The sequence below is a fragment of the Teleopsis dalmanni genome, chromosome 2 (assembly GCF_002237135.1).
Source record: "Teleopsis dalmanni isolate 2A chromosome 2, ASM223713v2, whole genome shotgun sequence".
NCBI lineage: Eukaryota > Metazoa > Arthropoda > Insecta > Diptera > Diopsidae > Teleopsis > Teleopsis dalmanni.
The window spans coordinates 227150190-227265729 of NC_051847.1; the positions used below are offsets into that span (position 1 = coordinate 227150190).

A 115540-nucleotide genomic window follows, 5' to 3' on the forward strand; every position below is an offset into this window, starting at 1 on the left:
GTTTTTTTTAGTAATAAATTTAGTTTTAGATTGATCATATACCTAAGTAGTTGCAGTACAAGTAATCATAGATAGTAATAATTTTTGTTTTTGCAGTTTCTATTTCTGATGATCATTATTGAAAATTTCTGTCTATCTGTCTGCCTGGTCTATCTTTCTCTTTAAAATCACTAATCTTGCCATGACATTTAAATATTGCGCCATTTCTACTTACAATTTTTAAACCTTAACATTAAAAACATGATACATATGAGTTCCTTTTAATATCTTTCGAATAAATACAATTATTTATTGTAATATTCTTATATTTAGCTAATCGAAGTTTTTAATGCAAATAGCTCTGTGCTAGTATTTGCATATAAGGTGCCTTGGGCGTTAGTAACTATTTTATTAAATCTTGATTGAATTAATGAACTTCATTTAATTATAAGGAACTAAAAATTTTTAAAATAATTGAAATAACTTAATATTGAAATTTACTTCAAGCATATTATGCAAAGTCAAATCTTACTTAAGATTAACTATATTTGCAGCTTTGATACATTTATTAAAGAAAAAGAGCAATAAAGTATATTTACTAACTATATATTGGTTTATTTCATTATTTGCATTTTTATCATTAAGTGTGAAAAAAAATTTAATACCCTAAACAGATTAGGCTACTCCAGCTCGAATTTCTCCATTTTCTTTATCAACTTTGGGTATTAGGTAGAGAGAGAGAGAGAGAAACAATCTCAATCTAGTTCTTTCAATACTAGGCAAAAAACAGACGAAGTTAATGTATAGAATCTGTAATGATAAATGTAGTGGTCCTGTAATGTTGTACCCTGTGACGATCTTGATTACTGCTCTGATATTCTTTCTCTTTGATTGCATGAAAAATATTGTTAGTTATCGTCAGGTTCTTTTATAAAACTTTACATTGTCTTGTAAGTTTTCATTTCGAACCATCATCGGATCCTCATTGACTTTATAAACAAAATGCAAGATACATTAGAAAATGTAGTGACGCTAAAAATTCGTTCTGAACCAATAGCTATCCTGCAGAGCCTTCATTAAACTCTCAAAGAATGAGTTACAAATAACTTACCACTCTCTCTGCATTGATGAGTTGCCACATTGTTTGCGTTTAATTTGTATAAAAACAAGCAAATAATGAATAATTGAGCCAAAAACTATGGAAAATTTCTTTAATTGATGTTAATAAACAAACTATTTTATTGTTTGTTTTATTAATGATTTTGATTTTAAATTTAAAAACTTGAACTGTGGGATTTTGTTAGTTTTCAAATAAATAGAAAATATTCATTTCAATTAGATATCATTTGCTTTCTCTCTTTGTTATTTCACCGTCCTAGGGAAGACTGAAATTCCATATGAAACGATGCACTGTACTTAGTTGTCGTTAACTAATGATTCCGGGATATAAATAAGCCGCTCCGAGTACATTTTTCCCATTTAATAATTATTAGTTCAATCTCACTTCTGTTTTCATATTATTATTTATTATTATTATTGTTAGGGGATGTAGCACTGCGATCGTCGGGTCTATTGTGCCCACTTCTGAGCTTAGAGTAGGTCTTTAAGCCCTGTTGCGTCAATAAAGAGTAGTATAGAACTTAATTTACAGAGTTTTATTACTTCTTCCGTAAGAATATACATTCCTAGGAGCCTATTTCGCATGTGCATTAGTGCAGGGCATTCTAACAGCACATGTGTGGCCGACTCCTCATTCTCTTCACAGAATCTACAGTTTGCATCCGTAAGTATACCCAGATTTGTAAAATACTGTTTTCATATGTACCATAGTTAAAATTTTTAGCGATTTTATTTAATCCTGAAGCAGCCTCTTTTTTTTTTAAATTATTTATACTAAAATATACAAAATTTTTATTGCGATTGTAATTATCTTATCTGGGTTTCTAAGTTTCTTATCTGATACTAAATAGATTTTTGAATTTTTAAATGTCTTTTTGTCTACAGTCTACGGTTCGTAATACAATATCATTGTTTTCTTAATATATATACATATATTTTTCAATATATGAACATTTTGATGAGAACAGGAAGTATTCTCAATGTTATTAGATGGAATAAAGAAATTGTTTAATGACACAACTGTATGTGTTGCTATAAACTCTAATTTTTCTTATTATTTTTAATTTATTTCATGACTTTTACTAATTTAATTTAATGTTCCAGTTTTCCTCAATCCAACGTGATACTTTTCAATTTTCTGCATCATATTTCCGTGCATATGTGTTGCTCACCTAGACACCTCAATTTATTTTATTTGCCAGCTATTTGGCAAAATGTAATTGAAAAAACACATAATTTCGATTCAAATTTATAGTTTTTATATAATTTTTTAACATAACTACATATATATACTTTTCTGGTTGTATATTAAAAAATATCTGATTAACTATTCAATAATTAATTTGTACAAAATAAAGCTTTCATAAGGTTTCATTTATTATTCATTGTCAATACCCTAGTTTGACAATTCGTACCGAATTTTTAAGTAGTAATAATGTGGAAATTTCATTCTACAAATATTCCATATAACCATAATGAATGCTGTGATGAGGAAGAGTATGTGAAACATCTGATCACCAACTGTGATTCACTAGGCCACAGAAGAAACAAAATTTTAGGTGCATACCAACTAGAGGATGAAGACCTTCGAAAACTCCCTCCGAAGGAGCTGGTTCGATTCCTCGAGATACTGAATGTCTAAATACATATAAAGGGTTCAACAATAGATCAAGCTGGTTGCAGTGCATAGAGGCCTTAGCCTAACTCAAAAGCACCCAATACCATATATCATCAACCATAATGAATATAATAAAATTTGATCTTTATTCGTTAATCATTCTATGTTTTTCAATATCCACGGACCTTACTTATGCAGTACAGTAAATGATAATCTGCTATCGGCACGCAAAGGTACTTAGGCTATTGAATCGAAAAATAAGAGTTGATATATATTGACATCGTTGCAATAAGGGATTCTTTCAATTTTAAAATAAGATCCGTAGTTATGCAATGAATACTACTTTATTTAGGTAAAATATTAAGATAAAAATAGTTAATATAAAAACTTGGATATTGGGACTTTGACAACTGTCCCACATTTCCTCCAAATTCAATCAAAGCACTATATTTACACATGTGTATATTAATGATTAATGTGTCCCTATTCTGTTAACAAGATAAAAACTTTTCTAAATAACTGAAATTATCTTAAATACTATCAAAAGATAGATATATCAATTTGTTATAGGGTTGATTCTGTAACAGACTCGTCTTTAAAAGTTATAGGTTTCTTGCCTGTCTCGAGTACTATTGCCATCAATTTTTCTTTCTTCTTGAATATTTGAAGTTTTGATGCTAGCTAAATTACATGTATTATTTTAATTAATCTATTTTCTTAGACAATTTTATAATGTTTTTGATATCACTTACTGGGAGTTTTTTGTGGTACTCGAAGAGGCTTCGTGCTTACAAATGGGTTGCGAGGTCATATGTTGCAATAAAATATTCAAGTACCAAAAAAATCATTAGAGACATTTTTAAATAAATTAATCACAAATAATTTATTTTATAAATCATTATACAAATTTCCTATGTAAAGTTTTAATCTATGAATCAATTTTGCAGTATGCAAAATATTTCCGGTGAATCTAATACATCCAACACTTCTAATATATTTAAATCCGGTATATAATGTAATAACAGTTTTAATTAATAACTTTGGTTTTACACTTTATAGCCCTTTAAATACATTAATAAATTTATTTTACAGATTCTGTGACTTTAAGTGATATAATAGCTGCAATAAACCTTTGGATTTAGTCATGATTTTGAGTGATTCACTCCAACGCTCATCATTTATATAACGAAGCAGAGTCTTTGCTCGATGTGTAATAAATAGAAAAAGATATATGTATCTGCAAAGTATATTCGTAAGATTTTATAAAATATTTGCATATATCTTTGCATATTTGCTTTGATTGTTTTACTCCACATTTATCCAATGTTATCTCCATAAATACAATACGTTCTAGAATATTTCGAAACAATTTAACTTATATGCTTCGAGAGTTGGAAACGAAAATTTGCGATTCAATTTAATAAATTGAATAGAAAATAATCATAACATTTAAATGCAAATTTATTAAAAACAATCAATTTTATAAAAAATACCAATAAAAAAAATTCACGAATGATATTTTCGAATAGTTCAGCTACTTGAAACGCCGGCAGACAGGTGAATATTTGAAGTAGTTTCCACAACTATTAATACGACCGGCTGTGGTCGGCTGTGGTCGGCTGCGGTGCCATTAATGTTAATTGCATTGTTTCAAATGTGTTAGGAAATTAATTAATTTATTTATATTTATGTTTATAGATATATTTTCATACAATATTCACGTAGATACATATGTATTAATGTGTCTATTTTTGAATGTTATTACTTGACATTTGTTTTTGGTAGCGGCAAATATAAAATGTTTAAGTACGTTTCGAACCAGTCTAAGTCTGCAAAATAAAACAAAAAAAAAAATAAACTTTATGATTTTGTAAAATTTTTCAATTATGTATGTGGCACTCGAAAGCTGTTGCTATTTGTTTGTTGAGATATTGAGATATGCATGCCATATCTCAATTTATTTGCGAATCAATAGCAAATGATGAAGTATAAATTTATGCATTTGTAATTCGCAGTTATAGAGTAAATTGCGCCAACGCCTTTTGCATACAAGAAGCAAGTTTAGGCAAACTTAAGCAAGCTTAGCCAAGCTGAGTCAAGCTGAGTCAAGCTCAGACAAGCTCAAGCAAGTTCAGGTAAGCTCAGGCAAGAGCGCAAATAATTGCACTGAAATTCTGCAAAAATAACATAAAATCGCATTTGGCAAGGTCTATGTTAGAGCTTAATAAAACTATTTTATTTAGCGTTTAGTATGCATATCATACCCGTATTACGAGCACATAGACAAATTCAACGTTATTCCTCATCACACTCAACTTTCCTACTACACACATATAAACTACACAATACATAATTTTACAACTTTTGCATTGAATTAGTATTTCATTGTCCATTTAAAATGACCATAAGTGGGTACTCGTAGTTACCAAACACTGATATCTACTTGGAACTTCAGATATTTCCGTATAAAAAATTGTTGGCTTTAAAATGAATTACGAGCAACTCAAATGCAATCCAAAGGTTTTAATAGGTAAATAGCGAATCCATTATTTTAATTAAGATAATATATTCATTATGAATACAATTTAGATTATATAAACTAAATAAAAGTTGTACGAAATAATAATAAATAAAGCAGTTATACTTAATTTTTGCAACGATCAGTAAATACTGAAGTAAATCCTCCTTCTCCTGGAATCAAATTTTAATAAATCAAACTCTATAAAGAGGTTTTTCGGACAGTAATGAACTACAACAACAAGAATTCATTTTTATATCATTTTAATTAATTGAATTTATGTCTAACCATACAGCTGTTTCGAATATTGTCAAATACCCATCATCATTGGGCTTAGTATTGGCCTTGTATTTAATTATTTGTAAATAATATTTTGAGACTGCAAGTACCAGGGAATGAACTCCTGCCCTGCTAAATTTAAAGCTCAGAGTCAGCGCACCTTAACCAACTGACCCAAAGCCGTACTTGACTTTTATGTTCGCACATTTTTCTGGAGTTTTGTTACTCTGCTGTGAAAGTTCTATTAACAAACTCACTTGCTTGATTTATATTAGAACGAAATCCTAAACCAGCTATAGAATAATTGAATTAATTAATTATATTTTTATTTTTAATTGTTCAATTTCAATACTATTCTGTTTGTAGAGGCATTACCAAGCTTTATAAAATTATGAACGAAGTCAAATGCGAACTCAAATCATTTACTGTAAATAGACTTGGTAATTATATCGCCGATTTTGGGAAAATCTTTACATAAATACGTGTATATAAAATTAAAATTTTTATAATTATGTACAGACAATAAAACCAATATATACTTTCAAAGACTACTGCTGATGGATATTTGGCGGTATCAGAAATAGCTACATGGTCAACCCAGATATTCACTAGAATAAAACTTAAGTTTTTTGAATTTGACAGTAAGTCTGCATATATCAATGTAATTAAACTTAAACTTAATTCTAGATCTTTTGTGAAATAGAAATGAAAGTTTTAACATATATTTAAATTAAGCTATATTGCAATTCACAATGCAAACTATTATAAAATATCACAAAATATTATTTTCATTTATTTTTGCTCATATTCACGGCATTGTTTTTAAATTACATATTCACAATCTATTTTAACCTAAAATCACAGTAGTTTGTGTCTTAAGTCTTTTGTTCGAAATAATCAATGCAAACGCAAACGTAAACGCTCTTACTTTATAAAAGGTTTATAGTAATATGCATGTGCACTTAAACTTTTTCAATAATATATATGTATTGCGGATCATCCTTTGTTAAATAATATATATCATCCATTCCATCTTATTGTATATATTGTACATATACCGTGTGTAAACAGAATTTTATCTCTTCAATTTGGTTTGTATTGAGAGTACTTGACGTACTAACAATAGTTACGATATTTAATATAAATAGTACGACTGTGCTGTTGACTAAACATTTGACTGGATAACTACTCTATAAGGTATTGATTTTTGACGCCTCGCTAACAATTAGAATTTATCAAATATGGTTATTTTTGAGTTTTCAAAACTATCAACTGAATTCCATTGATTGTAATAACTTTTAAAATCTTCTCAATTGAATCAATTGAAATTGATTCAATAATATGTTCTGTGAGTTGTCTGATTTGTGAGTTGTGGCCATAAGGTTTCGTTAAACTGGCTTGCACATTTATCAGCTGTTTTAAAACCATTGAATACACGATGCGCAGAAATCCAGATGAGTGTTACTTTATTCATCTTAATTAACAGATATTACAATTTTTCAGCTTTCAGTGCCAACTGGCCTTTATTGATACAAAATTTTGATGATTTTATAGTTATTTATAACGAATACAAACGACATCAACACATATATACGCAAGAGAAGGTTTGACTGGATTGTTTTCAAGCTCTTACGTATAATCCGCAAAGCAGTTGAAGAAGAGGAATGCCTAAGATTACCTGGTGCAGATCAACACTAAACGAATGTAACAGCCAATCCACACAACTTGGCAGATAGAACATCAATATTGTTGAGCTCGGAGAAGTGGCAGTAAGAAGTGGTAAAGATAGAGGCAATTTGTAAACAGCCTATGCCCAGTATAGAGGCAGCTTGGAATCATGTGACGCCAAGCAAGGCTTAATAATAATAATAAAATATAGTTATCTATTCATATATAAAGAACAGAATCATGCTTGCAAGTTGGTAGAAAATAACTTCAATTGGAATGGCTAGATTGAATCAAGCCAGCATCGCTATGTACATTGTCATGTTTAGTTTACAATGTCTTGAATACAAGGTATATTAAGCATATTAAAATATTTATGACATAGTGACAAGGGCATCACAACAGAGATCATATTAACTATATTTTTGATCAGTATAACAGTTAGTCAATCTAACTATTTGTATTTAAATCAGTCTGACATTTTTAACCAATCAAAACATATTTCTTACAGGGATTTTTGTGAGTCCAGTTAGAGTAAGAATCCATATAAAGTAACTATCAAAAATGAATTCATGTTTTTAAAAAATATAAAAATTGTGAATAAATTATTTAATTATTTCAGTACAACTGTTTGAGTAAAGTGTGTTGAAACTTCGATGAGGCCAAAGATAACTTTTTGTTTTTAATTTTTTTGCTAATTTTTGTATTGGTGTTAATTAGTTGCTCGGTTGGAAAAGAACAATGAAAATTTGGTGTCATTAATTATGTAATAATAAAGTCTTAGTTTTGTACTTCTAATTATTTTATTGGGTATTACAATACAAGAGTATATAACGTATACACCCAAAACCAAAATCTCTTGTAGTTTTTATGATAATTAGCAATTTCTATGATTGTGTGAATTCACTGAGTAATTATGTTGTAATAACAAAATCACATATTTTTACATAGTTAATTATGTTCATCTTTGTTTTATTATATTTTTACGATTTGTTTAGATTATAAATCTTCAAAACAATAAAAACAAATGAGAAAGTTCACATGAAGGCCAAACTTTAATTTTGAAATTTACAAAAGTTTGGAAACAAACATTTTGGGATTCATTTTTTCGAATTTACTTTTAATGAACTTAAAATAATAAATAAAAGGTAATTTATTATATATACTTTAGTCAACAATGCAAAAATTTAAAATACATAATATATACTAACAATGGAGAGTGATAGCATGAGTTCACTACACTGAAGAAACTGTTTGCAAATAATATGTGTCATAGAAAACTTCAGCTAATTATTTAACAAAATATGGTTGGTTGGTTGGTTGCAGTGGCAGGCTATTAGTTAACTTCCATGTACCTCAATTAGCAATTTTTCGCCGTTTCGCCTAGTATAGAAGAGTAGAGACTAAATTCATCCCGCCGAATTTACATAATTTAATAGGTATTTCGTCTTCACCGATGAACAGTCAGATAAACTATCAAAGAAGTATCTTCCTAAGAACCTATAACTTCTGGACGCCAAAGCCAGGCATTCACAGAGAGAATGTGAATGCCCGGCTAAAATTAGTTTAAATTATTTTCTATTTACGTCTTACTAATATATTTACGTTTAACTATTGTAAACTATTTAACTATTGTATTTGTTTTCAAAAGTAATATATTATCAAGACAGGTTTAAGTTTAAGCTAACCATTTAGTTTGTGATTCATCTTTTAGATTTTAACACTCAAAATATATACACTTTTCAATTAGTGTTTAATTTCATCGTTATCAGCATTACGAGTATTGGTGAGAAATTGTTCTCCGAACCTTTATTTGTCTTTTTTTCATGACTGCATCTTTGTCAACCTTGCTATGCTGTTTGTATCTTTTTAGGTGTTAGCGCCTTTTGCTTCGGTTTTATGAATATTGACATAATATAATGTATCTTGAAGGATAGATTTTGTCGGTTGTAATTATTTGTCTCATTTCACTTTATTTATTTTTGTATCAATCAACTAATTGTGGCATTCACGCAATCTTTCAACTTCATACTGATCCTTAATTACAGTATTTAAATCTGCTTAATTTCTGGAAACAAATTATATTAATTAAAGCAATCTTAAAAATAATAAACCAGTGAAGCACTATGAACTTAATAGATCTTTTATACTGATTGTTAGAAGTTTATTTTCTGGAGACGTATACTCCAATCTATATTTTGTACCTTGAAAAAAGTTTTGTTATATATTTAAATTAACTTGTTTGCAATTTACAATGTCAAATTATTACACAATATTATAAAATATTATTTTCATTAATTTTTGCTCATATTCACGGCATTGTTTTTAAATTATTTACAATCAACTGAAAGCAAAAATCACAGTAGTTTGTGTCTTAAGTCTTTTGTTTGAAATGTTATGTTCAAAGCAAACGCTGCTACTTCAGTTTAGTGATATGTATATGTTATTAAATTAATATTTATAGATATATAATTTGTTTTGTTTCCTAAGTGTTTAATTTAATATGCTTAATTTTTTTTTTTTTTTGTATTTATTGCAGTATTTCTACAAACAAACGCCTCATTTCCATATTATGGCACAAAAATAGGAGCTCTTAAACGCCTACACCATGGTGTATCTGGTGATGTGTATGCCGTAGATTCGCGTACCTTATTTATTAAAAATTTTAACTACGACGGTGAAGCACCAGGTATTTTAAATAATTAGCATTGTAATTAATTATAATTAATAGGAATGAAATTACTCATTTAACTTTACTTATGAGCTGTTATTTACTAAACATTTTATATAATTGTTTTAATATAAACTACTACTCGTATTATATTGTGTACATATATACTTTTCATTTTAATTGATCAAACTAGCCGCCTATTTTTATGTGGGACACACAAATAAGCCCAGCAACGAAGGGGCATACCGCTTGCGTGACGAACGTGGTGGAAATACAGCTCTGACACGTCGTTATCGCAATAAGCACATAACACTTTCGTTGCCAGATGGCAAAACGCTGCGTGACATTAAATGGTTTTCGGTCTGGTGTGATGAATTCGCTGTTAATTTTGGTGATGTCTCAATACCAAGCAATTTGGACTTTCCCAGACCACAAAAAATTAATGCATTGAAAGGTGTGCATGGTGTCGGTTCCGACAGTATTGTCATCGTTGATGCACAAACATTGCTAGTTCCCAATTTCAGTTATGATGGCGAAGCACCAGGTAAGTACTAGTATTCGTAGAGCTAATTTAGAAGTTTTGGATACAAAATTTCTAAGTTTTCAACTATTTTGAATATGAAAAGAAATTTGTGTTTTGATTACTAATAACTTTAATATGACAAAGCTGAGTAATAAAAATGTATAAAATTATTATTAATTGATGCTAAAAATTAGAATTAATTGCACATCCATAGAAATTCTTCGTCCTTAAACAAGATTTTGACTGCTAATCATGATTATTCCGTCATATAAAACTTCTTGAATCATAAAAAAATTCAGTAAATTGCTAATATTCAATTTAGAAGATTTTAATTACTAATCGGGATTATTCTGTCTTCCAAAACCTTGTCAATCATGAAAAAATCAGTTGAATTTGTTTATTTTGAAATGAGAAGATTTTGATCACCTATGCGAAGTATTTCCCAAATTATAGAAAAAATCAGTAAGAATTGTTTCTTTTCAAATAAACAGATTTAAAGAAAAAGATCTATTACTATAGATTGTTATTATTGTATTTTTTAGAACGTCTGAAACCATAAAATAAACAGAAAACTTTGTCTTCAAATGAAAAAAATTTTGACTACTAAGATGACTCTCTAGAAAACCTTTTAAATAATCTGTTTCAGTTTTATACCAACTCAAATTTATAAGTACTTAAGTAATTATTGTAGGTAAACAAAATATGGGTCCACCTCTTAACCTATTTTCACAAACCGTTTTCATTTTATATTTAAAATTTATGTTCAGGGTGATTCCCGCTACATATTCTTTAACTTAGTGATTTAATAAGTCTACAACTTATCCTACAGAGTGCAACAATATAGTAGTATAATAAGCATTCATAAGCAAACTTTTATGAGAAATTTGAATTTCAGATGCTAAATTTTGGGTTGGTCGTGGTCAGCGTCCAACTCCACAAGGTCTTCGCATACCTGACGAGAATGGAAAAGAAGATCCATTACGACGATATGATAGAAAAACTATTGTTCTTACATTACCCGGAGATCTCACCATTTTCGATATTGGCCACTTTGGTGTTTGGTGTGAAGCTTTCACGGTTGATTTCGGCCATGTGCGTGTACCCGAAGGCCTTAATGTGCCACCTTCATTGAAAATGCTCGGCATAAGTCCACAGGTAAAAAAACACTACAAAACAATTCTCAATGATTTAGAGCCTTGAAAATAGATTGTGTCGTTGAAGCCTACATTGCTCATATACACTCAATCGTTTGTTTAGTGCTTAATTCCTTATATATTTTCATGTTATAGTATATTATATTTATTGAAGAAGACATATAACTAGTTTAAGTTTGAAATGAATTTACGTATTTTCTATTCTAATTTTAATTTGATCGAAAATTATTTTGGCATGTACTGCAAAATTATATATATTTATTTTAAGGTTTATTTTGTATACGTGTTTATTATTGATATTTAATAAAATTTATATATTTTTAAACAATAAAAGACTCGTGTTTTGAATATTTATTTTATATATTTTTTTGGATAATACAAAATGAAATTGGTTCCTTAGTTTAACTTGGTTTGATTGGTATAACAGAGAAAATCCTGCTTCTATCGCACAAATTTATGCATCTTCCAGTGTATTTCAGAAAACTCTCAAGCTTATTTATTAAAATATATTTTATTTTCTATCATTAACTATCTATCTCCTTCCTTTATTCTCTTTTAATACTAACTGTTCACTCAACATAAATTCCAAATTATATTTTTATTTTTAAATATTTAAAATTCAAACGAAAAACATTTTCATTTTGTATATTCATCCACAAAAATATGTATCGATATTTATTCAAAAACACAAACAAATCTAGACATGCTGCATACTAAACAGTGGTAGAGGGCTTCCTCAATCTCTTCTAAAAATGTTTAGCCAATTTATTACTTCCTCAAACTTTCGCTGCTTTAGCTTAAATTTTTTGTGGGTTGGTTTCCTTATAAATGATTTTTGTTAAATTCTTTTTCTATTCACACCTAACCAAAACGGATCCAGTCAAAGCTGAATTGTGAAGTTTTGTATGATGACTTGGCGTTCGAAGTCCGTTGGGCTGTAGCTGGAGAGAGCATCGTTATACAATTAGTGGCCAAATTGGGTAAGTAAATAACACTTCACGACAGTTTTGCATCGAATGATTGAAAATTTTTCTTAAATATTCCACACCCTCTTCAAAAGAGCCACGACTCGAAATTAGTCGATTTTCACAAAATGAAAAAATAATTTTTTCAACGTAGTGTCATTCCTAAAAAAAAAGAGATATTACTGAATTTTGCGGTTTGGTAGACAGGTAACAGGTAAACTATAAGCAAGTTCCATATATTAACTCAAAATTGACGAACTTCGAGTTGTGCCTCTTTTGGAGAGAGTGTGTGATATTATTTCAATATATTTAACAAAACAGAACATAAACACATGATTTTCTTAGAAGATCTGTTTGACAACCCATCGTTAAAATTAATTTTTAACCGAAAAAACTTCAAGAAAGTAGAAATTTATATTAAAAAGCTATGTTGGTTAATATTACAACCAGCCCAATTGTGGTGTCCCAACTTAATGCTGAAGTGAACTTACACAAAGAGACTAATGCTTCATTCTCCTCTTATGTGCCCTATTTATCTTATAGTAGGAGCACAAGTACCTTGTACTTATACTATAGTAGTAGTACCTTTAAATAAGTTTAAACTAATAAATTTATCTACATGAAGATGTCAAGAAATAATCTTACACAAACAGACAAATGCTTCATTCTCCTCATATATGCCCCATTTATCTTATAGTAGGAGTATTAGTATACCTTTAGAAAAGTTTAAACTAATATCTTTATCTACATGAAGATGTCATGGGTTTGACAAATGAGTTAATTGACATATCAAAATGTATTTAGTTTATAAGAGGTTTTTATATGTAAATATTTGTATTAATATTCAGAAATTCAGGAGTACTCGGGCCAAATAAGAGAGACAATGTAAATATATTTACATCATTTTTTATGTGATTTAAAATTGATCGCTTCACTTGGATTCGTTTGCGGAATAACGAGTTGCAAACAATGTCAGCGAGCAACAGGTTATTGCGCAATACGACAATATACTTACCATACATACCACCAAAAAAACCTCAAGGAGTCGCAAATTGCGCACATACACAAGAGATGGCATTTTTGCACCATTATAGCTTTATACGTAATAACAGCGAATTCCACTAACATGCAGTCTGGCAATGTTAGTAGGCATCAGTGGTAGGCATCAGTGGTAGGCATCAGTGGAACTCCAAAGTTCTATACCGTCTTGTTGTTCTGTGTTTACTTGGCTATGTTTACTTGGCTTCTTTATGCATTTCAACTCATGCCAATTATGGTGCAATTATGCCAGAACAGGCATGCGGCTGTAACAACTTCATACTGAGCATCCCTCCCTACTCCCAACCATTGTAGCGGAGCACATGAAACCCTCTTGTTCTTCTCAAATTTGTCATGCCCGAAGTAGAGAAGCGTCGCGAGTCTTGCGGTTACTACCGCATCTGCAATTATGTCAAGTCTTTAGGTTATTAAGTTTTTGCAAGCCGGTTGATTTGCCTATTTAGGCTACTTACTAAAACGGTATTTTTAGCTGTAAATGATTGATTAAAATATTTTTTTGTGCAAAGAAGCGTTACTGGTATACTTTTCCCGTTCCCAACACATGTTACATTCTTGCTATTTACCACAGTATATTTTTACATTAAAAATAAAACGTATGGTAAAACGAATTATTGTTTATTTATTATGATATAGCCGAAAATGAGTACATGAGCTTTGGTATTTCACCAAATAAGGATCGCACTCAGATGATTGGTTCCGATGTAGCTGTTGCTTGGGTAGACAAGGCTACAGGAAAGGGCTTTGCTCAGGATTACTTCTTAGATGATAAGTCACAATGTTCGGGTGGGCGAGGATCCTGCCCCGATGTCAACATCGAGGTAAAAGAAATCCGAACGACTTTTATTTTAACATTTCTAATTCTAGTAATAAATAGGAAAACACCAATTCCTTGCGATTATTAAATGCTGCAATGGTGAATGGATATTCAATCGTAACTTATCAACGTTCATTACAAGCTACTGACAGATTAGATCTTCCAATTTCAATAAATGGTTCTGAAGCTATTGTATGGGCTATTGGTCCGTTGAATGAACGTAAGGAAACCTCGTTCCATAGTCATTACACCAAACAGACGCATAAAATTGATTTTGGACGTCAGCCTACATGGAATTGTCCCATGCCAGAAGCTACCAAATCGAGTTCCTCATCCGACGAGAGTGAAGAAGAGCAAGACACTAAACAAGATACACTAGGTGAAGGATATCCGCCAGCCAGCACGCCTTCTTTAAATAATGACCGTTGGAAAAATGAAGAAGAAGAAGAGTTTTATGATAACCGCCCACAAAACTTGCAACGTCCAAACACTCGTAGAGAATCACAAGCCGCATCCCAACAGGCACGACCAGTTCCAACTCCAAAGCCTTCTAACACCAATGGAGCATGGGATATTCCAGCTATACAGTGCTACGAACCAGAGGATGGTGTTTTTTATGCACAAATGGGTCCAACGGGTGGTAAGCATGGCTATCCTGCAATAACTGGTATGTTTCGTTTTTTTGTTACTAATTTCCGCACTAATCTATTTTCTGTTTAAATTATTATTACCTCTTCTACTAAGGGCACGTTGGGTGGGGCATATCGTGGTATATTAATGGCTTATTAATACCAGAAATACACGTCGTGAGAGGTAAGACATATACCTTCGTTGTTGAAGGCGGTAATAATCCAGATATTCCCGCTAAATATCATCCGTTTTATATAACCGACGACCCTGTCGGTGGTTACGAGCACAAACGTGAAGAAGAGAAAAAGGTCTATAAAAAATTTGTACTTTGATTTTAAATTTTTTTTATTAATTTTTTTTTCATAGTCAATTCGAATTTTCGCGGGTGTACATCGCGCACGATCTGGTCAGCTTACGCCTACAGGCGTCGGTCGCCTTTGTAATTGGACGCCAGATGTTGATGGACCTTCAGCAGATGACTATCAATCATTTGGAGCGTATCAGCGTACTTTAACTCTCAAATGCGATCCTGGTGAACCTGAGGTTATTACGTGGAAGCCAGACCATAATACACCCGATACAGTTTATTACCATTGCTTTACACATCGATACCTCGGTTGGAAGATTCACGTACATGACACTTGTGATAAAGCTGCTACTGCTGCATCTGAAAAACATGAAGTTCTATTGCCTGCACCTACTGCTGATGATGAGGACATAACAGCCGAATCTTCGATTCGCCATGAAACTAAGGTCAGCCCCAACGTTAATTTTTTATTGATGCACCAAACAGATTTAATTAAGAATCACAATATGAATGGAACTCCGCCAAAATTAAATTTTGAAATAACAAAATCATCGGAAATTACTAAACTGATTTCAGATGGAATCCGCGCTGCTGAGGCTCTCGAGGAGAGTATCGTAAGGAATCGGAGTGAAAGTGGCAACTTAAGCAATAATAGTGACAACAGTGTTGGATCACCAGGTGCCAATCTAATCAATAATCAATACAACTACCCCTTAAACAAAGTCCCGTCCACAAATGTGAAGCCAAACACAGTCGCAATTGGTTTACTCAAAATACCGCCATCTTCCGGAAAATTACCGCTTCAGCCTTACATCTCCACAGCAACTCCTGAAATATTACATGGTGAAACACAACTACATAATCAACCAAGTTTCATTAGTTTTAATCCACATTCGCTATCTCATAACCAATCACCTCCATCTCATATATTACATGCATTGTCATCTCATTTATATCATCATCCAAATAATTTTACAAATCTTCCAACACAGTCACAAAAAACAATAGGACTCTCGGAATATTTGCGACCACCGCAAAACGCTCCACTTTTCCATCCAGTAAAACTACCAGGTAGACGCCCATACCCTGCTCCACTTAAAAAGGTACCAACGCCAAAGCCTGTGCTTCCCCAATATTTACCACGAAATCCAATTAAACAACAGCAACTAATGGCTGCTGTACCACAATCCTCATTAATTATAAGTCACTACAGAAAACCTCCAATACCAGGTTTAATGAAACCACTTTTAAAAGACAAACCGTTTTTTGCGGATAAACCTTTGATACGCACACCAGTTCTTCTACTTGGTCAATATACTGAATTAGTAAGCCAACGAAAAGCTGAAACTGCCAATGTAAAACCTATTATACCAGTTCCTTACAGTGATTTAATCCCACAGGACTCACAACACAATAATGTTTTTGCACAAAATACAAACATTTTAAAAAAAGAACCAGTATACCTCAACCAACCATCTAGCCATAGCAATGAAAACTTAAATTCCGTAACTAATTTTCCTGTCAATAAGCCAAATAATGCATTTAAAAAACCTTTTGATGTACATGAAGTTAAAGAAAACCCCTCATCGGTAGAAATAGCCACAATGAAACCAGCAGTAAACAATGGTTTCCAGCCTGATTCAGTAGTCGTTGAAAGTGGTTTTCGCCCGATTATTAACAAAGATATTGTCCTACCTGAGGGAGTAGATCAAATTGCACATCGTCGTGAAGATCCTGGCTCTGAAATTGATGAAGTTATGGAAACAGATACATTGTTCTTATCAGCACAAAATGAGGCCCAAACCCAAAATTTTGAGCCCATGTTCATTCCATCACCACCCGACAGCACAAATGAGACAATTGTAATCACAAAACTCGGTTCCCCTTCAATAAAGCACACTGATCTCTTTCATAATGTTATTTCCGATGATATGCCGTCCGCTGAACATTTGCGAAATGCAACCTTCAACGAATTAAAAGAAAATAATAAGGAAAAGAATGACGATTATAAGGAATTTGAGAAAAATGAAGAAATAGATTTAAGTATCAGTGCAACAAATAGAAGCGAAAACGACCAAGATAATATTGCAATTGCGACAGATAACGAAACGAAAACTGATTTAGGTCCCAACACGAGTCACGAACAATTACAAATAAATATTGAAGAAACAGAAGAAGATGAAGATGAAGATGAAGAAGACAAAGAAGCACAGGCTGCTGAACGGATCGATACATATTATTTACCTCCAGACAACAGAAAAATACCAGATACAAACAGCGGTGCTGTAATAACTTTTGATGGGAAAGCCCTAATCGACAGCTCTTTAGTATTACCACCAAAGTTGGATGCTCGAGAAATTAATTCAAATATCCGCAAACAGCATGGCCTTTCAAAACTTGAACAACTTGTACGTTACACGCCTCAATTTGGACCATTTCGAGGTGAACAACCACCGTCGATATCAGAATTTCTTTCAACGACAGCATCATCATACTCACCCCAATTGCTATCATCGACTCGACCCATTGCTACAAAATTACATCTTGTAAAAAATGTCTCGTAATAGATTCAATTATCGTACCTTAGCTTCATTGATAGTTAAACTTATTATTACAATAAGTTTTAGATAGAAATTTTACATAATTTTATTTTAAGATGAAATTAACGGATTTCAAAGGACGAGTTTTCTGTAGTATGTACATTTATTATATTATGTTTTATTATAATATCTCTTAATTCTTTAAATACCTAATTTTAATAGTTAAATATACATTTGTCACTAATTATTATATTAAAAAAATATACATAAGTAATATGTAATAATATACAATACTTTTGAGTTGTATTCTTGAAATAGTTAGGGAATATAATAAATAAATATTCACTTAATAATATATATCCTATATATAAAATATATAGGATTTATTATATAGTCGCGTCGAAGCTCGAACGCTCGAAACTTAAGCAATGATCGTAATAAAATGTAAACTATACTTATTCTTATTTAATAAGAATAAACTTAATATAAGGTCGAGCTAGCCTTTGAATTAATTTAATATCTCATCAAATAGCTCAAATTTGAATTTCTTATATAAATTTATAAATTCATTTGTTATATGATATATAAGAATATAGAAATAAAATAATTCATATATTAATAATTTTTCAATAATATATATACAAAAATGACCGATTATATTTAACAGAACATGTGTTATCATTGACTAAAACGAAAATTACTTCAACCGAAGATACATCAATCCGCCATCACTTTATTACCACTGGGTACCGAATCAAACACCTTTCTAATATAGTAGAAACAACACTTTGAGATGAAGTTCGATTCTAATCATATCACTACTATCGCCATTTAATAGGTTCGCGAACTAATTTTTGCGGGTATTAAGTATGCCTTAAGACCCTGTATTTTAGTCAGAGGAGAGTCATATGCGTTACATTGTCAAGATGTTGGAGTCTGATACTGCTAACCACCATGTTTCTTACCGTGGCGAAATCAATCAACCAGAAATATTCTTTACCCATCTTAATATTGAAGTCTTATAAAACTATTTTGATGTCATGATGTAAGCAGCGTTTATATTTTTATTCAAGCTGTTTATAGAAAGCGCGAGAGCTTGGTATTATTATCTTTATCTTACGTCGGGGCGTGTGGACCTATAAAAAAACAAAGCTGATGTAGAAACATTTTGTTTTGATACGGATTTTAATAAAGTCTTTTATTGATTAGTGCATGGTTGATGTATTGGTATGTTATACTAGATGTATAAGTATGTTGTATCCTAATTCAAAGCATCCAATCCGTTTTCATTGGAGGAGTATTGTATATGATGGTACCCACATCATATCCTTGTAAGTGAGGTTTCGCTGCACATGTTTCTTCCCAACAGACGGATGGTTTTAGCTATCCAGAGAGGGCTACAATGTAATTCAAATTGAATAGAACAGTGACAAGCATCATTCTCAGATTTACAAAATTAAATGCAGTTAGAGACTTTGCCTTGTATGCTCACTCCCTACCACTTAAAATTACTGGGGCGTTTAATTCATTGTGGTAATTAAATATGAATTTGTGAAACTAAATTATATGTATTGATATACCTTCCTGCACTTGTATATAAAACGTTAAATAGAAAAATCGTTAATGTAGAGAGTAGATCTCATTAAAAGTCTTAAGATCACCTCCAAAAAATTGCATTTACATAAGGTGGTTATAGCTAATTCAAAGAATGGTTGCATCATGAACACATGATTCAAATTATTTACCAACTACTTAATAATCAAAAAAATGGGCATAAGTTTAGCATGCTACATAAAAGTCGTGAAGAGCCAAGCATATTTAAAATAATTTATGTTCACATCATCCACAGTACTAAATTTCTAAAAATGTGTTTTGAGTATGAGTTTCATATCTACACTCATATCGTGTTTGACATTTAAAGGTACTTGTCTTGTGTTAGTGGTCACGTGTTGTTTTCGTTTTGTGGTTGCATTCTTTATTATGGCTCAAGAATCGAATTCAAAGTTTCAACATTCGGTTAAAGTACCTACGCAATATAGACGTTGTACTGCATTATTAAAAACTGCTTTAGCTCGTAACCAAAAAATTTCTTTAAAAAGCTTAATCTATGAAGAGAAGCATGCGGTAACAAAAGTGCAACAATAAAACGTCAAACATCAATTAACTGTCAAACCATTTTCTTTAACTTTCTTAGAACAAACGTGGAATGCAAGCGGTTCTAAAACAATACGTAGATAATCGCGGTGCTATTGATAACGCAATTGAAGAAACAAAAATCATTGAGGAGAATCCACGCTTATGTCCTGTATTGTGTAAAATCTTGGTTACAGAATTGATATTCGGTCGCAAACAACTGATTGGCGAAAGCAAACCTGTAACTACCGTGCGTGACTATCACGAACGACTTTCGAGTTTTTTTAAAGATAAAAACTTAGGAACGGAACGCAAAAAAGGCAAGATTTACTTGAAATTTCCTAATATATAGCACTTGTTATTATGGGTAAGGAAAGGCTTAACGTTGAAAACACAACTCAACTAAAAACAAAGAAAACTGAGCAAAAAACTCAGGAGGAAGAAATTGTCATTCCAGTACTACATGACTCAACCGTCTCTACTTATCTGTGGTTGTTAGTATTTAGTGTACTAATGTTTACGTTTCCCTTCATAACGTACTATGGTGTTCATTCGTGGCTGCAGACATCTTTTGACTTTACTGTATTCCAGACAAACTGTTTCTCAGTGCTAGCAGCGGTTCTAGCTGTTAACGGCATAATATGTTTATACGTTTTCAAGGCATTCCGAGAGAATGAAGAGCCCTCAGCAGATGAAAAGAAAGAGAATTAATTATCATAATATCATGAACAGTATTGTAAAATTTAAGTTCATAAATAAAACTTAGAAAATAATTTTAAATGGCATTTTTACTGAATATTTAATGTTGTCTTAACAGATGTTAAACCTCGCTATGTGCGCGTCAACACCAATTTACTTGCCGTCAATGATGCCCATGAAATGTTGGCTAATGAAGAATGGGTTAAAAAAGAGCATCCAACTTTTGAATCTTATAACGATTATCTTAAAGCCATATGCGATCTGGAGGAAGCGGAATATTTAACTGATATGCATATAAGCAATTTATTCGTATTTTGTGGTAAACAGAAACATTATTGGGCATGCCATGACTTCGTTCGCAGCAAGAAGTTCATGCTACAAGATAAGGTAATTAAATAAATTGATATATATATATATATACATATATATTATATTTAATTATATATTCGTATATAACAATAGGCTACTTGCTTGGTAGCAGAATTGCTTAATCCCCCACCGGGGTCGGTGGTATTAGATATGTGCGCTGCACCCGGTATGAAAACTATTCATTTATGTAATATGATGGAAAACAAAGGTACAATATTCGCTATAGAACAAGATACCGACCGTTATCGCGTTTTAAATAATATGACGGAAGCCGCAGGCTGCCAAATAGTGAAAACGATAAATGCAGATGCGTTAAAGTGTGGTAAATAAAATACATATACTCGCGGATTCTGTAAAATTTAATAATCAATACATTTTTTTATATGTAGATAGCACACGTTGCCCAGATGTAGAATATATACTAGTAGATCCATCGTGTTCTGGCTCAGGTATGCAAAACCGTATGTCATTGGAAGCTGACGACAAAAACCCGGATCGTCTTAAAAAATTAGCAGGATTACAAATCAAAATGCTTTCACATGCCATGAGTTTCTCAAAAGTGAAGCGTATCGCTTATTCCACCTGTTCCTTGTATGCAGAGGAAAATGAACAGGTTATATAAGTTATAGGAGGAGATTATACACATTCTTATTAAATAAGTGTTTTTCTTTTTGCATTTTAGGTAGTACAACGTTGCCTACAAATTAATCCACAATTTAAATTGCTTAGCGGTAAAAAAGCATTACGGAATAAGTGGCAAAACGTTGGTGATGTGAATTATAAGAATATTGGCAAGAACTGCTTATATGCACTACCTGAGAAGGATTTTACCGATGGAATATTCATTGCAATATTTGAGAAACGTAAAGAAGAAGACTAAATATGAAATGAATCGAAATGTATCTTAAGATAATTAGCGAATTTAATAAACTGTTAATAGCTATTGACTATTAAATAAACTGTTTACCTTGATTACCATAAAATAAAGTTTTGATGTTTTGATTAATGGTGAATTAAACTTAATATGTTTCTACGGTATAATTATTAACAATTAAAATTATAGGGAAAAATTTTGAATCAACAGTAATAGGCACAATAGCTTTAATTAATTACAATCAATTAATTGCGGTTTGGTCAAGCGTTAGCTAGGCATGCAACTTAAGGAAAGTATTCTGAATATCTAAAATATCTGTACAAAACACTAGCATCATTGATGAAATTATTGAAGTGTTACTTTATAGATCAATTGAACGTGAAATGAGAAGAATCAATATTTGTATCCAAATCGCTGCTTTCCAATGTTCAGCGATCTCAGTGATATGCTTCTTAGAGATAATAAACTTTAATTGTGGCTTTTTGGAGTCACTATTTTCGATTATAGAAATATACTAGAAGATTGAATGTCGTTATCGTTATCCAAAATATTTAAATTCATGACGACATTAATATTTTTAACCGTTCGTCAACACATAGGTACTAACTTCACTTCTCTATCTGCCTTATAGGAGTAATAAAATGCCTTCATTGTGTTGCTTTACTAACCTATCGAGAAAACATGACTAGATTATAAGATAAATGCATGAGTTAGAGTGGGACATAAAGGGATTCCTTCATCTTGACTTCAGGTAACATCGACACTTTCAAATCTACATTCGCTTAAATTCCACAAGCTTTCTGCCGCTTCCGAATAAAGCGTTGGTATCTATTTATGTTCTTGCTTAAAATGTGCTTTATAAAGCCTACAACGATTAACGATTCGTTAATTCGGTATGCTCATGTTAGAACATAGGCATATAAAATAGGAAACAACGCACGAAAATATCATGTGTTCCATAGACACTAAATTTCTTAGAACCATATTGCTAAGGGAAGTTGTTCACAGTGAGACTATGCGATCAGTTTTAGGAGCGTTCATATCTATATCGTCTACATTTCACAGCCACTTATCCATGGCATACAAGTACCGCTCACAATGTTTATTCTAAAATTGCATCATTTGCAAGAACGGGGGAAGGCATAGCATATAACAATATGAACTTTCCGACTGATGCGTCATACGCTGGCCGAATGCCATACACACACTGCGTGTAACCGACTTCGATATTATAACATTTGAATAGTTTATTTCATGGTAGATTGAACTGAAAATTGTATTTAAAGAATGAGATTCTCAAATAAAAACTATAAGCGAGAAATAATTGTTTTAATTGCTTTGATTTATTACTGTTCTTTAATTGTTTACTGTTATTTATGGAAAATAGTCTTCTTTATCGTATTCGACTTTTAAAATTAAATTTAAATAAAAAAAACTTATCTACCAAATTTTAAGAAAGGATTTCATATTAGTTAATATTATTTTATTTAAAAAAACTTGTAAAAAGTGATTCCAATATGGCTTTTGGTTTTGTCAGTTCATTGGTGTTATGTCTATATGTTTTGGTTTAAATACAAATATAAATACACACTAATCAGTTTCAAATAACGTTTATTACTACTTTTGAACGTTTACATACCAAAATTCTTATTATTAAAAATTGTGTAAAACGCGAACGTTTTAACATTTTTTCACTAATAAATATTATTTTTTAAATTTTAAAACAAACAATTTCAATTTGACGGAATCGTACGTATACAAAACACAAAACTATTATATTTTATATAAATTTTTAAGAAATGTTACGAAACATCTCCTTTAGTTTTTTCAATCTTACACGTTAAAAAAAGAATCAAGTTTAATATATTGTATAATATGAATGTTTTCTCACAGAAACATTTTAGGAAAATTAGCAATTTCATTAGAAACTATTATTCACGAGAAAATATTATAAAATACTTTCAGAATTTATTATAACATTAAACTTCTGTAGTAGTCAAAATTTAAAATTGTTGCGATAATTTTTGAAGATCATATAATTGAATATGATATAATTTTATTTTTATAATAATTCACAACCGTTGAATGATATCTCGTTGCTCAGCAAGAGAATTAGATCTGATTAGTTAAATTTTTTTCGTTTCTTTCTAAGATCTTTTATGTAACTACGCACTAAAGTTACATTAACTCAAAAAGATTAATATATATATTTGAAAATATGTCAAATTAGTTCAAGAACTTTGACATAAAATAAAAATAAAAATGCTTTGCTTTGATCAAGAATAATCCTGTTAAATTAATTGAATTAATTTAGTGATAAAAGGTATAAAATGTGTTTTCTTGAACGTAATGTACTTTTGTACATTTAAAAAAAAAAAAAATAACGAATGCACATTAAGTGCAAAACTAATTGTTTTTGAGATAGTTTTGTTTTTTATGTACATATATTTGATTTGAGGATATTTTTCATTCCTTATTTAAACCTTCATCTGTTGTTTGTAAAAGCCTCCTTTAGCCAAACGGAACGCTTGTGCCTTAATAGCGTCGTCCATGGTGACTATTGGTTTTTGTGGGCAGTACTTAACTGTGTGTGCCTCATCACCTGATGCCTTACATATTGGACAAATATATGTACGCAATTTTGGACAAAGAACCCTACCAAGTGAATCGCGCACGGCATGGCTTTTCACAACTGCTTCTGGTTCATTGTTATTTTCGCAGAAAACGCAATGCTTAATTACCGACTGGAAAAAAAAACAAATAAAAAATAGTAAATCATACATATATATATCATGTTAATAAATCACATCATATTATCATTATATTTTTATTTATTTTTATTTTAATAATATACTTACATTTACAGAATGTTTAGCAGCGTTGAATCGTTTTTGTATTCTCTTGTTATAATTGTTACTATTATCAACCTTTTTGATTGGAGCAACACCAACGGAATTCGACATAGACGCAGCAGCAACTCCAATACTTATAGCACGCGGTTCTTTAGCTGGCTGAAAGTTAGATGCCTGAACATTAGACTTCGTTAACTGTTGAGTTGGTTTCATTTTCCAGATGTTGCTGTGCGCCTCAGAGATCCCATACGAATAATTACTATTAATGACATCAAATCCAATGTTCTTATTAGCATCCTCTGTTGGATGCATTGTTGGGTATTGATATTGATATTGGAAACAATCATCGGTAGTAAAACCATTGTAGGAGAAATCTTGCATTAAGTCATTTGCCTTAGGTGTTTGCTGTTGAATTTGTTCTAAAATTATAATTATTTTTATATTATAAAAATAATTAAATAAAATATATATTAATAAAATATTATAAATATTAATATAATATTATAAAAACATAAAATTTATATATATGTATATAATTATTCAAAAATGAACATTTAAACAAAAATGAATCGTTTAAATTAATTAACCAAACCTTGTTCTGACTTGCATGCCATTTTATATGCAAACATTTGAAGAGATTTGGATATGTCATCTTTCTGTTGCTGATGATTGCCAGTGGTTGGACTAACCGATATTTGTGGCTGAGCGAATGCGCCAGTTAAATTTAGCTGTTGTTGCAAACGTTGCTGTGGCTGTTGTTGTTGTGAAGCGCTCATTTCCGATTGTTGAGACAAGAAGCGATTGAAATGTTGGTTGCTAGAATAACTCGATAATGAAGAACTTGAATCTGTTTCGCTAATTGTCGATCTGCCAAGTCCCACTTGATTTTGATTATAGGCATCAGATGTACCGAATGGCATACCGATGACATTCGAAGAGAAAAACTGAAATGGTGCATTTGGCGATGTTGGTGATAATTCCGGTGATGGAAATGGGTTTGTGGCATCCGTAAATGTATTACGCATATCATTTAATTCCACATCGTTAAATCCATATAATTGGTGGCGAAGTGCACCCTAGAAATAATATATATATTAAATCAACAACAACACAAACAGGTTAAAACAGTTAGTATTTTTTTTTTTTATTATATGTACATCTGGTATATCAGTATTATTGCGGTACATCTTGAAAACGTTGCTGCCTTTGCAAATTATAAAAAACCAAAATTCCGTTACGTTTTATGTTGTAAATTTATTACAACGAAATAATTATTTCACTTCGTTTCTACTTTTATTGTTTTTTTATAATTGTTAATTTTAATTTTGTAAAAGCTATGGTATTTCAATGAGGTTTTTCAAGTCACAGTGGTAAACTTTATACGAATTTTATATAAACTCTAAGTCCGCTTCCATAAGAAGGCTCTAACTTTTTAACTAATGCCGGCCATCTTAAAATCATGCAGTTTAAATTCAAGGAACTGATTGTTTCGGTAATAATGCAATATATAACGGTCGTTGCAGAGGCATATTGTTGCCGTTTCCTCCAAACAAAAGCGTTCATAGAATTTGTTAAATATATGCAATCGTTAATCGTTATAAATTTTAAAATCAAAAATTCTTCAATGGTGTAGACATTTTTTTAAATTACATGTCACAGGGAAACTACAGAAATTTAAAAATATTTAAATCTTCAATATTCGATTAAAAACATTTGTGTTATGTTCTATTTTTAAAATAAATTTTGATTTAATTAAAAAAATCCTTATAATGAAACGTAATTTTCTTTTAAATATTACGTAAATAATTAAGATACTTTTTATACACAAAACTAATTACAAGCACATACTAATTTATTTATAATTAATATAAAAAAATAAGAAATACAAAATAAATAATACAATACATACAATATTATTGCATATACAGACAAAACCTCTTAAGAATATTTACAATACAATAGATAACAATAATATTAGAAATGTTTTTTTTTACATATGTGTGATTATATGTTTGAAACTACTATTGGCTTATAAATATAAATATAATATAAATATTTAGTTAATATATCCATTATTTTTTTAAAGTTTTACGGTTCCATAAAAATGTTCAAATTTTAAAAATCAGGATTACCAAAAAAGCGTTTTAAAATTGTCATATAACAATACTGTTATAGTTAAAATATTTCTAACTATAATAAGAAAAATAATTCTTTTGACCTTCAATTCTTCAATATCTTCAATACCTTAAGTTATAAAATTGGTTACTATCCATTTTTGTTAAAGCCACAATCAATATTTTTCTTGTTAAGCAGAGTACTAACATAAATAAATTTTGAAATTGTAAAAAATTTTTTATATACTGATTCTTATATCAGATATCATTGAAAATAGCAACAAATGTGGTTATTGATAACATGTTTCCAATAGTAAATTCCCACTGCCTTCGTTTTGTTTTAGCTGCAATGGGAACATGATGTTAGACAGATAGCAATGTTAACGTAGATCACTGCTCATGATCAATCTAATCAAAGAATACTTTTACAAGAACGGAAACTCCGCCCACTTCCATCGAAACGAAGAGAAATTTATTACACTTTGGCACACGTATGGAATACATGTGATTTTACCACGATAACATCAAATTACTCTCTTTTGGGGTTGCAGTATATTAATTTCTTACTACTTGCTTATCATATGCTTTCCTTTTAATAATATAAAAAAGTTGTGTGTACCTTATTTGGTTAATAATATCACATCACGTAAACAAAATATATATTATAACAACAAATATATATTATAACAATATATGATAAATAAATATATAAATTAATATATAAACATTTAAATCAGTCAATTTTAATCAGTTTAGTTTGCTTAATCATGTAATATGTATTCAGCAAATTCATAATTTTAATTAATTTTTTCATATAAATTTTAAAGTATTTTGATATATTATGTTCGGCAACAAACTTTTGTAGAAGAGAATTTTTTTATAAAATAAAAAAAGCAGTATTGATTATATCTTATTTAATGATTTATATTTTCTTAAATATTTTTTGAGCGTATAAAACATTATTTGTAATATAATATTGAAATAATATCATTAAATGCTGTTATGATGTGTAATTAATAATAAAAACCGAAGCTACTACCAATTTACTTTTTTATACGGTAACACTCAAGTGGTGAATGATGAATTATATTTCTCTGCATAGGCAAATTTTTCAAATTTAGTGCTGAAAAATCTATTGATGGGGAGGGTGTACGCGCATTCGCTGTAAATTTATGTGATGAATGTACGTATTTTTAATTTGCATGCATTTCTGATCAGTAGCGATAAATCTGTTGATGGGTGGGGATGTACGCGCATTCGCTTCAAATGTGTGAGGTGAATGATGCGTATTATTCATTTACATACATTACTGTATGATTAGATTTATATGAATTTTTCAAGCAGGAGTATTTTTATATGCAATTTAATAAAAAAGTATTTTATAAATATTGAAAATTTTTTAATATACCATCATATTTATAAAATATATTTATTAATAAATATTTAAGTATTTAAGAATATTAGCTGGGTTTAATTAAAAGAAGTACAAGTTGTACTCATAATTTATTATTTCTAAGAATTGAAATAATAATAACAATAATTTAATAAACATACAAATTTATTAAAGGCATTTGTTTAAAACAATATATATTGTTTGCGTACATAAGGAATAATATTTAAATAAAAGAAATTGTCTTTTTTGAATAATATACTAAAAATATGTTCAATATGATATTAAAATCTGGGACTAGATAATTGTAAACATACATACATATATATTAAACTTTATTGCCATGCATCACTTTTATAGAAAATGCACTTGCGATATACCCGAAAATAATTGAATAAGATTACCGGATCAAAAATGCATTAAAGCCGTTAAACGAAAAAAACTTTAAGAAAATATCATATTAAAATTTTTAATAATAAATTAATATGTTTTTTATAATACACAATTCTTATTCCAGAAAAAGAATAATTTTTAAAAAAAATGTTATATTAAGGCAATTCAATTATTGTTGAAAATAAAACAGAAAACAACAAAATACAAAATATTAATAACGCAAAATAAGCAACCTCAATTTTTGACAAAAATTGTCAAAAATTTATATTTTCTAATTTCAAGCAGTCCCAAGAAATATACGATTTAGTTCAATTCAGTGTTTTTAACATGAACAAATGAAATAGTAAAATTTGTTAATTAGAAAACATATTAAAAGTTATTTTATTGCATAAAAGTATTTTATTAAAAATAAAATTGTTGAATTAAATTAATAATAAATTAAATAATATTAAAAGTCTTTAAACTATTCATACATTTGAATATGAATATTTTAATATACAAATATAATTTACATACTCCACTCTTTTTACCATCAAAAAATTGTTTACAATTTTTGTTTTTTTTTATATTTCTTATTGGATTTTTCACATATTTAACAAACACAAATTAACACATAGCACAACTTTATTAAAATATATTAAATATATACTCACATATATTTTTGCTTTACTAATTTGTATTTATACACATCAAAACAAACAAATCACATTAAACACAAAACATATATTTTAAATCCACAATTAATAAATTATTGTTTTTTTACCTTCTTTCGTCATTTTTAGGAAATTCATACATTCCCTTAAATAACTTACATCCCATCACGCAATTTCGCACCATCTTCAAATATTAATAATAATATATAATAATTTACTATAATAACAATTATAATAAATATAATTATTTTTTCAAAGAAACTTATTCACTACTTTTTATAACTCAGTTTGATTTGACTACGTTTTTCAGTTTTTGGCGCATTTCTCCTGTCAAAATAACTAAACAAAACCCAATTTGCGCTCTTCATATTGCTCTTTCGTAATAAAAAAAATTAAGACCGTTCGTGGTGGTGAAACGTTCTGTTCGGGGTGGTGAAACTTTTCAGTCGGGGTGGGTCGAATTGCAACAACAAAACAACGTGCTTGGTTTGGTAGTAGTAAATTATTTTGAGAGTGTATTGGTTGGTTTTTTTTGTTTACATTTAAGTTGCCGTTCTTGTACAAGTATTCTTTGTTTCTTAATATGAATACACATGATTTTGTACAGCGGTTAATGGTTTTGTTTATGATTAAAGCATACTTCAAGATTTTCGCGCAAAAATAAATGCAAAGAAATTTTGTTAGCAAATATGAGCAAAATAAAATCTACGCGTTCTTCTAAATCAGAAACCAAATTAAATGATTCAACAAGAGACAATAAAACGGTTAAAGCATCATCTATAAGAAAAGTATTTTATATTGCCGAATCTTTAATGCAAAATGCCGATAATGAATTGCGATTAGAACGCTTCTTTCATCCGGGCAAAGGTACCACCGCGCTATTTATAGCATGTTCCAATAAAATCATTATGGAAGTATTACAGTTCTCTGAACCACGACGAAGTTGGCTAATAGATTCAAATGTATGTTCCAATGGACGTATTTATGTTACTACACCGATTGATGTCACATTTTTGGCAATACATCATATACGCAAGCATTGCACCCAAAGAGTACTGGAACTGCATTGCAGGCAAAGTGAAGATTTAAGCACTTCTCGCCTGCTTACGACTTTTGTAGACAAAGACACATTAGGTTGCGTAGCTGATGTTAAAAGATTAGCTGGTTCCAAAACGGTGTTTTATAAGTACAATGCAGAAAAAACGTTAGCTTGGTTAGCGCTTAAAACCCGAAACATTGCGAATGTGCTTAAAAGCAAAGGAATTTATTGCGGACTGAGCACCGTGTCACATAATTACACTCCCAGCGAGAATTCAACAGCTGAAGATCTGATTAACGATATTGACTATTTGCGTATGGCGTGTGATATTGTTGGTGGTTATATTGACTTGGATTTACACGACGATCTCACAAAATATTTTGAAATACAACCGGAAATAAAAGCCATCGTTGAGGAGCAGAAACAGGCAAATAAACGAAAATCACTTGCAATCACTTAATTCAAATGATAATAAAAAAATTAAACTTGAAAACACGAATGATAAAAGTGCTAATGAAAAATTAAAAAATAATAGCCTATTAGATGACTCACTGGATGATGATAAATCTAATATAATCGTTAATGATGCACCAAAGGCACCAGCACCTAAGGAGCGCGTACTCACAGCTAAGGACAAAGCATTAGCCAAGAGCGCAAAGGGAACAAAAAGCATATCTTCATTTTTCAAGAAATAAATCTTAAGTTATTTTTAGTTAAGGATGATTTGTAATAATCTTCACTTTAAGTACATTTATTGTGTAATCGTTATTATTATATTTAGTAAATATCATTAGATTTGAAGTTTAATTGTTTCTGTAAAAAAAAATTGTAGGATTTTAATTGAGGTATTGGAATTGCGTTTGACTTTTGTTAAACACCACATCAAAACAGAGAAAACAATCTGTACACATATTCTGAATCAGTTTGGTTTTATCGCTTTTAGTAAGCCAGCTAAGTCTACACTTGACTAAAAAAATTTCAAAATATCAACTTAAGGGAGATATTCAAATTCTTTGGTCTATTAGAAACTCTGATATTCATAGAGATGCCTTAAAGATGGTCATTCCTGTCTTTTTTTAACACGCTAGAAGCTGCTTGTAATATCCATTTGGAGGTGGTGAACGATACTTGGTTGACGAGTGGTTCCAGTAAGTTGACATGGCCATTCTCGAAACTTTCATTTCTACTCCTTTATATCTTCACATTACTTTCTCTATTCCGCCCATTGTGCAATGTGTTATCAACCTTTTCTGAGCTTGCTTCCAGTTTGGCATATTGCTACAACAATCTCTTCAACAAAATATTCATTATCTGATACTTTAAGTATATAATGGATTTTACAAAAAAAAAGTGATGTAAATTGCCAAGTTGACACAGTACCCGTTACATGGAGTGCATACGGACAGAAGAGTCAAGGTGCTAGCTACTATCAACTCCTTCCTAATTCTCCTACTGTTATTTTTTTAAAAGCTTATAATACGAGTAAGGATATTGAAAGATAAGGTATTTAACAAATAAAGAACTTAAAGAAATTAAAATTATGTGGGCTTTAATGCAATTACTTCATCATTTAGTCGATGAAGCCTTAAATTATTAATTAATTTACAACAAAATAATACTAATTTAACATAATATACAATAAAAAAAATTCTAGAAAAATAATTAATTTTAGCTTTACTGGTGGTATATCGGGTATCACGCAGATAAATTTATTTAAAATCAATTAATTATTTTTTCATATTTTTTCCGTAATACAATAGTCAGTCTAATGGACATTTACCTTTATTTGAAAAAAAATTAATCTATTTTTGGATATTACTTTATGATACAAGTATGTTCAGCTCTATCTGCTACATCTATCTAAACGCGATGAAAAATCTTACTACCGTGTTTAAAACTTAAACTGATTCATTTGTAATTGCCTGAATTTAACTTAATTAAAAAATAATTAGTAAAAAATTGTGTAATTTTAACTGATATAATCTAATACATTTATTTAAACAAAACTAGAAATATTCTTATAAATTACAAAAAAACGTTAATCCTCTTTTACAAGGACTATTTCGTGTTGAGTTCGTTAGAATTTTTATCGCTTGAGTCCTCCTCCATTTTTTCTAATTCTTCTCCTATTTTGTTCGTATAATTTGCGTCTAGTACAATCACTTTGTTTGGATTTTCATTGTAAATCTGTCTTTCAGTTTCTAAAAATTCCTCATGCGAAGCTCCCATATTCTCTAATGTCCTGCGTTTCCTTGATATTTCATTGCAAATGTTTTCTTTTAAGTCTTGTAATTCTTCATGCGAATTATCATTTTTTATCGGACTAGGATCTGCGACTACTGAATCTATTGTCTCAATTTTGATTTGAGTTTTATCGCGAATCTTCTCTGGCAGTGCCTGCAATACCTTAACTTGCCGCGGACTAAAAGCGAGTGTTGGATTGTGTTTGTTCGGATATTTTTGACATTCTTTCTCTTTCAGTTATTGTAACTCTTCACGCAAATCTTCAATTTGTTCAATATGCGCTCGTTTCACTTTTGCCAACTAAAAATTATAAATTGAAATTTAATTATTGATGTGATTAATATATCTGAATTGATAGCGCACTTGACTCACCTTTGATTCAAATACTCGTTTTTGACATTCAAGTTCCTGTTTCAGACGATTTTCAGCTTGTTCCTTGGTTGCAGTCAATGTTTTTTCAAACGAGTCCACAAGTTCATTTCGAATTTCTTTTTCTTGCCGCAAGAGTTCAGAATTTATCCTAATTTGGAAATTATTTACTTCGTTTATCAGTCGATCATTATCATTACGCAGCCTATTTGAATAAATAATTTATATATTATTACATTCCAAAAGAGTTAGGGTATTTTAAAACGTACAAAATATTTTCTTCGAGTAATTGCTCAATGTAGGCATTTTGTGCACTGCCGGACTTGGAAGGTTCCAAAAAGAATGAAAATCTTAAGTTATTTTGCTTCACAATTGGTGGTTTGAAGATAATATTCTTAGCGATTGAAGAGAATCCCAAAACATTTAAATTTTCTTCATAATATTTTTCAGTGGGTGTAACATTAACCACCATGACAATTTTCTCCTTTCCTAACAGTGGAGCTTGCAACAACATCGTAAGTTTCGATTCTCGGTAAGGAATAACCTCAGTATTCTTCTTACGATTTAAATTATTAGCAGCATCAAGACAGCGACCCAGAATCATCAACGATGTATTGATACGTTGTGTTTCCTTAAGCCGTGAACCGACATTCCCAGTTTTGTCAAGTCGTTCAGAACCAGCCAAGTCACAGAATTTATAAGATATCTTCAAATACAAAACAAAAAAATAATGGATAAAATCATTTGAATGATAGTAAAATAGTAAAATAACTTACTTCTGTTATCAAACCTGATGCATTGTACTTTAGCACGTCAATGATGAATATACAATGCGACCGGCTGGAGTTTGCATTGATGGAAGTAGAGGCGTAAGTGACACGTTGTAAGCCAAAGCGCAGCAATTTTAGGGCTTCCAAGCTATTCTTCACATAAACTTGTGTTAATCCTTTCACGAAAACTTTTCCATCGTTGCTAACAATTTTAAGATTCTTACGAGACGGCACTGTATTTGTTTGATTAGATGCCGATAATTCCAGTAAATCATAGACAAATTCGTTATAAATTTCAACGAATGACACCCAAATCATAACAAGCACATCATCGAAAACTGTGGTTTCAAAATTATGATCTGAGCATATGATTTGTTGGAATTGCTTATGTACTGAGGTTATATCTCCGCAAGCTGTGAGCACTTGACGAGTTGAAATTATTTCCTTGGCAACAAGTTCATCCTCTAAAATAACTACGCGAGCATTTTGTAATTTAACTGCCGGGTGCGGATTTATATTGGAATTGTATAATGTGAAAATATTCTCAATGGAACGCGGCACAATACCAGGATTAACGTCATCGCCTAAAGAAACAATTATTTTTAAACAAATCATGTAATTTTACTTTAATTGAATTTTACCTAATAGTGTAAAAGTCTTTCCGGAACCAGATGTACCATAAGTCAGCACTGTGAAACTTCCCTCCAATTTTATTTTGTCACCTATACACTTATTGTATACGCCCTTTTGACTATCATTATTATCGAATATCGCGCTGAAGGTAAAATGTTTTTCCATTGCTGCTTTATTGTTACTTGTCGTTGTTTGATCTAAACGTGGGTTCACCACAAGAGTGTTTCCCATGCCTGCAATTTTATATGACGATGAAGGAGAATTAACAGGACGCAGTCGTAGATACACCATGGCCCTATCTTCTCCAATAGTACTTGTTTTCGATATGTCACCACTTGCTTTGAATATATTCTTCGGACATGGACGAAATCGCCGATCTATGCTTGGCTCGGGTCCATTAATGAACGAGAGCACGTTGCGTTTTGTTGTGTCTTCGTCTCTGGACATTTTTTCTTTATTATAACAAACAAAAACATAAAAAACTATAACACAAAAGTACTTTGAAGCACTAAATTTAAGTTTGTTTTTTTTTTTTTTTTTTTTTTTTTTTGTTTTTTTTTATTGCTACAACTATTTACATTATAAATAACGAGTAGCTTGAATCTGATAAATACTATACATACATAAATAAGCAATTTTCTACACAAATTACTTTACATTCTAATTCAATGCCATATCAGCGACATTTCGCCGTTTCAATCGTCTCTGTTGTCCATACGAAGTTATGATGTTAACAGCTTCTATGTTGACATGTTGCTGCAACCTCAGTTTGTGTCTTGTTGCTTTCTGTTTTATTTCTTCAGCGACTGTGGACAATTTTAGATCGCGATGTATATCGCTGTTCCTAATGTACCATGGCGCATTTAAAATGTTCCGTAAAACCTTGTTCTGGAAACGTTGCATTATTTCGACGTTACTTTGGCTAGCGCTCCCCCATAGTTCAGCGCCATACGACCATACAGGTTTTAAAATTTGATTATATAGCAGAATCTTGTTTTGCATAGATACTGTGGATTTGCGGCCAATCAGCCATTCCATTTTTCGCAACTTCATGTCAAGCTCGTCCCGTTTCTTTTTTATGTGTTCTTTCCACCGAAGTTTTGCGTCCAACGTTATACCAAGATATTTTGCAGTATTGGCATATGGTATTTGAGTACCTTGAATCGAAATAGGAAGATACTGTATTTTTTTATTTGCAAAATCCACATGAACAGATTTAGCAGAATTCAGTTTGATACGCCATCTTTTTGTCCAATTGTCTAACGAATTTGTAGCTGTTTGTAATTTGGCTATTGATTCTTCAACGGAGTCAGCAATCGCCAAAATAGCAGTATCATCTGCAAATGTTGCAATTTTATTTTCAGGTGTTATTGGCAAGTCCATTGTGTAAAGCAGGTACAGTAGTGGACCGAGTACACTGCCCTGAGGTACACCAGCTTTTATCGCAGAAAGATTTGAATAGCAGTTTTCGTGTTTTACATAAAAGAACCTCGAGGTAATGTAAGACTTCAAAATCGCAAAATATGACGACGGCAAACATGTTTCTAGTTTATTCAAAAGACCTTTGTGCCAGACTTTGTCGAAGGCCTGTGCGACATCGAAGAATACAACAGAACACACTTTTTTACCTTCAATAGCCCTTTCAATCTGAATCGCTAGGGAGACAGCAGTTTCGTGAACAACAACAATTTCAAATTTGTTTTGTTAAATTTTGGCAACCATGCCACTTTTTAATGACGAAAAGTGAGAAAATGAGCAAAACAAAGAAAAGAATTGCGTATCATATGTTGATTTAAATGTAAAAATCGCATTATTTGTTTGCTGCACAAATTATCGGAAATAAATATAAGTTATTTTATGAGTAAATAATAAACAATTAGAAACTTTTATTTTAATGATTAAAATAAATATATAAAAATAATTATGCATGAGCAAAATAAACCAAATGCTAAATTCTAAATTTTTAACTCTTTTTTAAACTAATTAAAAAACAACCTTACGTTATGATATCAATTCTTCAATGTCTTTATTTTCAAACATTCACTGCTTTTATACAAAATTTGCGTAAATTATAATTTACTTTTTTTATATAATTAGGATAGAAATGTCCTTCATGCTTAAATTAATGAACTAATACTAGTTTATACCTATAAAGATCTTACAATAAAAAAGAAGCAATGTTTTACCTGCACATAATTGCAGTTTTAACTTATTTTAACTTATTCTAGGAATCCACTTATTTCAGAATTTGGTTTCCTTTCATTTTTCTATTGTTTTAAAAACAATAGTTAACACTTTAATTAGTGGAAAAAACCCGTGTGAATAAAATAAATAAATAAAAACTTAAATATTTTAAATTTGTTATACTTTTATTAAAATAATAATTTTAATAAAATATATTAAATGAAAATTTTGTTATATTAAATTTATTAAAATATATTCGGAAAACTAATCAAAAAATAAAACTTTGAAAATATTAAATTTATTGTAATAATTTTATTATAATAATAATTTTATTAAAATATATTCAAAAATCTGATCATTTTCAGTTACTTTTATATTAAATTAAACTATTTTTAATACTTTTTTAACTTGTCTCCCCAACAATTTGGTAGCGAGAGAATTTGTGCAAAATTAGGAAAAAACTCACATTCGCATGCGATTCAGAATAGGGGAATTGGGAACAGGGAACATACCAAATTTATTCAGAATAGGGGAATTGGGAACAGCGAACAAACTCGCATTCCCTTGCGATTCAGAATAGGCCTGATTAAAATATTAAAGCGAAAAATGTGTGCCAAATACAATGTATAATGTCTCAACATAGCAAAATAACATGTCTTCGAACGTAACGATTAATTAAACTCGGATTGTCGAATCATCGAATTAAAAGTAGAAATAACGAAATTATATAAATATTTAAAGTAGTATAAATTGTAAAAGTAAAATGCAATGAATAATTCTGGTCTGAAATATACTGAAATAATTGATATACATACAACAACAGCTGATTGAAATTTAATACCTGTGTTATTAGGATTTGATGTATTTGCTTTGTATGACATACAGACTGGGTCTTCCTGAGGTTGAGTCTGTGATGAAAGCAAAACATCAACACTACATGCTCCATCGTTATTGGTACTTTGAACTGCATTTAAAAATAATTTTATTATTAACAGAAAGAGAAAATAAAAAATTTTAAAACTAACAGATTGTAGATGCATTGTCCGTAATTTTCAAGGAACGATTTGTGATACTGGAAGACGTTTCAACCAGTTCTGTGTGATTATGATATTCCAAATTTTCATTTAGATCTATATAAAATTTATAAATAATTTAATTTATTTATGTTGATTTATATTTGAACAATATGGAAATAAGCATGATAAAAAATATATATGAATATGTTGAATACTGGTACTTAAACTAAACTAGTAAAGATATTTACGCCGAACTATGTCACTTTGAAAATACTTATTCTGTCTTGATAAAATTATAGTTTTATGTTCAAATCAGTTATTTATCGCAGTAGTAATTTATGGTATATAAAATAAAAATAAATTGTTTCGTCACTATCGTGAGGTCTTCCTGATTTTCTGTATGGTTAGCATAAATGTTTTGATTAAACTATGAATACAAGGATTGTGGCAAAGTTTTTGGATCAGAGTTTCTTAAATACCGGTTCGTGAAATATTGTATTTTGGTCTTATTTTTTGCGAATATATAAGTACTGAAGATTGCAAATTGGAATGAATATTTTACCGGCCGGTTTGAGTTGAAAAACATTGCTCTAGATTGCAGCATAAAGTTTAATCCAGGTATGTTGCTTTTTCTGCAATTACCGTCCTCATTCCAACTCATCTACGTGTGCTTTTAAGAGAGAATGACTTGTTAATGCACTAAATGTAATTATACTTTGTTAATCATTTTAAAGGAGAGTCTTAGTAAGTTTTCTGTTAGGAGAGCTCGAGTTGATTATCGTTAATGTACAGGTTGTAATAGTTTACCATCTGTCTTTTGTTTTAGTTGTGAAAGAATGTATAACACTGATTTATAAATATTTGATTGCCATGTTAATGTCAGTGTGATTGTTCAGTTGTAAGTTTGTGTTACCTTACCCAGTTATTCAGTTACTTTCTTATCTCCTGTTTAAAAAGTTAATGAATTGAATCGGTTTCTAAAAGAGGTACTGTGTGCATAACCTTTACTCTTTTGACAATACTAATAAAGTGATAGTTTTACAAAAAACATATGAATAAAGAAAAAGTGAGTTCAATCTGAAAACCTTTAGTGTAAATATCTACTAAAAACTATATTGATTGCTTTTGTTTAAGCTTAAGTAACAAATATATTTAGACTTTGATTAAAACCAAAAAGAATGTTTTTATAAGAGATATTTATATACATATATCTTACTTACACTTTTTCAGTGATATATATGAGCCCTTTACATTTTTCTTCTCAACAGTCAACTGTTCTGCATCTTCATCAGATAATGCTAATGGTTTAAGTATACATATAATTGAAGTCTTGATTATGCATTGAAAACAATACTTGGAAAAATATACTAGGCTCGAAAAGTAATTTCGTTTTATTTTTAAGGAGGATTTGAAATTTTTTTTTTTCGCATTTAATTTCACGCTTAAGCCGCATTGAAACTAAGACAACAGAAAGCTCTGCGGCATAAAATACCGATTCTTAATTCTTAACATCATCACAAGGTTAATTTACAATTGTGTTTTTAATTATATTTAATTTAATTCTCAAGAAAAAGGTTAAATTTTGAAGCTAATACTCATTGTGTATGAAAAAAAGGCTATATAGAATATCAAACGAACATTATAGGCTAACTATAATTAATTAAATTGGCAACTCACGAAAAGCATTTATAGGTAGAATTAAATGTATTAGAGCAAGAAAACATAGAAGTATTAAATTCTAAAATTATGCTACTGCTACAAACAGAGCAAAATGATATTGAACCAAAATAGAGAACATATTATTCAAATACTTATGCCATATTAAAAAGCTATAAAAATAAATAACGAAATTCTGAATAATCCCGCATTAGTAATAAATTTTTAACTTTTAATCACTTGCCTTTAGTAACATTAATTTTCTCTTGGATCGAATTATTAGTTATTTTGGGTATTTTCCATATCCAATCGTCCTCATTCCAGCAACGAGTATAAAAACTTTCACGAGAAATTTGTAGCTGTTCATCACCATCAATGCGCTCTCCATTCATATTAAAATAATCTTCTTGTACAATTTCATTAAAATCAGTATTCACTGCAAGATCACTCCAATGTAAAAACTTTGGTGATATATGTTGTAAATCACTTAAATCAAGCTTTACATCATTTAACAGTAAATAAAGGAAAATATCACTTATGCGCATATATAAATTAAACGGCCATATTTCTTTTTTAATCGTGGATTCATAAATTTTGAATAGTTTTAGTTTATCATTATAAATATTAGACAATTGATAAATATTTGTGAACTTGCAGAAATCTTCGAACGATATATGCATCAATGTGCGCAGAACAGATTGTTTTGGACCAAAAGAAAAGCGAAGTACATAGGATAAAGTACATTTCTAAAAAAAGAATTAGTAAAATTATATAAATTTATTCATTATAAGTTCATTTCAATTACCAAAGGAATTGGATCGAACAACTTATTGAATATTTCCATGTTTTCTTCAGGTATGACTGGCGATTGTTCATCCAATGTTATTTCATTTTCAATATTTGGTGGCACAATCGTTTCTATTGATATTATTTCTATTCCCGACTGTCTTTTATGTGGTTGTTTATTTTCCTTTATACGTTTTAAAATTTCTGGATGCTTATTAACATCAGACACTTTTTTTGATATGTACATTAATAAAAATTCATCAGATAATGGCTTATAGCTATCGAAATAGGTGTAATTTGATTCTCTATCACTTTTTAAATGGTTTTTATCACATTTTTTTTCTAAAAACAAAACAGATTACAATCACCAACAATCATCATATGTTTTTATTGAGATTCGAACGAACGACCAAAAATTTAATCATGACTCTTAAAATCTTTTAGTTATGATATCATCACTCCTCTCTTATATAAGAGTTGGTTATTGGGAAACAATGATTATTCTGATGAATAGACTTAAAAGTTAAATAGAAATATTTCAAGTATTCGATGGCGTTAATATCAGTGATATAAATACGTTATATCACAACATAGTGAAAACCTTTGATGTAATTAGATTAAAAAGACGAATGGAACCAAATCTCGTCAACCACAACATTCCGCAAGAAGAAGTATAGCCTATAGTAGAATGAAATACGAAGTCAAAAAAGAATAAGTGACGAGCTTAGGAATTCAATATGTTACTGTTCTAAGCGTGATAGTAGTAGAATTATAGTTGAAAAAGGAATCAGCGTATATCATTCAGGTGTATTTTAATTGTAACAATCGGAAACCGAAGATCTATGCAATGGTGTGTTTGAGATTGGTAATGAGAATATCATAATTACGGGAGATGCCATGTTAGAATAAGATAAGAACAGTGTCTTGAATTTAATCAACTGACAAAGTAGTAAATTGTCTATATATCCTAACGTCAAAAATTAGATTTTATATCAGAATGGGTGAAAACCACTTCGGTTTTGCAATATAGTTGACCTAAATGCATAGAATGGATATAGCATTGTTTATTTATTGTTGAGCAGAGAAGGCAGTCATACCTTAGCGAGAGAATTTGTGCAAAATTAGGAAAAAACTCACATTCGCATGCGATTCAGAATAGGGGAATTGGGAACAGGGAACATACCAAATTTATTCAGAATAGGGGAATTGGGAACAGCGAACAAACTCGCATTCCCTTGCGATTCAGAATAGGCCTGATTAAAATATTAAAGCGAAAAATGTGTGCCAAATACAATGTATAATGTCTCAACATAGCAAAATAACATGTCTTCGAACGTAACGATTAATTAAACTCGGATTGTCGAATCATCGAATTAAAAGTAGAAATAACGAAATTATATAAATATTTAAAGTAGTATAAATTGTAAAAGTAAAATGCAATGAATAATTCTGGTCTGAAATATACTGAAATAATTGATATACATACAACAACAGCTGATTGAAATTTAATACCTGTGTTATTAGGATTTGATGTATTTGCTTTGTATGACATACAGACTGGGTCTTCCTGAGGTTGAGTCTGTGATGAAAGCAAAACATCAACACTACATGCTCCATCGTTATTGGTACTTTGAACTGCATTTAAAAATAATTTTATTATTAACAGAAAGAGAAAATAAAAAATTTTAAAACTAACAGATTGTAGATGCATTGTCCGTAATTTTCAAGGAACGATTTGTGATACTGGAAGACGTTTCAACCAGTTCTGTGTGATTATGATATTCCAAATTTTCATTTAGATCTATATAAAATTTATAAATAATTTAATTTATTTATGTTGATTTATATTTGAACAATATGGAAATAAGCATGATAAAAAATATATATGAATACGTTGAATACTGGTACTTAAACTAAACTAGTAAAGATATTTACGCCGAACTATGTCACTTTGAAAATACTTATTCTGTCTTGATAAAATTATAGTTTTATGTTCAAATCAGTTATTTATCGCAGTAGTAATTTATGGTATATAAAATAAAAATAAATTGTTTCGTCACTATCGTGAGGTCTTCCTGATTTTCTGTATGGTTAGCATAAATGTTTTGATTAAACTATGAATACAAGGATTGTGGCAAAGTTTTTGGATCAGAGTTTCTTAAATACCGGTTCGTGAAATATTGTATTTTGGTCTTATTTTTTGCGAATATATAAGTACTGAAGATTGCAAATTGGAATGAATATTTTACCGGCCGGTTTGAGTTGAAAAACATTGCTCTAGATTGCAGCATAAAGTTTAATCCAGGTATGTTGCTTTTTCTGCAATTACCGTCCTCATTCCAACTCATCTACGTGTGCTTTTAAGAGAGAATGACTTGTTAATGCACTAAATGTAATTATACTTTGTTAATCATTTTAAAGGAGAGTCTTAGTAAGTTTTCTGTTAGGAGAGCTCGAGTTGATTATCGTTAATGTACAGGTTGTAATAGTTTACCATCTGTCTTTTGTTTTAGTTGTGAAAGAATGTATAACACTGATTTATAAATATTTGATTGCCATGTTAATGTCAGTGTGATTGTTCAGTTGTAAGTTTGTGTTACCTTACCCAGTTATTCAGTTACTTTCTTATCTCCTGTTTAAAAAGTTAATGAATTGAATCGGTTTCTAAAAGAGGTACTGTGTGCATAACCTTTACTCTTTTGACAATACTAATAAAGTGATAGTTTTACAAAAAACATATGAATAAAGAAAAAGTGAGTTCAATCTGAAAACCTTTAGTGTAAATATCTACTAAAAACTATATTGATTGCTTTTGTTTAAGCTTAAGTAACAAATATATTTAGACTTTGATTAAAACCAAAAAGAATGTTTTTATAAGAGATATTTATATACATATATCTTACTTACACTTTTTCAGTGATATATATGAGCCCTTTACATTTTTCTTCTCAACAGTCAACTGTTCTGCATCTTCATCAGATAATGCTAATGGTTTAAGTATACATATAATTGAAGTCTTGATTATGCATTGAAAACAATACTTGGAAAAATATACTAGGCTCGAAAAGTAATTTCGTTTTATTTTTAAGGAGGATTTGAAATTTTTTTTTTTTCGCATTTAATTTCACGCTTAAGCCGCATTGAAACTAAGACAACAGAAAGCTCTGCGGCATAAAATACCGATTCTTAATTCTTAACATCATCACAAGGTTAATTTACAATTGTGTTTTTAATTATATTTAATTTAATTCTCAAGAAAAAGGTTAAATTTTGAAGCTAATACTCATTGTGTATGAAAAAAAGGCTATATAGAATATCAAACGAACATTATAGGCTAACTATAATTAATTAAATTGGCAACTCACGAAAAGCATTTATAGGTAGAATTAAATGTATTAGAGCAAGAAAACATAGAAGTATTAAATTCTAAAATTATGCTACTGCTACAAACAGAGCAAAATGATATTGAACCAAAATAGAGAACATATTATTCAAATACTTATGCCATATTAAAAAGCTATAAAAATAAATAACGAAATTCTGAATAATCCCGCATTAGTAATAAATTTTTAACTTTTAATCACTTGCCTTTAGTAACATTAATTTTCTCTTGGATCGAATTATTAGTTATTTTGGGTATTTTCCATATCCAATCGTCCTCATTCCAGCAACGAGTATAAAAACTTTCACGAGAAATTTGTAGCTGTTCATCACCATCAATGCGCTCTCCATTCATATTAAAATAATCTTCTTGTACAATTTCATTAAAATCAGTATTCACTGCAAGATCACTCCAATGTAAAAACTTTGGTGATATATGTTGTAAATCACTTAAATCAAGCTTTACATCATTTAACAGTAAATAAAGGAAAATATCACTTATGCGCATATATAAATTAAACGGCCATATTTCTTTTTTAATCGTGGATTCATAAATTTTGAATAGTTTTAGTTTATCATTATAAATATTAGACAATTGATAAATATTTGTGAACTTGCAGAAATCTTCGAACGATATATGCATCAATGTGCGCAGAACAGATTGTTTTGGACCAAAAGAAAAGCGAAGTACATAGGATAAAGTACATTTCTAAAAAAAGAATTAGTAAAATTATATAAATTTATTCATTATAAGTTCATTTCAATTACCAAAGGAATTGGATCGAACAACTTATTGAATATTTCCATGTTTTCTTCAGGTATGACTGGCGATTGTTCATCCAATGTTATTTCATTTTCAATATTTGGTGGCACAATCGTTTCTATTGATATTATTTCTATTCCCGACTGTCTTTTATGTGGTTGTTTATTTTCCTTTATACGTTTTAAAATTTCTGGATGCTTATTAACATCAGACACTTTTTTTGATATGTACATTAATAAAAATTCATCAGATAATGGCTTATAGCTATCGAAATAGGTGTAATTTGATTCTCTATCACTTTTTAAATGGTTTTTATCACATTTTTTTTCTAAAAACAAAACAGATTACAATCACCAACAATCATCATATGTTTTTATTGAGATTCGAACGAACGACCAAAAATTTAATCATGACTCTTAAAATCTTTTAGTTATGATATCATCACTCCTCTCTTATATAAGAGTTGGTTATTGGGAAACAATGATTATTCTGATGAATAGACTTAAAAGTTAAATAGAAATATTTCAAGTATTCGATGGCGTTAATATCAGTGATATAAATACGTTATATCACAACATAGTGAAAACCTTTGATGTAATTAGATTAAAAAGACGAATGGAACCAAATCTCGTCAACCACAACATTCCGCAAGAAGAAGTATAGCCTATAGTAGAATGAAATACGAAGTCAAAAAAGAATAAGTGACGAGCTTAGGAATTCAATATGTTACTGTTCTAAGCGTGATAGTAGTAGAATTATAGTTGAAAAAGGAATCAGCGTATATCATTCAGGTGTATTTTAATTGTAACAATCGGAAACCGAAGATCTATGCAATGGTGTGTTTGAGATTGGTAATGAGAATATCATAATTACGGGAGATGCCATGTTAGAATAAGATAAGAACAGTGTCTTGAATTTAATCAACTGACAAAGTAGTAAATTGTCTATATATCCTAACGTCAAAAATTAGATTTTATATCAGAATGGGTGAAAACCACTTCGGTTTTGCAATATAGTTGACCTAAATGCATAGAATGGATATAGCATTGTTTATTTATTGTTGAGCAGAGAAGGCAGTCATATCTTTCCCAGAAGACTTAGTGAAGCTTCAATTTACCACACTTTGGTAGTAGAGAATATGGTATAAACTGTTCATTGGGCAGTGGTCACTTATTGGTGTACGTTGTGCAACTCTGCTAGAAAAAATGTTACGCAAACGTATATAATGTAAATTCAAACCTACAAATTAGTGGATAAATTATAAAGGCCTTAGTTCCCCCAAAAGATTGGAAATCCTAATGCAAAGAATTAACAACGCAGCTAAATCTTTACAACATAAAAATATAAAAAATTTGCTTTAGCTGAGTTTAATACTTACTTTCCTTCACTGTAGTTGATTTTGCAGGTATTTCTAAAAATTTTGCCTTCAAACTTTGCGGCATTTCTTTCAAACGCAAAGTGTATTTTTTACGTATCGATGGTTTAAAAAAGAAATTTGTGTAATACAATCGCAGCGCTTTCTTCCAAACCAATTTATTGCTCCGTAATTTTGCGAAAATTTCTTCATCGCCTTTGGCTTTTTCTTTCAAAATTTGAAGTAGCACTTCTTTGTAATATGTGTACTTTTTGAATTCAACTATTGAGACAGGAAACATATTATTCCTATTAATGGACTTACTCGCTTTCGGCCCCTGCCTGCAAATATTTATAAAAAGAATAGAAAAGGCTTGTTACGTTTGAACAAATAAATCAAAAACTGACAAAAATTTGTATTTAAAAATTTTTGTTACTTTTTCTACTTTCATTTTGAAAAAACAAGTTTCATTTTATTTACATGCATGTTTTTTTTGTGTATTTCATATTATACATGTAATAATAAAATTTATCAAAATGACATATTGATTATCCAGAAAATATCCTGAATCATCAAACTTACTTTTAATACAGTGGTTTCGAGTAGTACTGAATTTTAACAATAAAATTTTTTATTTATTTTGAATTAATCGAAGTTTTGGTTAAAAATTAATTAATTAAATCGAATTTATTTAAAATAAATAAAAAATTTGTTGTTGCAATTCAGTGCTGTTCAAAACCTCTATATTAAATACAAATATAAATCTATTACCTAAAATAGTCACTAACGTCATGACTGACATTAAAATCAAATTTTAAATATATATAATAATAATTTAAACTTACATATCTTCTATAGCCTTTACTTCTTTAGGCGAGTCTTTTTTATTTTGAGTATATATAGTATAAAATAATTTTAATGATTTTTCATTTGCATGTATCATCAAATTTTTAAATAGTTCCACATTTGGATTAACAGGGTTGGTAACAAATTTGATGTAATATTCGAATGCTAAATTTACTAAGTCGTCATCAGTAGAATCGCTCGAATTTCTTAAAAGGTCTAAAATATTGGTGCTCTCAACGAAGTCTTGAAATTTCAGTGCGTATTTCGAATCATCATGTGTGATTGTTAGTTGAAGCCTAAGATAAAATATTAACAATTTTTTAAATAATATGTAGAGAAAAGTACTTTTTTAATAACACCACTACTCTATCAAAAAACTTACCCCTTTTGGCTATAAATTTTATCACAAGACTTTTTAATGCCATTAATAAATTTGGCTTTTACCCAACAGAGTGAAAACACCCATGATTATTATGATTCTCAAATCAGGTAAAGATCTCACGCTTGCCTCTTTATACAGGCCAATAACCTTTTTGCCATGCTCTTCTAAACACTTTGAAAGAGCATTGCTTTTAAAGCTGAAACCATTTCTTGACGGTCAAAACGTAATACTCTCCCACCAGTTTGGTTTTAGGGAAAAACATGGAACTAGCAAGTGAATCGTATAACGAACGAAATAAGACACGCGTTTGAACTCAGAGAATATTGCTCCGCGGTATTTCTCGATGTTACACAAGCCTTTGACAAAGTATGGCACAATGGGCTCCTACATAAAATACGCTGTTTATTACCTTTAAATGTCCACTCAGTTTAAAATTGTATCTGCATAACAGAAGCTTTAAAGTTATATATAGATCATATACTAATAATTATTAGATATATATCTAATAATTTCCCAATAGAAGCTGGTGTTCCACAAGGAAGTGTTCTTGTCCCTATCTTGTATGTACTTTACACATCTGATATCCCAATAAGTAGCTCAGTTGTCACCACAACGTTTGCTGATGATACGACAATTTTATGTCGAAACAAAAACGTTGTGCTAGCTTCAAACCAACTTCAATCTCTCTTATTTCGGGTGGAGAAATGGTTGTCAAAATGGCGAATTAAAATAAATAAACTAAAATGTAGACACGTCATTTTTACCGTAAATCGGAGTGCATCTTCAACAGTTTTACTAAATAACATTCCCATACCACAAGCAGATAATATAACGTATTTAGGTATTCATCTAGACAGACAACTAACTTGGCGCAAACATATTGAAGCCAAAAAAATTCAGATGAAGCTCCAAGCTTCTAAGTTGCATTGGCTTATAATTAGTAGATCTTCCCTATGCCTAGAGTGTAAAGTACTCTTGTATAACAGCGTCATAAAACCAATATGGACTTATGCTATTCAGCTATTTGGCTACGCTAGTGCTTCAAATATTGAAATTATCCAAAGAGCTACTGAGAACAATTATTGGTGTCCCATGGTATATAAGGAATGAAAGTATTCAACGAGATCAAGAAATTCCCCTAGTTAAAACTGAATTTGACAATATAAGAAAAAAATACAATAAAAGGCTGACCGAACATGTTATTCTCCTAGCAAGAAATCTCGCACATCTATTCACTACTTCCTGCCTAAAAAGAGCTGACCGTCCAGCCATTAATTAATATTCAATAGCTTGAAGTGAAAACCGCTTCTTTCTTTTAAGTAATCTGATAAAGTTGAACTGCTTCCTTGATACACCACTTATCATTCACTCCAATGAAATTTAACCCATTGTTCTAAGTGAGGTTCGTTTACTTATTTTATTTTATACAATGTATAGTTAAAACAAAAATTTGTAATATGTAATTAGTGATAAGATTTTAAAAGGAGAAGATACAATAAATAAATGTATAAGTTTTAAAAAAAAAAAGAAATAAAAAATTCTCAGTTTAAATTTAATATAAAACATTAAAATATTCATACCTTTTTTGTTTACTCTCGTCAGGGGTATCTCGTGTCTGCAAGAAAACATTTATGAGTGGACTTGATTCCGGAGTTTTTGTTTCTTTTTGAAGATTTGTTACGTGTTGATTAGCATTCTCATTGGCTGCTTTACTTTTTAATGCTGAAAATATAATTGTTTTTAATACAAAATTAATAAAATACAATGAAATAAAAAATAAACCAAAACAGAAAATAATATTATTACATTGATTTAATTTAGTTTTGTTGCCGATAGGTTTTATCACTGGTACATTTATAATATCTTCTTCATTCTCATCACTGTTCGTTGAATCTGCAATATAAAATCGTTAATAACAAAAAATTTTATCAAATAAATTTTTAATATACCATTATCGGAACCAACATTTTTGTTTGGAAACGGCAAGACTTTTGACTTCAAGTGTGCTGGACTTAATGTTGGTGTCTTCTGATTTTGTTGATGTATCATAGATTTCTCGACAGCATTATCTGCAACAGCTTAAATTTGTAATAATAAAAAATATAAATGTTTTATTTAAATGTTCCTTCGTATTAGCATTTATAACATCTCTATTACTTACTGTAGGCTCTAAAATAAATATTACTTAATAGTAAGGTTTGTGACAAAATATTTTTATTTACCTTCATGATCTGACGTAATTTCTGGATATTTCAAAAGTTTGTCCTTAAAACGTCCTGGACATGGTTTTATTTTCAATGGAAATATTGTCCGAATAACCGTTTGCATGTAAAATGTTTTGTAGTAACTCCGAAGTAATTTATTATTATCAAATAATTCTTCTTTTGATATATTTGAAATTGGCAACTCATACTCCAACTCCTTTATGCTTTGGCAAATGTTAGCAATAACATCATTGTGAAAAGTTAACCTTTTAAACGTTTCAAAACTGACTGGAAGGTTGCGCACTTTTTCATTTGTTTCTTTGTTGTTAGCATCAAAATTTGATATAATACTATATTTATAAAAAATTCCGTTTTAATAAAATAATTTATTTATTTAAATAACTTAAATACCTCTTTAGTCCCAGGATCTTTTCTTCTAATATCTTTTTATCGGTAACGCTATAATGCACATACATAAATTTTTTAATGGCTAAATAATCAATCATTTCTCTACTTAATATTTACCTATTTATATTTTTATGTGGAGAACTATCTTGTTTCTTTAAACTTTTTTTTACGCTTTGATGTTCATTATCTTTATTTTCACACAAATGTTTATAATATTCTGGAATTTTAAACAAACGTTGTTTTGTGTTTTCATCACAGTCACTAGTGATGCGAACATATTTCATTGGTGCCATACATCGTCGCTGTGGTCTTTTGTAAAAAACGTTATATGTATTTTTTACCCTGAACATGATTTCTGGTTCCGTGAGATATGTTTCTAAGGCTGTTGGATGTTTATCTTTAATATAATCTTTAATTACATCGATTATATTTGTGTTTTCAATAAACTCATTGATCGTAACTGGAAAGACTGATTGTTCTTTTGGTTCTTCACGGGGGCTGAATCTGAAATAAATAAATTATTTTAGCATTTCTTTTATTAATTCACTTTAACTTACTTTTCTTGCAAATTTATATCCTGCTTTAGTTTAGGACTAGCCTGTGCTTTTTTGGTCTTAATTCCCATTGTATCAGTAATTTTTGTTTGTTTAACATTTTTTCCTTTTTTGAAGGGCATTTTTAATTCCGCCTGTATTCAACAATTTAGTGTTATTATTTATGAATTTTAATTTCGCCTGTATTCAACAATTTATTAATTATTAATTATTTATTAATTAAAGAAATTTCAACATACAGTTTTGTAAATGAACTGCGGAATTAGCAAAGAATACTTTTACTGTTTTAGAATACTGTTATATTAAGGCAATTCAATTATTGAAACTGTTGAAAATAAAACAGAAAACAACAAAATACAAAATATTAATAACGCAAAATAAGCAACCTCAATTTTTGACAAAAATTGTCAAAAATTTATATTTTCTAATTTCAAGCAGTCCCAAGAAATATACGATTTAGTTCAATTCAGTGTTTTTAACATGAACAAATGAAATAGTAAAATTTGTTAATTAGAAAACATATTAAAAGTTATTTTATTGCATAAAAGTATTTTATTAAAAATAAAATTGTTGAATTAAATTAATAATAAATTAAATAATATTAAAAGTCTTTAAACTATTCATACATTTGAATATGAATATTTTAATATACAAATATAATTTACATACTCCACTCTTTTTACCATCAAAAAATTGTTTACAATTTTTGTTTTTTTTTATATTTCTTATTGGATTTTTCACATATTTAACAAACACAAATTAACACATAGCACAACTTTATTAAAATATATTAAATATATACTCACATATATTTTTGCTTTACTAATTTGTATTTATACACATCAAAACAAACAAATCACATTAAACACAAAACATATATTTTAAATCCACAATTAATAAATTATTGTTTTTTTACCTTCTTTCGTCATTTTTAGGAAATTCATACATTCCCTTAAATAACTTACATCCCATCACGCAATTTCGCACCATCTTCAAATATTAATAATAATATATAATAATTTACTATAATAACAATTATAATAAATATAATTATTTTTTCAAAGAAACTTATTCACTACTTTTTATAACTCAGTTTGATTTGACTACGTTTTTCAGTTTTTGGCGCATTTCTCCTGTCAAAATAACTAAACAAAACCCAATTTGCGCTCTTCATATTGCTCTTTCGTAATAAAAAAAATTAAGACCGTTCGTGGTGGTGAAACGTTCTGTTCGGGGTGGTGAAACTTTTCAGTCGGGGTGGGTCGAATTGCAACAACAAAACAACGTGCTTGGTTTGGTAGTAGTAAATTATTTTGAGAGTGTATTGGTTGGTTTTTTTTGTTTACATTTAAGTTGCCGTTCTTGTACAAGTATTCTTTGAATCTAATTAAAAACACATATGATTAAAATGGTTTTTAATTTCGGAAAAAGAATTTTTAATATAGTATAAAACTTAATATTTAAGATGAAAGAAAGGTTTAATTTTGGTTTAACTTCAGTGTATACAAAGTTATTACTGGTTTGAAACAATTTTTTTAAATTACAATGAATTAGAAAATAAAAACAATATATTTACTTATCTGTCAAAATGATGTATTCTAAATACAAAAAAATAAAAATAAAAAGTTTGGCAACATTGTATTTCTGACATTTGGCTATCCGCTAAACATATTTTTTATCCCATTCGGGCAGCATGATTTTCCGATAGCGGTTCAAGGCGCTTGTTACTTGCAAAAAAAAACAAATAAATTACATAAAGCTAAAAATTTATTTTTTATTTAAAAACTCGAAATTTATAGTTTTTTCAAAATTGTTTAAAATGGTAAGCTCTTTGTTTTTATGTCGGCATCTAAAGTAGAAAAGATGATGAAATGTTGTACAATAAAATTAATTTGTAGGTTAACCACAATAAATTATGAATAAAAATGTTTTGTTTTTGGAAATTATAGTTCAGATTTGTGGTAGCTTCACGTGGAGCATGTTTAAGACTTAGGCACCAATACAATTTGCAAAATTCGCAATGCGAGGTAAACTAAAATAAGTTTCTAATATATGGCGAACAAATGTTTGATTTGCATATTTACTTTTACTAGCGCAACTATTCAGAACCAGGTCGAAGGCCTGGATTCCTTTCAAAGTTCCTTGAAAACATCAAGAGTGAAATGAATAAAAGCAATGAAATGAAAGAAAATATCAAGAAATTTCGGGAAGAAGCGCAAAAATTGGAACAATCAGAAGCGTTGCAATCAGCGAGACAAAAATTTAACATCGTTGAAGCTGAGGCACACAAGTCTTCCAGTATACTCAAGGAACAATTAGGAACGATAAAGGAAAAAGTTACAGATGTTATCGATGAAGCGAGTAAAACAGATATTGCGAAAAAGGCGTCAAAAATTACGGAAGAAATATCAAAAACCGCGAAAGGTGTAACAGACACCATTTCAGAAAAAGGAGAAAAACTTGGTCAAATGCCAGCTTTCCAAGCGATTTCGGACACGACGAAACTAATAAAAAACGAAATAGATTCTCAAAGTATGAATTCTCGGGTATATCGACCACCTATAAAATTGCGTAAGCGTGTAGAAATTGAATTAAATGCTGACGACCGAATCGTGGAGCCCAATGCAGATGCAACAGGTAGCACATCTTGTGTATAATTTTTGTAAACATTATTATGTTTTTTATGTTCATTTAGGTGTGGAGTTACATAAAGATTCAAAATTTTATCAATCTTGGGAAAATTTTAAAAACAATAATACATATGTTAACAAAGTACTGGACTGGAAACTGAAATATGATGAATCAGAAAATCCCGTAATACGTGCTTCACGTTTATTAACTGATAAAGTGTCTGATGTCATGGGTGGTCTTTTCTCAAAAACCGAACTTTCAGAAACTTTGACTGAACTGTGCAAAATTGATCCAGGCTTTGATCAAAAACAATTCCTGCGTGATTGTGAAACAGATATAATACCTAACATATTGGAGGCGATGACACGGGGAGATCTAGAAATACTAAAGGACTGGTGCTTTGAGAGCACTTATAATATTTTATCAACACCAATAACTCAAGCGCTTAAAACCGGACTAGTTTTAGATTCTAAAACTCTGGATATTGAAAATGTTGACCTTGCTCTTGGCAAAGTAATGGAACAAGGGCCCGTGTTAATAATAACTTTTCAAGCACAACAAATATTATGTGTGCGAGACAAATTGCGTAAAGTGATTGAAGGCGATCCAGAAAAAGTGATGAGAGTAAATTATGTGTGGGTCTTGTGTAGAGATAGAAATGAACTCAATCCGAAAGCAGCATGGAGACTTATGGAACTTTCGGCAAACAGTCAAGAACAATTTGTTTAGACAAATTTAGTCAGGAATAGAACTTAACATCGTTAATTAATACATATTGTGTATTTGAAATTTTAAGTACCAATTTTCCTAGTTTCGGTATTGATCACTGTTTCAAGTGCGTGAATGGGTAATGTGACGAATGCTAGATAAGATAATTATTCTTTGTTTTATGTAGCTTAGTTAAGAAATATGTATTATAAGTATGTTTGTAAATATTATGTAATTTATCAATAGAAATTATGAAGAGAATACCTAAGTCTAGCAATTGTCTTTCTAAGCGTACACAAATCTTTTTGACTATAAATAAAAACTGTTATGAAAGTAATATAAGAATTTGATGAGTTTTGTGATGATTTTTTAAATGTTGCTTGCATACATTTTCTGTTGAATTGCTTGTTAACAAGAATATGTGAAATTTTTATATCACATTTTAAAATAAATCGAATTTTTTATGCTAAATGCATGTATAATTTATTTTTCGTATGATTCAATAGTTTGAATTGGATATGTGTGGGTTTAATGGGCATGAGCTGCATTAGTTCTCAATATTTTGATAAGAAATGCAAAAATTGTATGCTGAAATATACAATTAAAAAAGTGAACCGGAGTCATACTATCTATATGACACATATGTCATTGGCATAATGGCATAATCTAAAAAATTATTACCAAAATTACATACACCGTGTAGGCAAACCTTTAGTTAAACTTAATAAAAAAATATAATTTGTAATAAATTCTTCTTTTGGTTTACGAAAATATAATAATAATTTAAAATAAATATTTGTAAAGGTGTGCAACCTTTACTTCATTAAAAGCGAAATAATAAATTAAATTATGATTTTGTTTAAATTTTCTTAATAACGTCTTGCAAAAATGTACCCTTTTCCTATCATAATTTCCCGTCAAATTTTAATTCCCATGAAAATTTCATTTTTCCCACGCTAATAGGAATTTTCCCACACAGCACTAAACTTCCCATACAGTTTTTATTGTTGTAAAAATTTGTACGTGTGCATATAAATCACACACACTCGCGTTACTTATAAAAAGTGCAAAAGAGAATGGGAAATATTTTGACAATGAAACGTTGTCTCACCATAGATATAAAAAAAATTATGTACAGTGTTGCCTATTACCCATTTATTAATAGTATCAAAAAACGGTTTAAAATTTCATTATTATTTAATAAATTACTTATATAAAAGAATAAAATTCTGACCACTAAAGATGCTATTAATTAATCTAATAATATATATTCAAAATGTATATAAAAGAATATATATATTTTGGTGAATTATGTATTGTAAAAAATTAGTAGTACATACACAAATTTAAATATTGAACTTGGCAGCACTGGCTATGCCTGTTTGTTCGTTGTGTGTGCTTGCTAGCATATTTATTAACAATTTTGTTTTAATTCATTTCTAGTATAATTTTTGCAATTTTCTTGCGTTCGAACATTTAAAAATATTATTTTATGTGCACTTTTTATAATATGCGTAAATTCAACTAAAATTTATTGAGTGTAAAAGCTGAAAATTGAAAATTATTTTGGTAATTGGTGTGTTTTTTACATACATTTTCCATACGTTTTAAGGTTGGTCGTGTGTACTTTCGTGGGGACTTAGTCCACTTTTGGTTAATATTAATATTATATTAGTGATAAATTAATTGTTAAAATGTTGAAAGAAATATATAAAAGTTATCTGAAAATATCTGAAAAGGTGCCAATAAAAATATTTAGTTGACGTTTGCTATTCCGTTCGCCGACATAGGTGTTGGATATATTTTATATAAGTTCCCTTGACAGCACTGCCCCTACATTTAAATGTGTGTTTCGTTTCCGTTAAATTCACACTTCTCTCCTATGTGCATTTATAAAATATTTTATATTAAATATTTGATAAGCAAAAGCAGAAGCAGAAGCAATGAGTGCATTTGTCATCATAATTATATTACTTGTGGGAAGAGAATTGCAGTCAAGCACTTAGGAACGTCGAGTAGTAGATCCTAAACTGCTGATAACTTAAAAACGTTCTAGCTTTTTATATATACACAATTGGAATAGCGTTAAAAACCACTGCAACAATATGTATACGAAAGGTCAGCGGCATTAAATATTTCGACATTTTACTAAGTTGATGTAGGTTAAGATTAGAAGAGGATTTCGATTTAAATGATAATAGAGAAATGTATTACTGAAAATAAACATTTTATTGCTAAAATTTTTAAGTTTAATCAGTAGGAAAACAAAAGAATATTTTAAAACAAAATGGCAGTTGAGAAAACTTAATTTGTTGCTGCTTTTCCTGGTAAAATTATTTGCTTCTTTCAAATGTGGATTGTGCTCTTGGGTGTGAATTTAATTGAAACAATGAAACGAAACACAATAAAAGTAAAAAAGTTTCAGTGTTTGTGAGTAAATTACCAAAGAGTATCAAAAAACATAAAAGAGCCACTCGTGTATTAATTTTATTTTATTTACAACATCGGTCCCGGCTGACTTCCAGTATTCACTATTATGGACTTGTAATATACACATATATACTCCTATTATATATATTCATTTGAATTCCTATTAAAAATATATTTATAATAGGAGTTCAAATGAGGAGACGTCAAGTTTCTATAACTATATAAAATAATACACTATAATAAATTATATTTAATAGCCTCTATTAACTATTGCTTAATAAGTAAATGAGTTAAAGTAATATGATACTGAATTGATACATTCTTTATATTTATTAATCTACAGAAATTTATTTATCTTACACAATATAGATTCACTTATTGATTTCTTAATTTCTATAATATTTTTGAAATTTTTTAAATTAGAATATGTCATGAGGCTGAAAATATATCAAGTTTATAGTATAAGACGTATTTCCACCAGCAAGTCATGATTTATGGCATCAAATCTTCAATGGAAGGAGAGGGATGGTAATGAAATGAAAATAGATCATTATATCAATGGACAGCAATCGGAAATTACAGAAGAAACAGAGATTTTAAATTCCTCTTCAATAAAGATAAGGACAGACATCTTCAGTCTTCAGCAAACGGAATTATCAAATGACAGTAAAAATGTGGGCAAAAACAATGCTGGCAGTGCTATTGAGTCAACGATTAAAATGAACGATGATCAAAATAGCAATAGCAGCAGTAGCACTAACAACAATAATAAAAGCGAAAATACTTTAGAAACCTCTAAATTGCTAGTTAAAAATGGTTCTGCAAATGGCACGGCTGCCGCTGCTCTAATAACAACTTCAGGAACCTTTCACTTGCCAGCACCAATACAACAGACTTCATCGGGTTACGCTGATAGCACAGCAACGCGAGGTTCAATTTATCATCCACCAATAGCGCAGATAAATTCAGTGCCTGCCTCCGTCAGGGGAAGTGGTAACAATAATGGATTATCGCCGTCACCGACGCCAGCCAATACTAAGAAATCAAAAGCGATGGCTGCTGCGACTAGTGCAGCAACAGGAGTTCGTCTCGGAGCATCTGTATCAAATCAACTTAATACAAATGCAATGAGTAGTAATAATTTGAAATCCGAATTGGGTGTATTAGATTATAGTTCCGCCTCATCAACAACTATAATACCTAGTGGAGCCATTCACAATGCTAGTAAACAGTCTAGTGGCAATACCGACGTAAGTAGGAGTTCAAATTTGGCAAATGTTGAAAATCAACCAGTTAATAGTGCATATGGCGGTAGATTACAGTTCTTCAAAGGTATGTTACATGAATAGTATGTTTTAGTAATTTTTTATATGGTTTTTGTTTGGTGTAGATGGAAAATTTATTCTTGAATTAGCCAGAGCAAAGGACGGAGAAAGAGGTGGTTGGATTTCCGTTCCACGTAAGCTATTTCGTTCACCATCTGCAACATCATACACTGTTACACCAACTTCTGCCTTGTCATCTGTATACCAAAACAAAGAGTGTTCTACATCTTTGAGCTGTAAATAAATTAAAATTAAAATAAAATCAAATGATTAATAAGTATAACATTTTAGTTTCTGATGATAATAGTTCAGTTCAATCATCTCCTTGGCAGCGTGATCATTGCTGGAAGCAATCTACTCCACGTCGTGATATATCCAAGGAAATGTCTCTTCACTATGTACGACCAAAAGGCGTAACACTTACAACAAAAGCATTGCTCATAGCAAATAGAAAGAAAAGAAAACCTCATGAGGTTACTGAAATGGAGAGAAATATTTTTATAGCATTATTTGAGGAAAACCTGAACAGTTTCAAAATTGGAATGGATTGTGAAACAGATTTGAAGTTTAGTGTAGAATCTAAGAAAAAGTTAAAAAATGATATATTAGAAGAGAAGAGAAAAAATTTGAGAAATGGCAGTAAGATTAGTTGCGAAGAGGATGGATCATCTTGTTCGTCAAGTGTTACATTAACAGGTGAAGATTGTACAAATGGATTGACGAATACAGAATTGCCTGAATTAAGTGGAACTGAAATAGCGAAAAATCAATGCATGTCGGATGAATTGCCGGATCTAAAAATTGAAAGAGATATAAAGATTGAGAAGCAGGAAGAAATGCATACCAGTGAGGACGAAGCAAATATACCTACTACAGTCGAAGGTTTGAATAAAAGTACTAAGTTGGAAGTAAATGGTGAAAGTAAGAATACTAGTTCTTATGAAACACAAGACTCAAAAGTCAAGATCGAAAGCATAGAAAGCATAGAAGGAGAAGAAAAAAGACTTAAGAAATCCAAAATAAAAATTAGAGCAAAGCTCACTACTATAATTCAGAAATTAATTGACAAAGTTCCAATACGTCTAGCTAGTTTGGCAAAAAATCATGTTTCTACATGTGGAGCTAGTAGTAGTTATTCATCTAGTTCCAGTAACGTTTTGGCGCAAAAGGTACTATTAATTGAATTATAATATTAAAAAAAAAATTTTTAAATAATATCCCATTATTGATATAGGTTTCGCCTCCGTCTTCATCAGCTGCATCAAGATTAGTTGAATATCATCAACAACATGTATCGCCCCGTAAAAGAATATTGCGTGAATTCGAAAAAGTGTCTTTAGAGGATAATTCTACTGTAGCTGGTGGGAAACGAAGTCGTGCTAAAGGAACTTCTACATCTACCACTGGTATAATGACATCACAGTTTCGTTGTGACAAATCACCTACAAATCGAATACAAGCAAATCTACGGGACTGTAATACTTTAGCAAATAGCACAATATCATCAAGTTCAACTGTAGTGTCAAATGGTAACCACTTAACTTCGACATCGTCTAATAAGCATTTAAAACCTATTACGACAACAAGTTCTGCTCAACCTCGGCTATATAGTTCTTATAGCATTCATTCCCTCCTTAGTGGTAATAGTACCAGCAACTCTTCAAACTCGTCAAATAATCAAAAAAAACATAGTGAGCAAGCAGTTATTAGTAACATAAATTATCAGCATCATCAGCAAATACAAAATAAAACGGATCCTTCACACTTACGTACGATGCTGGCATCTCCTAAGTCACCTGAAAGTAATATAAATAGTTGTGGTGGTAAATCACCATCGAGTTCTACACACAGAAAACGTTCGCCACCTTATGTATCAGCAATGCAAGATTCACATTCACGTAGTCCTATCTCTAATTTAAATAATGATTATGGGCAAAAATCACCGCATTCGTCAACACCAGAATCGGGATCTGGTCCCAATATAAGCCACAAGCCGCGCTATTTAGTAGAGCATAGCATAGGATCCACTCTACATTCAACTAGTGTTCATATTTCCCAACAACAAGGCTTATATTCAAATTATATGATGTCACCAAAATACGTTACAGCTCCGCAAAGTTCATTGTCCCCAAATTCAAATTCAAATTCAAATTCAACTTCAATTAATGTTGTACGTTCACCTCGACATTCATCTGCTTTTAATAGCAATTCTCAATCTAATAGTAAAACAATGTCTACAACGTTTTCAGCACACATTCCAAACTCGTCCAGTTCATCGGGCCTAGTTAAGCGAGAGCTGTCACCACCACGTTCATTAACTGCATCGCCTCGCGATTCCACCCCACGCACTGTACCAAAAAAGACTGCATCAATACGTCGACAGTTTGCTTCGCCTAATGCTAGTACAACGAGTAGTTGCCCATCGCCGAGCGACCGCAATTGTGAAGAAGTTGTTGTACAAGACCGTAAAACACCTATTACAAGCAATCAAAATTTGCTACAAGGCAGTTCGCCTGGGAGCACAATTGGTTCAATTAATTCGCCATTTAATTATTATATGTATCCCTCACCCGCTAGTAGTGTGCCCAGTTCCCATTCGCAGTCTAGTGGTCCACCACCGCCAATAAATAATACAGCTGCTGCAGTAGCAGCAGCTGCAGCTTACATTCCATCGGTAGTATCGTCGCCCTATTATCATCCATATATTTTAACACTAGCAGCGTTACGGCATAATCCGTTATGGATGCACCATTATCCAGGCACTAGTCCTGGTGCTGGTGCACCTGTGCTACCACCGCCAACTGCAGCAAGTATATCACCTCCTTTCCATAGTTTTCCATATAATGGCGCTGCCAGTATAGCAGCTGCTTTCAATGGTATGGCAACCCCTATGTCTCCAGCAGTAGGGACACATTATCAACAAAATGCAGCTATTGCAGCAGTTAACCATCATAATATGCTTATGACACCTGCAACAGGTATACACAGTGGATTAAATATGAGCGCTCTAACAGCACATACAACCAAATTGACTGATAATACTACTGAAATGAATACAGTAATAAAGAGCACTCCTTCAGCACAAAATATGGAAGCAACACCAACTGCACTTTACCCAAATAGCATTAAAGATGAACTTAGTTCAGGTATGATTCCGTTGCTTTTATTATTTATTAATAAATATATTACATATATAATTTTTTTTTGCTTTCCAGATGTACCCTTAAATTTATCAAAACATTAAAATCGGTTTCCATAACATAGAATTGTAAGTGTTTTTACTATCATTATAGAAGAACATACCTATAAATATTATTATTATTACTATTATTATTGTATGTATATACATATATATACATTTATATATAAATATATATAGATATAATAATAATATTATTATATTGCTAAGTTAGTTTTAAATTACAGGATAGGACAGGTCATCATTAAATTCTAGAACTATTTTTTACTTTAGTATAAGAAGAGTTTAATATTTAGTGATTTTGGTATATAATTTTAGTTTATATATCCAAAAATGTTTTCTTTCTTACATCCATTTTAAAGCATACAAATGTACACACTAAGACTTAGATTTCGTTATATATGGTATATTCAAGTTTATCAACTTTTCGTAATAATTTATTTAAGAAATTAAATGTACTTTTATTTGTTCCAGTCACATCCATTGTAATAGATAAGTTTTGGAAATCGACATCCTTTACCTAAAATTAAGAAGACTGCTTGTAGCTGCATACAAATTGATCGCATGTGGCGATAAATGTGTGTGCTGCCGATTTTATTTTAGATTTCTTTAACTTTAAATGTAATGTCGATTTCCAGTTGAAAGTAATTATTTGTATGTTTAATATCAAATATCAAATATCAAAGAAAATGATATGAGTAAATGAAAGTATGAACTTTAGCAAAATGTTATTTAAAAAATCGTTGACTTTATATGAACAATATTAAATTCATATTCCTCTATAATCTTTTCATTATTTGTTTATATTACAAACAATAAATAATTATGTCTTGCTGTAGTTTTTAATAAGTAAAAGTGTAAGAAGTTCTTTTTATGCGAAACATCAGAATTTAAATAAAGATTCTGATTTAATTGTGCTTTGCATATTAATTATTTCTTACATTGAATGTAATGAATCTCAATTTTTATTTTTATTAAGCATTTAAAATAGACTGAAGCGAATAGATCTATTGGGTTATTTTGTACATTCTTAGCAGGATAGAAAAAGTGAAAGTAAAAGTGAAATTTATCTAAAAATTTACTTGAAAAGTTTAAAACAAAGAAAGAAAATTGTGCCTTTAGAATCATTTAAAATAAATAAAACTAAACTGATAAACAAAAATGAATAATCGAAATGAATAATCAATCGCTTTAATCCAAAAAAATAAGTTATGGAATAAATGAAACTACATATTACTATATACATATATATTTATGAACATGAATGAACGGCGCTGGCGCAAAATTTTTTTTGACAAAATGTATTTGAATTATGAAAGTACAAACTTGAAAACAGTAGAAGAATCTACATGTATCTTAGAATTCATTTGTAATGATATGAAGAACAAATTTCTTTGTAGACATACGTTGGCAAAAATGATACATATACTCATATGACTAATAACAGGGAAGTAATTAAACATCGCTGTATGAATAATTATGAGGATAAGAAGTGTATATTAAACCGATTGTGTTGTTTTATTTTTTTACTGATCCACTAAACGTTGACAAAATATACAATTGTTGTTATGTTTTTGTATTTCAGTAGATTTTTAAAATATTTATTCAAAAGAACTTAATAAAAGTTATATATATATTTATATATATTTATATATATTTATATATATTTATATATATTTATATATATTTATATATATTTATATATATTTTATATATTTATATATATTATATACATTTATATATAATTTATATATATTTATATATTTATATATATTATATATTTATATATATTTATATATTTATATATATTTATATATATTATATATATTTATATATATTTATATATATTTATATATATTTATATATATTTATATATATTTATATATATTTATATATATTTATATATATTTATATATATATACATGTTTATTATTTAATAATTAATTACAATCCGGATAATTGGTCAGTTATTTAGTAATAATAACTACAAGTTAAATTATTGTTTTTATTAGTTGAATAAATTTCCGATAATGAGACTGTCATTGACTGTCATCTACGAAAAACATGTTACCGAAGATGACTATTGTCGATAGTCGAAATATCACAAATTTATTAATTTAAAAAAAGAAACTAGTTTTTTATTTTAGCTCATTTTATTTTATAATAAATTGTGCTAATAAGAAATTATTTACCAATAGATTCGTTTCTTCTTAATGTAAATATAATATTTTGAAGATATAATATTTTTTGCAATAGGAACAAAAAAAAAATATAAAATTTCTAAGTCAAGTATACTTTTATAAATTTTATTACTATGGTTTCTAAAACTATGAAATTGATTTAAAAATATTATTAAATTACCAAGAAGATCATTTGAAAATGGTCTACAATGCAGACCGAAATATCTGTAATATGAATATTTTTTATAAAAATTAAAATATAATTAAAAATATTTAATACAAATTAATTTAATGTAATTAATAATATTACATTACTAATATTATAATATATATAATAAATATTTCCTTTCCTATTAGTACTTTTTATTTAACAAGAGAGAAATTAGTTCTTCACGCATCTAGAATACTGTAAGATCAAGTTTTATGAGTTTAACAATTGAAACCAATTATTTGTACTTTCTTCAAAACAACATTTATTTAATATATAAACTAATAATCAATTAAAAAATGAAGGAAATTCTTATGATTAATTAATATAACCTAATGTTAAATTTGATGACATGTCACCTTAAGAAGTGTACAAAGTTTTAAAAAGTCTTAAAGTATTTTATCAATATACAAACATGCAAATGTAATATACAACAAGAAATTTATAAACATTATAAACTATGCATTATATATTTTAATTAAAACAAATAACTTAAATCTAACATTTCCAAAAGATCATAAATCCTACAAAAAATGCCATTAATGCAGACTATATAGACTATATAGACTATATAGACTATATAGACTATACAGACTATACAGACTTATATGAAATATTCTTAATAGTACTTCTTTTCAGTTATGGTTAAAAAACTGAAAAATCGACACTAAAAAGAGAACTGTTACAAAACATTGCATTAACTATGTATATCAATGTTATTTTTTATATAATAATTTGCTACGAGGAATTTAATTAACACTTAAATAGAATTAAAACCAACTCTTAGAAACTCATAGAAAGTCGCACAACATAATTGAATAACGACAATTAAAAACTAAATTATATTTAAATTTGTATGCTTTATATTCCAAAAGTCAGCATTCATCTTAAACAACAAACTTGTAATATATTTTAAATATAACAAAAACTATTTACTAAACAAATATTTAAATATATATTTTCTACATAATATTTGTATAAAGAAAAAATTTCCACTTTTGTTACAAAGTTAAAAATATTTAAAATAAAAGAAACAAATTAATATAAGTAAACTACTTTTACAAATAAATGTAAAATTTTATATTTTTTATTCATGTACTGTAATTTAAGATTAAAAACGAAATTTTATAATAATACTTTACAAATATTGTACTTTTATTTATGATAAACTATTTAAATAAGACGCAGAGAGAGCATAGTTTTAAAAATATACTTTATAAATAAAAATATATATATTATTGATGTCAAATGCAAAATATTTAAAAAATATACATACTATCTAAAATAAATATATAGAAGATTTGAATTATTGCTAATGTTGGCATACCCGTTCTTACCGGGTCTTACTCTTTGTCACCGGAGTAGTACTGATTATTGCGAATAGACACATAGAATTGCTTTACGATTTGAATCAGTAGTTGACAATGATACTTGTCAAGTTCGACGACCAAATGCCGTTCAGCACACCCAAAGGAACTACACAAGCAGATCCTTACGGCCTTTAACAACGTGAGCAATAGTGGCTCTGGAACGTATGCGCGTCCATTCGTAGAAAATGTTACACGTCTTCAGTTACTTGTTTTAAACCAGATATTTGTCTTCTATTGTTCGTTCAAATTCCGTTGCGTTTGCTTTTTCATATGTTTTGATTGCAGCAGGGATTTTAAATTTTTTTTGTTTCTACTATTTGTTAGAAGTTTTCTTTTTGCAATCGTACAACTTTTTTTCGCACTCTTAGAGTAATATCTTAGACCAAACAAATTTAAAAATCAATGAAAAATTTGTGGTTCAAATATTTCACAGACGATTGGTCTTGAAACTATGAGTGCTTTATATATAAGTTATTAAATTTTTAGACATTTTTGAATGGTCTTACTATCGCCCACTACCTGCTTTAATTTTTTTGTCTATTTTTTGAATTCGACATATATATAAAGAATGAACTAGAGATGGAAGATACTTTAGAAGAAATGAGAATAAAATAGAAGAAACGGTGAGTTCAATCTTCAGCTGATGAATAACTTTCGCTATTTCAAGAGAGAATTAGTAGAGTTCAGTAGAGCTTAGACACATGTGACCTTATAACAATACAGCTATGTCTTAGATATATACAGTTTTACATGTGTATATTCATTCATTATTTTTCAACTCCAATTGACATATTTCAGTTGTAATCGAGTTTTGAAGATTTTTTTTTTTATGAGAAATGCTCAATAGAGAATAATTGATAGTCATTAATTTGTGTAGATTTGACGTTTTGGCTCATTGAATTTTATTACTTTACATATTAAAAAATAAATAGTCATTAATTTGTGTAGATTTGACGTTTTGGCTCATTGAATTTTATTACTTTACATATTAAAAAATAAATTAATATGAATAATATGAATTATGTAATTCGACCCAAATTGGTGAAATAATTTTGATAAAAACTGTAATAGTTTCTTGTTCTGAAAAACTCAAACATGTTTCAACGACTCTAATGCCGTTGCTCTAAAGCCTCGTCTCCGAAATTCGAAAGAAACATATAAAAAATCCGTCCATCCTTTTACAAGATCTTTTTAAGGTCTTATGGATCCTTATATTTGACATTCGTTAAATTGGATATTTGTGAAATTTGTAATATTGGACATCTGCTGTATTTGCTATTTGGACACAATTATATAAGTCATGCAGCTAACGCAGCGATCCAAGAGTTGATTTCTCATTTCAATCAAAACAACATTACGATATCGATTTGTTTTTATTTAAATAAAAATGAACTTTGCAAATTTTTAATATTTTATTTTATTCAGTGAAAAACTCTAATTCTATTGTATAAACATGTTAAACTTCAAATAGAGCAAAATAATTGCATTTTCTTACATTTAAATAAAATTCAAATCTTAATTCCTCTTAAGTAAACTAGAAAAAAATGTAGTATAATTAAAAAAAAACTCAATTAAAAATATTGAATATAAATATTTGCATTAATGTTAAATGAAATATGTGTAACTTAATATAATTATCATAGGCAATTTTTAAATCACTCGTTTTTACATTTAAATAGGATTCGTTTTCGGAGTAAATAGCTAAAAATTATTACAAAAACATAAATTCATGTTTAGCTGTAGTTTCAATAAAACTCTCATAAAAAAATAAACAAGCAGTAACAATAGTAAGAATATGTTCATTTAATAGCTAAAGGCAGTTTTAAAAGATGTTATAAAATTTGAAATGGTGTGAAAAGTGTGTATTATTAACAATGTGTTGAACACTTTTATTTTATTACTATTTATCATCATTAAATTAAAATTAAATTAAAAGCAAGGGTTAATTAAAAGTTATAAACATATAATAAACTCTTCGTTTTCATTGTTCATTTTATTGTTTATTATTTTTTGAGAAGTTATGAGAAGCCCAATTTAGAGACGTCTTCCATGAATTTGCTAACGCTTCACTAAACTTAGATTTAAAATGTTCCCGTGCTTTTTCTTCTGTATACTCGAGTACCTGAATAAAATATTAGATATAAATAAGTTAAAATGGATGTTTTATGATTCTTTAAAGATTGTCTTACCAATGTTTCTTTTAAATAATTCAGATCCTTTTCGGAGGACAACTCTGGCAGTCCAGTTGAAATCATCATAGAAAACAACGACAAAATAAGGCAGCCATGCTTACGTAAAACTAGAAATGCCTGGAAAATGTATATGCCATTTATATATTTACTTATGGTAGGTATTGCATTATAATCTCACATACGTACCTTTTCGCACATATTTTGAAAATATCTAAATTCGTCTGATTCCCGATCAGCACGCCCCTTATTTATAACATATACAAAATCATGCGTAAGTACAAAAGGAACTCGTTCACGTCTTACACCGAACTTTTCTTTAAAATGGCCAAGTATATGACCGAAATCAATATGAAAAAGCTAAAAGAATGGTTTTTTATACAACTTGTAACGTAAAATGATTAATATTAAAATTATAATACCTGTCCATTTCGTTTAACCATAATATTATCTGAATGTCTGTCAGCTACACCTAAAACATAAGTCGCTACACAATATCCCGCGCAACTAAGTGTGAATTCCTTAATAGCTTTATTCATTTCATCGTCTGTCTTATTGTATTCTTTAAGCCAACTGTAAAGGGACCCCTTCTTAAATGCCGACGTTGCTGAAAACATACCCTTCTCTTTCTGTATGTTTGCAATAGTCTCAGCGTTTAACACTACTTCGATCATGCCTAAGCGCCGTTCCATGCTAATACAATTATATATGTTCATACGGAAGTCCATACTGAAATAAAACATAAATTATACCACATATACCACATATATTAATGAGTTAAAAAATAAATAGTTTTCAACTACATATAGGTATATACTGTAATATTTACAATGCATATGCATATATGCAAATGTATATATGAATAAATTGAATAAAATTCTTTACCCTTCGTTCTTCCACAATTGATCCATAACACGCAACATTTGTAACGTTAACATATCCTGTCGTAAGTCATCACCGTTTTTAAATATTATGTAAATATCATTGCAATTGTGATCAGCATTTTCAAATACAATCCATAACGGACGCATTTTAGAATCCATAACTTTGCACTTTTCTGGTTTTACACCTTTACAGCGGAAACTTGGATTGAGTGGATTTTGTGAACTTTGAAATGCGCCACAATTGCGCTGATTAGATAAAAAATCCTGCAGCATATAACGTACTTTTTCTTTGCTTCCTTTTTTAGCTAATTCTGATCCCTGCTTTAATTTTTCTAAAACTTGTAACTGCTTACGCAGTAAGGGTACATGTGGTCTGCACCCCTTTAAATATGCTTCGAGAAGTAAACCAAATCGAGTCTGCATAGATGGTGTTTGCATTTCAGAGCGTAAATGCCAAAAGAAATAATGACCGATTCGCTGATTTCGTAAAGCTCGTTCAAGTACAAACGTAACCAAATCGCAATCAAGATAAGATTCGTGTTTCATAGCCTGTACCAATTGCAAGAGATATAGTAAAAGTTCTTCATCTCTTAACATACGCAAGCACCGTATAGCAAATTTTCGTACTGCTGGATCTGGATAAGCATAATCGAGAAGTTCTAATGATCTTTCCACTGAAACGGTTGGCCATTGTTTTAACAAACTCCACATAATAGCAACATCATCACGTGTATTCCAAGTAACACAATGCAGTAACACTGAAAGTTCCTCTGGAGCTTCATCCTTTATATCTAGTCTAAAATTTAAATTAATAAGAATAAAATATGTAATAAATTCAAAGTTGTATTCAAAGACCTTCTGGACCATATAGCATTGCGATCTTGGTCATGCATTTCATACAGCTTATCGCTCCTTAAATATTGCGATAAAACTTCGTTGACCGTTTTTGTACAATCTTCTGGTAAGTCGCGATTTATATTTCCGCTATTCATCAATTCACCCGCATATCGAAGTACAGCATCTTCTGGAGGAAACTGTATGTTTTCGCAACCGTAACTAAAATAAGGATTTCTATTATTGTATACAGTCTAGCATTAAGTTGTATATAAATTACCTGTGGAATGTCAGTTGCACTACAGCACATTCATCTTTTCGGGGATTTGGCTCTATTGTACCTAAAGGATGAAATTGTTCATCTGATTGTATATCATCTGCATGAGTCCATGTATGAAGTTGTAAGACACCTTTCCGCAAATGATGTTTATAGTCAAATAAAGTAGTATTAACCCATGCCAATGGATTTTTACCACCATTTGGTTTGGCTTCCTTAAATACTGTATCTTTATTAGTATTTGATGATTTTTTTGATCGTGATCCTTTAGTTACTTCATAAATTACCATGCACACTCTTGTCATTCGTGGTAAATTTTTTACATCAATTTCAAATGATATATCCTTATCAAATAAAAATGAACGTAAGTTGCTAATAGGCATTTCCATAGATTGGTGAGCGCAAAGTTTTCGTTCACCGTGATAAAGTCCTATTCGTATACCAACTTTTATAGCACGCCCTAAATCGCAATTAACATTATCAATTCGAATAAGTTTTACACGAAAGCACTCCTGTATATCCCAAGATGAATAGCTTTTTTGTCGTTTGTGCATTGAATTTGTTAATGGACGCAGGCTATCCGGTTTAGGTGGTCTTTTCGGAACAGCATTTAGTTCCTGCTTATAAGTAATATAAGATTGCAATGTGTTTATAGGCTTTAAAACTACATTTGGGACATCAGAACCAGAAAGGCTTTCCTAAATGAAATGAATTACATTGTTTAATATTCTGTTTATAATTATTATTATATACAGTTAGCATACCTGTATATATATGAATTGTATCAAAGGAAAATCACCAAACAGGTATTCTTCTCGTCCACGCATTTTTAATATATAGTCGGATGCACGATCGCTAACTCTTATTTGTGCGCGAGACATTTTTGAAAGGGCTTGTTCAATAAAACTTTTCGGCGTATCATGTTCACTAGCTGATATAGTAAAAGAAGTCTCATCATTTTCTAATTTGACAACTATTAAAAAATTTGAATTCCCCAATCTACTTTTAATTATATTTGGCATTACAGGAGTGTTAGCCAAACGTAAAGGATGCTCATATAATAACTTCTCCGACCAAGAAAACTTCGATCGCTCTAACTCAATTTCGTCACAGACTTGTGTCATTTTCCGACGAAAGTCATCTACTTCTGGACTAGATTGAGCACAATATTCCTCATATGATTTTCCTATCATATTGCTAACTAACTTAGACAACTCATAATCACTAGAAGCAGCTGTGGTTTCACTGCGTTCTCCTAAGCGTAATAAACAAAAATAAGGCTGCACTTCGGAAAGGCGTTTAGTCTCGTCAGTAAATGCATCAACATTGGCATAAGAAGAAATACCACTAACTTCATAATCGCACGCATCTTTAATAAGATGATTTAATGGATAGTTTTTTGATTTTCGAATCATTTCCTGCAAATTATTTATATATAATAAAATAATATTTAAATTATATAATATTCGTAACGTTTAAAAACCGTATTTTACCGTTTTTATTTCTTTTATTGTTGCAGTTACAGAAACATTCATCAGTATGAAAATTCCATTGGGCATAAAGCACGTAAGCTCCACAATATCAGGTGGATCGTTCTTCCAGAAATCACTGGAGAAAACTGAACAGGCCTGAGGTGCCATGTTTAAATTATGTTTAATGTTATGTCGATCTCGAACAATGGATTTAATTACTCTGCTAGATTTACTATACTTTAACTTTTTTTGATGGCACTCTAAAAAGATAAGTAAATATCATTGTATTATTTTGTAATAATAATATGAAAATAAACAAACGATTTTATTTTATATTATTTTCGATATATTATATATTATTTTCTATTAAATAAGTAGATATGTTAAGAATGAAATAAATATTTTTATTTTCATATAATTAAATCAATCCCAATACTAATCTAATCCTTTTTAAATTAAATTCGACAAGGACATCCTAGAAATATGGCGGCCTCACCACATATTAAATGCAGAACTTTTGCTTCAAACAAATCAGAAAAAGAATTGGATAGGGCATACTATCCGACGATTAAATAAATACCATTCATGACAAGCTTCTTTGACATGGAACCCTCAAGGCAACAGACGCCGTGGTGCACCGGCTTTGACTTGAAAGAGAAATCACAAAAGCACGCTACACATGGAACAATATATGCAGAGAAGCACCTAACAAAGCGCGGTTGAATCGTTGAGGCTATATGCTTCACTAGGGAAAACGGATACTAAGAAGAAGAAGATAAGGAAGATAAGTTTAGTAGTTCTTTCAAAAAAACAAAACCAACTTTTTTGCTTAAATTATATGTCTATGTGTGCTTAATATTATTCAAATGATAGTTTCAAGAAAAATACATCATATAGAGTTGATATCTGATTATATATATATATATCCATATATATATTATTAATATATATATTGTCAGGATTTACCAAGATTATTGTATATTTCTCTTGATATACAAGATATTACATAGCTTTGGCGTTGTCATAATTAAAAAGCCCAACCAACAAACCACTTTAACTGATAAGGCGGGATTTTTCATTCATTTATGCTCTACTACACCTTTATATTTTGTTTTGATCTCAGATTTCGTTTTTGGGTGTGTAATATTTCAAACATAGGTGTAAAATCGGCGTTGCCAACTAAAGTGGAGTTTTTACTAGGAAACAGAAAAAGGACTCCATTCCATAGAGCTCTATATGGTTTGATACTGAGCAAAAATTAATAAAAACTTACAATAAAAAATATGGCTTTTATTATACAATATAAATACAATATTCTAAAATAATCAACAAAGTGTCTCATAGTATCAATTTCTAGAATCTGATGAGTAAGCCATGTTTTTAATTACCAAAAAATATTAGGAGACATTCAAATTAAAAACAAATAGGGGAGTAAAAGAAAAATGCGAAAGAGAGCATATGTAAATATGTATGAGAATAGGAAAGCATCTTAATTTTTTTAATGTTTATTATAGCAAAATTTAAACTATTTACAAAATATTAATAACATATTTTAACACTTAAAACCTTTGTTAATCAAATGTATTTTAATGCAGCACTTTTAATAAACTTTGTAGAATCTTTTAAGGCGGTGAGAAAAACTATGTTGTAGATGTCTGCAACATCATTGCCCTTTTCATAGAACTTCACAAATTTCTTGTTTGAAATTCTATAAATTATTTTCACTTCTGTTTCATTGCACACGTTTTCTTTATACTTTATATGCTAATATAATTAATTTTATCTTTAGAAACTTTTATTTTTAAATTAATATAGGACAAAATAATTTTCCACTTCCACACGCATACTAAATTTTCCTTTTTACTGTTTCACTCCTCCGTTTCGTGGGATAAATATCAACAAGACAGTGTTGAAAAGTGATCTTAGTATGGAAGCGCACTAGAATATATCATAAAAATGATATACATAATATAAAATTTGCAAAAATGATTTTAGTTTAGGCAGATGCAAATTCATTTAATTAAATTGTATTAAATTGTATAGTTTGCCAAATTTATTTATTTATTTAAATTTTTCTAAAATTATGCATTTTTGTCAGTCTTAATCGGATTTCATATAAATGAACTTAAATGTACGTAAAAGTGAATTATATTTATGTTAAAATATATGAAATCTCTGATCTCTGGATCATTATGTATTTGTATAGCTGTGTAATATACATTATACAGCAAAAGTTTATTTATATAAAAATATATTTTATATTTATATAACCTATAGGTATGAAAAAAACTTAGTTTTTTTATCGGTACTCTTCCTATAACTTTACTAATTGAACTGTTGTCAATCACAATTCAAGCCCTCAATGTTTATTACTGTATTGTTTTCGATTCTTATATGTATGTCTTTTGGTAAAAGTAATTTTTATTTATTTGAACATATCACATTTAAATTAGAATTGTTAAAAACAATAATGAAATAAAATTTTTATATCAATATTATTATTTGTTATATTCTTATTTATTTATTTTATTACCAAAAATATATGAAAAAATTTGTATGAGACGTATATTTTGATAATTTCAGTGACGTTGTTTTTGGCAATGTTGGATAAAGACATTTTTAAACATTATTCCATGTCATTTCCAATGAGGGTGTATATTGTTTTGTTCTGTGTGTATTGTTGACAGTCGTCCCCTAAAGTTTGTGTTTGGTGTTGCAGTTTATTTCGTCTTTAACTTTATTTAAATAAATGTGATTTGTAGATAAAATTTTTATGTAAAAGAGAAATGTTTTTAGTGTTTTAAGTAGCAGCATTTGAATAATTGAAGTTGAAAAGAGTGAATAATATGAGTGATTCTGACGAAGGTATGTTTATCAATAACTAATTATTAAAAACTAAATTAAACAGTCAAAAAATTAGGTGATTTTTTATAAAGTTGTATTAAAATAATCAAATTATATCAGTTTTAATAGGAAGAGAATATGATTGAATATTTAATACTTTCTTGAATGAAATCGATTTATTTACGAAGTACGTTCATAAGTCCAAATACTTGTATGTATGTATGTTTTGGTTTATTTACAAAATGAAATGTAGTGCTGCCACCTCTGAAAAGAAAATATTGTCTTGTATTGTATTTTAACATTAACAACGGGCAGTTACTTTTCAAGAATGCCATGTATATCATGTTACTTATATTAAAGCTGGCACATTACCAGACATCCATATTTAACAACGGATTTTAATTAATAAATTTAATTAACTTTCACCGCTCCTGAAGTTTGTTAAATAAATAATGTCAGCATATAGAGTAGTAGAAGTCGTAGTTGTTAAATCGGCGTTTCCAGGAAATCGCAATAGCATTCCAGAAATATTTACAAAATTAGTAATTTGTTTATTTGTATTTATCTATAGTAATATGTTAGTACAATATCAATAATATAATATAATTTAAGATATAAAAATATTGACAAATATATAATTGTTATATCAAAAAAGGTTTTTGATTTTTGGAAAAACCAGTTCATTGAAACAAGTTTTTGAAATGGTTTTTCAATTGTACTTAGTTGTATGTTCTATTTAGTAATCAAATGCAGTCTTTTAATTTGGTGTGGAATTTAAGTGTGAGTGTTGATTGAATCTAGATCCCAGGATAGAGATAAACTTTTGCCTTTTGAATAGGTTATTACATTTAATTCTTTATCAAGACTTCCATTTCCACAAGTTTCTACGACCAATATGTTGAATTTTCATTGAATTTTTAATGCTAATAGGCTCTTTCAAACACTTTAAGCAAGACTCTTTGAATTCTGCTTTCAGTGATCAACTTAGGACAATGACGAAAGAGTTTTCATTGCTTTATTGTCTTCAATATTTCTTTTTTTTTTGCTAACGCATAAAAGTATTGCCGAATTTGGAATATGTTCCGTTCAATTAATGTTTAGCAAACGTCGATATACATAACGACATACATAGTCTAAGTGATAAAGATAGTTGTTAATCTTGATAAAGACAGCTTTCGGATAAATTTTTTTTATTTTTATAAAAACATTATTAGTGTTTGAAAGGTTTCATGATATTTAAAGTCAAAAATCCGCTATATTATTGTTAAATCATTAAAAAGTTTTTAAGTAAATGTATTTTTACCTAAAACTTAGTCCTAACATCCATTTTTTGAAAATTGATGTAAATCTCAATATGAAAAAGTTTTCTATAATGTCCAAACTTTGTAAACCATTTTTTTATATAGAGTTTTATGTAAATTTAAGGTGCGAAATGAATGTTAGTACTAGATTATATGAAGATAGCTTAATATACACATCATGCTTCCTCTGTTTCATATTTCGAATTGTTCTTTACTATAGGCTAGATAATTCTGACTATAAATGAGTAAATACTTATGTCTACATATTTGAATAATTATTTATAAGGGACACGAAGACATCCTAGGGAAGTAGGCGTAAACCATATTTACAGTTTGAATAATTTTGAAGAGTCTTAGGGTTTCAGATAAAATATTTTGTGTAATTGTCATTGTTTAACATAGGTAGTGTTAATAAAGATCAGATATTCCTCTAAATAATTTCTGTCCAAAAATTCAGTCCAATATTCTTCGTCTTCTTCTTAGCTAATTTTTTTCATAAAATGTTTAACACTTTTTTAAAAACTTTCTGCACTGTTTGCTATAACATATGGAATTTATTATCGTAAATGATATCTGAGTAAATTTATGCTTCATTAAAGCATAAGCAGACATGGATGATGACTTACGACTGCAGCAGTTTTGGTATCATTCGATAATAAAAACAAAACAAAACAACAACAAAAATAAAACCAAAACAGTTGGACTGTTTAACGTGCAACAGTTGGTCTTGTTTGTGTGCCTTGCGCAGAGAAAAAATCCGTGGCTATGCGTTTTGTTTTGCTACCACTTTCTTCTTTGGTTGCTTCGGCACTCACCCTGGTTCCATGTGTCTAATGAATGAGTCTCCAAAGTGAAAATTGATTTTTCAATATTCTTTTAATGTATAAAAAGTTTTATTAAAACGGAAAAACCGATATGTAACGTTCGATTGGTTTTAGTGTGAATTTTTCCATTGGACGGGTAGGTTGGACTTAGCCAAGTTTTTTGGGGGAGCAATTATAAATTTTAGACTGTCCCAAATTTATACATAAAGAAAATTTCTGCCATCTGTGGAAGTGTTTAAATATATAAATCATAAAATTTTCAAAAATGTTGGATTGGGACTTTGTTGATAAACCAAAATCTGGTACTGAAACCGCTTTGGATGCGTGTGATTATTTTGTGGATGAAGTTATGGATGTAACTAGGTGTTTAGGTACAAATATAAAATAAATCTGAGTATTTTTACTTATATAATACCAAAGTTTATATTAAATTTATTTACAGATGCCCGCGAACAAGTTCGTGTCATTAAACATCGGGAATTACGTCAGGCCGTTACTACCGGTGATGAGCGAATAGTGCGTGTATTGCTAGAAGCCTTAGGAAGTGAAAGGCAAATTATTGTCAATATGGCATTGGCAGGAGCAAATACGTTGTTGTTCTTGTGAGTGAAATTAAAAGTGCTAAATAATTATGTTTTCAGGATTTCTTGTTAATTAAATAAATTAATTTTTTTTAATTAATTTAATAGTCAATTATTAAAAAAAATAATGCCATGGTCTACAATATGATATTAAGGGGAATTGGAAAAAGCGCATTGACAAATGTATACGTATATTTAAATTTGAGTAGAGACCTTTAGCAGTCTCACTTTTAGACTCAAGCATTCACTTAATTCCATTGCTACTAATTGTTATCTTCCACGTTTCCACGTACATATGTATGTATATTATAAACAATAACTGCTTGGGTGTTGTGTGGTACACAAATAAGATTTCAGATTCAAGTATTCATTCACTCGGAATTCATTCCTTTGTTTGGCTTGTTCATAATTTCGAAATATCAAGTTGCTACATTGACATCTGCTTTAGACACCATAAATATCAAAATTAAATTGTCCTAAATTGTACTCGTACGTATTGTTAATCGGATTAGTGTTTTGTCCATGAAACCTCTGAACTGATTTATATAAATAAAGCATTAATAAAGGCATGAATGACAACTATAATTAAATTCGTCATAATATATGGTTTTTACTGATTTATAATATTTATATATAGAGCTGCTCAGTCAGGCTTTGAGAATATAACACACCGCTTACTTGATGCTGGAGCAGATGGTCGCTCGCATGCTGTTACGAAATATTCTCCTCTTTATATTGCCGTCCATCATGGTCACTACAACATAGCAAAAGTCATGCTAGAAAAATTTGCAGATTTAATTCAGGTAAGACTTTCGTTTTATTTATTTTAAAAAATAATTATACAAAGTAAAATTTATATTTTAGCAACCAACAGTAGAACGTTGGTTTCCATTACATGCTGCTTGTATTAATGGTCATATCAAAGTGCTAGAACTACTAATAAATTTTCCATATCCAGAATATCTCTACTCAACATATCGAGATGAAGAAGGTATATGGGAGTGGCGATTGCCGTTTGATCCTAACGCTCAAGATGTGACAGGTCAAACAAGCTTGTACATAGCGAGTATACTCGGTAATAAAGAATTGGTAAATGTCCTATTAAAATGGCGTGCAAAATGTTTCAAGGTCCTTTCATGTACAAGTCCAAACAGCACAACTGTAACACCAACACGAAAGCGTATATCATTTGGCATACAAGCAATTATGTCCAAACTAAATATATCTGCTGAGGGCGATAATATAGTTAAGGTAAATTGAATTTTTCTATAAAATTTTAAATTTTCTAAAAATAGGATTTTAAATTGATCTTATATTTTTTTTTACAAAGGAAGAAAATGAGACTGAAAAATGTCCAATAAATTTGAATTTATTGTGTGGTGCTGCGCGTGAAACGGCTCTCTTAGCAGCTGTCAGAGGAGGCTTTTTGGATGTAGTTGCTGTATTGCTGCAATATGGCGCTAATCCTAATGTAATTGCGAAGCCAGTAGAAGATCAAAATGATCCTAAATGTAGTGAAGAAATATATGGGTTAAGTAATATTCCAATTGCTGAGGCATGTAAGCAACGTTCGCTGCCTATGGTGGAACTTTTGCTAAAGTAACTATGGATTAATGATTTTTTTTTGTTAATTTATGAATTAATGCTTTTATATTTTAATAGTCATGGTGCCCGAGATGACAACGGAACTGCTTTGAGTGTTGCTATAGCAGCTGAAGACGAGGCTATTTTGAATCGTTTATTGTCGAAACGTATACATCCCGATTCAGATTATAAAATAAATAAAAAGGGTCTTCCAACTCCAGTTGAGGTTAAAGTGTTTTTACCATCTGCTTCGAACATATCTTATAGCACAATGTTTCCAAATGTACCAACGATTATAGACTGGCATAATAACACAAATGTGCAGTTACCATTCATACGGTATAGTTTCCTTTCCTTTTTGACAATTTATAATGTATTTATTAGTACATAATTGTTATAGTGTTAATTGGATGGTAAATGGTGTACTGCAATTGAATCCGAAATTACATGGACATCCTAGAATCACAGAAGTAGCATTGACAGCTATTACTCGTATTGATTTCTCACACAATAATTTAAGCAGTGTTCCTGTGGAAATTTTTAATTTAGTGAGCTTAAGGTTAGTTTTTGTTTATATATTAACTTAAAAGAAGTTTTAAAAATTTAATATATTTTATAAAATTGTATTATTTTAAAATGGAGTGGATAGAAGTACACCTTGATCTGTTGTCTGAATTAATTATTTTGATTTATAATAGATTTTAATAATAAATAATAAATTAAAACAAATATATGAATATTAAATATACTTGATATATCTGAAGAATTACTAAAAAAATTTAATATCTTTAAATGTTTTTATTTGTTTTATTATCTATCCAGTGATTAATTGAAAGATTATACATTATGATAGTTGTTTTTGCTTTGTGTTATTAAGTGGATTTAGTTTATATATGTATATATATGTTTTATATTGCCATATGTGTAATAATTAACTTATTTACAATACTTTTGCAGGTATCTTAATCTTGCACAAAATAAAATTAATCAATTACCACTGCCATTGACTTCATCAAATGGTGCCAAACCTTCTTATAGCTGTCCAGTTTTAGATGAGCTTTTCATACAAGATAATCGTTTGTTTTCTATACCTGCAGAAATTTTTCATTTACCATGCTTAACCATTTTGGATATTTCCAACAACAAACTACAAGAAATGCCGTTTGATATGTGGAAGGCACCAAAATTACGCGAACTAAACATATCATTTAACTTGCTCAAAGACTTGCCAGTACCACCAATGCAGGTAAAATATCCACATTTAGTTTTAATATCATATATCTAATATAAGAACAATGTTTAGACTTCAACATCTCAGGTTAGTTTAGATAAATTAGATTTAGAAGCATTTTCCCATTTGGATGGTTCCGATATTCACAAAAGCAAACCACGCTCACTTGTTACACATCAAGTCTTACATCGCAATATATGGTGCAGTTCGCTGGATATAATTGATAATGATCTGAAGTGGAATGAATCCAAGCAAGAAGATGGTGCTTCGCAATTAAATAGTATAAATATTGCCAATAATTTGTTTACTAGCATTCCAGTCGCCTTGCCATGTTTAGCAGTTAGTCTAACAAGATTAAATATGTCTTATAATAATTTGCGGTAACATGTCATTTTAATTGCATTATTATAATAAATAATAAATGAAATGTATTTGAATGAACTTATACTTAGGTCAATGGGACATGTCACAAGTTATCCATCGACACTCAAACAACTTGATCTCAGTCACAATGAAATATCCTGCTGGCCAAGCTTGCCTCGCATTACCGAATCTGATCCGCATTTACTTTGTTACAGCTATACAGAACGAGCTAATAATAGTGACACTGATGACCATGTGTCTTCATTTTCAAAAGCATGCAGTAGTAATAAAACTACGTCTTTCCGTAGTACTGTGTTAAGAAGTGTTTGTAGGCATCGTCGTCATTTGCGTTTAGAATCATTGCGCACTCTAATTTTAGCTGATAACCTCCTAACTCGCATACAGCTTTCAACCGACGATATTACAACATTATTCAATGAATCTGATGATGCAGATTGGAGTGTTGTTGGTATTACCAAATCCAAATTAATTTTTCCAAATTTATCGATGTTGGATATTAGCAATAATTGCTTAAAAGTAAGTGTAACACGTGTTCGCTCGCATCACTTTTGGAAAATAAATAAATGAAAAATTTTGTCTAGGAAATTCCTTCATCTCTGCACGAACTCAATAGTTTAAGTGTTTTAAATATTAGTGGAAATATTAATGTTACAGACCTACCGGCCCATTTAGGTTTATTGTCTCGATTATGGAATTTGAATACTAGGGGTTGTCTTCTTCAAGACCCTCTAAGATCGATGATAGAAAGTAAAAAATATAAAACAATGGACATTATTGGATATCTTAAATCAATATATGAAGATGCACAACCGTATGCACGAATGAAATTGATGGTAGTTGGTGTTCAGGGAATTGGTAAAACGACGTTACTGGATCTTTTAAGGCAAGGTGGAGCAGGTTCACATAGATCACGTGCTTCTGAAAATCATTGGGCAAAACGTATGGGTCACACAAGGAATCTGTCTAGATCAACTACGCGTGACAGTAACATATCGACTGTTGGGGTCGATATTGGAACGTGGATTTGTGAAAAGCGTAGAAAAGCACCAGGATCGCATGGACCAGTTGTATTTAGAACCTGGGATTTTGGTGGACAAAAAGAGTATGTGCATGTCATATTTAAATGATAACTATAATTAAGTTCGGTAATTAATTTAGATATTACGCTACACATCAGTATTTTTTGTCAAAACGTAGTTTGTATTTGGTACTTTGGAAAGTAACAGATGGCCACAAGGGGCTTTCAGAAATATTGCAATGGCTTGGAAATATACAGGCACGTGCACCTAATTCCCCTGTCATTATAGTTGGTACTCATTTTGATGCAGTTGGGGAATCATTTTCAGCAGAGAAAGCAGAGGAATTACAGCAGATTATACGTGAAAAGTTCATAGCTATTCCTGATGCTGAAAAAATTGGTTTACCACGAGTTATTGATTCTATAGAAATAAGCTGCCGGTATTAATTATTTTTTTTATATCCAATTTGTTGTAAATTTTATTGTTTTCTATAGCACAATGCATAACATACGTTTATTAGCTAACATTATTTACGATACAGCTTTTATGTTACGTTCACCTGGTTCCAAAGAGCCATTGCTTTTGCAAAAAATTCCCGCTAGTTATATTGCACTTGAAGATATAGTTCATGTAATTTCGTGTAATTTACGTGCGATGGGCATGGATCCCGTGTTGGACGCCGAACAGTACAAGAAAGTTGTAGTTGAGGAAATGCGATTGCATAATTACAAAAGCTTTAGAGATGTTGCCGAACTTAACCAGGCTTCTATGTTTTTGCATGACAACGGTGTTATTCTCCATTATGATGATGCTACTCTTAGAGATTTTTATTTTCTTGATCCTCAATGGCTATGTGATATGTTGGCCCACGTTGTTACTGTAAGAGAAATAAATCCTTTTGCCCGCACTGGTGTTATGAAGCTAGATGATCTTAACTTACTTTTTCGAAATACGAGCACACAGGGTATTAATAATCGTTGGTAAGTTCTAAATGTTTTAATAATAATTTCCAAATAAGGAACTTTTATTAATATTTTATTTCATTTAATTGTAGTTATATTACAAGTTTATTAAATAAGTTTGAAGTAGCACTGACGTGGGATTCTCGCACGTTATTGATACCGTCTCTTCTACCACCTAACGAAAATGAATTCCCAAGTGGTGGTACAACAATTAAGGTATTGTTGTAAAGTGAATAGTGTCTTTATACTTTTGAAATGAATTTCTTAATAGATATCGCAGAGATCACGAGGCCGTAGTGTAAACCTGAGCAACTCTATATCGAAAGAAATGAGTACAAATAACTTAAAGTTTGAACCACAGTGTACGGTTATGAATGATAGCAATAATTTAGAAATGGGTTTAAGGCGAATACTACTTATGACTTATTTTCCCTCTGGATTTTGGTCAAGACTTTTAACACGTGTGTTGGCGGATGAACAAATTATAGATGCCATTAAAAATGCATATGTTATGTGTTCTGATGTAAGTACACACACATTGGTTCTGAGTTACACATTGATTGTTAATAATTTATCTTGCAATCATTTAGAGGTTTTTTGATTTTGATTTACGTATTTCATTGGATCAAAATACGTTTTGGAATCTTTGGCAAAATGGGTTATCTCTATATTACGGTTCAATTTTAATATTGAAAATTTGGGAGGTGCCATTTCAGACATCAGTAAAAACGCATATATTTCGTAGTACTACTAATCGCTTTAAACTTAAAGTGGATGGAGTTTGGAGTGATGTAAATATTGCCTCATCAAGTATTTTAGAAATTCATTTTCCTCTTTTAAATATAAATGTAAGTCAAGAAGGTAATGATAATCAGCTTCTAGCTCAAATTGAGCCTAATATGTCAGTAATTGCAAAATTATTGGCTCTAGCTGTTGATCATATTGATTTGCTTTTAGAGGATTGGTATCCTTCATTAGGAACTCGTTTTGTACACACATCTGAAGGACGGTTTTTAATAACACGGTTAGTGTTATGCCCTAAATGTTTAAGAAAACTTTGTATTTTGGGTAATGGAAATGGAAATGGAAAAGATATATGTGAAGGCGCTGATAATAGTACAAATGCTACTAAATCTCGTATAAATAACAAGAGAATTTTTTTTATGCATAGCGATGGCTTCGATGATAGTGTCCCAAATGTGTTCTCCGCATATTTAAATGCAACTTCTAGAAGGGAAAGGCGTTCAGAAGATTCGCTTTGCCTTTCTGATGCTGATTCGGGAGTTGGTCCCGATTCATGTTCTTCTTCTAGAACTACTTCTGTAGATGGACATCCTTTATATAACATACCTGACATATCTAATGTATGTTATTCTTGGATGATTGAAGAATGCATTTTATCTGTATATAATCAAACAAAAATATGTTGTCCAGTTCATTTGGAAATGGATATGATGAAATTAGCTCCAGACGTTATATTTGCTGATATACCAGAAAAATATACCATAAATTCTGATAGTATCGTGAAAGGCTCATTACTCGGACGTGGAGCATTTGGATTTGTTTTCAAGGCAACTTGCAAAATTAAAGGCTCTAGAGTATTTAAATCAGTCGCTATGAAAATGTTGCAACCCGTACCACCTGGGCCAAGAGCAAAAGAGGTAAATTATTTCAATGTTATTATATCCTTCAAACTGATGTAAGAAATAGATATCTTTAGTTTATAAAGATTTAGAAAATGCAGTTTAGTTGACTATTTTTTTTATTTTTGTTATTTTTTATTTTGTTATTTTATTATTTTTCAACTGGCTTCGTTAGACCAGTTAACTTAATATTCAAGTAATTTAAGCAATATCAAGTAAGTTAACTGGCCTAATGATGCTAATGGGAACATACTATTACATTAAAAAGTAAGAAGAAAAGCTAATGAATAATTTAGTATGTCATTAGAAAATATTTGATATGATTTATTATACGAAGGCGATGGAAACATAGTGAATAGAAAACTAATTTTCTTTAGTTTAGTGATTAAATAAATAATTTATTTAATTTCTCAAATATTTCAATTTGTTCAGAGTGCTTTAATGGCTTATAAAGTTGCGTTGGGTAAATGGGATCGAGATCCATTACAGCATGCATGCAAAGCATATTGTACAGCTAGACAAGAACTGGCGGTACTACTTACATTAAAACATCCTAATATCGTACCGCTTGTTGGTATATGTATTAAACCACTAGCGTTAGTTTTGGAACTTGCACCCATGGGTGGTTTAGATTTGATATTGCGCCAGTATCGTCGAAGTGGAGCGCACATAGGACCACATACATTTCAAATACTGGTTCTGCAAGCTGCAAGAGCTATTGAATATCTACATAGAAGACGAATTATATATCGTGATCTTAAATCGGAAAATGTTTTAGTATGGGATTTTCCGCAACCACATGCGTAAGTTTTATAAGTTTTATGTTAGCCGTGCGAAAATTTTAATAGAGAGGTTTGATAAATTTACAGAGACGATAATCCTAGAAATTGTGTTCATATTAAAATTGCTGACTATGGCATAAGTCGTCAAATTGCACCCAGTGGTTCTAAAGGATTTGGTGGAACTGAGGGTTTTATGGCTCCTGAAATAATACGTTACAACGGTGAAGAGGAGTATACAGAAAAAGTAAGTAAAATAAGTTTTAGTCAAAGTAAATTAAAAAAAATTTGTGAAAATTATATATATTCGTTAGGTGGATTGTTTTTCATTTGGAATGTTTATATATGAAAATATAAGCCTGCGTCAACCATTTGAAGGACAAGAGTCAATTAAGGAATGTATTTTAGATGGTAATCGTCCTCCATTAACTCAACGTGAGACACAATTTCCAACATATTGCTTAGATTTGATGGTGTTATGCTGGGATGAATTGCCAAAGAAGCGTCCTTCAGCTAGTCAAATAGTTTCCATTTTAACAGCTCCTGAGTGTATTCATTTATTAGATGTTATTGCTTTGCCTACCACGGATAAAATTGTATGTGGTGTTTTTAATACAGTGACAACATCTGAAGGTTCGATAAATTCGTATGATGATCTTATTTAATAACAATAGAATTGCAATATTTCTAGATGACATTACTGGCTTTGAGTTGTGGTTGCCTGCTTATAATTCACATATTGATATACTTGATATTACTGCCTTTGGTAATTTCCTGCAATGTAGTAGTATTGTATGTACTAATAAGTTGCATTTGGAGCAATCACCTCGGGCTGAAACTCCATCAAATAGAGCCCGATCAGGTACTCGAGTTCACAAAATTAATATGCTGTGTTGTTGCATAATTGTAGATTCTATATGGATAGGTGATGCAGCAGGGCATTTACATGCATATAGGTGATATTAAATATATTGCTTTGCTTGTAATAATATTAATAAAATATTTTTCAGAATCTCTGAGTATGAGCATGTATTTTCTTATATGTTGGATCCTGCAATAAAATCACCAGTAATAAGTTTAGTCTATTTAGAAAAAATACAGCGTGTTGCAGTTGGATTACACAACGGTCGAGTGTTTTTAGTTGACGCTCAGATAATACCTACAAACTGTGCTTTTGCTGAAGGTTCATTTGTTCTGACAGAAATTTGTGCAGGGTTAATAATGCATAGTGCTTGTTATGTTATGACGGAAAAGTAGGTGTTTAAAATAGTATAATTTAATTGATGTGATTTTTGAATTGATTTTTGTTTTTAATTTTCGACAGTAATTACGAACTTTGGTGCGGTGAGATGGCGGGTAAAATTAATATATTTCCACTGAGCTCTACAGGTGTGTGTGGGCATCAAGCCTTATTACATAATGATGAACCAAGTGCTATAGAGGATGTTAAAGTGGCACGTATGTGCTCAAATAATGAGTTTGTTTTTACTTGCTTATATCCGGGTTTTATGGTATACCAATGGAATACAAGTACCAAGCAAATTGACAATAAATTAGATTGTTCCAAATTACTACCATGCTCTGAATCTTTGAAGAGTATCGCCATTGATGAGCACTTGAGTTTGATAAAGTGTCAGATATCGGCTTTAGCAGTGCATTTAACCGAACTTTATATAGGCACCACTTGGGGATGCTTAATAATCGCAGAAGTAAATTCTTTACGCCCAATAACAGTTTTTAGACCTTATGAAAATGAAGTAAGTAAAATACATAATATTAAAAAAATTATAAAATTTATGAAATTACAATATTTATTGCAGATTAAAGCAATAATTCCAATACCAAACAAAAATTCACCAATTATTGCCACAATTGGTAGACGATATCGATCTCTTATTTCAAGATATATGGATGATACACAGACTACAAAAAATATTTCCACTTCAAACCAATCTGAACCATTTAAAAATAGTCCAAAAACAACTTCAGTTGATATTGACGACCATATCCATTGTCTGTTGTGGCGTGCAAAAGACTGGACATAAACAATAAACGCGTTGAGCTATGAAAGTATTTACCGTGGTTAATTAATTCATATAATCCATGCTTTAGTATAGATGCGGAACTCATTAATTTATCTGCGCTCCTAATTCGAATAGTTTTTTGTTTAATCACTTGATTCAGTTATTGTAATAACATATTTCTCATATCATCAGCTCCAAAATGATATTTATTATATGTCCGTGTTTGTTTTTTTACTTAATATTAGATTACAATGTTAATTGTATGTTTAATGTATCAATCTAAGTTTAACTAACAAATTTACTTATCTTATTTATTTTACTTAAATGAACTTTTAACTATTTGAATTCGTTTAGTTTTAAAAAACTGGTCAACTTGTTGCTATATTTGTAATTATAAATTATTATCGTAATTAATCATTTAAATTAATTTATTTTATTGTTGTAAAATATATCGCAAACAATTTTTATTAGATAGACTTAAATCTGCTTGTGATTTTAACATTCCAAAATATAAGTATTTACAAACACTTTTAAAACTATTAATATTTTAATTAGAACTTCATGTTTTCAATTTCCGACGTGTTTGTAAAGCTTGACTAGATACAGCGCTAGAGAGTGATGAACTTTTGCTAACTGAATATACGGAGGCAGAACTTTTCAGCTCTCGGGTGTATGTTTGGAGATCAGTCACAATTCTAAACTCTTCTATAAATGCATCTTTTATTGGCAGCTTTAAAGTGTAGAAAGAGTAATAAAGTTGTTGTAATTAAAACAGTGAAAATACATACATGATACACACGAGCCTTTGAAATAACATATATCAGCCAACTAGTAACACCGTAAATAATTGCTAGAGTGCTACCTACTACCAACACAAGGTATACACCTTTTAAATTTTCCATATTAAGTGCGGAAGCGTCTGGTGGTTCTTCTTTAGACTACGTAAAAAAAAAAATATATAATTGAGCTAAAACATTTGATATCTACAATTGATTAGATCAATTAAATTTGAAATTTTTTAGTTATCTTACAGAACATAATCCAGCACCAACTTCATTCCACCATTTGTTTTTCAGTTTCGCTAAAGCTCCTTGCTCCTGTAATTCCAATATTGCTTGGTTAAGTTTGTCTGCATACGGCCATTCTATGAAACGATATAATAGGTAAAAGGTACTTACATTTAATAATCAAAAATAACTGCAGACTTACTCTTTCTCATTGCGATGCCGTATACTTTTTCATCTAGTGCATCACCAAGCTTGCGTAGACCGCATTCACGCATCGTATTGTATTCAATTGACGTAGATTCCATTAGAAAAGCATATTTGACACCTTTTTTTACGAGTTCAACACCATTTTCATTTGAATCAGTAAGTAAGTCTGGATTATTTGTCATAAAATCATTCATTTTTTTATAAAGAGGGTCTTTTGAGGTCTAAGATAATAATTTATTTTAAATTTTTAGTAAAAATAATGGTTATCAAAATACTGGTATATCAAATACTGGTTATTTGATACATATAATGTATAATTCTCTCACCAAAAAAAAATTTCGTGTAGATCCAGAACGTTTAGCACCATAAGTGACACCACCTTTATTATTAGCCAAGTCTTGCACATTATCTATCAAACTCGTTGGTTTTTCAATAGTTAAAAATGCTGCTAAATTAGCAGTATAGGAAGATACTATAATCAGTGTAAAAAACCACCATATAGAAGCAACTAGTCGCGTGGACCAAGCCCTTGTGGGAGAAAGAATGTAAGCAATAATAATTTATGGGAAAAATATTTAAAGTATATTTAAAGTTAGTAGTAATTTATACGTACTTAGGTGCAATTTCTGAACCTTGTTGTAATAAGGCACCTGTCGTAAACCAAAGTGAGTTTCCTATAGTAAATTGATTTTCCAGTTCAGTTGGCTCTTCAACACAAGGAAATGGGTTATCCCATTCAGTTGGGGACAAACGACCTAGTATGAAAAAGCTTAACGATACTCCCAAATAGGTTAAACCCAAAAACCACCACACTTCTTTAGAGAACGGATCCATAAATGAAAATAACGCTGGTTTTGATTTTTGAGGTTTTACGTATAATATCGCAATACCTGAAAATCATTAAAAGGAAATCGTTATATGTATTTAGTATAATAAGAATATTCAACATATGTTTACCCAAACTCATGAATGGTGTTGAAAAATCTACTGCTTCCTGACGTTCTGATGTTATGGTTAAATCTGTTACAATCAAGTCTGCTGTCTATATTTGAAGGTAAATAGGTAAAGGTAAATATAGTGATAACAAAAATTTTATGTAACTTACACCTTCGATAATATCTTTAAGCATACCAGTTGATTTATTTGTGTTCTTATCAAAGGTACCATAGTCGTTGCCACCGTTCATGAAAGTGTAATTAAAACCAAGCTTATCAGCCAGTTCTTTTATTAAGTCAACACCATATCCTTCGTACCGGTTGTTACCCTCTAGCATTTGATGACTTTCAACTACGCTAGCATAAGGTTTATTCTGAAAAATGTTAATTGATAAATTTTCTATGATACTGTAATGAGTAATGTAATGTAATGTAAATTTTATAACACACTTACAGATACTGATAGTAATATCGTAAAAGTCTTATCCGCTAATAAATTATCTACATTATCAAATTGGGACTTAGTAGGTGCTAGTCTTTGAGCACTGAATCCGTCATTTTGATTCCAACTTCCAACTTTTACAATACCTGAGGGTTGCAATTCAATAACATCAAATGTATAGCCTTTACGTACATATCCATCGAAAAAAATGCGACCAGTTAATGTTTTGTTTTGAATATCCATCTAGAGAAAACAAGTATTTGCTGATTAAGTAATGCGATTAAGGGATTGAAATAAAAAGTCGTATAACCGAGCGCATATAGTTTCGAAATGAAGAACCATCCTCTAAAACGTTGTCATTATTTTTAGAACAACTAACTCCAATAGCACGAAGGCTATGATGTTTTAAAGTTTCTGCGAATAATTGCACTGCATCGAATGTCAAAGCCATTTCCATTGTTATGGGACAAGATCCTAAAAAAAAATTTCTGTTTCTGTATTGATCTTTTACATAACTTAAATACCATTTCTAAAGATTTCTTCCACATCTGTGTAGTCAATTGAATTTAATAAATTCTGCATGTTGGGTTGTTCTGGAGAAAACATGCGAAAGCTTGTTATGTTTGCTTCACTATACTTATACTCCTCTAGGTCAAAGGAATGAAAATCCAGGTTGCCAATTATGTAATTGTAACTTTCGTTAATAATACCAACTTGTTGTGCCTACAATCAAATAAGATGGATTTAATGTTTTTTATTAATTATAGTTTAGTTAGGATAGGTAATAACCTGTTTCAAGAATTCCTCCATGGTATTAGTTGAACCTACTACAACTATATTGTTATCGGTCGATTTGCGCACTCTTCTTAAAATCGGTTTGTAATCGCCATTCAGTTCGGAATCGTACCTTAAAACAGTGATAATAGGAGCATTTTTCTTATAATGTGACACTAATTCATGAAGCATGTTTAAATCTTCAACTTTGAAAAAATATTATTAAATGGTTGTTTCATCTTTTTTTTAACTTTTTACTAACCAGATTCATATAGAAACGTAAATTTTGTCCATTCATATGCAGCTAGAAGCGAATAAAGAGCTAATGCCAGATCAGCTGGATGCGGACTTAAATTAAAACTTAACAAGTTTCTATTTAAGAAAGGGTAAAAATAAGGTATATCTTTATATTCACAAACAGTCATAAGGTGTTCGGCAGTGTGTTTGGATGAAGGACCAAATATACCGGCAACACCTGTCTGAAAGAAGTAAAGTAGTTGTTGGTTGTTGTAAGATTTCCTCCACCCAATGTAGTATGTACTTACTTCCAACATTTGGCATAGTTTTTCATAGCCTTCAAAACAATCGCCATAATTGAGTTCGTCCTTTTTTGCGAATAGTTGAGGTCTAGTTGAGCTGGTGTCTACATTAGCTACCTCTATTGCGTAATCGAAAACTCGACCCAGTTCGTAAGTATTTTGATCGGTTATTAATCCTATGATTATTAATAATGATTATTTATCGAAAAATTTATTTTGGTTCTTCAATTCTTCTATCTTCTTCTAATTCTATATATTTTTTATGAAATGAAAACGAAAAATGAGATCATGTGATATATGATTGATTCAAAAGAAAAACAAAAACAAAAATATGCTTCCAAATGAAATTAATTGTAAAATTATTACTATTTTTATTTTGAAAGAAATTAAGCATTGTTTAATTGTTTTTTCCAGGGTTCATTCAGGACCCTTCCGTCCAGGATCGTAGTTATTTGTAAAATACTCATGTTCGAAAATTAATTTGTAGGTAATGGTTAATTAACCTTAATTAACCCTATTTGAACTTCATGTATTTCATTTAATTCCGCCAAAGAACGAGAATATGGGTTTTGAGTACTTACCAATCGGTATGGGCACAATTTCCTCTTGATAACCGTAGTTGCGATTTTTACTATAACGATCATTAGATTGTGCATTACAGATGATTATTTCACAAAATATGAACAAAAATTTAAAAATTTTGTATCTGCAATACATTTTTTATCATTTTTATCATATTGCAATTTTCCAGATTTATTTTTGTTATGACATGTGGATGTCTATTTTTGTATATTATAAGCACATATCAGTGAATAAAATTTTGACTGCACTCCCGTTGAAGAAAAATTGAAAACTAATGAGTCTTTCAAAAGAATATATATATATACACTCGTATTGAAAACAAAACACACTGCTATATATATAAATGCTCAATTTATTTTAAATCAACGTTTTTTAGAATCTCTAACAAACTGTTATAATAAGCGGACACTCTTATTGAGAAAAAAACAATCTCTTTGATTCCTTTCAATTTGTTTGAAGATGAAAATGAAATAAAGAAAATGCTAGTTTTTCATATATTAAATTTAAGAAATTCATTATTTTGTTGCTGTTTTATCAGAGTCGGTTTCCAGAGAATTTATTGACATTGAAGAGTTCCTGCTGCGTGAGTAAACTGATGTAGCGCTCTTCAATGTGCGCTCGTTATTCGAAAAATGTACCACATTCTTAAATTCCTCAAAGAGAGCAGCCGTAAATGGTACCTACAAAATTAATCAAAATACATGTTTCACATTCAATAACATGTTTAACATGTTTCACATTCTGGACTAAAACACATTACTTGGTAATAGTTTGCTTTCTTCCCGACATCTATGCAACATTGTACAACACCAAAAACTACTGAAAAGCAGCTTCCTGCTACTAGAACATAGAAGACACCACTTAAATTGTGCAGATTTAATTCAGATGCATCTCCTGATCCGGTTTTAGACTGCAAATGAACAGTTTTATAAAAAATGATTCAACAATAAATGAGTACATGGTACCATACTTCACACACACCAGCACCGATCTCATTCCACCATTTGGTTTTGATTTGTGCAAGTACTCCCTGTTCTTGCAGTTCCAACATTGCATTATTGAATTTGTCACGGTGAGGCCAATCTGTTTATATTAATAAGTAATATATTTATATTTAATAATGTAAATAATAAATATTAGTAATTGAATAACTAATCAAAGTATTTGGAAGTAACGACTCAAAACTTAAAATAAAATTAATGCAAGTATGTTTATTAATAGTAGATTAAATAAAAAATTAATATTTTGCAGTACTTTTTTTCATTGCAATGCCATAGCCTTTCTCATCTAAAGGATCTCCAACTTTCATAAGACTACATTCGCGTACAGTATTATATTCGATTGAAGTTGATTCCATTAGAAATGCATAATTGGATTCACTTTTTACGCGAAGAACACCAGCCTCATTACCATCAGTAAGGTAACCTGGGTTCTTTGTCATGTACTCATTCATTTTTTTATAAATTTCTTCCTCTGATGTCTGAAATAACATATATAATAAACTTTATTTAATTGAAATAAAGAATAATACAATTCACTATAAAACTCACTGCAAAAAAAGCACGGGTGGATCCCGTTCTTTTAGCGCCATATTGAACATCACCCTTGTTTTCAGATAAATCTTTAACGTCGTTAATAACACTGGTAGGGTTTTCTATAGTCAGAAAGGCAGCTAAATTAGCTGTGTAAGATGAGACCATAATTAGTGTAAAAAACCACCATATAGAGGCAATAGTTCGTGTAGAAAGCGCCCTTTTTTTATGAGTTTAATACTATTATATCAAATAGAAGTTTGAAATATGAAATACAAACATACTTGGGCGCTATTTCCGAACCTTGTTGCAGAAGTGCTCCTGTAGTAAACCATAAGGAATTATTTACTGTGAATTGATTTTCCAATTCCTCGGGTTCCTCAATGCATGGATATGGATTATCCCATTCTGTTGGTGACAATCGACCTAATATAAAAAAACTTAATGATACTCCCAAATAGGCCAAACCTAAATACCACCAAACTTCTTCAGAAAAAGGGTCCATGAAAGAAAAGACAGCGGGAGGAGTTTTTTTTGGTTTTACAAATAAAATTGATATGCCTGTAATGTTAAATAGTATATATGTATCATTTATTGTATAAACTAAATTATGAAGTTCTACCTAAATTCATAAAAGGTAAAGAAAAGTCAATAACTTCTTCGCGTTCAGAAGTTATGGTTAGATCAGTTATGATTAAGTCTGCTTCCTATATACAAATAAATATAAGTCAGCAAAATAAATTATATAAATAATATCTTTAAACTTACACCTTCCACAATTTTTTTTAACATTCCTGATGTTTCATTAGTTGTTTTATTGAAAGTACCATAATCATTTCCACCTGGCACTAGTGTAAAATTAAAACCCAATCTGTCCGCTAATTCAGTTATCAAATCAACTCCATACCCTTCGTATTGATCATTACCCACCAGTTTTTTATGAGTTTTCACTAAACTGGCATAAGGTTTGGTCTTATGATAGACAATGTTAACGAAAATGTGAAGATCTGTCATAATTATATATCTATATCTTACCTCAACCGATATTAGCACCACGAAAGTTTTATTAACTAGGGAATCATCAATGGTTTGGCTTACCAAATTTTTAAGTGGAGGACGTTCAATAGTTAAATTGGTATATTCGTTCCACGTGCCAATTTTAACAATTCCTGATTGCTGTAATTCAATAACATCAAACGTATATCCTTTACGAATATTACCTTCGAAGTAAATACGGCCTGTAATAGTTTTATCTGAGATATCGAGCTATAAGGAATTTATAAAAAATATGAAGTCATTAAAAAATTGCGGCAACAGAGTTATGAGTTATGAGTTATGAGTATTATAAAAGTACCGATTTCATGTAATTTCCGAAAGTTGAACCATCATTTTGCACATTATCATTTGTGTCTGAGCAATTAAGTGGTTGAGGATTATATATTAAGTGCTTAGTAGTTTCAGCAAATACCTGTATGGCATCATATGTCAATGCCATATCAATTGTTATAGGACAAGATCCTATAAGGACAAATGAAACTTTTTCAATAAATCCAAAATACAATAATATTTATATTTTTTTTAGTCGAAATTGAGAAATAAAAAATATAAAAGTATTTTTATATAACAAAAAGCTATATATCATTTATATACTATATCTTTACCTTCTTCGTTAGTTTTTTCTTTGGGCTTTCCGTACTGCATTGCAAGTTTATCTTCATTTAAACGATCCATTAACTCTCGTATTTGTGGGTTATCTATTGAAAACATTCGGAAACCAGTAATATTAACTTCACTATATTTAAATTCTTCCAAGTCAAAAGTTTGAAAGTCCAAGTTCCCGATTATATACTTATAGTCCTCATTAATCATACCGACTTGCTGTGCCTAAAAGACTAACCGTTATTAATAAACGTTTGATGTAATCAATATGTTTTAAATAAACCTGCTTTAAAAGCTCAGCAACCGATGGTGTAGACCCCACAACTACAATTCTATTATCTACAGATTTCCGAACACGACGCAGTACGGGTTTGTAGTTACCATTTAAATTTAAATCATAACGCACAACAGATATGGCTGGTCCATTGCTACTATAAAATGACATTAGTCCATCTAATATCGTATGATAATTGGCTAAAATGTATTAGTGAAAATAATAAAAGAAATTAAAGAAACATGGTCAAAATAATAAGAAAATGATTCTTAGGTTATTAGTCGGTATTCCAGTTCACTGAACGTTAGTTTAATAGAAACTATACGTACATCACATTAAGTACATTTACAATTGATTATTATACTAGGTTCTAAAATTCACTACGAGTAGTACAAATATTTCGCTTTGGATCACTACCATAACTTAACAAATCTTTACTTACAGGATTCATAAAGAAATATAAACCGTGACCACTCGAAAGCACTTATGATAGAATGTAAAGCAGTTGCTACATCTATTGGATGAGGAAATAAATTAAAACCATCGTACTTGTCAGTCATCCGTGGATAAATATATGGTACATCTTTATCATCACATATTTGCATGAGATGAGCTGCAGTATGTTTTGCTGTTGGAGCAAATACCCCACCAATACTATCCTAGAAAGGAATTGAGTTAATTGAGATAAAATATGCCATCTTTCATATTATTAATTATACCTACCTTCATTAATTGGCATAATTTATCATTTGCTTGAAGAGAGTTTCCGTAATTGATTTCTTCAGTTATTCCCACTAGAGGAACGCTTAAGTCAGAGTTCGCTTTGAATATTCCAAACTCAAATGCAGTGCGTAAATGTTCAGTATTGAAATCGGAGATCAAACCTAAGAAATTTGTAAGTTTTGTCTATAAAATCGGACATATCGTAATAATAAATAAGATGCCATACACACAATTAGTTTGAGAGTAAATAAGCTGACATATGTGCAATATAAAAAAGACACTCTTCCTATTATGAGTGCATGCTTACCGATACGTATGCTGCTGCTTGTGCCCTGGTTAGACTCAAAATTATAAGAATCCAGCTGTGAATAAGCCATGGTTACTTTTACTGCACCACTAAATATCAATGAAAACAAGTATGTAACTAAAAATTTAATTTTCAAAGGTTTTCTCATCTTATTTCTTGCTTTTTTAACTGTCCACACTGAAAAGTATTTAAAACGATAGATACTTTCGCCAGATACAAATGGTACTCCCGCACACGTGGAGAGCATGGAAACAACTAAATACTTTCAGAAAATTCTTAATTTAAACAATTTTTGGCTCAATAAAAATAAATCCAATTTTGTTATATTTTTAATGTTTAAGAGAAAACATTATTTATTTAAAATTTGAGTAATTTTCTCTTCCAGAATATTTTAGTTTTATAAAATAAGATTTCTTTTATTAATATATTCGTATTAAAAACATTAATTACAAAATATAATTAAATTTAGTTGTTTAGATAATTTAATAAATAAAATTAAAACAAAATATTTAAAAAATAAAATGCATTGCTTAAAATTAATGTTTGATTGCTTGCGCCTTAGGCTCTTTATAATCCTTGTCTAATTTATAGAGTGACACAGTTTGAGAAACATCAGTACATGGAACAAAATCTACAAGAAAACGATAGCTTCATCAATCGTGCTAAATCGTGTATGTACTGGTTATTATTTAGTTTACCTTCGCTTAGCTGAAACTTCTAAGAAGTCATTGATAAGTGTTACTTGATATTGGTGGGAAAAACAAGGAGTAAATTGGTTTGAATGATTTGGACTGTATTCATTGGTAATACTATTTTGAGTCGTCTTTACCATACACTACATTTGTGAACTGGATTCATTGGAGAACCTCTAGGACACCGAAACTCACGTGCAAAATCGTTGGAATTCGAAAGTGTGCCAATTACGCGAAACCTTCCTGGACTGTGTATGGCAGTATTTAACTTATTACGAACAGCTTCTGGACGCATAGCTCCACACCATACTTGACCAAAATTTAAAAAGAATAACTGCTCTCCACTCATATCAATGCCAGGTAATCGTTCATCAGATGCTTCTTGAGGGTTGCTTACCAACCAACGCTTATAAGCATGAAAAGCTTGGCGCAGTCCACCGTTGTCTGCTATATTTTCTCCTAATAAGTATATATTTTATTAAAGAATATTAAAACGATAATTGCGAAGCATACCTTGAGTACTTTCTCCATTAAGGGATATACCAACTTCTCCAACTGTATAGTTGCTATATTGTGCAATTATGCATCGAGCACGTTCATCGAATCCTTTAATAGCAGAGTCTGTCCACCATTTGTGTATGCTACCATTCTTATCAAATAATCGACCCTTGTCATCAAAGCCATGAGTTAGTTCGTGCCCGATAACTACACCGATGCCACCAAAGTTGAGTGCTCTTGGAAAGTGGCGATGGTAAAATGGTGGCTGTAATATACCTGCCGGAAACATTATTTGATTTTTGTTACGGCTATAATATGCATTAACTATAGCTGGAGCAGTTTGCCATGTTGTCTTGTTTACAGCTTCCTGTAATTTTCCCTGTTCAATTTTTGATGTATGGAGTAATACGTTTAGGGTATTTTCAAAATACTTTTCTGGATGTATTTCAATACCAGCATATTTTTCATTAAGTTCAGCTTGATTTAATATAAAATCGGGATAACCAATTTTGAGAGACATTGCGTTAACTTTCAATTCTGCTAAATGCTTTGTAGTTGGATCTAGCCAGTCAGTAGTTTTGAGTACATCACGAAATGCTTGTTGTAATTCATGTGTCATTCTAAGTGTATCACGTTTACTATTCTCATCAAAGTATTTTTTGACGAACATAGAGCCTAATGCCATGCCCATATTGGTGTTTACTTGAGCAATGCAAACTTTCCATCTAGAAGGGCTTTCTTCACGACCAAAAAGGGTGTGATAGAAATTTTGTTTGATATCTTCAAATCGATCATCAACATTATTAATACGATGGCGTACAAAACGCCAAAGTATGTAATTAGAAACGGTACGTGGTTGAGTTGTTGCAAGTAGTGATACTAATTCCTGCATATAATCCATGGCATATACCACAATCTGTTCGGAATCCTGCACATTGCGCTCCTGTAAAATTGTTAAATAGCGCACCCAATTTATTTCTGGTACGATTTCGTGTAACTGTTTTAGTGTCATCCGTTTGTAAAGTTTGGTTACGTTTAGCCGCTGATCTGCTGGAGAAGTGATGCCCGCAAGTTGAGTTTCGAAACCTACAATCTCAGCGGCAGTCTTCACAGCAATTTCTTGGGATGCTCCTAGCTTTTGCATGACTTCAGACATAAAACGCTGGTAAGCTTGCAGATATCTGCGATTCATGTCTTGTAAAAAGTATTCTCTAGTTGGTAGACCCAAACTCGTTTGATCGAATTGAATGATGTTTTCATCAGAGTTTTTTATATCTGGACCTACCCATTGTACTAACATTATGTCATTATTGTAACGTCGTAGCTGTGCCGTTAAGTTTAACCAATCAAAATGGCTACCATCCCAATTTGGATCTAAGACAGGCCAGCCTCCAAGCTTATTAATAAGTGTTATTAAAGGCTCAATGCCACGTTTATTTAGTAAACGACTATTAATGCAAGATCTATAAAGATATTTTGCCTTTAGCTGTGCAGTATTTGAGTTATCTTCCGTTTTGGGTTTTATTGGTTGCAATGGGTTGAGGGCACTTATTGAATTGACATTAACGAGTGTTGCAATACTTTTTTGTTTGTTGCCACTAATCAATAGCTGACGTTTGTAGCGCATAAGTAAGCGACTAAGTTCATCTCTTCGACTAACGATTTGTTTACGTAATTGTGTTTCCCTTTCTTTTAGTGATTTTTGGGCATCTTCAGATATCTCCACCCTTTCAGAAGCTGCTGCAACTGCACCATTACTTGTAGCTGGCGATGATGCAATATCTGATTTAACCTCCACATCATGATCAAAATTATTATCCTGTATGTGTAAAATTTTGTGTTTCTGTTTATTGTTATTTAAACTTTCATCATTGGCCTCCAGTAAAAGCTTTAAAACTGCATCTAAACTTTCTCGTAACATTTCAAAAGTATCAAAACCAGCCTTGTCTTTAGGTATCGGATGTAATTTCTCCCAATTGCCACAAGCATATTTGTAGAAGTCATTACACGGGTCAACTGAAGTATCCATATAGCGTTTCATTGTATTTGCTTGAGTCATACGTATGCTATCTTTTGTACCTTGCTCGTTCCAGAAGGATTGTAATGATGATGTCTGCTCTATTATACTCGCTTCATCTTCGTTGCTAAATGGATCGAAGTAGTAGTCGCTATCTGATTCAGAAGTGCTGCTATCAGCTTTAGCTACTACAATGTTAAGTATAAAAATAAAATCTATATTAGTATAACAATGAAAATGCTAATATGCTATTCTATCCTATATATCTATATATATATATATATATATATACATCTATATATCCTTCGATATATTTTAAAATACATAAAATTTGTTCCACATTGTATGGATAGCAGAAAAATAAATCCAAGGTAGTATTTAAATTAAAAAAAAATGCAAATAATAAAAATACAACCTAAAATAATTTTTTTTAAGTTTAAATTTAAATTTAAATATAATTATCTCATTTCCTTAATTAATTTTAATATTAATTAACAATAAAAAATTAAATTCTCTAGTTAACTATTAATGAAAAACGTAAATGGTTAAAAAAAGAAAATTTATAATTAAAAGTAATTAAAAATTCAATTTTAATAACAAGAAGATAACAATATATAATAAAAATTATATATTATTAAATCAGTAAACTCTATTTTTTTATAAAAGTTTGTTCATTTTCAAAAATTCATTTTCAGACAATATTTTCAGGCCAATAGTGAAAATTATAGAAGCAATTAAGCCAATCAAAAAAAATTAAAATAAATTATTTTAATTTACGTATTTTTTACCTGATAATGTACGACGTGACCTTGTTCTCGACACATCATAAGGGTCCTCGTAATCAAGATCACGAAAGCTGTTTCCGATATTAAATGTTTCGAAACATTCTCGTGGTATGGCTGTCGTATCTTTAGGTAAAAATGAAGTGCGTGCGTCTTTCATTATGTCACGATCTTCGATATCGATTGTTTCACTTAATCCAAATTTTAGTGAGAGACAACGTTTTAAGCGTTCTTCATCTAGTATACCAGGTGGTTCAAAGGGTGGGGTTATTCTTTCGGTAACAATATCGTTGACTGAATCAAACAAAGCATTGTCATAATAGTCCATATAGATAGGTTGATCACGGATTTCTTTCTTTTGCAAATGTAGCGCCAACAGCATGTTGTCCATACGCATTACAAGTATTAACATTAGAGTTATTGGTAGCATCACAACTGGAAGTATAATAAAAAATTTACAACATGTAAATCCAGGACACCACTGTACGCGTCCAGTATGCTCATTAACTCCTAGACCCAATTTCTTTTTGCTACCTATGCGTTGTGCATGGTGACCAACAGAGTTGTGTACTCGAGGTAAAGGATATGAGCGCGTTTGTAAAATTTTAACAGAGTCTAATCGCGTATTTCGACTCATCACTAAGATAGGGATTTATGCATCTGATGAATGTGTAATAAATACGTTGTGACGTCACTGTAGTACGGATTATTTAAAAACTTAATTGAAGGCAATTTGTTAAAATTGCCTTGATGAAAGAGTAACGAATACAAAATATTTTAGATTAATGTTGGCTGCTCGACTGTGCCGTGACGGGCGCTTTTATCGCGCGCGCATACCGTACTGAAAAATTTAAGTGCTCCGACCTACAGAATCAAACGGCAGAAATCACTGCGCAATGGATGTACTCATATGAATAAATAAATAAATAAATAAATAACAAAATAAATTTATGAATCAATGGTACAGAAAAATTGAGAAAGTGGCAAACAAATGGACGACAGTTTGTTGTAAAATCCACAAAACATGAACTGACAGTCATAAAGACAGATAACGACTTCTGAGCTCCTCTGTGTTTAATAAAACTTATGCTTGTGCTTGGTGTGGTTGTTGTTGTTGTTGTTTTTGCTATTATTATTATAGTTATTTTTGTGTTCTGTGTTTTGCGGTTCAACTTAGGCTGCTATGGCTATGCTTTTATGGTGCATCATTTAACGACTACAACTGCCACTAACGCATGCCGCAAATATCTCGCACAGCGATCTTTTGATAATTTAGCTCACGCTCAGTACAAAATGGATTGAAAAGCGTGCTCCGTCTTCTGAGAAGATTCGCAAGTTCTATTCTAATTGGGATATACTCATAAGCGCGTATTTAATATAAGTGAACTTATCTGCTATGAAAAGCGGGTTCCACTGCGAGTTTAATAAAAAACTTTGTTTGGAATTGTTTTCTAACCATTTCGATTTGTCAATGCTTCGCCAGTACGTATTAAAAAATTTAATTAAAAGTTTTTTTTTACAATCAAGTGAGATGTGTTACTGATTTGAATCTGCATTAGAAGTTTAAAAATGATTTTTTTGGGGACACATCAATTCAGAACAACTAATTCTGAAATTAACATATACTCTTATAATACCTTTGTTACCTTATTAAATTGTTATATCATTAGAAAGTGCGCTTAACATATTTACTTTAAATTAATTTACACTTTTTTATTAAACTAAAATTAAAAAAAAAACACTTCTATTAATAGTTAATTTTTATTTGTCCGTTCATTTTGGTTATGCATATTTAATTACTACTTCCTATAACTCCAATATTTACATATATATATATTTATATATATATTATAACAACAAAAGTGTTAACTATCAGCCTTAAAAATCAGAAAAAATGTAGGTAATAGCAAAAGTTTAAGTTAGATGCATCAATAATGAAAAAAAATCAATATTTGAAAAAAGTGCTAGCTAACAGCATTAAAAATGCGTTAAATAATTTTAAAAAATATGACTATAGAAAAATCTCTGTGTAAGCATTTTTAATGTTAAAAATAATACTCGTAAGTGTACTTTTACGTCAAGTAATTTGTTAATATTATTCGGTTTGACAGTATAATATTCGTGAATTCAAAAGAAAAAAGGTTTTGTAATAAAATAATCAATTTATATATAAATTCTGTCAAATCATTCTCACTTAGTCTGTCTTCTACTACGAGCCCCCTTCTTCAATTCACTTGGCGATATCTCCAGTATTAACATTAGTTAGATTCTTGACTTTGTAAATGCCTCTGGCTGGTTTTAGTTTGATCTTCTCTCTACTACCACTTTTATGAGGTTTTTGCGGATTCAAAACGGCTTTTTACCTAATTGAGGAGGACTCGTCCTTCTTCAACTACAACTAACTAACTATTCCGTCATTTTTTTTATTATTCATATATAAATCATTATCTTGACAGAAACTATGGGATATTACCTTCAATATTATTCTCTGGCTGGATCTATTCTCTACAAAAAAAGATCTTGCCGCCGGAATTTGTATACGAAAAATATTAGTATTAGAGGTCCGATTTGAAAATCATGCTAGCTCATTTATGAAAAAATAAAAGAAATATGTAATTCTAATTATGTGAGGTCACACTAGCTTACAGTAGACGGTATATTTTACACGATTGGAAGTGATTGTAACTTTGTTAGGAAAAACATCGGAAATATAACAATCTGATGACCCAATTCTCAATTTAAACATAGAATTATGTAGAAGATCTTGGTTCAAACGAATTACTTATACTTAAGTTCTTCTGCTTATACACTCGGTATAAAATTAATAAGTATTATGATCAAATTACTAAACACGCATGACTTTGGATGATCGCTGGATATTATGCTTTCAAACCTATTAAGGCAGCCCCGTAAATACCAACAACGATGTCAATGTAGATAATCGACGAAAAATAACTACGATATTAAATAGGTATGTGTGATGGGAAACTCTTTTCGATGGTCAAACTTAAACCTTATATATTTCGCTGCTCTGATCGGTGCTACTACATGGTCTGCTACACTATGTAGTAGCACATTGATGTTAAAAAACTATGGAAGAACATTAAAATTACTTAAGAGAGAAGATTCGATACTGATATTATTCAGTGAATAAACATAAATCAGCTTCGTTGATTAAGTCATGTCGTAAGGCTATATGACGATCCTGCAGTAAAAGATATGGTTGAGAACGAGAGAGAATGAAACATAAGAGAAGATTGTGTATTTGGTGGAGTGATGAACTTATAGAAGTACCAGCTATGAACCTAGAAAAGGCGGGTATAATTTTTAAGCACATAAAAATGTTTGCATTAGTCCGAAATCCGTCAATAGTTATCAGGGCCACCTAAAAAAATGAATTAGTTTCATTTCGGAATTGTCCAAAATATCAGTAAAACAATCTTATTTTAGTTTTTTATATTGAAATCATCTCATTTCTACGGGTATTTCTATTTTATGTGCACGTAAATTAGCATGCAAAATTCTAAAACTGTTTTTGTTTCGCAAGGGAAGGGATGTGAGCAAATATAGTGCTCGTTATGCTGTTAATATGTATGTGATGTGGTAAATGCAATTTTTTAATCAACTCGCACATTTGACATAAATTTGTCGTTGTGATTTGTGTGATGAGGTAATTTAAAAACAGTTCATATGCAAATTTGAAATAGATAACTTAACCTTGAACCTCGTAAATTTAGTTACTCTGACCGAGTTGGATACTCTGACAATCAATTGAAATTAGTTTAAATAGAGCCTAAAGTACAGGCAGATATAAAGAAAAACCATTTTACATTGTAACATATAAAAGTATCAGCACTATGAATAAATTATGGATTAAATGATATACTACAGTATGTGGAACTTTTTTTAAAATAATAAAATAGTCGAAATTAATTGAACGCCAGAATAAATTATTTTTAAAAGTACGAGATTTTAATATTAAATTGATCAATTGGTATAAATTGATATGTGCGCAAATACTCTACAAAAAACATTTTAAGTTCTTCAAACATTACGAACATTTTTAAGTATTTTTTATAGAAAATAACGATTCTCCTTCTTTATGAGTGGTCATTTTCCAATAGAATAAACAGGTCCAGGAAGATATTTAAACAGGTCAGTATTATATAAAAGCCAGTCTTTGTATTGAAAATAGGTTTAAATCTAATCAATTTCTTGTAGTTCACCGATGTATACAATATTGTAGTGAAAAAGCTATGGAGATGATCCATTTCACATGAATGAAAAACTATTTATCTTACAGCAATATAAGAAGCTTAAATGCATATACAATATAAACTACCAACTTAGTTAAGGCTATACAACTCCATTTCGAGCATTTTACTAAAATTACTACTGGAAAATTAGATACATCGAAAGTGGCAAAAGGAGAGCAGCGGACACTTAAAATTACAGAGGGGTAAACAAAACTCATCCGTTGTCGGTTAGTTGATAATGCAAAATACATTTTCGATAGCTCAAAAAATGACAGCTGATTCTGTATAGTACTGTGTTATTATATTTAAAATTTCAGATCAATCAGCCAAAGGGAAAACAAGTCGATGTAAATTCCTCTGCTACCTAAACTAGAGAATCGATTTGACATACCTTACGGATTTCAGAGTAATTTTAAAAATGTTGCAATATTAAATAAATACTAAATAGCATATAGAGAGAATACATAACTACATGTCACCCTCTCAAAGTAGTTTTAAAGATTTTATACCATAATTGAGATACGTCAATAAAATTGTTGTAGGTGATGAAGCTTGTTTCTACAACTACGACCCAGAAACAAAGCACCAGTCAATGTTGGACTCACAGTCCACAAGTTGCTGATGCATTTCTTAAAGTCACCAACAGCCGGTGACAACAAATGTAAAGATATCAATTTACTTCATCGTAAGAAAAGATATAGCTGATTATTCTTTCAAAACTGGAGAGACGAGATTGCTTTATAGTATATTGAAACTGAAACTGATACTGTTTGCCAAAAGTTTTGAAAATTTACTAGAAAACAAGAAAACAAAATTTGGTCCATAATTTGTGCTTTACGATAACACGCCAGCACACTCTACTGAAATAAACAACTTCATTGCGTCTTCAGGGATTATTCCCCAAATGTTTAAGTTCCATTTTTTGTACAATAAAGTCCCGATGTATCTTGCACTTCCATAAAAAACTTCGGTTTCTTTCATACCTATCACCGTATTTAACATAATTATGTTCCAGTGTGAACAGTGAAAGCTCTCTGAAGTCATTACCTTCGCGAAGAGATCAGAAGTTTTTACTGTTTAAGAAAATGTAATTTATTTGAAAAATGAAAAATGGGGACTTGCAACATTGCACGATTAGAAGAGATGTCCGCCTATAAGAATGCCTTAAAAGCGTAAAGGACTTACTGGTAACTGTCAATATATATACAAATGTTTATGCATATACTAATGAAAAATCGTTTCTTGATTTTCTGAAAATTGTGCACTGAACCGATATTTTAGCTTAGTTTCACTTTAGTATTTAAAATTGAGTAACAATTTCAGTAGAGTTGATTTAATATACTTTGTTACTTTTTGGATATGTTAATTGTAATTGGTTTCATGTAGAATTACAAATGATATATGTAGCAAATATATTCCACCACAAACATTTTAATTTAACAGATATATGTAAATCAAACTTACATGTAGCAGTTGATAAGAGTAAACGTACGCAGATGCAACTTTACTGTGAAGTACATTAATTATAAAGTTCAACTGAGGTTCTTGTGGTACTGAAAACACCCTTTGATTGACACGAACCATTCACTACTGAATTTCAAAACTGCAAAACGTTTTAAACTTTTCGATGAAGCTTCAGTTAATTGTTAGCGCTGATAGTGTTGTAGATTTATTCAGATATAGCTGCTGCTTTTGTTTTCCTTTAATAGTTGCTCTAATACTCGCTCCAACAAATCGGCAGTTCATCAAAAACATTAATGAATAAGAACTCGCTTTATTCCGTTGCATCTGTACTCAGAGCTCTGGTACAGTCTCAGTTCCATGACATAAGAAATTAGAGAAATCGACCAAATGGAGTTTTTATTTCCCGACAAACTTTTATTAAAATTGATGTGAAACTTTTCTATCTAATTGTACTTATAATTGCGGGCAAATTTATTTTTTATCGGCGAAATGAACCAAACAATTGTACTCTTTTCAACAGTCAATTTAAAATTTATTGTAAAAACTTTTATTTGTTTTTGTGTATTTAAAGTGTAATTATTAACATTTAAATCAATGTTAGTGATAGTATTATTTTTTTTTAAATATCACAAAAAGGAATACATATACGAGTATGTATACTGTTTCGAGTTAATTTTAACTATGATCAACATTAAAGATACTTTAAACCATTTACATATAAAAAATAGATATACATATAACAAAATTATTCTGTTATTTTTTTATTTTAAATTAAAGAATACTTTCTGCTCGTAAAAAACAATAAAACAAAATAATAATTATATAGATATATAGATTTCAATAGCAGTATTCGTATGTTTTATAGGCTCTCTTGGTCTCTAAGAAGCGAAGCTGTCGAAATATCGCAGAGAGTTCTTACCCCAAGTGATCTGGGGTACGATACGGTAACAAACTGGGAGGATAGCGTTAAATATCTCGGTATCATGCTGGACAAACGATTCACATGGCTTAAACATGTTCAATTAAAAAGAATTAGCTGTGCCAAAATTCTTCATCATCTCCAACCGCTATTCAGAAATAAAAATCTTAATGCTACAAACGGGAAACTGATATATGATATTACCAAATAATTTGTAATATAGGGATATTAAATTAGATTTCTTAGAGTTAATGATGTTAAACTTTACCAAAGATTTGTATGTTATTATCGAATTTTAAGAGGTAGTTTACTTTAAAACCAGGGATAAAGTTTAGTCCTAACAAACTTGGAATTTAAAAAATATTTTAGATGGTAATTAAAGGAGGATAAGGCACAATGGATTCGATGAAAGCAGTGTGTTTATTAAGGAGGAGAAGAAGAAGGAGAGTCTAAGGGGGCCAGTCAAAAACAGAGGAGATGTTCCATAGTTTCGTTAACACCCGGTTACTTAAATTTTACACTTGTCACAGATATTGCTTGATTAAAATATGAACTGTGCCATTTTGTAGTTCTGTCGATCGAGCGATAATGATACGATAAGCTTCGACTGATTCTAATTATTTTTTTTTGTCATTTTCAATTGTAATATAGATTGTAACTAAATAGTTCTCTTAATTACTATTTACAAAATTCTATGTAATTGCAAATTGTTTTTCTAATTTAGAATTTTAATCAATTTCACTATTTAAAGTAAACACAAACGAGTATGTTATTGGTATCAAATAGTTTATTTTTAAATTGATTTTAATTTAATAATATAAGATTTTTGAACACAAAAAAATTAAGTCTATTGTGCAACATAATACGCAACGAATACTATACTCGTAGTGTAAATGTTGGGTTTATTATGTTTGACTGGTTAATAGATATAGCAAAATTTTGCAGATATCAAACTAGTTGACATGTCCGACAGGTGCTTGAAATATACTCGCTTGAATATTTCTTTTCACATGAAGGCAAATGTTATTATATAGTTTTTGATTTCGATTAGAATGTAATATTATTATTATATTTAAATTGACATTCTTGTCAAACAAACATTGCATTCACACCTATTTTTGTTAAGAAAAAAATGTTCGTTTAGTAACGAAAATATTTTATATGCTAATATTCTATTCGAATGTGAGATCTGTTATTCTATTATAAAAAATTTTAAATAAAATTATTAAGCAATATATCTTACAATATATTGTATGTTAAAATGTGACAATAGATCACAATATTCAAATCGACTTATTCCCATTGTAACTTTTATTCAACATAATTGCAATAAATCACCCAACTGAATTAGCGAATCAATTTGAGAATAGATTGCTCTGAAACATATTTAATTTATGCATTTTTAAACTAATTTGAAAGAAAAAAACACTTTTGGAGTGGACCTCAACATGCGTTGATTTACAATGTGCTTTGCAATGTACGAGCATTTCTATGCCTTCGCCTACATTTCCATAGGTAATTGATATGAAATTTAACATATTATAAGGCGTTTAAAAATTAAATAGAATTTTTTACTCTTACAGGCACATTCAGCGTACGTAATAGTTTGCCTAGAAAGAATGCCGAGTGACTTTTCTGTATGGTGCCTATATCTATATACATATTAGGTATAGCATATCACCATATTGTTTTGAAATTAGTAGTTGTAAGTGGTTTATAAGATTTATATAATTTGATTTGATATAGGTTAATTCCTAATAAATCATATGTATATGAATGTTATAAACAGTCTGTGAAAAATATTGTCTAGAATTGACAAATAACAATTTTCAATCAACCAAATGCTAGCATTAATATCGTCTGAATATTATATATTCAGAGCCAAGTATATTGTCCTATTCGAATGAACGTCGAAACATTCAGAAGGTGAACAAACAACGAAGTTGATAACCTGCTGAAAAATGAAAAGATATTAATATTTGTCAAAGCACAAACTCTGATATGGGCAGCACATGTTGTAAGAATGGGACCTGAAAGAAATCCGGCCAATATATTTAATGCTAATCCGATGCTAACAAGGCATAGAGGCAGACCGAAGCTGAGATGGAAGGAAAACGTGTACGACGACGCCAGAAAGCTCGGAGTTCTGAACTGGAAAACAACTGCACAAGATCGAAGCAGATGGAGGCAGGTTGTGAAGGAGGCCAAAATTCACACGAGACTTTATTGCTAAATAAGAAGAAGAAGATTATGTATTCAGAATAATAGTTTTCATACAATGATAAAAAAATGTTTTTATTTTTAATGAACTATTCAATATTAATGAATGACTAGTTATATGTGTTAGTCCGGTCAGATATTAAACATTATTTCCTAAAGTTAAATTGAAAATATATAAAAAAATTATTTAAAAATAATTAATTGAAAATAAAGAAGAGATATTATTAAAAAATTTGATTAATTTGCTATATGCTTAATACAAATCTTGAAAGAAGATAACTTTATGATAAATTTTTGCTAAAGGCAAATTAAATTGCGATTGCAAATTGTTTCTAGTACGAATAGATACTTGCTTTGATTTTTCGTTAGTGCATATACTATGGATCCATATTCACAGAATTTAAGCTTCTTATATACTCGTAATCTACTTTCGAGAGACATTTTTCAAAATATATTCCATTAATTCATAGATACTATACATGAGTATGCAGCTGTTGCTGGTCAAGACTCTTAAAACTGGAATTCCTCAACAAATAAATACTTTGTAATGTTAATTAAAAAAATTGCAAAAAAAATGAAATGATAAAATGCAAACTATGTTTACTAACCAAAATCATTTTAATTGCAACTTTTGATTTTTGTAGCATGAAAAAAAAATTCATAAAAACCAGAAAAGAATTAAACTTTGTGCATATTTTAAATTTAAGTTTAAAAAATTCAAAAAAATTCAGACAAGAATGCAATACATTAGTTGCCGTCTAAGATATAAATAAATTTTTGGTTTTAAGTTGGTTCGAATAACACATTGAATACTCTACACAAGTACATGTGGAGGACTCCTGAGTGAAGAGATATAAACCCTTTTCCAGTAATTTATAAAAAAATTTCGATTACCGCGTAATATGTATAATATATAAATAATTATAAATATATGGTAGAGATTAACTTAACACCGTTGTATTTATTCACCCTATATGCGAACTTGGAGTTTGTAATAAAATTCCTTAAGATGAAGGGCTTATCGAAGAGCGATTTACTGTATGAAGAACATTTCTGATTTGAAACGTTCGATTTGGCATCTGAATACTATGAATCACTAACAATCTATAATATGGAAGGTAGGAAACAGTAACAACAAAGAATTCGTAATAAAATCTGGAATGTTCATTGTTACATACTATATTATTCTATATTTATATTTTATATTATATGATAGGTGTGCACCTAGCTTAACATATTATACGGATACACACTTGTCATTAACTTATAAAATTATAATAACAGTCAGTCGTTAAGAAAATCTCAAATCGTGTGTTTCTTTTTTGTGGCAATACACGACATTCATAAAACTAAATATATAGTAAAAGTTCAACATAGAGTATTGAATATGTTGAGGTTTCATTTTAGAGCAATAAATTATTTTAACAAACACTATAATACAATAAAATTCAGTACTCATAAATTTCGAGAAGTATTCGATAGAGTTGAGGTACTTGCTTTGTAACATTAGACAAAACGAACATGCTTTTTATTCTTAAAGTCATAGTACAGTTCTAAGGGAACTATGTGCACTATATTTTGGGAGACATACACTAAAATTGCTTACAATAACTTAACGGTGCAAACAAGTACTTTATTTGAAAAGTTAAATATTATCATCTTTGCCCCCTGATGAATACTATCATCTTTGCACCCCTGATTATTGAGTATCAGCCAGATGCCTCAGCCTTTCATAGCTTGTAGCGTGAGATCTTCTCAAATCGAGGTGGCTGTAGTGTGTTCAAGTCTCACACTGTGTGATGCTGTTGATGCTTTCCACCTATCGTCAAAAAAAGAGGCCATCATGGTGTTATATGTCAACAGATCTAATTACACAGACAGAATAATAATCATAGTAGTGTTTTAATGTTATTTAACCGCGTTTCGACTTATACATATATATTTTTAGTATTATGTAAACGACAATTACTTTACCGATTTCATTTATTTGTGTAAATATTGCATATACCTCCAGCTCAAAAAGTAACCGGATTTTGTAAATAAAACACATAAATTTAAATTTTATTTCAAATTTATTTTATTTCCTTCAAAATATGCTTCTTCTGAAGCGATACACATATGCCAACGCTTAACCCAATCTTCCATACACTTTTCGTAGGCCCGTGCAGGTGTGGCTTTTAGTTTCTTCGGCGAATTCACTTTTACCGATTCAATCGACTCAAAACGCTTACCACGAAGGGGCAATTCAAGTTTTGGGAACAGGAAAAAGTCGCATGGCGCCAGATCTGGCGAATATGGTGCCTGAGCGATGACAGTGGTGCCCAGTTTGGTCAAAAAATTGCGTACAACAAGAATTTTCCATAATAAAAATCCCTAAATGCACTTGAGGTAGTCTTACATTAACAGCTGCTGTAAACAAACTTATTGGCAGATGGCGCTCAAATTTGTACTATATGTCAAAAAAGTGCGACCTTTTGAAAAAGGTCTATTACTTAAGGAGTAGTTAACAAATAACAAAATCCGGATACTGTTTGAGCAGAAGAAACAAGCATAAGAATATATCTAAAATCAACTTGATTATACTGAACAGCAAATTTAATCAATTATTGTTCCTAATTAGAATTATTATGTGTTTTAGAAGTTTGAAATTAAATTTCATTTAGTAGTTTAAATTATATAGATCCACGCAACAACAATCTATTCTAAAGAAAGCACTATTGAGATCCAAATAGTTCAGTAATTAAGTATTTTTAAGTGTACATCAGATGTGCGAGAGATATTGGTGTTTAACTAAAATATATTGATTATAATATGAATATTTGTATTTTTATTTGAAAAATTTGATACTCAGCAGAGCAGTGGTGTAATATATAAAAAATATTAATAAGAGTTAAGCGCGAAAGTTTAATGCCACTGCATATATAATTAATACTGAGTTTCAATGAAATCGTCCAAGCACAGTTCCACTTCCATTTCTAGTTTCAAAGAGTTACGTCGCACCACGCTGGATTGCAGTGTATTCATCCATGACTTTGCACTTTGCTGCATTCAGCATTCTACTTGAACAGAGCTCGAGTTAACGGCGCGCATGCGCAAAGGTGCTGCTTTTAAATGGGCTAGCTTTGGATTTTGATAGCCGATTCTATTGGTTTTAGGTGTATTAAGTTTGGTTGTTGCTGTGGCTATCGTAATTTGGTTAAATGGTATAGTAGTTGGTAATTGGTGCAAATTTTTATTGTCGACACAGTAACAAATTTGGTATACTCTTACCCGCACTTTACTTATTTACTAAAAGTGCCTTTTCGGACGGATCGTTGTGCAACATAAAATATTTTTATAAATTATATTTAGAATCATAATACTTATGCTTAACAGATTTGGAAATACGAAACAAGCTGTTGAATTAGAGATCAAAAGGATTGTTTGAGCCATTCTAAAAAGTAATTAATTGTTAGTTGGGTTTGGCACTATTATTTATACAATTTAATATTTGATGCCAAGGAGATAGTGCAAGTGTCTTTAATTTAGTTATAAGGAATTTTAAAATTGTATTTATTGTTTAACCGTAAATACCATATACACCGTTAAGTATTTTAATATTTTTTGTATACAAATGATTTTGATTAAGAATGTTCATAAAACATATATCAATGCACACATTTCAATATTAAGAGTTTGTAGTTTATTACAAGATTCATTGAGTACTTATATATTTATATATAATTATAATATTTTAAATTTATAATATACAAAATTTTTTTATGTATGTATAAGTTATTGAATATGGGTCCAACAGAGCTCCATTTTTTACGAGACGGAGTGTCACTAGCATATACTAGCAGTATATGCTCGTACAATTATAGCAGGACAGTGTTCCTAGTTATATGGGAGTACTCTCGTGAACTATAAAAACAAAATATTAAATTTTTATCTTACTTTTCTTTTAAGCAGAGAGTAAAAAAAATTTTCAAATAAGATGTACTCAGATATAAGTACATAAAAATAAGACATTGAAATATTGAAACATCTTCCAAGACTGAACACTGGAAGATAATGAAGAAACCCACATTAGATGCAGCTGAAATATTCACATTATATGATTTTAAAGTTAATTCAAATAATAATTGTGGCCTAGTTGGTAAAATATAAATTTATATATGGTATGTGTCAATATCTCGACAAGCGCAGAAATGATCTGTTTATCTGTTAATTAAAGCTCTAATCTAAAATTGATTTAAAACTATCCGCATATACGCATATGTATAATACTTTTAATATACATTAGTTTGAGAAAAAATTTTAGGTCAATATCTTGTAGCGAATGTAATAATTGCAACACTTTAAGAAATATTATTAAAAATTTGTAAGATGAAGTAAACTTCATACTGAAAATAAATTAAGTTATTAGAAATTCATAATCTGTTGGGAAATCCACAAAAGATTTGTTGTTATTATATGGCCTCTGTTAATAAAGTGTTTGAGAATTAATAAAGCAGACTATCTGTTTTATCAGTATAATTAAAATATACATATTTAGTTAAACTTAGAAAATATATATTTTATAGAATCTTTTATCATCTTATAGCATGCTGCAAGGCACATTTGAAAGTAAACAGCATTATCTTAAAATGGGAATTTTCATCCAGACCAACTATTATCAATTACATATGTACGTCGGTAAGGCAAATTATTCTGATGCACTGTCATGCATTGTCACGTGTATTTTTTAGACCTACTTGATATATATATATCACCATGCAATATTTTTTATATGGAAAACTGTATTTAATGATGAACAAGAAGTGTTTGGTGAATATGCGAGCAATCGAAAAGACTTGTGGTGACATCCTGAAGAATTATCATATCGGACTTCAATAACTTCACGTATATTCATCCAAACAACATGTCAAGGTTTGTTAGCCAGTTTTGAACCTCGGATGAAATTCAAGATGCTATTGAGAGAAGGCTTTGCAACTGAATAAGGTCCTCTAGAAAATAATTAAATCAATTACTTCCGCATCATAGACTGCGTAAATTTTGCAAAAAGCTGGTTATATACTTCGAATTAAATTTTGGAATTAAAAAACGAATTTTTTTTCACAATTGCATGCTATACTATCCTGTGCAGAAAAAATCTATTTTTTATTGTGAAATTTAGTTCTGAAAGTAATAATAAATTTATGTTCCAATAATTAAAATACATCAACATTATTCATTAGTTTCTTTAAGTAGTTAATATCTGTTTTTTAATAAAAGAAAAAAAACAACTTTAAGAATAATTTCAATCTCGAAATATTGGAAATACTATTGGAATACTTTAAAGTTTTACGACCAACAACTAAGCACTGTTTATACTCTATTAGAAATTACTGCCAAGTTAATCGCATTACAAAATCCACTCCAGTTCGCAGGGAGTATCTTGTAATGCAGAATGCATCGCAAATTTTTAGACAATGTTGCACTAATAATCTTTGTCTTTCTTTTGTCTTTGAACTGCTGAAGCTTGGCGCTTACTCGCTTACTCGCCTATTCGCTTACTTGACTTTAGCCCGGTAATTGCTTTTTAATCTTTTTCAGTTTTAAACATTCATAAAGTGGTGCATAAAGCCAGCCAGTGTTGTGGAAGGTGTAGCTTTGCATTGGCGAATGCCTTTGTGTTTCAGTTAATACCTCAGCTTATGAGTAAGTTTTTTCCATTGGGCGTATAATTGGTGTGCATTTAAGTTAATTATGCGAGTGGGCCTTAAATATTTCAAATTTTTGCTGCATTTTCTTTTTTGTTGTGTTTTTAATCTTGAGTTCAAAAGTAACTTTACAATGCGGTAGCAGTTCGGTTGTAAACATATTATTGAGGAATAATAATAAAAATTGTATGTTTTATGTTCATTTATCATTAATCATAACTAACTGTCTAAACTGAAATTACAATGCCAAAAAAATACACCTTGAAAATGAGTAAAAAGTTAGTGTGAAAACAGTTCACCTGTCCGCCATATACCCTAATCAATAACCTAAACACTTTCAATTTAGCCTATTATCTGTACATTGTGTCTGAAATTATTCGTTATTCGTTATTGTTGTTAGATGGTATGTGGAACCAAACAAAATCATTCAATTTATTGGCAAGCCCTTAACTCTATAAATTACCTTAAGGAAGAATATTTGTGAAGAATTCTATATTTTAGATTTGTTAATATATTAAAGTAAACTTCATATATTACAGCAACCGTTCTTTAGACGCTGAGCCTGCAACTGCTTTACATTTTCGTAATTTTATATAAAGAATGAATATGGTCAATAATTATTCTGCCGTCTAGTTTGTTTTTGTGTTAAGTTAAAATTCTCACACACTCTTAGTCCTAATCCACTTTTGTTCTAATAGATAATCTGTGCAGCATCTTGAACATTATTATAAAAATATACATACATCCATATATATTGTAATATGTCATATTACATCATATATAATATGATGTCTATTACTTTTTTATTTAATAACTAATTTCAACCGTATGTTAGTTATAATCGTGTTCTGCATCCTCTATTAGTTCACTTAGTTATTTTTGCATAGATGCCAACCAAAAATATTAGATTATTTAGTGGTATATCGTGTCATCTTTTAAATAGCATCACTCCTCCACAATCTTCTCCTGGTGGTATCGCTTCTACATGTTTTATCTATGGATTATTGTCTTTTATTCTTACATGTCCTTTTGTTACAGCTAGCTTTGCTGCTGATTTTTTATTCCACTGATAATGACAGTGTCATGATATTGCTCAGAAAATCCATCGTTCTACTGATAGCGATCTTTATAATAATCGGAGGTAAGACCAAAGTTCACATCTGGGAGTTTACTTCTCAAAAAGATTCGTTTATCATGTTCGTCCAAAGAAGAATCAAATCAGTTGGAATCATTGCATATATGTAATATACTATATTAATTAATATATCCCATATTCCCCTATCAAGAAATATTATATTTATAATACTGAGTATATAGAAAGATTTGACAAAAAGTTATTTTATTTAATTTGAATTGTAACAAATTGTATTTAAAAAAAAAAACACTATTAAATTGCAAAATCTTGAGAAACACCCACTTTTGTTGAAAATATATTGGGATTGATAAGCTAATAACTACATGTTCCGGAAGAATTTGTCTCTAAGTCTCATAATATTAAAAATCATAATATGTAATAATAATATCGTTTTATTGAATTACTGTTTTTTAATGTTAATTTGGTTTCTGTTTTTATAAAGACTACAAAATGTGGTCACATTAAAATTGAAATATGCGTGGAAATAGTGCACTTATGTGATTAAATGACAATCATAAAAAGTGTATTTTAAATGACAGATCAACAACAAAAACTACAGAACGTACTGACGTTATTAGAGAAGAAATATATAAAAAGTGAACCGCGCCTGTGAGAAAGAATGGTCTGATACAGTATAAAGCTTTTTAGTTTACAATTAAATATGTATTAATATTCTACTGATGTTAAAAAATAATAAAAAATTTTTATTACATCTTAGGAATGTGAATTCTGCATTATATTTGTTAGAACGAAACTAATTATTTGAAATAATTAGTGAGGCTGTACTTCAGCTTGTTTCTAAGTATGGAAGTATTCGCTTTGGAGTCTGAACTAATTGCTCATGACGGCACTTATTCTTTAAATGCGATTTAAAACCCAGTGCGAATGGAATAACATTGCAAGGTAAAAAAGCATTAGGAAAACATAAAACAAGCCACACTTAATCAAACCATTTAATGGTCATAACATATTTACAAGTCCATTATAAGTTGAACTGAAAGTAGATTTAAAGTAATTAAAGAAATTAAAATTCGACATTGATTTAAAAATTTATGTGAATGAGTATTTAAACCTTGCAACCATTAATAAGAAAATGATTTTATTATTTTTGAATAGAAGTATTAAAAATCGATATGATTCCTCATTCTTCTTATTTTATTTGATTGAATTTGCATTAAACTCGTAAACATTACATTACATTACGCATTGTGAGTTAATTAAGTTGGAAGAAATTATAAAGTAAAACATTTTATGGTACAAAATTGACTAATATGCAATCATACTTATAGAAACTTTAGGTAAATTTATGATTAAAAAAAAATTGAATAGAAAATAAAGGGTTCCCGAAATAAAAGGTCCTGAAAATAAAACTTTCCGATACTCTAGGTTAGATACTCTAGGTCATCTACCATCCCCTAGCAGCATTAAGCTAACAGATGATATAGAAGAAATAAAGTATCTAAATATCAGTTGCTCAAACACGCTTCCAGCTCAATATTCTCCTCTTGATTCAATATTCAAAGACGAGTCACAACGTCACCTCATTTGAAGAATCTTAGGTGTCACCTACTAATATCTCAATTATTTTTAGTTACATTTTTCTTTCAATTTAATTTTCTTTGAAAGTGATCATTTACATGACATTCGGATATAAAATAAATTGGTTGCATCTTTGAACATTGATATTGTTTTTATGACGGCTTTATACAGAGCTGATTTTTCTAGTTTAAGTGCCGTTAGCAAGCATATATATTTGAGCTAAGTTTGTGTTTAACAGTTTGTTTTTAGTGAATGGCTAAATACTTAAATTGATGATGCTGAAAATGTTATATTTTCTTATTTCAGTATGTTTAAAATGGAAATATTTGAATCATTATAAACACCTTATTTAAGTCATGTATTTCTGATTTTTAAATTCTCATATTGTTACTATTTTTTAACAACTCTGTATATTCCATTTAATTAACAACCGAGTAAATTTGAACGAATTTTAAGTATTTTTTATTTAATTGTTTTTCCTTTTTATAAAATATTTAAAATGCTTGTTCGAAAAATTTAAAATATGTAAATATATTTAATCGCTTTGAACATTCTCAATAATA

The 115540-nt window shown here is 30.0% G+C and overlaps 12 protein-coding genes, 2 long non-coding RNA genes and 1 pseudogene across 29 annotated transcripts in view; 9 read left to right on the forward strand and 6 right to left on the reverse strand.

Annotated features, from left to right (window-relative positions):
- LOC119673885 (protein Skeletor, isoforms B/C) overlaps positions 1 to 18047 on the forward strand; it is a 94312-nt gene extending 76265 nt beyond the window's left edge. For 4 of the 5 annotated variants that reach the window (XM_038084988.1, XM_038084989.1, XM_038084986.1 and 1 more), the window contains exons 3-10: positions 9718 to 9867; positions 10043 to 10393; positions 11268 to 11527; positions 12407 to 12506; positions 14184 to 14368; positions 14425 to 15031; positions 15109 to 15302; positions 15361 to 18047. In XM_038084988.1, the coding sequence (XP_037940916.1) occupies positions 9718 to 9867; positions 10043 to 10393; positions 11268 to 11527; positions 12407 to 12506; positions 14184 to 14368; positions 14425 to 15031; positions 15109 to 15302; positions 15361 to 17865 (4352 nt within the window). In that variant the 3' untranslated portion in view covers positions 17866 to 18047. The remainder of the gene's footprint in view (positions 1 to 9717; positions 9868 to 10042; positions 10394 to 11267; positions 11528 to 12406; positions 12507 to 14183; positions 14369 to 14424; positions 15032 to 15108; positions 15303 to 15360) is intronic. The other variant, XM_038084990.1, reaches the window with a different exon arrangement.
- Positions 18048 to 19761: 1714 nt separating this feature from the next.
- LOC119680821 (28S rRNA (cytosine-C(5))-methyltransferase) lies at positions 19762 to 22029 on the forward strand. The gene is made up of 6 exons (XM_038093815.1): positions 19762 to 19965; positions 20036 to 20294; positions 20792 to 21060; positions 21136 to 21364; positions 21432 to 21655; positions 21725 to 22029. Exons 1-6 carry the CDS (start codon positions 19822 to 19824, stop codon positions 21920 to 21922), a joined length of 1323 nt encoding a protein of 440 aa, XP_037949743.1. The 5' UTR covers positions 19762 to 19821; the 3' UTR covers positions 21923 to 22029.
- Positions 20288 to 20700, forward strand: LOC119680822 (vacuolar ATPase assembly integral membrane protein vma21). Its single transcript, XM_038093816.1, has one exon. It carries the CDS (start codon positions 20338 to 20340, stop codon positions 20683 to 20685), a length of 348 nt encoding a protein of 115 aa, XP_037949744.1. The 5' UTR covers positions 20288 to 20337; the 3' UTR covers positions 20686 to 20700.
- Positions 22030 to 24170: 2141 nt separating the features above from the next.
- On the reverse strand, positions 24171 to 26224 carry LOC119684836 (protein nanos). Its single transcript, XM_038098965.1, has 4 exons — positions 25926 to 26224; positions 25361 to 25844; positions 24775 to 25187; positions 24171 to 24660 (listed from the first exon to the last, which is right to left on the reverse strand). The coding sequence occupies exons 1-4, from the start codon at positions 25953 to 25955 to the stop codon at positions 24394 to 24396; spliced, it is 1194 nt and encodes a 397-aa protein (XP_037954893.1). The 5' UTR covers positions 25956 to 26224; the 3' UTR covers positions 24171 to 24393.
- A 3344-nt stretch (positions 26225 to 29568) lies between these two features.
- LOC119683825 lies at positions 29569 to 31158 on the forward strand (annotated as a pseudogene).
- Positions 31159 to 32808: 1650 nt separating this feature from the next.
- Positions 32809 to 50233, reverse strand: LOC119678211. 6 transcript variants are annotated; one of them, XM_038089916.1, is made up of 24 exons: positions 50147 to 50233; positions 49911 to 50087; positions 49357 to 49404; positions 48964 to 49295; positions 48691 to 48819; positions 48548 to 48634; positions 48322 to 48445; positions 46359 to 46655; positions 45538 to 45854; positions 44165 to 44487; positions 43604 to 44105; positions 42923 to 43000; positions 41712 to 41816; positions 41528 to 41650; positions 40035 to 40357; positions 39474 to 39975; positions 38794 to 38871; positions 37583 to 37687; positions 37399 to 37521; positions 34382 to 34825; positions 33747 to 34324; positions 33240 to 33676; positions 32974 to 33175; positions 32809 to 32901 (listed from the first exon to the last, which is right to left on the reverse strand). In XM_038089916.1, the coding sequence occupies exons 2-24, from the start codon at positions 50027 to 50029 to the stop codon at positions 32839 to 32841; spliced, it is 5439 nt and encodes a 1812-aa protein (XP_037945844.1). In that variant the 5' UTR covers positions 50030 to 50087; positions 50147 to 50233; the 3' UTR covers positions 32809 to 32838. The 6 variants fall into 6 exon arrangements, with proteins under 6 accessions (XP_037945844.1, XP_037945842.1, XP_037945847.1 ...); XM_038089914.1 differs by having other exon boundaries at positions 48322 to 48463; XM_038089919.1 differs by lacking the exon at positions 46359 to 46655 and having other exon boundaries at positions 48322 to 48463.
- Positions 50234 to 51508: 1275 nt separating this feature from the next.
- LOC119678212 (mitochondrial import inner membrane translocase subunit TIM44) lies at positions 51509 to 53507 on the forward strand. The gene is made up of 4 exons (XM_038089921.1): positions 51509 to 51729; positions 51857 to 51934; positions 52001 to 52544; positions 52603 to 53507. Exons 1-4 carry the CDS (start codon positions 51727 to 51729, stop codon positions 53265 to 53267), a joined length of 1290 nt encoding a protein of 429 aa, XP_037945849.1. The 5' UTR covers positions 51509 to 51726; the 3' UTR covers positions 53268 to 53507.
- A 1128-nt stretch (positions 53508 to 54635) lies between these two features.
- On the forward strand, positions 54636 to 69742 carry LOC119678213 (protein hairless). 2 transcript variants are annotated; one of them, XM_038089923.1, is made up of 7 exons: positions 54636 to 54815; positions 56100 to 57008; positions 57067 to 57237; positions 57293 to 58170; positions 58236 to 60147; positions 60217 to 60269; positions 69662 to 69742. In XM_038089923.1, the coding sequence occupies exons 2-6, from the start codon at positions 56171 to 56173 to the stop codon at positions 60243 to 60245; spliced, it is 3828 nt and encodes a 1275-aa protein (XP_037945851.1). In that variant the 5' UTR covers positions 54636 to 54815; positions 56100 to 56170; the 3' UTR covers positions 60246 to 60269; positions 69662 to 69742. The 2 variants fall into 2 exon arrangements, with proteins under 2 accessions (XP_037945851.1, XP_037945850.1); XM_038089922.1 differs by lacking the exon at positions 54636 to 54815 and adding an exon at positions 55148 to 55364.
- Positions 65569 to 71607, reverse strand: LOC119678214 (phosphatidylinositol 4,5-bisphosphate 3-kinase catalytic subunit beta isoform). Of its 2 annotated transcripts, XM_038089924.1 has the most exons (10): positions 71181 to 71607; positions 69636 to 69874; positions 68907 to 69560; positions 68146 to 68840; positions 67887 to 68087; positions 67033 to 67827; positions 66570 to 66876; positions 66337 to 66507; positions 66148 to 66267; positions 65952 to 66080 (listed from the first exon to the last, which is right to left on the reverse strand). In XM_038089924.1, the coding sequence occupies exons 2-10, from the start codon at positions 69780 to 69782 to the stop codon at positions 65952 to 65954; spliced, it is 3219 nt and encodes a 1072-aa protein (XP_037945852.1). In that variant the 5' UTR covers positions 69783 to 69874; positions 71181 to 71607. The 2 variants fall into 2 exon arrangements, with proteins under 2 accessions (XP_037945853.1, XP_037945852.1); XM_038089925.1 differs by lacking the exon at positions 71181 to 71607 and having other exon boundaries at positions 65569 to 66080; positions 69636 to 69782.
- Positions 71608 to 72460: 853 nt separating this feature from the next.
- LOC119675635 (leucine-rich repeat serine/threonine-protein kinase 1) lies at positions 72461 to 84811 on the forward strand. 2 transcript variants are annotated; one of them, XM_038086841.1, is made up of 23 exons: positions 72461 to 72479; positions 75026 to 75185; positions 75802 to 75967; positions 76029 to 76415; positions 76495 to 76763; positions 76827 to 77087; positions 77149 to 77307; positions 77706 to 77994; positions 78052 to 78359; positions 78432 to 78879; positions 78945 to 79465; positions 79522 to 79821; positions 79877 to 80362; positions 80437 to 80560; positions 80616 to 80867; positions 80935 to 82005; positions 82420 to 82790; positions 82857 to 83013; positions 83081 to 83399; positions 83458 to 83722; positions 83777 to 84019; positions 84091 to 84523; positions 84587 to 84811. In XM_038086841.1, the coding sequence occupies exons 1-23, from the start codon at positions 72461 to 72463 to the stop codon at positions 84809 to 84811; spliced, it is 7233 nt and encodes a 2410-aa protein (XP_037942769.1). The 2 variants fall into 2 exon arrangements, with proteins under 2 accessions (XP_037942769.1, XP_037942768.1); XM_038086840.1 differs by lacking the exon at positions 72461 to 72479 and adding an exon at positions 74720 to 74954.
- A 422-nt stretch (positions 84812 to 85233) lies between these two features.
- LOC119683220 (glutamate receptor ionotropic, kainate 2-like) lies at positions 85234 to 88503 on the reverse strand. The gene is made up of 13 exons (XM_038096854.1): positions 88418 to 88503; positions 88171 to 88288; positions 87906 to 88104; positions 87692 to 87855; positions 87394 to 87624; positions 87110 to 87313; positions 86962 to 87046; positions 86618 to 86894; positions 86331 to 86532; positions 86000 to 86225; positions 85822 to 85934; positions 85579 to 85728; positions 85234 to 85520 (listed from the first exon to the last, which is right to left on the reverse strand). Exons 2-13 carry the CDS (start codon positions 88189 to 88191, stop codon positions 85350 to 85352), a joined length of 2043 nt encoding a protein of 680 aa, XP_037952782.1. The 5' UTR covers positions 88192 to 88288; positions 88418 to 88503; the 3' UTR covers positions 85234 to 85349.
- A 1269-nt stretch (positions 88504 to 89772) lies between these two features.
- On the reverse strand, positions 89773 to 94018 carry LOC119682507 (glutamate receptor ionotropic, kainate 2-like). Its single transcript, XM_038095966.1, has 15 exons — positions 93772 to 94018; positions 93465 to 93625; positions 93184 to 93400; positions 92751 to 92941; positions 92470 to 92692; positions 92163 to 92326; positions 91844 to 92074; positions 91577 to 91780; positions 91431 to 91515; positions 91093 to 91369; positions 90827 to 91028; positions 90531 to 90756; positions 90247 to 90359; positions 90037 to 90186; positions 89773 to 89956 (listed from the first exon to the last, which is right to left on the reverse strand). Exons 1-15 carry the CDS (start codon positions 94016 to 94018, stop codon positions 89792 to 89794), a joined length of 2856 nt encoding a protein of 951 aa, XP_037951894.1. The 3' UTR covers positions 89773 to 89791.
- On the forward strand, positions 93566 to 94027 carry LOC119682508. The gene is made up of 3 exons (XR_005252585.1): positions 93566 to 93636; positions 93701 to 93880; positions 93957 to 94027. It is a non-coding gene; the product is annotated as an uncharacterized LOC119682508 (long non-coding RNA).
- A 218-nt stretch (positions 94028 to 94245) lies between these two features.
- LOC119677431 (neprilysin-4) lies at positions 94246 to 104027 on the reverse strand. 3 transcript variants are annotated; one of them, XM_038088774.1, is made up of 5 exons: positions 103481 to 104027; positions 97767 to 98195; positions 94977 to 97166; positions 94470 to 94922; positions 94246 to 94402 (listed from the first exon to the last, which is right to left on the reverse strand). In XM_038088774.1, exons 2-4 carry the CDS (start codon positions 98188 to 98190, stop codon positions 94597 to 94599), a joined length of 2940 nt encoding a protein of 979 aa, XP_037944702.1. In that variant the 5' UTR covers positions 98191 to 98195; positions 103481 to 104027; the 3' UTR covers positions 94246 to 94402; positions 94470 to 94596. The 3 variants fall into 3 exon arrangements, with proteins under 3 accessions (XP_037944702.1, XP_037944700.1, XP_037944701.1); XM_038088772.1 differs by lacking the exon at positions 103481 to 104027 and having other exon boundaries at positions 97767 to 98595; XM_038088773.1 differs by lacking the exon at positions 103481 to 104027 and having other exon boundaries at positions 94246 to 94419; positions 97767 to 98595.
- On the forward strand, positions 101796 to 104453 carry LOC119677433. 2 transcript variants are annotated; one of them, XR_005252262.1, is made up of 4 exons: positions 101796 to 101915; positions 101982 to 102243; positions 102334 to 102422; positions 104346 to 104453. It is a non-coding gene; the product is annotated as an uncharacterized LOC119677433 (long non-coding RNA). The 2 variants fall into 2 exon arrangements; XR_005252261.1 differs by lacking the exon at positions 104346 to 104453 and having other exon boundaries at positions 102334 to 103429.
- Positions 104454 to 115540: the final 11087 nt, after the last annotated feature.

Coding starts and splice junctions, on each gene's coding strand:
- LOC119680821 (XM_038093815.1), top strand. CDS start 19,822: ATGGCTCAAGAATCGAATTCAAAGTTTCAACATTCGGTTAAAGTACCT. Junction 21,365..21,431: donor TGCAGATGCGTTAAAGTGTG/GTAAATAAAATA, acceptor TTTTATATGTAG/ATAGCACACGTTGCCCAGAT. Junction 21,656..21,724: donor ATGCAGAGGAAAATGAACAG/GTTATATAAGTT, acceptor TTTGCATTTTAG/GTAGTACAACGTTGCCTACA.
- LOC119680822 (XM_038093816.1), top strand. CDS start 20,338: ATGGGTAAGGAAAGGCTTAACGTTGAAAACACAACTCAACTAAAAACA.
- LOC119684836 (XM_038098965.1), bottom strand. CDS start 25,955: ATGTACCGCAATAATACTGATATACCAGAT. Junction 25,845..25,925: donor ATAATACTGATATACCAGAT/GTACATATAATA, acceptor TATTATTTCTAG/GGTGCACTTCGCCACCAATT. Junction 25,188..25,360: donor GGCATGCAAGTCAGAACAAG/GTTTGGTTAATT, acceptor TTATAATTTTAG/AACAAATTCAACAGCAAACA.
- LOC119678211 (XM_038089914.1), bottom strand. CDS start 50,029: ATGCCCTTCAAAAAAGGAAAAAATGTTAAACAAACAAAAATTACTGAT. Junction 49,405..49,910: donor GATATAAATTTGCAAGAAAA/GTAAGTTAAAGT, acceptor TGTGCATTATAG/CGTTACCGATAAAAAGATAT. Junction 46,656..48,321: donor GACGAGAGTAAACAAAAAAG/GTATGAATATTT, acceptor ATTTTATCTTAG/GCTTCAACTAACAATCACAC.
- LOC119678212 (XM_038089921.1), top strand. Junction 51,935..52,000: donor TGCAAAATTCGCAATGCGAG/GTAAACTAAAAT, acceptor TACTTTTACTAG/CGCAACTATTCAGAACCAGG. Junction 52,545..52,602: donor GCCCAATGCAGATGCAACAG/GTAGCACATCTT, acceptor ATGTTCATTTAG/GTGTGGAGTTACATAAAGAT.
- LOC119678213 (XM_038089923.1), top strand. CDS start 56,171: ATGGCATCAAATCTTCAATGGAAGGAGAGGGATGGTAATGAAATGAAA. Junction 57,009..57,066: donor TAGATTACAGTTCTTCAAAG/GTATGTTACATG, acceptor TGTTTGGTGTAG/ATGGAAAATTTATTCTTGAA. Junction 57,238..57,292: donor GTGTTCTACATCTTTGAGCT/GTAAATAAATTA, acceptor ATAACATTTTAG/TTTCTGATGATAATAGTTCA.
- LOC119678214 (XM_038089925.1), bottom strand. CDS start 69,782: ATGGCACCTCAGGCCTGTTCAGTTTTCTCCAGTGATTTCTGGAAGAAC. Junction 67,828..67,886: donor AATGCTATATGGTCCAGAAG/GTCTTTGAATAC, acceptor TTTAAATTTTAG/ACTAGATATAAAGGATGAAG. Junction 66,081..66,147: donor ATTATTTAAAAGAAACATTG/GTAAGACAATCT, acceptor TATTTTATTCAG/GTACTCGAGTATACAGAAGA.
- LOC119675635 (XM_038086840.1), top strand. CDS start 74,849: ATGTTGGATTGGGACTTTGTTGATAAACCAAAATCTGGTACTGAAACC. Junction 77,995..78,051: donor TGCCAGTACCACCAATGCAG/GTAAAATATCCA, acceptor AACAATGTTTAG/ACTTCAACATCTCAGGTTAG. Junction 82,006..82,419: donor CTGGGCCAAGAGCAAAAGAG/GTAAATTATTTC, acceptor CAATTTGTTCAG/AGTGCTTTAATGGCTTATAA.
- LOC119683220 (XM_038096854.1), bottom strand. CDS start 88,191: ATGGAGGAATTCTTGAAACAG. Junction 85,935..85,999: donor CGGCATCGCAATGAGAAAGA/GTAAGTCTGCAG, acceptor ATCGTTTCATAG/AATGGCCGTATGCAGACAAA. Junction 85,521..85,578: donor CAAAGGCTCGTGTGTATCAT/GTATGTATTTTC, acceptor TACACTTTAAAG/CTGCCAATAAAAGATGCATT.
- LOC119682507 (XM_038095966.1), bottom strand. CDS start 94,018: ATGCTCTCCACGTGTGCGGGAGTACCATTTGTATCTGGCGAAAGTATC. Junction 93,401..93,464: donor AATTATGCCAATTAATGAAG/GTAGGTATAATT, acceptor ATTCCTTTCTAG/GATAGTATTGGTGGGGTATT. Junction 90,187..90,246: donor TCGGTGCTGGTGTGTGTGAA/GTATGGTACCAT, acceptor GTTCATTTGCAG/TCTAAAACCGGATCAGGAGA.
- LOC119677431 (XM_038088772.1), bottom strand. CDS start 98,397: ATGAGTCGAAATACGCGATTAGACTCTGTTAAAATTTTACAAACGCGC. Junction 97,167..97,766: donor GTCACGTCGTACATTATCAG/GTAAAAAATACG, acceptor TTAACATTGTAG/TAGCTAAAGCTGATAGCAGC. Junction 94,923..94,976: donor TAATGGAGAAAGTACTCAAG/GTATGCTTCGCA, acceptor TATACTTATTAG/GAGAAAATATAGCAGACAAC.